At 33.0% G+C, this 144179-nt stretch overlaps 4 protein-coding genes, 3 long non-coding RNA genes and 5 pseudogenes across 13 annotated transcripts; 5 read left to right on the forward strand and 7 right to left on the reverse strand.

Annotated features, from left to right (window-relative positions):
- Nucleotides 1-14892: 14892 nt before the first annotated feature.
- On the reverse strand, nt 14893-18937 carry LOC144549175 (uncharacterized). Of its 7 annotated transcripts, none has more exons than XR_013509603.1 (5): nt 18762-18937; nt 16473-16806; nt 16156-16300; nt 15986-16051; nt 14893-15176 (listed from the first exon to the last, which is right to left on the reverse strand). It is a non-coding gene; the product is annotated as an uncharacterized LOC144549175 (long non-coding RNA). The 7 variants fall into 7 exon arrangements; XR_013509604.1 differs by lacking the exon at nt 18762-18937 and adding an exon at nt 18647-18696; XR_013509605.1 differs by lacking the exon at nt 18762-18937 and adding an exon at nt 17006-18630.
- Nucleotides 18938-23694: 4757 nt separating this feature from the next.
- Nucleotides 23695-26400, forward strand: LOC144549177 (uncharacterized). Its single transcript, XR_013509609.1, has 2 exons — nt 23695-23835; nt 25951-26400. It is a non-coding gene; the product is annotated as an uncharacterized LOC144549177 (long non-coding RNA).
- A 20786-nt stretch (nt 26401-47186) lies between these two features.
- LOC144549083 (pathogenesis-related protein 1 pseudogene) lies at nt 47187-47775 on the forward strand (annotated as a pseudogene).
- A 10721-nt stretch (nt 47776-58496) lies between these two features.
- LOC144549137 (uncharacterized) lies at nt 58497-60818 on the reverse strand. The gene is made up of 2 exons (XR_013509586.1): nt 60102-60818; nt 58497-59684 (listed from the first exon to the last, which is right to left on the reverse strand). It is a non-coding gene; the product is annotated as an uncharacterized LOC144549137 (long non-coding RNA).
- Nucleotides 60819-79148: 18330 nt separating this feature from the next.
- On the forward strand, nt 79149-79877 carry LOC144549128 (uncharacterized). Its single transcript, XM_078297871.1, has one exon. The coding sequence runs from the start codon at nt 79271-79273 to the stop codon at nt 79667-79669; it is 399 nt and encodes a 132-aa protein (XP_078153997.1). The 5' UTR covers nt 79149-79270; the 3' UTR covers nt 79670-79877.
- Nucleotides 79878-93023: 13146 nt separating this feature from the next.
- On the reverse strand, nt 93024-93126 carry LOC144549238 (small nucleolar RNA R44/J54/Z268 family; annotated as a pseudogene).
- A 2957-nt stretch (nt 93127-96083) lies between these two features.
- On the forward strand, nt 96084-98555 carry LOC144549234 (putative E3 ubiquitin-protein ligase SINA-like 6). Its single transcript, XM_078297964.1, has 3 exons — nt 96084-96731; nt 97501-97756; nt 98017-98555. Exons 1-3 carry the CDS (start codon nt 96084-96086, stop codon nt 98448-98450), a joined length of 1338 nt encoding a protein of 445 aa, XP_078154090.1. The 3' UTR covers nt 98451-98555.
- Nucleotides 98556-104094: 5539 nt separating this feature from the next.
- Nucleotides 104095-104706, reverse strand: LOC144548819 (miraculin pseudogene; annotated as a pseudogene).
- Nucleotides 104707-108365: 3659 nt separating this feature from the next.
- LOC144548820 (kunitz trypsin inhibitor 5 pseudogene) lies at nt 108366-108977 on the reverse strand (annotated as a pseudogene).
- Nucleotides 108978-110697: 1720 nt separating this feature from the next.
- On the forward strand, nt 110698-114210 carry LOC144548821 (OVARIAN TUMOR DOMAIN-containing deubiquitinating enzyme 3-like). Its single transcript, XM_078297537.1, has 9 exons — nt 110698-110701; nt 112301-112416; nt 112510-112602; nt 112758-112782; nt 112860-112882; nt 112980-113272; nt 113368-113422; nt 113726-113779; nt 113886-114210. Exons 1-9 carry the CDS (start codon nt 110698-110700, stop codon nt 114027-114029), a joined length of 807 nt encoding a protein of 268 aa, XP_078153663.1. The 3' UTR covers nt 114030-114210.
- Nucleotides 114211-114340: 130 nt separating this feature from the next.
- On the reverse strand, nt 114341-115783 carry LOC144549052 (uncharacterized). The gene is made up of 2 exons (XM_078297814.1): nt 114963-115783; nt 114341-114602 (listed from the first exon to the last, which is right to left on the reverse strand). The coding sequence occupies exon 1, from the start codon at nt 115781-115783 to the stop codon at nt 114968-114970; it is 816 nt and encodes a 271-aa protein (XP_078153940.1). The 3' UTR covers nt 114341-114602; nt 114963-114967.
- A 5080-nt stretch (nt 115784-120863) lies between these two features.
- LOC144549237 (small nucleolar RNA R44/J54/Z268 family) lies at nt 120864-120966 on the reverse strand (annotated as a pseudogene).
- Nucleotides 120967-144179: the final 23213 nt, after the last annotated feature.

Here is a 144179-nt window from a genome sequence, read left to right on the forward strand (position 1 = left end):
GGAGTGGGGTCCCTATGCCTATAGCCACATAATTAATACGTACCTTGCGGCCTTGCTGTTTCTAAGAAACCACCTTAATTCACCTGTCAAATAATTAAGTTGCAATAATTGGATTTCACAGGGAATTACTTTCAAATTTTAATGCAATACTCCACTATAATTTGCTACCCAATAAGCATTTGCCTTGATGCACTAACAAGGGCACATTAGCATTTCACAACCCAATGCGAAGTACATTTATAAACCGAGTATGCCAAGAAAAACAATTAACACCACGAGCCCTCAATACAAAACCCAAAGAGAAGTCCACCCAAAAAATGCACCTACATCTACAGTTCTACTTTTACCCCCGTTTTATTATCACAGCGGCAAATGTTGCACGCTTTGAAATTCTTCAAACACCAAACAAAAAAATTCTCTAGTTCGAGTGCTGACTGGGCCTTATTGCCGCTTTTGAAGAAACAACCCTACAAAAGAGGAGAATTTTACAAAAGTGTTAGTAAAAATTCAAAAAGAATATATATATATATATAAGGAAGTTATGCGCAAATAAATGGGGCAATTTGGTGCCTCCTCTGCAACCTAAAAAATACTTTATCTCCCTACAAAACAACAAATGTTATGCATATCCCTGAAGAGTAAATGGGGAAATATCACATCTACATCTAAATTTTTTAATGTCTATGCACCTCTGCTTCCCCATATTATTTCAAAATGTCATATGAAAGTTCTTTTTATTTAAGAAAAATGAATATTTTTCTGTTATGCTAAAAGGATACATAATTACTTTTGTTTAAGAATGCATATATATAGGAGATGTTCTAATATGAAATTAAAAGTGCATATGAGAACAGTGGAAATAACAAAGAAGTATATACTTGACACGATATATAGTTGCCAAGCACCATGCCAGTGCATTTGATTGTTGCCACAACAAAATCCTCCTGTAACATTACCAAACATTTCTTTCAGAGAAAAAAGGGAAAACGAGAAACACATAATTTTATATCAAATTATATTCTTTAAGATGGCTTCATTGCAAAATTACCTTGACAACTCAACAAGTTACCTACATCAATTATTTGTGAACCAGTGATTATGTCTCCTCATTTGAATTGTTGGAGTGTGATTTGTGCTTTGATGGGGTTTTGTAACTAGCAATATCCCCTCCAAATTTTGCTCCGTTTTCATCCCTAAGATTTATACATTGTTAAAAAGGGCACATTAGCATTTGAAAACCCAATACAAGTACATATATTAACTGAGTAAACCAGAAAAAGATAACTTCATGATCACATTATCCAAGTTCATTGTAGTCCCTAATTTGAACAGAGCATAATGGGATGGAATTTGATAATATCTCTGGTTTCTCAATTTGGTCGCCTCAATTACATCCTGCACAAGCTCCTTCTAATGGATTGAGGTTTTGTTCAAAGGGCTTTGGATAGAACATCATCCAAAATCAGTTGTAATCGATCTGTGTTAAAATTTACACAGATGGTTTAGATATATAGAGCTATTAAAGTTATTATGTTTTAAATATGATGGCACCAATCTTAAAGAAAATCAAATGGTAAGGCCCAGCTTTGGAGGAGATTTTGTCCAAAGCCCTTTGGACAAAATCTGATTCCCCTTCTAATAACTCCGGAAGAGGTGTGCCTGTGCCGTTGAGGAGGATCTTGAGAGGCTGATGCGAACTCTAGAGCGGATCAAGACCACACTATATGATGCCAAGGAGAGGGAGATCAGACACTGTTCCATCAAGCCCTGGCTCAAGGAGCTCAAGAAGGTCGCTTATGATGCTGAGGATGTTCTCAGCGAGTACTGGTTCGAATAGTATTGTGTAAATCTGCTTATGATGCCAATGATGTTCTCATTTTAATATTTATATGCCAACGGCAGTAATCTCCATCTGCTTTCCCTTGTGAAAATTGGATTCCTCATAAACATTTATTGTGTAACCTCGTACTGGTACTCGCTGAGCACATCCTCGGCATCATAAGCGACCCTCTTCAGCTCCTTGAGCCACAAATTTATCAAGAGGTCTCTGATCTCGCTCTCCTCAGCATCGTATAGTGTGGCCTTGATTCACTTCAGAGCTCACGTCAGCCTCTCCAAATCCTCCTCAGCAACACGAGCACATTCTTTTTGTGAGTTATCGGAATTTGAAGAAGGGGAAGATGAAGCGTGCACATATACTGTAATTGAGCGGAGCAATTTTGTGCCTAGGGATAGCAGATAGGCTATCAAATTCCCTTCCATTTTGCTCTGTAGATTAATTTGTATGAAGAGGGAGGAAAGAACCTTATTAAATCTTATTTGTGAAAATGAGAAATTTGTAAAGAGTAAAGGGAGAAGACTTTGTACAAGTAGTCAATGTTTATTTGTCGTTTTATTTTGTTTTCTTTTATTTTCTATTTAACGAGAGTTGATGGATACTTTAAGTGGAGTGTGGTCACTAATTATTACCTTGTCTCAAGGTAAGCTCTTGGATGAATTTAAGGCGTGCAGAAGACTTAGACAGTACACGCAGTAGTCAATTGATGAGAAGAACAGAGTAGGGCCGGTGAGCATCTAATCTGCTTTAAGATATGTGCGTTCGAAAATCAAAAAAGATGCACGCATCTTAAGAATGATCTGATATACTCTTCTCTAATTAATGATGAGAATGGATGAATTTAATACTTTAGGTGGAGTGGGATCCCTATGTCTATAGGCACGTAATACATACCTTGCGGCCTAGCTCTTTCTAAGAAACCACCTCCATCTGTCAAATAAATGGATTTCAGATGGAATTATTTTTAAGGAAGCTACTAATTGTATTCAACAACTTGTACCTAGTTTTTGATCAAACCAACTGTAATTTGATTTGCGCAAATATTGTAAAACTTGATATTCCATACTATATACTTCAATAGCAAATCATATATAATAAGTAATTAAAAATACTAACAACTAGCAATTCTTGAAAGTGATCCCGAGTTTGTTGGTAACTATGTAACTTGTACAACTTGTTAAATTTCCTGTACACTGGGACCACTTGCTGTACTTTCAACAGGACCACTTACTAAAAATGAGACAACTTCTCAAACTTATAGTTATTTCCAAATAACACTTGAAATAATGCAAATTTTTTTTTCAATTATTAATATTTATATATGCATCTAAATCATGAAAAATAATATTGTACATATTGTAAAATAAATTTAGAGTGAGTCTATGGTACTATGCATATCACACGTTGTTACCGTGCTACGGCTCTATATTCGAGTTTTCAAATCCTAACGGTCGATCTGAACCGTTCATCTTGTTCTCCATATTAATATGTGTTTGGAGATCAAATTTTACATTTTTTGAAAATTTTTTACTATTTTTTTAGATATTTAGAAAATCACTTGATCTGAAAATTTTGGACCATCCAAAAATAGTGATTTTCAATAAATCTAAAAAAATAGTAAAAAAATTTCAAAAAATGTAAAATTTGGTCTCCAAATACATATTAATATGGAGAATAAGATGAACGGTTCGGATCGACCGTTAGGATTTGAAAACTCGAATATAGAGCCATAGCACGGTAACAAATCGTAATATGCATAGTACCATAGACTCACTCATAAATTTATGTATACTATAAACAAAAGATGGAGATTGAAAAGTAAAATAAAAAAATAAATATTTTAACTGACAAATGCAAACTATAAAACTAATGAATACAACCTATAAAACTAATAGATGAAAACTATAAAACACATTGGTCAACAAAAATAACTGTTCAAAAGTATAAAATATCACTGGTCACAAACACATTGTTCCACCAGAGAATACACAAACAATAACAATCAACACATAAATATATCTATTCCACGAAAGTATACTATTCAACATACAAATATTATTATAGACAAAATGACAGGTCATTTGAAAGTTTGCTATAATCCTCTAATGAACATTATTTGGATGATAGAGATATATACCTCATCACTAGAACAATACATTCCTTTGAAATATCATCTTGTGAAAAAGAATAAAATAATCAAGGTTATAAATTGGAGTTACTGGGCTGAAAAAATAAAATTACAAATAGAAATCACAGCATAAATTTACAAAAACAAAATTACATGTGTGAAAGTTAGAGGCATCTTGATGCTCATATTATAAATAAAGCGCAAAACAAAAATAGCACATTTGATTGATTTTTCTCTGTACTTTAGGTATAACTCAAAAATAATAGCAAAAATTTTCCAACTTGATTTAGCTAAAAGAAAAATTATATTAGTTTGATTTCTAACCTCACATAGATAATTGTTTCTTTAATTTCTTATTATACGTTTCTTAATTTCTCTTCTTACTCCTTGCAACAATAATATGCGATCACTATTGGAAAAAATAGAATCAGGATCGGTTATATACGGATATCAGTATCGGTTCACAACCGATCCTGATCAGGGCGATACAGATACCAAACAAATCTGTATCGGTTGTTACAACCGTTCCTAATAGTTACTATCTGGATCGGTTGTACTATAGAACCGATCCAGATGTATATTTTAAATTCGATTTTTTTTTAAATTCCAGATATATATTTTAAATTATTTTTTTTTAAATTCAGAAAATAATTATCAGGATCGGTTCTTACTTAAGAACCGATCCTGATAATTATTTTCTGAATTTTTTTTTTGTAAAAATTCTATCTGGATCGGTTCTTACGTAAGAACCGATCCTGATACTTTATTGAATTTTTAAAAAATAATTTTTATTAAATGGCCAACTTCCATATTTATTTAGCTGGCCAAAATTTCAAATTATCACAAATCCTAAATTATCAATAAAACACATCCTAAATTAATTATCAATAAAACACATCCTAAATTAATTATATATCATACACATCCTAACTTATTACAAAAAATTCATGTTCATATATGCATGCAAATTCGGATAAAACACCCTAAATTATTGTACTTCTTCTCGACTTAATTTCTTTCAGCAAAATTTGGGCCCACATTTGGCGAAAGTCGGCCAAGCGTTGTACCGTATATTTAGCGGGAATATCCTGCATTTTTAGAATTTGTGAAGAGCATATATATACAATTAAATTGTGTATTTTATTATATTTGAAGCAACAATGCTTATTTTTGAAAAATTTATAAATGCATATATACCTTCAATTGCGGAAAAACATCGAGACAGTGCTTTATTATGTCTTGCATGAGCAACATGGTATAATATGCACATTCCCAGCCGGCTGGTTGTTGTGGGCACTATATAACAAGTTTCAAACAAATAAAATGTTTGTATTACGAGGATACAAATGGCTTATATGTATATTCACAAATGTGTGCATCTAGGTCATTATAATCATATCGCAATAGAAACTATTACCTTGCAATCGTTACGAACCGTTAAGGAAGCACCCATTTCCCTCATGAAGACGCTGTTGAAATATGAAAACATTGAACAATCAGTACTTACGAGACATTTTTGAAATGATAATATAATAATAAAATCATTAGTATTCTAAACAAACGTAAAATTTAGGAAAGGCACTTACTCCTCGATAGCAGCACTGATCATCAGCATTCTTTTACACTTCTTATCGGAATCGTATACGTACAATGCACGTTCTCTTGGCATAAGCACGACCAATATACAATGATTTCTGCATGTTAAGTTTGTAGCATGTCATATTATTCAATTTATATGAATTGAAATAAATATAATAAAATTAGAATATATATATATATATAACACTAACATCTGATGGTATGGTATGAAGATTAATTTCTTGTCCCGATTTTCTCGGAGTGCTTTCCCTATGTATTGAAGAACACGTCCTCGGTCATCATTCAACAGGGTGGCATTCGTTTGATTGGGGTCCATGAAACCAACCTGCTCATCGGGATATTCCTCCTTGAGGTATTTGTGCCAATACCTACAAAATAAAGACACAAAGGTGATCTCAATTTTGCGAAATTTGAACTACAAGTACTAAAATTCTGCAATTATTACAAATATTAACTCACAGCATCCAGATCTGAACAACTGGTACAGTGAGCCACTCCTTTGGTGTAAGCAAGGCCGCATAATCATCTGCATAGACGCGTACGGAGTCATCTGAACATAAAAGATCAGCTGGGGAATCGATTTCGATTGGACTGCCATCTAGCTCCAAAAACCGATCACGGATATGCTTGAATGTCTGTCCCAGCTTGTCAAAATTGATACCATCAAATGCCTTGCAGTGACTCGTTGCTTTCGGACCTCCAGGAATAATCATTTCTTTGCCTGGTTCCTGCAAAAGTTCATAATAAATTGAAGTAAAATCCAAAATCAACTATAACTCTATGTCATAGATACTAATTCGGATGTATATAGCATAGAGTAATAATAATATACCTCATCTGAACCTACCACTATCATGGACATCGGCCATGCAGTGAAACTGCCGAGGGCATCCTTTAGGGTTTCCTGCTCACCATTTGGTACAGGTAATGGGTGATCTATGAAGTCCGCATCGAAAATACCATCCACCATTACTCTTGCATGGTCGAGCGGCATCGGCCTGCTGTGAATTGTTCCACCGGGTGCAACTGGAACATGAATTGTCCCCATGGCTACTTGAATAGTGTTCCCATTGATAACTGCCTAGAGTTTGCAGCTTAGTTCTGCCTCCTGTTCAGATATATGTATTTACTCGAATAAACTAAAACGTATGAACACTAGAACATGTAATGGAAAATAAATTGTGAAATCTGAATATTATTGAATTTGAATTTGCATTACCTCAGTATACCCGAAAAGATCTGCAATTGGTTTGACTGACTGGCTGCTGCTCTGAATGACTGTTGGCATAAACGTCTTCTCTTGTTGGCCCATTGACTGCTGAATCATTTTTGCAAGTTCAGACCTCATTTCTTCCCTCATTTTTGCTTGTAATCTCTCCTCTATTTCTCTTACTTTCTCCTCCATTTCTTCCCTCATTTCTTCCCTCATTTTTGCTTCGGAACTCGAGGGAGCGCGTCTCCTCCTTATTGAGCTCTTCTCGTATGTTTTTCTAATAGGAACCAAACCTCCCACTCCTCTCACCCTCCCAGGATGTTCCGGATTTGGCAGAGATTTTCCGAAAACATCGTCGTATCATTCGACGGCCAACAAGCCTTGTTTCATAGCCGCCTCTTGTTCTTCCTGAAATGACAACATGTTATAAACTAATAAATTAAAGTTGAGGTTTCAATGAATGACAATATCTAAAATTCTCACAATTTTCTTGATGGCCGGTACGTATGTTTCTGGATAAAAGCGTTCCTTGGTCTCCTTATCGAGCTTTCGTCTTCCTAGTCTCCAGGTGACGTGCCTATGCTCAATTGACATATCAAGGACCTCTTCTGGTTTCAATGCACTTGTTGAGCCTTGGGAAGACGGATCACTAGATGCTTTCTCGTCTGCAATCGCCTGCATAGCATCTGTAAGCCTACTCCGAAAACTCTCACCCATGTAACCTCTAGATCCTAAGAAATGCCGATACTCGTTTTTGGCCTGATTCTCCTTTCCAATCTTGCTGGCAGTCTACAATGTCAAGAAAGTCATTGTAGGCCTTAATTATAAGAAAATATGAATTCTTACTTAGAGATAAGGTAGGTGATCCGCAGAAATAAACATACCTCAAACTCCTCCATCTCTCGGTACTTAACAAATACCTCCCAGTCTTTTTCTTCCATATTTTGCTTGGCAAAATCGGGCGTCTCACCGGCGCGCCACACTTTAGTCATGTCGTTTTGCCACCTCCGGTGACAAGTAGCCATTTTCTGATAATAATAGTCCCTCACTTTTACATCATCTGTTATACCCCACTTCAGCTGCCAAACAAATAGAAATCAAAATTTAGAGTTAGTTAACATCAAATGAAAGCTTGTGAACTTAGTACTACGTTATTTACCTTCAGTGTTTCCCATACTTTCAGCTTGTTCTCTTCTGGAACATCTTTCCAGAATTAAAAACTTATAGGAATACTCCTTCTCACCAAAATACCGAATTCAGTTGCAAAAGTCATTGTATCCTGAGTAACAACCGGCCTGTTAAACTTGTCAAGTTCCAGCTTTTTCCCTTTCTCGTTAAACTTCTCCTTAATTGCATTAGGCCCTCTTCCTCGTTTCTTAGCCGAGGCTGTCTCACTATTGCTTTCCATATCTGAATTTGCAAATAGGTTAACAATATAACAAGTATCAAAATTTGCAATTTCTAACAATTTCTAACAATTTCTAATAATTTCTAATAATTTAACAATTTGCAAATTTCTAATAATTTCTAACAAAGCAAACAAATTCAAATAAAGGAAATTACTTAACTTGCAACTTGTCAAGTCCCTAATCCTCACAAAGCAAATTACTTAACTTGCAACTTTATCGTTCCAAGTCCAAATAAATCCAAACTAACTTCAAACCAATTCAAATTAAATCAACAAATAAATCCAAACCAATTATTTTGGTTTGGTAACTAAACCAATTATTAACCCAAATTCTAATGTACCAACAACAATTTCCAATGTACCAACAATTATTTTGGTTCTTAAGCAAGGTACCAACAATTATTCTAATGTACCAACAATTTATAATGTACCAACAATTTATAATGTACCAACAATTCTAATGTACCAACAACAATTCCTAAACAATTTCTTTTAAATGTTTTAATCCGAAATTCTAATTAGCAACAACAATTTTCTAATCCGAAATTTCCTAAACAATTCATAAACATTTTTATAAATAGAAATTCTAATTAGCAACAAGAATTTTCTAAATTCAATTGATACCCGAATTAAATTGGTACCCGAATTATTGGTACCCGAATTTAACAAATTGGTACCCGAATTTCTAACAAATTGGTACGTACCCGAATTTCTAACAAATTTCTCTCAAATGTCTAACAAATCTCTAAATTCAATTTCTAATAAAACCGTAATTTGAATTTAGAGATCTTACCCAAGTTGAGAGGGAGAGGGCGGCGGAGCCAACGAGCCGACGGAGCAAACGAGCCGACGGAGCCAACGGAGGAGAAGGAGTGAAAGAGGTCACGGAAGAGAAGGAGGAGGAGAGCAAAGGAAGGAGGGGACACGGCTGAGGAGGGGTCACAGAGAAAGAGGTCACGGCTAAGGAAGGAGGAGGAGACGGCTAAGGAAGGAGAAGGGTTTTAGGAGGAGAGATTTAAATTTTGGGTTGGTGGGATATAACCTAACACTATCAGGAACGGTTCCTAGCTTAAGAACCGTTCCTGATAGTATTTTAATTATTTTAAATAATTATAAAACACACTATCAGGAACGGTTCCTAGCTTAAGAACCGTTCCTGATATTATTTAAAATATTTAAAATAATTAAAATACTATCAGGAACGGTTCTTAAGCTAGGAACCGTTTCTGATAGTGTATTTTAATTATTTTAAATACTATCAGGAACGGTTCTTAAGCTAGGAACCGTTCCTAATAGTGTATTTTATTTTCTGTCGGTTTATTATATTTTTACTTTTTTTTTTTTTATTAGTAGTTTATTTGATATTTGTATTTTTTATTCTGCCGGTTTATTATGTTTTTACTTTTTATTTTTTATTAGTAGCTTATTTGATATTTGTGTTTTTTATTCTGCCGGTTTATTATATTTTTACTTTTTATTTTTTATTAGTAGCTTATTTGATATTTGTGTTTTTTATTTTTTAAAAATTACTAAAGTATAATAATAAATTTGAAAATTACTTTAGTAAATAAGTTATTTTAAAAACCTTAATACCTTGAAAATTACTTATAACATGGTATAAAATTAAGCTACTAAAAAATTAACATTAGAAAATTAGAAATAAGTTAATAAATTATAAATAATCTACTAATAAATTACAATAGGTGTTTTCTGAATAACTTGCATGTTTCCCATCGTCTGGTGTTTCATTGCATCCTGAAAAAAAAAAATTTAATTTTTTAAGTCAGCAATATTAAAGAAAATTAAATCACAATTTTTTATTTTCTGACATACCAATATTATGACTTGCCAATGGAAACTTCTTCAACCCATTCTCCTTCATTATGATCGATGCGCATGTGACCTGTTTCATTATCCTCATCGCCCGGTAGAGATGCCATGCCAGTAGAAAACGGTGGTATCTCATCAAAATGATCGTACGCTTCTTCGTCTTCCACATTATCAATCCCGATTATACGTCTTTTACCAGAGAGGACAACATGTCTTGAACGATCGGCGGGATCAGTTACGTAGAACACTTGCGTGGCTTATCTTGCAAGTATAAATGGATCATCCTTATATCCAGCTTTACTGAAATCCACCAGAATAAAACCATCTTCGTCGACTTTAACCCCCCTATGGTTATCGACCCATTTACACATAAATAACGGGATATTAAATCTTCTGTAATCGAGCTCCCAAATTTCTTCAATAAACCCATAATATGACATCGATGCATGCGATGGTCCGGCACCTTTAGGATCTGACAAATCACTCGAAACAGCTACTAACGTCACTCCACTATTTTGCATGGTACTCTTTGAATCTTGATTTCTTGTGTAAAATGTGTACCCGTTGATGTCATATCCTTGGAAGGTCCTTACGACATGGACTGGACCAAGAGCCAACAATTTGAAAATTTCTTTAATGTTTTCTCCCTCCGGAGCTTGCATGACTCTACGTGTAAACCATCTTTCAAACTTTTTATTGTGTTCGCCGATTAACCACTTGTCAGATTTCTTAGGATTCTGTTGCCGCAAGAGAGTCATATGCTCGTCCCAAAAAGGATGAACGTCAATGAGGTGTTGCAAAACATGAAAATGTGCTAGTGACATTGTTGTACTATCAGGCACGAATAATTTCGCACCGATTGGGCCTACCCCGTGAAGTCTACCCTCGTGCCGAGATTTAGGGATGCCGATGGCTTTGACATTATCCATATAATTAGTACAAAACTCAATAACCTCTTCGGCAGTGTAAGCTCTTACGATGCTGCCCTCAGGACGATATCGGTTCCTGACATATCCCTTTAACAATCTCATGTATCTCTCGAACGGATACATGTACCGCAAGAAAACAGGTCCACACATCTTAATTTCTCTAATTAGGTGAACGATTAAATGAACCATGATGTCAAAAAAAGACGGCGGAAAATACATTTCAAGATGACAAAGAGTGACAACAACCTCCTTCTGCAGAGCATCTAGCGTATCAGGATCATTTACTTTGCAACAGATGGCGTTAAAGAAAAAACAAAGCTTCGTAATGGTCTGCCTAACACACTTTGGCAATATGCCCCGAATTGCAACAGGAAGAAGCTGTGTCATTAAAACATGACAGTCGTGAGACTTCATTCCTGTCAATTTTAAATCATCCAGTGAAACTAGGTTTTTAAAATTTGAAGAATATCCGGATGGAACTTTGACACCATGAAGGCATTCCAGTAAGCTTTTTTTCTCTGCTTTCGATAGCGTATGCCAACGCACTAATTCCGGTTTTCGGCATGCCAACGCACTAATTTCACATCTTTAGCATTTGAGAACAAACGTTTGAATCTCGGTTTTACGGGGAGGTACCACAATGCTTTTGCAGGAGGTCCTTTATTCGGTTTACAATCATCACTTTTATCACTGGCAATCTGCTTTGGTTTGTAACGTGATGCACCACATTTTGGACACTCGTGAAGGTCTTCATACTCATTTCGATATAATATACAATCATTTGGGCACGCGTGTATTCTTTGAACTTCCAAATCCACTGGGCACAATATTTTCTTCGCTTCGTAAACATTGGGTGGTATCTCGTTTCCTTCCGGAAGCATTTCTTTTAAAGTTTGTAATAACTCAGTAAAACTTCTATCACTCCAACCGTTAGATGCTTTAAGGTTATACAATTTTAATACACCTTTTAATTTTGAAAATTTAGAACAACCAGGATACAATTCCTTATTAGAATCTTCGTACAAATTCTCAAACAAACAATACTGCTTATCATTATCAAAATCCTCTTCTATATCACGTAACATTTGATCAAAATTATCACATTTATCTACCACTATATCATCATTTTCTTTGGTATGATACTCCTGTTGCTCAGTACGAGTACCTACGTCGGTTTCCAATCCCCGTAAGTCATTTCTCTCATCTCCAACGGTATGGTATTCCTGATGCTCAGTACCAGTACCTATGTCGGTTGGAAAACTCTCACCATGCCATATCCAACACTTATATCCTTGCTTGAATCCACGACGGATTAAATGGCTCCTCACTTGGTTCGGGTTGGAAAATTTTTGACCATTGTTACAATCACGATAAGGACATGACATCATTGTACTCCCCTTATTCGCCATATCTTCCATAGCAACTCTGATAAATTCCTCGACACCTGTCGTATATTCATCCGATACACGTGATGTTTCGTACATCCAACTGCGGTCCATCTGCAATTATAGTAGAACACAATTAATTTAGAACAAGCTTGGGGTACTAAATTCTATTCACAGTAAGGCTTACATGGGGCCTAGTTACCATCCTATCCCACTCTTTGAATACTTCGTCTCAGTAGTGACCACGTGTTAGTCGTGTTTTAGTATTTAAGAAAATTTCGGCAGCATTTCTCCTTATTAGTTCCCCGACTCGGGGAACTAATAAGGAGAAATGCTGCCGAAATTTTCTTAAATACTAAAACACGACTAACAAGTGGTCACATCCTAATTGAGACAAAGTATTCAAAGAGCAGTCCCAAAACGGGGACTATTCAAAATTAATCCCTAATGGATTAATTTTGAACGGGTATCATGACCTAAAGTCATTAATCATGCGGTTTTGGCTCTTAAGACAATACTCTAGCTACATACTTACTACAAATCTATTTAGTCTAGCTATCGAAATACACATTTATGCACAAAACTAATTAAACATGAGTTTTATGTTGTACTTACAACTTTTTTAGATGCCGTACCGAGTGAGATGAAGATCGCTGCACCAAATCTCTCAATAATAGCCAAACTACAAAATTAAACCATTGGAACCTAAATAAGAGATGTATATATATATAACATGGACTTGGCTACGGTGCTATATATGGGTTGCATAGAGGCCTCCCGTGCTACGGCTCAATATTTGAGTTTTCAAAATCCTAACGGTCGATCCGAACCGTTCATCTTGTTCTCCATATTAATATGTGTTTGGAGACCAAATTTTACATTTTTTGGAAATTTTTTACTATTTTTTTAGATTTATTGAAAATCGCTGTTTTTCAGAAAAATCTGGACCATAAAAAAATAGTAAACAATTTCCAAAAAATGTAAAATTTGGTCTCCAAACACATATTAATATGGAGAACAAGATGAATGGTTCGGATCGACCGTTAGTATTTTGAAAACTCAAATATTGAGCCGTAGCACGGGAGACCTCTATGCAACCGATAGCATATTAGCCAAATCCTATATAACATATATATATATGATGCATGCTAGGGTATATATGGGTATATATCAAAAGCTCATATATAGCATGCATGTGCAAATATAGTTATATCAAAAATTCATATATATCATGAATTTGCTCATCTTCACATATAAAGAAAAGCTTCAAATATAAAAATGTATTAAAACCTAAAAGATAGATTAGGGTTTACAAAATGAGCCGAATTAGAGCCTAAATTGTGCTAGATCTAACATCAAACTTGAGAAAATAGATGATTAATCAATTAATGAACCTGAGAACGAAGAGTGAGATAGCTGATCAATGCCAAGTAAGATAGCTGCTGCGCCAAGCAATGGAGGAAGAAGAAAGAAAAATGATTCTGTGAAGAATTAGACTTTGGGATAAAACTAAATAGGCACTATCAGGATCGGTTCTTAGGTTAGAACCGATCTAGATACTATCAGGATCCGTTCTAAGCTAAGAACCGATCCTGATAGTTGATAATTAGGATCGGTTCTTAGCTTACAACCGATGCAGATACTATCAGGATCGGTTCTTAGCTTACAACCGATGCAGATACCATCAGGATCGGTTCTAAGCTAAGAACCGATCCAATTAGTTCATGTGATGTGCTTTCATTAGCTTTTAGTATCGATTTTAGTGATAGAACCGATCCAGATAGGTATTAGTATCGGTTGGTTCGTACACCCGATCCAGATAAGCCGATCCTGATTCCTGTTTTTCCACTAGTGGATTACATTAGTTTGATTTCTAATTTTTCTTATTATATTGTTATCTTATAGATTTGTAGTACGAACATGTTAATTCTTATAGCTAGTAACAATCCTATATAAATAATTAGTTTATGAAATTGCTTAGTTTTTATTCATTTTCCTCTAACATCTTATTCTATTAATATTTTAGTGAAATTGTATAAATATTATTACATAATGCGTGGTGTTTTTTTTTTTTTTTTATATTTCTGTTTTCCCTTGTGAAAATTGGATGCCTCAAAAGCATTTCTTGTGTAACCTCATACTGGTACTCGCTGAGTACATCTTCGGCATCATAAGCGACCTTCTTCAGCTCCTTGAGCCACAAATTGATGGCGAGGTCTTTGATCTCTCTCCTCAACATCGTACAGCGTGGCCTTGATCCACTTCAGAGATCGTGTCAATAGCACGAGCACATTCTTTTTGTTAGTTGTTAGAATTTGAAGAAGACGAATATGGAGCGTGCACAGAGGCTGTAATTGAGGGGAGCAAATTGGTGGCTAGATATAGCAGAGAGGCTATCAAATTCCCTGCCATTTTGCTCTGTAGATTAACTAAGATAGAAGACTTTCTACAGTAATGTAGTCATCGCTTATTTCATTAGGGTGGATTACTTTAGGAGGAGTGTCCGCCTCCGCCAAAGTTTCTCATTCACTTAAAAAGGGCAAGTAAATTTATCAACCGAGTATGCCAAGAAAAAACAATTAACACCAAGAGCCCATTACATAGGCCTACAATATAAAATCCAAATTCATATTATAGCAAAATATAAGTCTACTCAAAATATTTTGCTATAAACCTACAAAGATAAGTCTACTCAAAATATGCACCTACATCTACAGTTCTACACCCGTTTTATTATAGCAGTGGCAAATGTTGCACGTTTTGAAATTTTTCAAACACCAAAAAAACAAAACAATTGTCTAGTTCGACTGCTGACTGGGCCTTATTGCCGCTTTTAAAGAAACAACCCTACAAAAGAGGAGAATTTTACAAAAGTGTTAGTAAAAATTCAAAAAGAGAGTGACTAATGTGCATTCGAATGTATATGGACCGAAATACATACGGTTTAAATTCGACTTTTCAAATTTCAAACGGTCGATCCGAACCGTTCATCTTGTTCTCCATATTAATATGTGCTTGGAGACCAAATTTTACTATTTATTAAGTATTTTACAAAACTGTTGATCCAACGGTGGACAATAAAATCAACAGTCACCGTTAGATTAACAATTTTGTAAAATACTTAAAAATAGTAAAAAAATTCAGAAAAATGTAAAATTTGGTCTCCAAGCACATATTAATATGGAGAAGAAGGTGAATGGTTCGAATTGACCGTTTGAATTTTGAAAAGTCAAATTTGGACCGTATATATTTTGGCCCATATATATTCGAATGCACATTAGTCTCTCTCTATATATATATATATAAGGAAATTATGCGCAAATAATTAAATGGGGCAATTTGGTGCCTCCTCTGCAACTTAAAAATTTACTTTATCTCCCTACAAAACAACAAATGTTATGCATATTCTTGCAGAGTAAATGCGGAAATATCACATCTACATCTAAATTTTTTAATGTCTATGCACCTCTGCTTCCCCATATTATTTCAAAATGTCATATGAAAGTTCTTTTTTATTTAAGAAAAATGAATATTTTTCTGTTATGCTAAAAGGATACATAATTACTTTTTTTTAAGAATGCATATATATAGGAGATGTTCTAATATGAAATTAAAAGTGCAAATGAGAACAGTGGAAATAACAAAGAAGTATATACTTGACACGATATATAGTTGCCAAGCACCATGCCAGTGCATTTGATTGTTGCCACAACAAAATCCTCCTGTAACATTACCAAACATTTCTTTCAGAGAAAAAAGGGAAAACGAGAAACACATAATTTTATATCAAATTATATTCTTTAAGATGGCTTCATTGCAAAATTACCTTGACAACTCAACAAGTTACCTACATCAATTATTTGTGAACCAGTGATTATGTCTCCTCATTTGAATTGTTGGAGTGTGATCTGTGCTTTGATGGGGTTTTGTAACTAGCAATATCCTCTCCAAATTTTGCTCCGTTTTCATCCCTAAGGTTTATACATTGTTAAAAAGGGCACATTTGCATTTGAAAACCCAATACAAGTACATATATTAACCGAGTAAGCCAGAAAAAGATAAGTTCATGATCACATTATCCAAGTTCATTGTAGTCCCTAATTTGAACCTACAAAGATAAATCTACCAAAAATATGCACCTACGTCTAACAAGACGTTCCATGTTCTTAGCTGTGCATGCCGGTACATGTACTTGGCACACCGTGCTTTTGCAATACACTAGCTAATAAGAGGTGCAAACAGATTGGATACGGACAGATAAATCGTATCCATATCTTTTTTAAATGAATTGCAATAATTGCCTTTGACAGTCTATATATAGTAATGAATCCTTGGAGGGTACCTGCTTCATCATAAACAAAGCTGGATAAAATAAATTTCAAAAATGTCAACAACAAAAGCTCTGCCAGTTCTCTGCATTCTCTTCCTATTTTTCACTAGGTCCCTCATATTTCCTTCTACTGAGGCTGCTCGAACCCTGGAAGAAAGAAACGTTGGTAGTAAGTAATCTCTCTCTTTCTTAATTAAAAGCTGTTGTATTCTTTTTTGAGGGAAGAATTCAAACTTTAATTGACATCATAATTCAATGGGGGTAAGTTGAAATTTCTAGTAATAGATAAAGTGACTGAGATATCTTCCGTATTTCTTTCATTAGTCAATTTTAAATTGGAATCTACTTTGTCATCTCCTCAATTTCAGAAATCAGTGCGGGAACATTAGATCCAAATAACCCTTCATCTCCATCACCCAGAGGCATGCCTTATACTGGACGACCCTGCACTAGGATGTATTATTGTGGTAAATCTCCTCAAACGAACCCATAGAAGAAGGATTCCTGGTTACATGAAAGAGTTGGAATAGGAAGAGTAGAACATAGTATTTATGTCTACATGTACAAATAATAAGTGAGATCTATATATATTCTTATAAATGAGGGGATGTAATATATTAATATTGTAAAGTGTGCAACTAATTAATAGAGTTATATGGATTTGTGCCAACAACTACATTACATGCATCCAGTAACAAGGAGAATAGTTGACGCAAAGCGGTCCCGTTATTATCTTGCCCGTTAAGCTCACATACCGGTTAAGTAGTAATAGAGAAGAGTACAAATAAAGTCTCAAATAAACACACAAATAAAACTTTCTATTTCATTCCATATATCATTCTCTGCCCTAACAGGAGATTTCATACATATAAAGTATAAAAAAAAAGCTCTTCATGGAAATGAAAAACAAATAAAACTTTCTATTTCATCCCATTTTTTGTTCGTTCTTTCTGTGAGATACAGCTTCCGAATTGAATTTCACAATTCCCATTTTTTAGAATTAAGGATTACAAATATCATACATAATATACAGGTTTATTAATATGAATTTTTCATAATTTTTTTTATGTTATTATTGTCAAATGCTTAATTTTGTTGTAGTTGCACATCTGTTATAACTGTAATGATCTATCTATATATACAAATACAAATACAAATACAAAATTTCTACGCATTGTCAAGTCCTGTTGCTAATTTCTTGAATGATTTCATTTGCTCTTATAATTGTCAAAGTGAAGTTTCTTATAATTGTCCTTTTGTCAATATATATCAAAAAGTTTATTTAAATGTTTTGTAGATTAACAGCAAGATTTTATATTGTTGGATTAGTTGACTCAAGTCGTGCTCTCTCTCTTTGCAATAGAGATAGGGTGGCTAAGGATTGATCTGCTATTTTTCCCAAAAAATAGTTTGAGAATCTGAGCCTCTGAGCTTGAACATGACCTTTTTTTTAAAATTATTTAATTAATAAATTAGCAGAAAGTGAGTCAACTTTAAAATAAATGTAGATCTAGCCAGCAGTTAATATTTTAATTATTTAATGGATTGTAGTTTACTTAAATTTGTTTTACATCATAAATTGAGAAACAGGGGAACTGATCCTTATAAAGAATTAGGCTTAACAAATATAAACTATTTCAAAATTATGTGTGTTGTACAGAATCATTCACAGAGGTAAAAATACAATATAAAAAAATTGATGACAATAATTTATGTCAACCAACATATATAATTACTTAAGGATAAATATACAAAAATAGGGTCAAGTGGGGTTGCTGGACCACTCTCCTAACTTGTTACAGCATGCAATGTAGATGGCATTAATTGGAAGATTTATTTAGGTGAAAACTAGTTTTGACACAAGTCTATTTAAATATATTAATTAATTGCACACTTTATAATATTAATATTTGAAATCCTATCCTTATTGGGTATTTTCCACCGATCACACATATAAATCTCAAATATTAATTGTTTAAACACGTACATAAATACGTTGTTGCATTCATGTAACGAGGCATCATTCTTCTAGGGCTTACTTAAGAAAGAAAGTTATATATACACCAATTATATATTAATTAATAAGGAAATAGATTACTTACCATCAGCCTTGCTCTCTTCCAGGGTTCAAGCAGCCTTAGTATACTAGAAGGCAATAGGAGAGAGCTAGTGAAAAATAGGAAGAGAATGCAGATAACTGGGAGAGCTTTTCTTGTTGACATTTTTGGAAATTTATTTTATCCTGCTTTGTTTTATGATGCACCTGGTTTATACCGTCTTAGGATTCATTTCTATACATAGACTTTCCAAGGTAATTAACTAATTATTGCAATTAATTAAAAATATATATGGATACGATTCAGCTATTATCTCTTCCGTTTACCTCAGGTCAATGCAACTTTTCAGCACACTTAATTGTCGTTAGTTATGGTGCATTTTCTCAACTTTTGGCAATGCATGTACAAGTCAGGATCTTTCATAGTTTGACAAGGACCGTGGTTTTAATTTGTTGGAAAAGTGGACCATCATTCCATGTTTATCTGAAAACCAATGCTGGTCAGCTGGGCCGGTCCAATTGGTGCACCCAACCCAACCCAACCCATTGGGCCGACTCAAATTAATTTATACCTTTCTACTAATTCATTCATCTATACAACCAATTGCTTGAGTAAAGTTTCAACAGATCATTGGTTTTTTTGTTAGTTTTTTGTTTTTGTTTTCATTGAATAGTGTCTATTATACTATGTCAATCTCATGAGTCAAAATGAATCACAAGGTGCACTAGAATAAGCCCCGTGCCTTTAGGTCAATCTCAGTCAAACTATGACTTATTAGTGTCTATTTTGCTTTTACGCTTCATTCTATACGTTCTATGCACGTGGGACCTTTATTAGTGGCCCAGCCCGTGCCTTTGGTAGATAGTAGACGATTAATGAATATATGTTAAATAAAAAAAATGCGTCAGTATGAAAATAGACACTAATAAGAAACTTTTGGGTTCGTTGGCTTCGTGTACTAAAAGACACTAATAAAAAAAATCTGTCCCAAGCTCTTTTTGGTTCGTTGGCTTCGTGTACTAAAAGAAACTTTTTTCGCACGGTGGATTCAATCAATTATCAATTCAATTTTCCCTATCTACCAAAAATAAATTATTTGAGTAATCAAATAATACAAAAAATGAAGCATTTTTTTGGGTCACGGGTCAAGTTAACCAACCACCCAGTTAATAAATCAAGAAAAGGAAGCGTTTAATAAAGATATATTAAGCGACGAATATTAATAGTGACTTAATTCATAAATCAGAAACCACTTGGAATATATTTTTTTTGCTTATAGCTTGCCCCTCATCATATCTGAGGGCTCTACTTCTCTTTACTCATTTATCATTTCCACAACTCACATCTAAGGAACAGAGCATAATGGCATAAATATCTCTGCTTTCTCAATGTGCTCCCCTCAATTACAGCCTCTGCACACGCTCCTTCTAATAACTCTGGAAGAGTCGTGCTTGTGTCGTTGAGGAGGATCTTCAGAGGCTGATGCGAACTCTAGAGCGGATCAAGGCCACACTGTACGATGCCGAGGAGAGGGAGATCAGAGACTGTTCCGACAAGCTCTGGCTCAAGGAGCTCAAGAAGGTCGCTTATGATGCCGAGGATATTCTCAGAAAGTAGTGATACGAATAGTATTGTGTAAATTTGCTTATGATGCCGATGATGTTCTCATTTTAATATTTATTAGCACACAGTACTAACCTCCATGTGTTTCCCTTGAGAAAACTGGATGCCTCATAAGCAATTCTTGTGTAACTTCGTACTGGTACTCGCTGAGTACATCCTCGGCATTATAAGCACCATCTTCAGCTCCTTGAGCCACAAATTGATGGAGAGATCTCTGATCTCTTTCTCCTCAGCATCATACAGTGCGGACTTGATCTCTCTCTCTCCAAATCCTTCTCAGCAGCATGAGCACATTCTTTTTGTGAGTTATTAGAATTTTAAGAAGAGGAAGAAGGAGCCTTCGCAGAGGTTGTGAGTGAGTGGAGCAATTTGATACCGAGAGATGGCAAAGAGGCTTTCAAATTCCCTCCCATTTTGCTCTGTAGATTTCTGTGGAGAGGGAGAAAAGAATCTTAGATCTAAATTACGAAATGAGAAATGAGCAAAGAGTAGGAGTGTTGAGATCTGAGGAGTAAATTATTAGAATCTTAGATCTAAATATGAATGACACTTGACTTGACAAAACACTAGTCAATGCTTTTGGTGGAGTGGGGTCGCTATGTTGAATTCGTATCCCCAAAGGTAACTGAACAATTCTGTTAGATCTGGACCATCCGATTAGAAGGTAACTGAACAATACCAACTCCTGTTGCAATTCCGCTCCCCCCTCCCCCGAAAGTCCTTTCATTAATTTCTCAGTTCTCACCTACACTATAAATTAAGTAGAACTAGGGTGTTCTTACGCTCACCAAAGTGTTTGGTGAGCTTAACTCCAAAACCAAAACGATCTCAAATGACAAATTTGAACCGTTGGAATCCGCATATCTGACATGTGACGTGTCTACATGTAAAATTTTTAAACATTCGAATTAATTTAGTATAAAGTCAATTAGTCAAAATTAGAAGGTTAATAAATTAATTTTAGTGCATTCATTTTTTGAACGTTTTCTTACCGCTTGACTTTATACTAAATTAATTCGAATGTTTAAAATTTTCACATGTAGACTCATCACTCTAGGTAGGTGGGTTTCAACTGTTCAGATTTGTCATTTGAAACAAATTTAATGAGTTTTGAAATTAAGCTCACCAAACACTTTGATGAGCTTAGGAACACCCTAGTTCTACTCCTATAAATGTACTCATTACTAAATATAGTCAAATACAAACAAAAGATTCTGTATCCCTCTCTCACCCCCTTTTTTCTCTCTCTTTTTCATAGGGAGATACGAATCTGAGCTGTTTCTTTACAAATGTTGTTGCCAACTGGTTATTTTGGATGTTTCTCACAATTTTGGGCAATCGTTAATTAAATGAGATTTTCTGAGGGTTCTGTATAGAAATAAGGGTTCCCAGATATCTCTGTAGCTTAATGCATGGCTGGGTTTATGGTCTAATTACTCCACCTTGCTTGGCAGATTGTTGGCACATGTATATCATGTAGCGAGTCAAGATCACAATAATCTTGTATATTAAACATTTGTTGTTCAGTTCTGTCGATATATTGTGATGATAATGAAAATATATATTGTATGTTAAACATTAACCTTGTTGCGTTGAGTCTATCTGTTGACAAATCTGATGCTTATAGACGTCTTAATACTGTTTTCTGTGTGTATATGTATTGTCTATATGCAAAGTAAAATTATCCACATATAATAGGAAGAGCAGATAAATAATATATCTCCTAGGTTATTTTTTTCATCAACATAAGAAATAATGTGGTTGTTGGTAAAGAGTACAATTCAATTTTTGAAATGAGTGGGTGTTTGTCTGGTTTTACGGGTTAGTATATATCTTTACAGTAGTATTGATTTTGATACTATTGATGTATGTTAGGAAGATTTTTTTTTTAAAATTTAACGTCCCTCTGATGGATGTTAGTGACAGAAGAACATGGCAATATTTCTGGTTATTATTCTTTGTTATTTTTTGTAAGAAAAGAGAGAAGCGATTTAAGAAAACAACTTATTATTGTATTCTTATTTTTCAGCTTTAAATATGTCTCTAGTTACTAGGCAAACAAATTAGCCGTTGGAATACACTATACCCTATTGTTATTAATTACAAAGCAATATTTTCTACAAGGTACTATTTCCTATTCTATTAAATAAACAAGTTATTGCAATTTTAATTATATTTTATATTTCAACACTCCCCTCAAACTAGGAATGTATATATCGTACAATCCTAGTTTGCTTGTAATTTTTTCAAATGGACTCGGATTCAACCCTTTGGTAAAGATATCTGCGAGTTAATCTCCACTTTTTACATATGATGTTTCAATTTCCTTTGATTGAACCTTTTCTCTAATAAATTGGGAATCCACTTTTATATGTTTTGTTCGCTCATGGAACACGGGATTTGAAGCGATATGTCGTGCCGAATTGTTGTCACAATACATTTTTATCGGTTCTTGAGTTTTAAATCATGTTTAATAGGAGTTGCTTGATCTAAGTTAGTTCAATTGCAGTTGATGCCATGGCATGATTTTCGGTTTTGGTGCTTGATCGTGCTACAATATTTTGTTTCTTGTTTTTCCATGTAAATAAATTTTCGTCTACAAATGTGCAAAAACCGGTTGTTGATTTTCTATAAAAGACATTAGAATTATTATTTTTCATCCAAATATCCTTACCGGGATTACATTATATGTACCTCAGAATTATAATTACAGCTTCTAAATGTGGTGTTTTTGGTAAGTGCATGAACTTACTAATTTGGCTTATGAAAAAAGAAATATCCGAACGAGTAACCGTTAGATAGATCAATTTTTTTACAAGTCCTTGAAATTGATTTATGTCTTTTAAAAGTACACAATCTTCACTATTTAATTTGCACTTGTTGTCAACTGAAATAGATGCCGGTTTCCATCCTAACTTATTGGTTTCTTTTAATAAATCAAGTATATTTTTTTGAAAAATAAAGAGTCGTTTATTTGAAGAAGCTGTCTCTATTCCTAAAAAATATTTAAGATATCCTAAATCTTGTAACAAAAATAATGGTCCAACCATTTTTAATTGTAGAGAAAAATTGCAGGCCAATCCCTTGCCACCCTATCTGAAGGAGAGAATGTCTTCAGTCAACTATTCCAACAAATTAAGATTGCAATCGTTATCAAATTAGAAAATATCCTGATTTGTTCATGCATCCCCAAAAAATGAAAAATACACCATAACTAACGACAAACGTGCTGAAAAGTCCAGAGGTGCTATATATCGTATCCATACCTTTTTTTAATTAATTGCAATAATTGCCTGGGAAAGTCTATATATAGGAGTGAATCTTGAGAGTACCAACTGCATCATAAAACAAATTAAGCTGGATAAAATAAATTTCCAAAAAATGTCAACAAGAAAAGCTCTTCCAGTTCTCTGCATTTTGTTTCTATTTTTCACTAGCTCTCTCATATTGCCTTGTACCGATGCTGCTCGAACCCTGGAAGAGAGCAAGGCTGGTAGTAAATAATCTCTCTCTCTCTTAATTAATTTCTGGTGTATTCTTTTTTAAATTAAGGAAGTATTCAGACTTTAATTGACTTATAATTCAATGAAACTCTTGAACCAGTATCTTTTAGTTTGCTCCTAATTATTTAAGTGGCAAGTTGAAATTTGTTGTAATATATAGGTAAAGTGAGAGAGATATCTTCCGTATTTCTTTCATTATTAGTAAATTAACAATTGCAAATCTACTGTCATCTCCTGATTTTCAGCAATAACCTATCCAGTGGTCGCAAGACCTCACCCTCCACCACCCTGCAGCAAGAATTATAAGAAAAGTTGTGGTAGTTCTCATGGAGCAAAGCCCTAGAAGAAAGATGCCTGGTTACATGAAAAAGTTAGAGCAAGAAGAATGCAAGAACGCATGCATTTATGTACGCGTATAAATAAAAAGTCAGACTTATGTATGTGCTTGGTTGAAATCGCCATTATGGAGGGGATTTAATATATTAATTAATATTGTAAAGTGTGCAATTTATTAATAGAGTCATATAGCTTTGTGCCAAAAACTAGTGTTCATCTAAATAAATAAGATCTGCCCAATGCCATCTACAACCCTTCCAAGTTTGAAGTTATTTTTGTTGTACTATTTTTCTAAAAGTGCACAACACAATATGATTCAAATTGGAATGGAAAAATCCTTGACTTGCATAGAATTTAGTTGGATTAATGGATTCATTAATTAACCCACGTTCATATTGAAATCTGAAAAAAGACGAACAAAAAATAATTGATTGACTATTTTGTTCTTGAGCGATTGATTTATTAGTGTGGGCCTCTCTGGGCCGAGATATGAAAGAAAACAGAGGTCCAACTAAGTAGACCCAAAGGTCCCAACTGCATAGAATCATATTGACCAAGATTAACAGAGTATAGAATCATATTGAAGGAAAGTAACAGAACACCGAACCATATTCTTTCAGTGCACATTATTCATTTTGACTAACATCAACAAAGTATAATTGACACTATTCAATGAAAAAATTCTTAAAAATAAAATACTAACTAAAAAATAGACCACCATTTAAGATTCAAAAATTTTGTAGTGTGATAACAAATTATTAAAATCGGAACCATAGATTTGGGAAAACTTTGCTCAAGTAATTGGTTCTATAGATGAACGAATTAGTAGAAAGAAAAGTACGAATTAATTTGATTAGTTCGATTCGGTCAGGTACACTAATGGGTTGGGCCCAGCTGAACTTGGAGATAAACACCGGAAGTCCATGCAAACAATTAGTGTAAAATGTAAATATACCAGGTCTAATTGGAAAGGCCCCCCAAAAAAATATATATATATATATGGTCCATCCAAATTTACTTTTTAGAGAAAAAACATAGGCCAATCCCTTGCCACCCTATCTGAAGGAGAAAATTGTCTTCAGTCAACAAATCCAACAAATTAAGATCACAATCGTTGTCAAACAACAAAAGATCCTGAAATGTTGAAAAGTCATTTATGCATTGCCAAAAATTGAAAAATGCTTGTTATGCTTTATCTGTGTCTAGCTATATATACGACGTGCTGTGCCCATGCTTAGATGTGTCGTGCAGTACCTTTTGTGGATGTGCTGTGCTAATTGTGCCGGTTTAGAAAAATTAGGACACAACACAGGTGTGCCACGTTGTGCCGTGTCCTTAGCCCTGTGTGTCGGCACATGTACCCGGCAAGCCGTGTTTTTGCAATACCCTAGCTAAGAGGAGAGGTGTAAACAGATTGGGTACGTACGAAGATAATAGCTAAATTGTATCCATATCTATTTTTCCTTAAAAAGTCTAGATATAGGAATGAATCCTTGGAGGGTAGCAACTGCTTCATAATAGAAACCACAGTTTCTAAAATGTCAACAACAAGAGCTCTTCCTGTTCTCTGTATTGTCTTCCTATTTTTCACTAGCTCCCTCATATTGCCTTGTACCAAGGCAGCTCGGAACCTGGAAAAGACCAAGGATGGTAGGAAGCAATCTCTCTCTTTCTTAAATTAAACTTGAACCAGTATCTTTTAAATGTTGGTAGTTTAAATTTCTAGTAATAGATAAAGTAACAGATATCTCCCATATTTCTTTTATTTTCAGCAATCGGCGTGAGACCATTAAATCCAAATAAACCATTAATTCCATCACCCCGAGGCAACCCTTACACTGGAGGACACTGCAATAAGATATATAATTCTCCTCGTGGTCCTCCTTCAGAAATAAAGCCATAGAGAAATGATTCCTGGTACAGAAAGAATAAGAGCAAGAATAATGCAGCAAAGTATTTATGTATGTGTTGAAACAATATGTAAGATGTATAACTGTGGTATTTATTGTCCTTCTTAAGCAAATCTGTAGAAGAATGATTCCTGGTTTCATGAAAGAGTAAGAGCAAGAAGAATGCAACAAAGTATTTATGTATGTGTGTAAAGAATAAGTGTGATTTATATATATGTGCTCGGTGCAAATCCCAAGTATGGATGCGATTTCATATATTAATATTGTAAAGTGCTAAACTAATTAATAGAGTTATATAGATTTGTGCCAGAATTACATTACTTGCATGCAGTAACAAGGAGAGTAGTCAAGCAACCCCACTTGGCCCTAATTATGTTATCCTCAAGTAATTATGTTGGTTGAAATAAATAATTGTAGCTGACCTCTATGTTAATTAATGATTCTCCACATGACACAGAATTTTGGAATGGTAAAAATTACTTAAAACTTCTATAATGGTCTGTTTCCCTGTTTCACAATTTATGATGTAAAAACAAATTTAAGTAACCTACAATTAATTAAATTATTAAATATTTACTTCTGGCTGGATCCAATTTTTTTCCAATTAAAATTGACCCCTATTTGCTAATTGATTCTACTAAGCAATGATGTATAATTGAGGGTAAAAGAATGCTCATGCTCAAACAGTGAGAGCATGAGACTATTTCTTTTAGAAAAAATGCAGAACAATCCCTTGCCACCCCATCTCTATCCCAAGGAGAGAGTGACCAACGACTGAGTCAACTAATTAAACAATCTAAAATCTCGCTATCAGGCTGCAAACATCCAAATAAATTTGTTGATATATTGACAATATTACTGAAACTTCACTTTGACCAGAGGTAACAGAAAAAATGAATCATTGAAGAAAATAATAATGGGACTTGAAAATGCGTGGGATTTTTATCTGCAATGGACAAAATTTGTAGCAGCAATTATATGTGGAAATGTTTTCAAAGTGCTAACATGATACTGACAGATATGGTGTTCACCTTATCATTGGACTACAATTCTATTTGTATTTGTACCTATATTTCATGTCAACATCACTAAAGATATATAAAATTATGCAAGGAATAGCAGATGTGCAACTACAACAAAACTAAGCATATATATCAGATTAAAAACATAATAAAAAAAGATGTAAATTAAAAAATTGATAATAAATCATTATATTGTGTTTGATGTCATAACAGAACAGACTTTATGAGTTGCTGGATCATAAATAAAAAACTCAATTGCATCATGTCTGTTCATTAAATTTTTACAAAAAGCAAAAAGAGGCTAGAGGTCGATTACAAAACATTGGGGCTAATGCAAGCAGTGAGTGTATGTCATTTCTTATACCAATTGGGAAATGTATTGAGTTGGCGGGTCAAAAAGCTATCAAATAAAAAAACAAATTTCTACGTATGAAAATGGATTGCTTATTTTATAGTTGGACTATTAACTTAGGTAAGAATGCTGGGCTCTTGGAAAATTAATTAATATGGGCTTTACTGGGCTAAAACAGTTTGGATGGTCAGTTGTATGCTCACCAAGGGATTATCTAATCTTTAGTTGTTTAATTCTTACGTTACTTTCACAATATTTGATTATCTGATCTTAGTATGCAATTAACTCATCAGAAATAAAGAAAAAATAAAATTGTAGAGATCCTCATAACGAAAAAAAACTTGCTAATACAAAAATTGACCGTTGGCTTGCTTAATCATTCTTTAAGATGAGAATGTTTGAAGAAAAGAGAAAGAATATAGAAAAAAAAAATACAAAAGCAATGAAAGTAATATAAAATTATTTTCATTTTGTACAAATCATATAATAAATTGGATAGTAAATTCATTTCTGTCGAGGGCCTTTGAGGGGAAGACATCATCCAATAGAACGCTGCAAAAAATCAAACGAACAAAAGATTATGTAGCAGCAACAAACAAGTAATATAAACATGAAATATTTATTCGTCAAAACAGGAGCAGCTTGATTAGTCAACAAATCCTAACAATGTTTGTAACATAAAAACAAAAATGTTGAGTGGTCTAACTCTAAATATTCAAATAATAATAAAATTACGAACCTGATTTGATTTACTGTAGTCCCCAATTCCAATGTCAGGGCAGCTGCACTTATAAACTCTCACATAACATGAATGCCCTGATGGAATCAACCCATTTGTCTGAACACGAAGCGAAGAACAGGAAACAATTTCCAGCCTTGTAAGTGATGAAATGCTGTGTCTGCCGATATGTGGCTTTTTATGAGAGGAATTACCAATTGTCTCAGTAGGTTCCACCAACTGCAATCCATCCATCGTTATTGATTTCAAGACTTCACAATGGTAATTTTTCAGTGTAGCCAACATATCCAGTAATCAACTCCAGGTGCCTACAAAGATTAATCTTCATTTCTTCAAGCTGCGAGGGTAGCTGTTCCAGTTGCAAAACTCGATCGGATACTATTACATGCACTAATTGTGAGGTACTTGAGAGTACGTACTGTGAAGATTGAGGAATGGAAGAGATTGAATATTTATAAAATCATCTAAATAGATTTCTTGAATTGACTGCAAGGAGGATGTATGTAATTAATGTCCCGAAAAATTGAGTCGTTATTATTTATGTTTAAAAAAAATCACAATAAAATATAATAAAGATGATATTTGTTTTAGTAGCATATTTAAGGTCTATGTTTGTAATATTTTATAAAGTTGAGAATTTTATGATAATTCTATATCTAATTCAATTATTTAAATAAGTTTCTTTCATATAACTGCTCGGTAAAATTGAGGAGGCGCTAGAAATTAACCTCCGTTTCATTCGGCATATTAACCTGATAACAATGTTTATTTTAATAACTATTTTAGAAATGGTTTCGGAGCATTCATGTTTAAATTTTAAACTCCTGAGAGCATCTCCAATCCAACAATTTATTAGACAATAGCAACTGCTGCCAACTAGACAATAGCAATTAATGTTAATTTTAACTTTTAATCCCTCCATCCCAACAATTGCCTTTTAGAAGAGAGAGAGTGCTATTCGGTAGAAATGAATAATCTTAGCCAATAAATTTGCCACGCTGTCAATAAAAAACGTTTGCTTTATAAGCAAATTTGCTTTTTAAGAAATTGGCATCCAACCCAGCAATTGAAATAGCATTAGCCACGTCAGAATAAGCAATTGAAAAGCAACTCCCGTTGGAGATGCTCTAAACGCACCTCTTCTATTAATGCACCGTTTGGTTTACACTTTAACTATATATAGAAAATAAAACATCAAAATTGATAGACTCGATTCCCTTCTCTCTGTTTTATATCAGACAGATGTTTTCATTCTCTCGTTTTGATATCCGAGATAAATACAAAAAAAAAAAAAAAAATTCCTTTTCTTACTACCACTGGATATGAATCATCTTGATTGATATCTCATTTTTCCAACATAGTCCATTTAACAAAATTCTCATTTCAATCATTGGTGGATTGTCTGTCTGATTCGAATTCCGACTACGTCGCAATAATTTTGAGTTGTTACAATCAAATTTGAAGTTCTGAACATCTTGCTATCAGGTAACCGGACTTCTCTATAACTGTGTTTTCGTTTTGTATGGTTGATTTGAATATTGGTATTGCATATTAAATTATGATGGCATATTTAACGGGATAGCGGGTTTGAGGTTGGAATTTGATATGTGATTGTAGCCTCTCACAGTTGGATGGATTTCCAAGTGGGTTGGCAGCCTTCCAATGTTGGACGGATTTCCCATTGGGTTGGCGGTTTAAAGGAATTGTGTTATGAGAATGTGGGAATCGACTGTGACAGAGATTACACATGTGTGAATATGATGTGACTGGTTTTATGGATAACCTAGACCGACGTGCTATTACTGGTTAAATATGTGTGCATAATTTGATGTAAAAGACATGGGCTGGGTCACTGATAAAGGTTCCAACTGCATAGAACATATGGAATAAATCATTAAAGGATAATAACAGAACACAGAACCAGACTCTTCCAGTGCAACTCATTCTTATTGATAAGGTTAATAAAGTATAATTGACAATATTCAATGAAAAAAATACTAAATAAACAATACTAAGTAAAAAACAGACGACCAGATTATTATAAGATGTGAAAATTTAGTCATGCGATAAACAAATTATTAAAATCGGAATCTTTACTGAAGTAATTGGTTGTATAGATGAACGAATTAGTAGAAAGAAAAATACGAATTAATTTGATTAGTGCGGTTCAGCCAGGCGCACTAATGGGTTAGGCCCAGCTTCAGCTTCTCTCGGCCTGATGCATTCATAAGAACAAAGACAAAATTAATACGTGGTGGGATTGACCCCCAAGTCTTGACGTGAGGTAAACGGAAGATAAATCATAGTGGAAAGGCCTAGTCGTGGAAATGGATCAGATACGGATATATATTAGCTAAATCGCATTTTTATCTAAATCATAGTGGAAAGGCCTAGAGTTCGGCACTAACACCTACGTCTCCGGGACCTGCAACCTTCAAGATAGTGCGCCTTTCTTTATCCAATAAGAAAGAAGTACAAGTTGAAACCGGTGAGCTCTTACAAAGTTTATGAAAAATCACACGGCCCGAGCACGGAATGGCTCACGATCACTAAAGGTTAAAGGTTGAACAAGGTGAGCAACGAAGGCTCAAAAGCGAGCAACAAAGGCCCTAATAAATGAATGAGAAGGTTGATCACGCAGGATCACTCTAAATCTTACAAAGAGATCAAGTATTGGTTGAATATGCTTAAGATTGTATATGAATATTGAAGTTGGAATGCACAAGTAACAATGGTTTTTTCTAGATCTAAAGATTCATGTTCTGCAGTTGGGGGCAGCTAAAGTGATAATCCAAATCTTAATTTTGCTTCTATTTATAGAGAGCTGAGCAAAATAAAGTAATTTGGTCTTAACCGTTACAACAGTTCCTGAACCGTTGTAACGGTTGACCAACTCGGATTGGGTCTGGCTGCCGTTAACCCTAATGGGTGGTTAACCGTTAAAATGGATCCATAACGGATGTTCTCTAAAAGTTTGGGGGTGTCAACCGATTTAATCCGTTGCACAACAGTAGAAGGTGATTTCTTGATAAATATAGCAATTTTTCATCCATCCTTGATATATATATATTGCAATGTCTATAGTCATGAACCTGCACAATATCTCAAGACAAGAAAACTATAAAATGCAACAAATATAAGTTTGCAAATCTAGTCAAACAGATAAGTAGATTATAGCACAATCCAACAAATGCATGTGGTATTGCTTTTAACTGAAATGATTTATTTTTAACCAAATTATTATAGACAATGGTGTAACAGATTATGTTTGGTCATAAACAATTATTGTGAAATCTAAAACCCGACCAAATGTGATATATATGTCATGGTTGCAAATGGCACGAAGACAAAAATAAATGACATAGGATAAATTCATTTATGTAATAAACATTAAAAAAATGTATTTAGAAACATTTACAATAAATTTAATTTCTATAAATAAATTAACACAATAATGAAATTGTAATGCAATTTTCTCTTGTAAAAATATTGTATTTTAGGACTAGGAAACTGACAACAATATTGGTGAATGATTTCTCGAAAATAGAGACTATCTTTTGAAACAATTAAATATTCGTGCTTCTAGAAAATCAGTTAACTCTAATCCTTGATATATGAGAATTAGGCATCCTTCCGATAAGATTTTAAATAGTGTTTTAGCTTATAAAATTTTGGATTGTACTAATTGTGAAACTTATAAGTTAGCAAAGAAACAAGGCTTCTATTTTCTTTTTCCACTAGCAAAAGTGAAGCCATTTTTGATTTAGTGCATTATGATGTATGTGGACCTACCCATCTTATTCATATAATGAATTTAAATATTTTGTTATATTTATTAATGATTTTTCAAAAGCAACTTGGTTATATTTACTTAAATCTAAAGATGAAGTGTTTTATTATTTTTTATGAATTTTTATGTCTTACATAAACTTCTTTTAATGCGAGAATTAAAATTTTTAGATCGAATAATTGAACAGAATTTATAAATAGCAAATATTCAAACCTCTTTAAAGAAAAGGGTATTATATATCAAACAACAAGGAAAAATGAGCACTTACACTAGTGGAGAACATACAATTAGTGTCGCCTTAAAAAACCGACACTAATACTTTAGTATCGGTCGTTTACAAAAAACCGGTACTAATAATATTAGTGTCGGCTATTTAGATGTAGGCGACACTAATAACTGAGAATTAGTGTCGGTTGTTTATAAATAGCCGACACTAATGTATTAGTGTCGGCTATTTATAAACAACCGACACTAATACTTAACAATTATTTTCCAGCCCGATCCGACCGTCGGATATAGATTTTTCGAATTTTCTTTACAATTTCAGAGTTTTTAGGGTTTGTATGATAACAATAAATGAGCAATTTGGATGATATTTTATTTAGTGAGTGTTATTTGTAAATTATGATGAATTATTTGATATCTTTGTTTTATATATAGTTTAGCAAAAATATATGAGCATTCCAGAACAAAAATTTTCATTTTTAGAATTTTCTATGATTTATAGTTAATTTTTGAAATTTATTTTTTTTAAAAAAAAAATACATTAGTGTCGGCTATTTATTAAAAAGCCGACACTAATAAGTATTAGTGTCGGCTTTTTAATAAATAGCCGACACTAAAAGTTAGTATTAGTGTCGGCCATTTAATAAACAGCCGACACTAATGCCTTACTTTTAGTGTCGGCTATTTACAAAGTATTAGTATCAGCCCGATTAGTGTCGCCTAATGTCCGACACTAATACCCATAAACAGCCGACACTAATTCCAAGTTCTCCACTAGTGTTATTAGCAATGACATGATCTTTATCATTTCAAAACAATGTTCCTAAAACTTATTGGTTAGATGCTATAATTTGTACCACACATTTAATTAATAGATTGCCTAGTGTCAGTTAAAAAAATATTCCATTAGAAATTCTTTATCAACAAAAAAATTCTTCTAACCATATGAGAGTATTTGGTTGTACAAGTTTCGTACATATCAAAAGAAAAACACAAAGTTGATTTTGTATCACAAAAACTTTTTTCTTAGAGTACTCATATTATAAAAAGAATTATAAATGCTATGATCCAATAAATAAAAAATGTACCTTTTTAGAGATGTTACTTTCAACAATACTTTAAAAATGTACCTTTGAAGATGAACCATACTTTAAAGAAAATAAACAATCCACCAAGCATATACAAATAATGAAAATAAAAATACAGTAATGCCTTATGTAGATGATTTGAATTTTATTCCTTTTAATTACCATCAAGTTGAGATTAATAGTCATGAAGATAAAACTATTAAAATTAACAATGACACAAGTGAAAGTGAAATAGAAGATGACATTGGGACTTCTGAATGGTGATTGTTCCTGTCCGGTTTGATTCAGTGTGTTCTTTTTAATTTCTTTTAGACGAATGTTTTCACAGACACTTGTTGCTTAATATTATGTCTCGGCTTAGTGCTCTGTTAGTACATGATGTAAACACTGGGATGCTTAATAATTAATATATATTCGTACGGGCTTTGTACCAAAAAGAACTAAAACAAAAAAAAAACAAAACAAAACAAAACAAGAGATCATCAGAAGTAAGGGATAAGCTAAAATAATATTTTGTTTCTGTCCTAATTTCTCCGGGTTCTTCCCCATGTTACAGTTACTCTATTTAAATTTTGTGTTGTATACAATATAAATTGTGTTGTACAGGAATTTGTACCTGCATATAATTTTCTTTTGTCCAAACCAATTAATAGAAGTGGGATCTGTACAAATTTTCCAAACCGTGTTGTGCACGCCTGAGTTGTTTTCTACTCAAAGTGACTTCCTTTTCGAAGTCATATATTTGATTATAAATCCTACATCTATAGCCTGCAAATTTTAAATTTGCATATAACCCGCATGTTGGACTACAGCTTGGAAAAAACACTGAAGAATAAAAATGCTATAGTCATAATAGAATCTTCCGGAACAAAATTCCTGAAGGGGCCTTTTGCACAGGTAATACACTTCTTTGAAAGGGCTTATTATATGTAAAATACAACACCAGCTGCCTCTTTATAAGAAGAAGTATAGAGACCCTTATCTTTTTGTAACACGCATTTCCATAGAAATTTTTTGTCTTACATCATGTCGTTCCAAAATATAATTATTTCCTCAATAGTGCTGCTCCTCACCGTTGGCTTAATGCTTATCACCCAAGCTCAAGTAGTGCAAGCTGGCAGAGCAACTGACAGTGGCGGATTAACTGCAGGTTCATTTATCATACTTCCTTTCCTTCTTTTTAATTTTAGTATATTTTTTGGTGAATAAAACCGATTGTTATTATTATATCAATTTTTCAAATATATTTTTATAGCTAACTGATGATAACATAGTATTTAAACCGTATTTTTTTTCTTACCACCCTAATAAATCATAATTAAATCATTACCACCCGATTAATCGGATTTAAGATTCCACCACAAACGCATACCCAGTATGCGCATGGATCACAATCGGTGCGTGGACTTGTGATATCCAACTAACAAATCAAATCAAAGTTATAAAGAGTTACGACATCTCACTCATAAATATATCAAATGTCTTATTTTTTTGACATACACTCTAAACAAAAAAAAACTAAAATTATTTAAATGAAAATATTAAGATCTCTAAAAAAAAAAATAGAGGACCGCCCAGTAGAGAGGCGGTCAGGTAGAATAGTGGACCGCCAATAGGATGGGCGGTTGGGGCAGTTTTAAAAAAAATTTGAATCCAGAGGCACTTTTGTGAAAATCTTTTTTTTTTTTTAGGTTTTAATAAAAATGTCCGACCAGTCTCCTTGCAAAGTTTCTTACTATGTGCTCTTATTTATTTGCTTTTAATTTAAGGGAAACTAACATTGTATATCTTCATTTTAATTTATAATTGCACAGGCGCACCTCAACGTAACTTCCTTAAGTTTGTATGGATACACCAGAAATTTCCCTTTTTCTGATAGCTAACTGATATTTAATAACATAATATTTTTCACTTGTACTTCATAATTTGCATCAAAATTTTAAAACAAATTGTATATAATTCAAGTAATTACATAATTGGTTTCTTGTCCAAATTTCTATCATTTGGGAAATCTCCAATTTTGACTGTATAAAGCACAAAAGATAACTAGTAAAATAAGAGGACAGTAAGAATGGTCTCCTTGTAAAATTCTTTCTTATTTATTTGATTTTATTTTAAGGAAATCTAACTATATATATCTCCATTTTAATTTTTTATAGCACTTGGTGCTAACCCTGCACCGGCTTATAAAAAAGGACCGCATCATGACTAGAGGGAAGGCAGGAAGTTGAAGAAAAGAGACAACACAATTTCACATTTTTTTAATATGATTATAAGAATAAACAAATCAATCTAGCTTGTTTCAGTTTTTGGTAGGGATGCAGCGGTTGTGGGACAATTGTATGATTTTTTTATTTTATTTTGAAAAATATTTTATACTGTTTGAGATAACACTGGTCTATAAGGTGTTCTCTATTCTAATGAATATGATGAGGCTAATAGTTTGAGATGAAACTTCCTTTAGACAATAAATTACTGATGAAATATGTTTGTAGATTTAGTTTGCCAAATTTTTTTAAGAAGAATTTTCTAAACTTTAGTTTTACTAATAAAATGAGTTACACAAATCAATTTCACCGGATAATGACGCGTAAGTATTTCTTGAGGATTAATTTATTCAGCTCGTAGAAGATGCAAAGCAAACATCAATTCTATGTCAAAAAAAAATGATTAATATTTGTCGGGGACAGATCTTTTTTATTTACGGAGCGCCTAATTGCCCCCTAGATAAATATCTCAAATGTCATCCGAACTCTAACAACCTCGGACCACACTCTAACCTTATCAGGATTATGTACATTTTAGAAAGATCATCAACAAATTTACAATAGCGCGTGCAAGTATTGATACATGTGCGCACACATATTAATATACAACATATCAAGTATTGATATACCCATTTTATACACATTTTTAGAGGTGGATTTTTTTTGTCATTAATTCTCGCACATATTTGTGAGAATCTGTGAGAGTTTTCTTTAGTAGATGAATTTTAATCAAATAGATTGTTTTTGTAAATTTTAAAATAATGTAATAATTTTGTCATTATGTAGATAAATTTGTGTATTAAAAATAATTTTGAAGAATAGTTGAAATTTGTTTTATTTATATTTATAAATTTACAATTACAATTCAAAATTAACTTAAATTTAAAAAAAATATATATTGGATTGCAATTTATTAAATAAAAATTTAATATTTTTTCTTTAAAAATTAGAACAATAGTTAAAACTTGCTTACAAGGTAACAGAATAATAAAAGAGCATTCCATATCGAAATACATAATAAACATTCAATATTATTTTTTAATGTTTTTTTATATTATTAAAACCAACAGCCAAAACTTAGATCACAATATACGTATGAAGATGGAATATTAGAAATATTAAATTAATCTATATATATAGTATGTACCAATCGACAATATATACATAATACCATAGCCTCACTCAAAGTATTACAATTACTTGACTTAAATTATATATACTACGGTGACTTATTTATAACAAATAGATTCTCTAAAAACATAAACTATCAGAAACAAAATTTTAAAACTATCCTTCATACTAATTACAGAGAACATATTTTTAATACAACATATCAAATTATCAGCAGGCTATTTTAATTCATTCTAGCAAATTTCAAAAGAATACATCATTTGTGATAAAATCATGTAAGATATACATAAGAAGAATAAAAAAAATTAAAGTTAAATTCTGTTAAATTGGTAAAATTATAATTTACACAATTTCGATTTTTTTTTTTTGAAATAAGTGGTCACTGCCACCGATTTTCATTAGAAAATCACAAGGGTGAAGATGGTACCAAGCTGGTACCAACCCACCTATGTTCTTACATCAAACCTCATAGCTAGAATCATTACAAAACAACACTAAGAAAAATAACTAAGTAACAACAAAATAGTAACTAAAAATTGAAGGCAGTCAAAATCAAAAAATCTGGTTCAAGGAACCTCAAAACAAGTCATGTCCAACAGATCCTCATCGGATAGTGTCATCTCCTCTAGGTCCTTGCCACTTAAAGAAATAAGCAAAACAGCCCCTAAAAGCTATCATAGCACCATCATACCCACTCATGCATAATAGACTCTGTAAGCAAAAGAAATCTCAAAACAGTTCATCAAAGTCTTCATAGACCATAAACCCTAACAGACAAGTATAGATCAACACCACAAAAGAGAACTTTAGCATAAAAGACCCTAAAAATTAGGTAACCCCTATGGATAAGCTGCTGCCACTAAATCCTGCACTACTAGTGGATGATCCTTCTTCATCACTTGAATTGATCTCTACTCCAAGCATAGGGGTTGAAGCCCGTGTCGCCCCCATGGAAATGATCACGGTACACCCTATCAGGTCCTTCAAATCACAAGGTAAAATTAGATTCAAATCACAAGTAAGATCTGTTTTTTGGTTTGAAGCCCAAAATCTAGCCATAGTTAAGATTTTGGAGCCTATTGCCCTCACATCCTGTATATGGCCCTCTTTAAAAATAATCCTATTTCTATCCAACCATATATTCCATAAAACAGATCCTCGAATTATTTCAATAATATTTGGTTCTTTTAATGGGATACAGTAATCTATTTCCCACAGGGTATCTATATTCGTATAGTCAAAAGAAAAATTATTATATCTAGCAATCCAATTCCAAATCGATCGTGCAAAATTGCAAGTCACAAACAAGTGGTCAACAGTTTCCTTTTGGGAACAGTACACACATGTAGTATCACCTGTCCATCCCTGTTGATTTAATCGATCTTTAGTTAAGACACGCTTTTGTCTTACTAACCATAAGAAAATCTTGATTTTTAAAGGAATTTTAGCCTGCCAAATACTTTTGTAAGTGTTAACAGGGACTCCACCAAATTCTAAGAATCTATAAAGGGAATTAACAGTGAATGTACCATGTGGAGTCCACCTCCATGATATTTGGTCAACAGAAAGGTTTAGACTAACTGAAGATAAACGATTGACTAAAGCTAACCATTCAGTAAGATAGGTTTCTGTTAACTGTCTAGCAAATTGAATATTTAATGTATTGTTTTGAAAAGCATCAGATACCATGATATTTTGGTCATAAGCAATTTCATAAAGGTTAGGAAAATCAACACTCAGCAAACTATCCCCACACCATGTATCTAGCCAAAACCGTATGGATTCCCCATTACCAACTACCCAAGTACTACTTACCTGAATAATATGTCTACATTTTAAGATATCAGTCCATAAAGAAGATTTCACTCTCCTATCACCTGTATACGAATATTTTTCAATTATGAGCTCTTTCCATGTACCGGTTACCTTATTATCGTAAAACCTAAACAACCATTTTGCCAACAAGGAGATATTCATACGTTGGAGATCTAAGACTCCAAGTCCTCCTTGGTTCTTACTCTTACATACCTTATCCCAAGCAATAGGAGATGCTTTTTTTCTAACAGTGTTCCCTCCAAACCATAAAAATTTACGTCTTATTCTATCAATTTTATACCTAATCCTACTTGGCATTTTATAAAGAGAGAGCCAATATAACGGAATAGATGAGATAACTGAGTTGACCAAAGTAACTTTCCCCCCCCATTGACATCAGTTTGCCTTTCCATGTTTGTAAACGTTTTTCTATTTTTTCAACTAAGGGCAACCATTCGTTCTCACTTAGTTTTTTCCAATTCAAAGGTACACCTAAGTACATGATTGGTAACTGCACTAATTTACATCCGAACAAGCTAGCTAGTTCTTGTCCCTCTATAGTGCTAATGTTTAAAGATACCATCTCACTCTTATCAAAATTAATTTTCATACCCGAAAGGTTTTCAAAGCATAATAGTAGCCACCTAAGAACAGTGATCATTTTTCTATCAGCTTTCAAGAAAAGCAAAGTATCATCAGCGAAATGTAAATTCAATATATTTCTACAAGAAGAAAAATTTCCTAATCCTTGGATCAAACCTGCTTGTTGAGCTCTCAATAATATTTTATTTAACACATCAGCTACAAGGTTAAATAATAAAGGGGATAGAGGATCCCCTTGACGTAACCCCCTTTTACAATGAAAATAAGCCCCTAAATCTCCATTTAGATTAATGCAAGACCGTCCACTCTGTAAGAACAATGAAATCCAAGAAATAAACCTATCCCCAAATCCTCACAAATGTAAAACCTCTAACAAGAAATCCCAATGGACACGGTCGTAAACCTTTTCAAAATCCAGTTTAAATAACACACCTTGTTCTTTATGCAACCTAACTTTATGTAAAACCTCGTTGGCTACGATAATATTATCCATTATCAATCTACCTTTGATAAATGCAGTTTGGGATGCATCAATCAGATCATCAATGCACAAAGAAAGCCTATCCGTTAAACATTTTGTAATAATTTTCATGCTACAATTTATTAAACTTATTGGTCTAAAGTTTCGAACTTCATTGGCATTATCTTTCTTTGGTATTAAACAAATAGAAGCCAGATTAATCCTTTCTAAATCTAGTTGATTATTATAAAAAGCTACTACCAATTGCATAAAATCATGTTTGATATCTGATATCACATTATTAGACCTATTATTTTGACTTGTTTCCATACAAAAATCTATGTTTTGAACCAACAAATAGTGCCTTTTACATTGAATATCCCTAGAATGTGGTACTGCTATGTTTTGGTTCTTACTTTGCAGGAATCAGGCGAAATCGGGTAAAATCAATCAAATGGCAGACTTCAGGAAGATCTGATGCGAGTCGCATCCACCTGATGCGAGTCGCATCAAAGCCCAAAGCGACCTGCGATGCGACCCTCACTCCTCACTTGAAGACCAGATGATGCGAGTCGCATCCACCTGATACGAGTCGCATCAACTGTTGCCGCCCAATTCAAATTCAACCCGATATGCCCCAAGTCAGATCCGTTGCCTATATAAGCAGGTCCTATGCCAGAATTTCGGGAGCTTTTTCCCCCTTTACATTCCAGATCACTTAGAGAGCAGAGATCAAGAGAGAAGGAAGAGATTGGAGCTTGCTTGAAGAAGAGGAGAAGAAGAGAAGATTGCAAGATCCTCTCCAATCCACCTTGAATCTTCGAGCTTCATCATGATCTGCCTATTCTCTCTCTCTTTTATGCTTTCTTTTACCATGCTTGAGTAGATCTTTAGTTCCTAGGGTTATGATGTAGTCTCTAAACTTTTTCTTTGAGTTGCATGTTGTTTTGATCTAAGTTTGAACTTGTGTGATTCTTTGTTTGAGTATTCATTGATTGCTTGATTTTGATTGCTTGATTGATTCTTGATTGTCTACTGTTAGATGTCTATAGCATCTCTTCTAGTAATTTGACCTTGATGTTTCTTGCAATTGTGATTGAGTATTTGAAGTAGATCTAAGATCAATAGTAGCCGAGAGGTGAACTTTCCATTATCGAAAGGTTGTGGATACTTCTAGCAAACCAGACAATCAATTTAGGTTAGATACCAGTAGGTGAGAGCTACAGGTTGAAGCCTCGCACAAGAAATCAACTTAGATACGAACACATGTCAGCTCTGCTCGAGGGCCATGCGACCCGCATCAGAGATGATGCGAGTCGCATCATACGGGTCGCATCAGAGATGATGCGAGTCGCATGATAGGTCCAGAGAAGGCAAAGTTTGGGATGAAACCTGAAACCCTGGGAGCGCCTTTTATCATTGTTCAAAACCAAAACCTTTATTTGCTTTCATTTACTGTTAATTGAATTGTCAATTGAAATTAGGAAATATAAACAAACCAAACCCAACTTTTCACACTTCTAGTACCTAACTCGGATTTGTAGGAATTTAGAATAGAAAAGAACCGTCCCTGTGGATCGATACCTGATTTTACTATACGAGCAAGACTGTGCACTTGCAGTCTTAATCGAGAGTAACTCAAGGTTTTAAAAGGTACAATTAATCATTGTACTGAAACTTTGTAGCATACTTTTGTAAGCGAACAATATCCTCCCAAAAAGTTTGATAAAACAAGAAAGAGAACCCATCAGGGCCTGGTGCCTTTGATGGGTTGCATGAAAAAACAGTTTTAGTAATCTCATGTAATGTAAAAGGTGCTTCTAAAGCTAGCTGTTGCTCATAAGTTAGTTTTTCTGAATCAGCCCACAATGGCTGAATAGACATTTTCCTATCTGTAGTAGTCCCTAACAAATCCTTATAAAAACCTGTGATATGATTCCTAATTAAATGAACATCCTGCACTAGAACTCCATCAATCATAAGTGCGAAAATAGAATTTTTCTTTTTCCTAATAGATGCTTGGATATGAAAAAACTTAGTATTAGCATCCCCTTCTACAAACCACTTTGTCTTAGCCCTACTTTGCCAATAAATCTCTTCATCCCTAAATAATTGTTTTAAATCCAATTGGCAATCTTGCCACTGTTGTTGATCTGCCATATCCAAAGAGTCTAATCCAGCTAAACGTTCGTATCTATCTAGTTTATGTAATAGTTGGGTTTTAGTTTTTCGTTGAGTAGCCCTAAGATTATTATTCCATCCACGTAATTTCTGGCGCATAAACTGAAGTTTTAACCTCCAACTATTAGCTACATCCTGAGTTAATGGATAAGAATTCCACCATTTAATAAGTAAGTCTGTAAAGCCCTCTTGATGTAACCAATCTTTTTCAAATCTAATATTTTTATTCCCAACCAACGAAACAGCCTGAGAACTAACTATGATGGGATTATGATCAGACTGGATCCGAGGTAAAGAATAAGCCCCTGAATTATGAAAATGAGAATTCCAACTAATAGAACATAAAAACCTGTCTAATAACGCTTTAGAATTAGAAAAAACAGATCTTGCCCATGTAAAACTTCTATCATTCAAACCTAATTCCATTAATTCAAGATCTGCAATGCAAGAATTGAACTTGTTACTCAACGCATAGTTATACGTCTTCCCTACTTTTTCACTCCGTCTCCTAATTAGATTAAAATCCCCACAAATCATAACAACATCAGGTCCTAATGAACAAATTGCCTTTATCTCATTTAAAAAATCACCCCGTAGATGAGAAACAGTAGGACCATAAACGACAGAAAAAATCCACTCAAAAGAATCTATTTTATTTTTTAAAAGCACTGATATAGAAAAATCTTTTATCCAAATCGACTGTACTTCATATAAATCAGCATTAATACCTAATAAAATACCCCCCAAAGCTACCCACCGACAGTTTAAAGTGCCAATTAGTAATAGTTGTACTTACAGTACTGAAAAAACGAGATGGATATACTTCTAATTTGGTTTCTTGAATCCCAACAATATCTATTTTATTAGCAAAAATATATTTATATTTGATATAATTTTTTTTGAAAATATCAATATATCGGGATTCAAATAAGAGGTGTAATTGTCAGTCATGGAGAAAAATGTACTAATTACCAATCAGCCAGTTCTGTCTTAAACGCCAAAAAAATAAAAAGAAATATCTTGAATAATTAAATTCGAGACTATTCCATCAAATTCATTTCCTTGACTCTCTCCATTTCTTCTTTAAAGGGAGTCCTCCATTTCATTTCTTTGACTTCAAGGCAGGTGTCAAATTGTCAAGGTGATGCATATGGAGAAAATGATAGTTTCATTTTTAATTCTTGATTTATGATGGTTCCATATATCAAATTCATTTCCTTGACTCTCCACTTCATCTTAAAAGGGAACCCTCCATTTCTTTCTTTGACTTTCAAGGCAAGTGCCAAATTGTCAAGGTGATGCAACTGGAGAAAATGATGGTTCCAATTTTAATTCTTGATATACGATGGAACGCACTTATATTAAGTATTATCTGTTAAAAATAATATAATTGATACCATTTTATTTTATCAGTGATAATTAGTAACATTTTATTTAATTTTGATATAAATATCAATTTTCTCCAAATAAATATTGTGCCACAATAAAAAAAAAAAAAAAGTAAAACTTCATGTCAAGAAAATAAAACATTTTTTTTTTTTGTGAACAATTGTTTTTAGAAGAAGTGTTTTTCTCAAATATGAATGTCAAATAAATTATAAATTTTCGGATGAAGGCATTTTGTGAACAAATCTTTTATCATAATACATAATAAAACCCTTTATCAAAATTATTTCGGTTGGAATAAGGGTGTCAATGTCATTCTTTTACTTGTTTATTTGACCTGAACCATTTAGATAAGATAGGTATAGGTACATTATTTTATTTCTTTAGTTTATAGAATATGGGTAAGGATAAAGATGTTGTTTCATTAAAATTATGGGTAAGAGTACGTACGGACAAGTACGGATAAAGACTATTTTTTACCCTCTATCATTACAATAATAATTAAAAATAAAAATTATAATATTATATATATTGATATATATTAATATAGTGACGATGGATGATATGATATAGTTTTATTCATGATTAATATAAATATATTCAATAACACTCTTTTATCTGTTTACTTGAATCCTCATACCATATTCGATAAGATGGATACGATCGAGTAGAATTTTATTTTATTTAGCTCATCCGATGATTTATTTTTTCCATTAACATAATAGGTAAAGGTATGAAATTGTTTTTACCCAACCTATTTTGTACCCGTTGGCACCGTTAGTTGGAATTAAAATTTCAATATAACCGTGTAACTTAATTTTCATATAAATTTTTCTTAAGTTCTAGAAATAATTAATCGGCGTATCTAATTCAGTCGTTGAGATAATGAACTTTTAATTTTACTAATAAATATTAGAGGTATAATTAAAACAAAAGAGAGAAAAACATTTAAGGTGTTTGCGTATTTGTACAAATCAAAAGAGGAAAACACTAAAGTTGAATAAAAATAAATACAAATTATTTACAAAACATAATTGGTAATTAAGATAAAATTTTCATCTATATGCTCATCTTTTTGTCCTTTTTTTTTATTTTCTTGAATCCTCCACAATGGAAGCTTTTTTGTATTTTGGTAACCATTGAATTTTGAATTTGTTTGGATCAAGTCATTCACCATTATTTTTCTATAAATAGAATATGGCGTGGCGGTCTACTCATTATATTTGATAGATTATGTAATTTATTTTGGAGATATGAAGTATTTCTTATCCACTAGCCCTCTTCCTTTTTTTTCTCTCCTCCAACACTTCTCTACTCTTGGCTTTTTTTTTCTCCAACTATCCATTAAATAAAGTCTCTTCACTAAAAAGTAGGCTTTCAAAATTCTCTCTTAACAATTTCTTTCTATTACATTTTGTACATAAAAATTATAATTTAAAAATCTTCTATTCGAATTGACAAATTATATTTTCGATACTAGTTATATATCCAAATGTTCAAATATTATAAATCTTAATAAAAGGTGAAATATGTCAGATACATTGAGTAATCGGATCTAAAATTTATCATTTGTGCCTCTAAATTAAACATGATATATTCAATAAAAGGTGATATATGTGCCTCTAAAACACGATATTCCATAAAAGGTGATATATGTGCCTCTAAAACATGATATTCCAATTATTTATTCAACCGAATTTTATCATCTGATAGAATATCAAACGCAAATCCAACGTAAGCTTTAATTGGGGTGCAGATAATTAATTAGAAGGCGGTGATTATAGCTGCATATTATAACTCTAGAAATCATAAAGATATTGGTAAAATTCAGTTCCTTGGTAGTTGCTACAAATGATGGCAACAAGATAATTTTGTTTGGATGTTAATCTTTTAAAAGAGAAGGATGCTATTCGTTCAATCTGTGTCATTATTATCAAGGCCGAAATTTTGATATATTGTTCTTAATAGTTCATCGGTTTTCCTGTCTTGCAAATAAGCAATGACACGAGTACGTTGTGATGGTGATGTAAGAGACATTACTTCGTATGAACAATTCAAATTGAAGTCGTCAACCAACTAAAGCTGTGCACAAGGAAATTATTAAGAAAAAAAAGCCAATACTTATAAAACTATAGTTAATACCAAAGACTTAATTACTAATGATATAAATTATAGATATCTAATTAGGATAACGTACGGACCACAATTTTCTTTCGATCAGGTCTAGTGATTTTTTGTATCAGATAAATTATGTGATAATATAATCTCATCAACTCAAGAGATAGAAGCCGTTTAAATGACGTGAAAAAAAAAAAAAAAAGTAAAATATGTAGTGCTTCAAATTTATTTTTTTCATTTTTATTGGGAAGTTGGATAGGTTATATGTGCAACAATTCGATTTAGTTTATAATTTGTTCAATATCCGAACTAGAATCTATATATAAAATTAATTCCAAGATTATTCGAGTTTACCACTTGACGCGCAATGGGTTCATCTAGTCATAAGAGCAGTCACCCTCTTCTCTTCATTCTTCGTGTCAAATATACGCACTAGAGACAACAGTTGTGTTCCTATCAGTATCCACACGAACAAGATGACAAACAATTATCAATCGGTATGCTAGTACCAAATGGACAACCCCTTTTGTTTCTCTTTATTTCTCTCTCACAGTTTCTGAATAGATACAAATTCTGATTAATGAGATTAACATGAAAAATGAACTGCTGATGTATATTTATAAACAATATGCATCAGTTCAGTTGAACATGTTCATTTGCACCATTTCAGTTGGGCTTCTGTAGAAGTTCTTATCAGTAACTTGTAAGAATAACAATGTCATAGACTGAGCCCAACCATGCCAGACTCGACATATAACAAACCGAGACGATCTGAGCCTTACTCGAGCTTAAGTTTCTCTCTTGTCATGGACTAGCTAGAAACCGAGCCGACCTAAGCTGGACCGTGACAGACTCATAAGAAAAACAGGGGCACTGGCACGTCTGGTCATCACGTACTCGAACTAACTACTTCTTGACTGTTGGAAATTAACATTGATTGGTTCATTTTTCTGAATGATTTCATCAAGTTGAACAGGTGGCTGGTTTCCCACATAAGTAATTAATTACCAAGTAAAAGAAGTCGGTCGTTAATAATTAACTGTTCAAAGTAAAACTATATAAATTAACAGAACATATATAGTCAAAGTCCACTATATAAATGATTCTTTAATTACAGGTTCGAAATTTTTTGAAAGGATAAGCTTGGAGACCCAGACAACAAGACATGGATAAGCTTATAGACTGACAACAAGACGAGACTTTGGTTACTCTTTGAATTTCTAGTTTCGTTACTTTAAATTTTCATTTATTTTCTTTAAACTTATTTTTTCGAGATATATATTTTGGTGAAGGTTCCAACAAGAACAAGTTAAATAACAACAACCACCACCAAGTCTTTAGTCTCAAACAAGTTAGAATAGACTAGAAATGAAACTCAATCAAAATCATAGAGTCAAGGTAGATAGTAATAAACTAAAATATATAATAGCAGTAGCAGCAGCAGCAAATATTAAAAAATAATAAAAAATATGAAAAACCATGTTGTCCTGAAAAAATAGTAAAAAGTTTTCAAAAAATATTGAGTACTTCAGATCGATCATTTGGACATTAAAAATACAAAAACGATTTATAAGTACATGCCCTTATATACTTATGAAAGTAGAGTAGCCAACCTCTTTGCTATGTATTTGATGGCGATAAAAAAAAAATGTTAAGGTCGGCAGCCCAATAGCCTAGCTACCAACAGATTTCCTTAAAGAAGGAAATTTTTTACACGTTGATATTGAGGATAATTGGGAGATATATATTCACAATACTTTGGTTGCGTTAGCCAAAAGTTGCTTAGTCTTGCTCAAGAGAATTGAACTCCTATCCTTCCAAGAATATGCACGTAAGACTTGTTCTACATACATTATCTTCGATTATTTTTTATGCCCCTGCGTATATATTAAATTATTATATTTCTCTATAAATGATCTAAACTCCTTGGACCTTACAACATACACACAAACAAACTATATTTTGCAATACAACCCTATGTTAGGCGACAAAGTGGTAGCGTTAGCTTTTGCATTTGTGGTGGCTCTTGCCATAACAAACACATGCTTAGCACAAAACTCTCCTCAAGACTATGTTACTGCTCACAACAAGGCACGCTCGGCTGTTGGCGTTGACCCCGTTATGTGGGACAAGACAGTGCAAGATTATGCGGAAAAGTATGCCAAGAAAAGGATAGGCGATTGTAAACTTATTCATTCCAATTCTAATGGAAAATATGGTGAAAATCTTTTCTGGGGCAAAGATAAGTATTATTCTGGTATGTATGCAGTTAGTGCTTGGGTTTCTGAGAAACAATACTATACCTATAGCACCAATAAATGTGATTGGGGCAAAGTGTGTGAACATTATACCCAAGTTGTTTGGCGTAGTTCCACTAAAATAGGATGCGCTAGGGTGGTGTGTGATTACGACGCTGGTATATTCATCGTATGTAATTATTATCCTCCAGGCAACTATGAAGGCCAGAAGCCTTACTAAAAGGGTTGGTATTTTTAAGTACTCATCATATGGCCCAATTAATTACAATCCATAGTACGTGGCTTATAATTGTATGATTGATATTATATAACAAATAAGGGCCGTTTATCATTATCGTTATATGGATTGGATTTGAAGTGTTCTTGATTGTTGATGTGCTTCTTGATGTTGAATGTAATATATTTGTGTTGAATAAAATAAAATTGTGTTTTGTATTTTGGCATTATTGAAGATTTGATACCGCAACATTAATAAGATTATTTATAGACAAGCTAATTCAGACCAACCGTTACAATGGTTGATTCTAGTTATCTAAATTTGTTTCTTTCTTTACAAATAGGAACAAAATTTAGATTTCAATCTAATTTTTGGCCATCTCAAAATTCAAAAATCTGAATTTACAACATATCTAGAATTATCTATTGTTCTTTGTGCATCAAATTTCAATATATTACAATAATCTCAATTCTACTCCACCATACTCAAATCTTTTTGAAAAATAGTGGTATGTACCACCGATTTCATTTGAAATCAGAAATTAATGCATATCTGACCTAGTACCTAAAATTGGTACCAAAATCAAATAAGGCAAGTCTGTACAACTGTTCAAAACAAAAGCAGACAATATCATAAGAAAACGCAAAAACAACATAATAGGCATAAAACTAAGAGCTACAAATCTAATAAGTCCTCATCCTCCTCGTCGCCAGACATTGGAGATGGGGGGTTGCCATCCCCAGAACCCTGCACTAGAAGGTCCAAAGCTTGAGTCGGTTCTGGACTTCTTGCTTCTTCCAACAGAATGAGATCTGGGAGATCCTTAACATCAAAAGGCATTATAAGATTTAATTTAAAAAAAGAATCATCAACCTCTAGATTGACACCAAAATTGAGTTAAAGAAATAATCTTAGTACCTAGAATCCTAATAGAACAAGGGGTACCATCATTAAAGCATAATCTATTTCGTTCTAACCAAATAATCCATAAAACAGCCCCTCTTAATAATTCAATTAAAAGTCTATCCTTGAAAGGAATAAAAGCATCAATCAACCATAAATCTTCTAAAGTATGACAATTATAACTAAAGTTATTATGTTCGGCTATCCAGTTCCATATCAAGCTAATGTAAGAACATTGAGTAAAAAGATGTTCGGTACTCTCTATTTGGTTACAGAATACACATTTTGTATCACCTTGCCAACCTTTATTTACTAAGTTCATTTTAGTCAAAATTTTGTCCTTTCGAACAAGCCATAAAAATATTTTAATTTTTAATGGGATATGGGATTTCCATATGGTACTATATTCAGAATTAGGCATTCCCTCATATTCTAACCATTTATAAAAGGAATTAACGGTAAAGTTATCATCTGTAGACCATCGCCATATAATCCTATCTTCTAATTGGTCAGATAGAGTAAAATGAAAAAATCTATTTTGCAAAGCTAACCATTCCTCCATATATATACCGGTTAATTGTCGTTTAAAACTAAGATGCAAATAAGAATTAACAAAAGCCTCAGCCACAGACACGAATCTATTGGTAACAATTGAAAATAAATTAGGATACTGGTGCTGTAGAGCATGTTCAGTACACCACCTATCTAGCCAAAAAGCTGTAGACTTACCATTACCTATCTCCTTATTCAAACCTAAGTTAATCATGACATGGTCTTTTAAAATCGATCTCCAAAATGGAGAACACACTGAAGGGTTGGTTCTATTGCTATACTTACTTAAAAGTATTGATTTCCATATACCACGAACCGAATTATCAAGAAATCTAATCCACCATTTAGCTAAAAGAGATTGATTCATTAATTTTAAATCTAAGACACCCAAACCACCTTGATCTTTACTTTTACAAACTTCCCTCCAAGCCACTAAATGATATTTTTTCCTTGTGGAATTTCCCCCATGCCAAAGAAATTTACGTCTAATTTTATCTATCTTATTCCTAATTTTTGCGGGTAATCTATACATAGACATCCAATATAATGGGATTGCAGATAATACAGAATTTAGGAGGGTGACTCTACCTCCTAAAGAGAGTAAAGATCCTTTCCAACCTTGAAGTCTCTTTTCAATCTTATCTATTAAAAGTTGCCAATCTATATTAGTTAGTGCTTTGTTATTAATGGGTACTCCTAAATAGGTAAGTGGTAAAGAAGCTATTTTGCATCCTAAAATAGTAGTCAATTCCTCACATTCTAAATCAGGTAAATTGAGAGGGTACATTTCACTTTTATCATAATTTATTTTAAGACCTGAAACATTCTCAAAGGCTAAAAGAAGTCATTTAATATGCAATAAGACATCCTTATCAGCTTTAAGGAATAGTAAAGTATCATCTGCAAAATGCATATTCATAATATTACCTACATTAGGGAAGTTTCCTAATCCTTCAACATAACCTCCTAACTTAGCTCTTTGTAAAATTTTATTAAGTACATCAGTAACTAAAATAAACAAAAAAGGGGATAGAGGATCCCCTTGTCGCACCCCCCCCCCCCCCCTTTTACATGAAAAGTATGGTCCTAAGGAACCATTTAAATTAACACATGTTCGACTACCTTGTAAAGTTAATCTAATCCAAGTAATAAATCTAGAACCAAAACCTCTAGCTTGAAGGACCTCTAGTAAGAAATCCCAATTTACATGATCAAAAGCCTTTTCGAAATCTAATTTAAATAAAACTCCTTTTTGTTTTTTAATTCGAACTTGATGTAGTATTTCGTGTGCACAAACTACGTTATCAAGGATTGACCTACCCTTTATATAAGCAGTCTGAGAAGGGTCAATTAATGAGTCCATAACTTTGGCTAATCGCTCAGCCAACAATTTAGTTATTAATTTATAACTACAATTAATGAGACTTATCGGCCTAAAATTCCTTACAATAACTGCATCAGTTTTTTTAGGTACTAGACAGATTGAAGCTAAATTAAATTTGGATACATCAAGCTCATGATTATAGAAAGCCTGAAACAGCTTGAATAAATCTAACTTAACAATTTCCCAAAAAGATTGATAAAAATGAAAAGACAGACCATCTGGCCCTGGAGCTTTGGATGGATTACAAGCAAACACTACACTTTTAATTTCATCCAAAGAAAAAGGAGATTCTAAAAAGTCACATTGTGCAAGAGTCAAATTTTCAGAAGGTAACCAAAGGTTAGACTGAAGAGTTATTATTCGAGTGGTAGAAGTTCCTAAAAGATCCTTATAAAAACTAGTGATATGTTGTTGTAGTACAACCTGATCATAAACCATGACCCCATCTATCTCTAAACCCCCAATGGTGTTTTTCTTTTTTCTAGCAGATGCAACAGTATGAAAAAATTTAGTGTTAAGATCCCCCTCAAGAAACCACTTTAATTTAGAACGTTGTTGCCAATATTGTTCTTCTTCCTTATATAATTTATATAAATCTACTTGACATGTTCTCCATTCATCGACATCATCGTCTCTTAGGCAATTATTATCTAATTGATGCTCAAAATTGCTAATCCTGGTTAGTAAATTTGATTTCATCCGTTTTTTATCACCCCTCACATTTGAACTCCATCCTCTAAATTTCCTACGTAAAGATTGTAACTTTAATTTCCAACTAAGGCCTAAATCTATTGTCAAAGGACATTCATTCCACCATGAAACTACTAAATCAAAAAATTCATCACATTCTAACCATGCCTTATCAAATTTAATTAAGTTGGAAATAGGGAATACAACTGCCTGAGTATCAAGAAGTAAAGGATTATGATCAGAATACACCCTAGACAGAGAGGAAAGCTTAGCTAAAGTAAAATGAGCATTCCAAGCATTAGTACAAAAACATCTATCTAATAAAGCTTGGGAAGAAGAATTAAGAGATCTAGCCCATGTATATTTTCTATCAGATAAAACAAGTTCCATCAAGGAGTTATTTCTAATAAATGCATTAAAGCGGCTACTAGTGACATGACTAAATGTATTACCTGTCCTTTCAGATCGACGTCTAATCATATTAAAATCTCCCATTATTAACCAAGCATCAATACCTAAGTTACCTAAATCTGTCAATTCATGAAGAAAAACTCTTCTAGAAGCAGAGGTTAAAGGGCCATATACTGTAGTATAACACCATTCAAAATTATTGATTTTATTCCTAAGATGAACAGTAATAGAAAACTGCCTAATATAAGAAGTTACCAGAGAAAAAATAGAATCATTAAAGCCCAGGAGCAAACCTCCTGAAGCCCCTACAGAAGGCAGCATAAACCATTGAGTTATAGAAAAACTTAGTGCACGTAAAGATCTATCCGAAAAAAGTTGTTTCTTAGTTTCCTGAATGCTAATAAGATCGATATTATGATCTTTAATCAAATCTTAATAAGAATTAGAGTGATTTGCGTCAGAATATTTGAATTTCTTTTTTGTTTATAACATTGTAATCACCGTTTAGCAAAAAATGCAAGTTTTTTTTATATTTCAATTTAGACTAACTGTTATTCAATAATATGCATCATTTTAGCAAGAAACAACTTCTTAGATAATTGATTTCATCTAATGTATAATATAAATAACATATATATACTATTTTTTTTTAAATTAATATTGAATAAATGTTCTCTTTTACGACACCCACAACTATTTTATTTGTCTCACTTAATATTTATAGTAGTTAAGCTATTTACTCACAAGGCAACGGAAAACATGATAAAAAAAATATAAAGTGTGTGAGGGAGGAACTTAATTGCATTAATTGTGAATGACATTGTCCCTCGTTTGAAGAAAAAAGGACTATGATGGTCCCAAATAATGTATAGATCGCCTATTCTATTTAATTTGTGTAGAATTAGACTGTGATTTGTAATTTTGTGTCTTTGTTTTCTTTTTATGTGTTTACAACTTTATTTAGTGTTTACAGCTTAAGTGTCAAAAAACCAAAATTTAGAGAGTTGGGAGGCAAATCTTTTATATTATTTTCAAGTTTAAAAAGGACTATAAAGGATAAATTTTCATTAAACTGTAAACTTCTATAAATAAGAAAAAAAATGTATCAATCCAGCCCTCATGACCACATTTTAAAATAGTTTCACAAATTAATAACACATGTGAATTTCTTTAAATAGAAAACAAATACATTATTGACAAAAATACATTGTATACTCCAACATATCTCCTCTATAAATTTCATTAAAATTATTTAGGAGTTGTTATGAGCATAAAATTTTGGTCAGTTCATGCAATAGGTACATGATCGCATGAATTTAATCAAAGCCAAGTCAAAAAAAAAACAGTCTTATTAAAATATAGAGAGCTCTCCACTTTAGCATCCGTGCAAACTAATATTGAACAGTTTGAAGCTAACCTCAAAGAATCATATATGTTACCTACATGTAAATGCTAACAAAATGGGACCCGTATCTTCTGAGGTACAAGGATGAGTCAAATTTGCTCTCAACAAAATCTCAGCCGAGTGATTGTAATTCAGTGTCTATTTAAACATACAGGATCCGTTTTGAGATTTGTATCAAGTCAATTAAAACAGATGGTTAATATCTAATTGTACTCAATCTGGTAATTGCACTTGATACGAATCCAGCTAATCAATGGCCATCAACAAATTTACTACACTTTTTTAGTTATGTTGGCTTGTACAATCTGATAGCCACTATCAGAGTTTCAAAAAAAAAAAAAAATTACTACACAAATGAAATGAAAGTGTCAGGTAATTAGCTCCAAATATTGCAAATTTTAGGTACAAATATCACTTTCATGAGCAATTCAATGCAAAAATAAATGCAGGTTTGACACTCTGAATGTAGTAATTAATTATTACCAATATTAATTTATTGCCAAGTTCAAAGTACAGATATCACGGTCATAATCTCATCTATATATTCTTTCATCAAGGGTTATTTTTTAAGATATTTAGAAGTAATTTGAACAACTAGGATTGAATTTTTTATTAAGTATATATATATTAACAATGATGATTTAGCTTCGTGCAATGCATCAATCCTATATTTATTTCTCATTTTGATTTTATTACTCATGCATTGTATAAAATCAAGTTAGCAATATTGTTAATATCTTTCTGCAGTTTTTGTTAGTTTGTTTATGTCATGATATCGCTTTGGCTACTCGGAGTTAATGTTTTTGCAATTTTTGCATAATTTACATATGTAACATTATATCCACTGAATTTCTAACCTTTAAGGCAATGATTTTAGTTCCCGCAATTTAAATAATATTATTCAAGAGTGCAAAAATGTTTATATTAATAAAAAATAATTTTAACCTAATTTGGAAATTTTTTTCATTTTATCATTTTTTAAAAATTATTTAAATAAAAAATTTATGCTATTTAAAACACCGACAACACATCCAGTTTTAATATTCAGTTGAAAAGATGATTCGGATAACACAAAGGGCATCTTTCAAAATATGAGCTGATGCTATAGAATGTTCGAAGAATGATGCATAGACAAGTCAATTTCATTTAATTTGTAGAGAATTACACGGTGATTTGCAATTGTGTATTTGTTGTTGTTTTTTTATGTTTTACAACCTTTATTTATTGTTAATAGTCACATGTATATGCTTGAGTGTCAAAATAACAAAATTCAGAGATATATGAAGCAAATATTTTAATAAATTTTCGCAAACCCACCATTCATGACCAAGACTAGGGCTGGCAACGAGCCGGCTCGGTCCAAGCTAGACCAAGTTCATGGCTCGCTCGTTTTAGCAACGAGCGAGTCATGAGCGAGCCAACATTTGGATCCGAGCTGAAATAGTGGCTCATGGCTCGCTTGTTTTGACAACGAGCGAGCCGAGCCAGCTCGTGGGCCAAAAGCCCAAATGTTTTAGATAATATATTATAAAGTCAACTGTCATAAATTAAGTTTGTAACTAAATTCATACATATTAAATTACTAAATCTTCAAATTCATACAAACACAGTTCACAAAATAAATTCATGCATACTAAATTCACACAAATTTATACCAATGTACAAATTCATACTTGGACCGAGCTGGCTCGTCAGCTCGCGAGCGAGCTAGGCCTTAGCTCAAACTTGTTAATTTTGAGTCGAGCTAGTGGTGAGGTAGCTCGTTAATAGCTCGGTCCACTAACGAACGGGTTGTTAGCGAGCGAGCCAGATGCGAGTCACGATCGATCCACGAACTACGAGCTTTTTTGCCACCCCTAACCAAGACAATCTTTTTTTTTTTTCTTTTATACATTAAATTTGCCGACATTTAAGTGGATTTGAACATTTTAAAAAGTTTTGCAAAATTAATAACACAATTGAATTCTTCAAATAGAAAACAAATCAAATACCACGTAATCATTGAAAGCAAAAGTTAACTCAATGAAATTGGACTAATTGTTCTTTTTTTTAAATGAAAACCCAACAGAAAAATGTGAGACTTCGTTGGAATTCTCTATTCAATTTTATTTCATCAAATGAGAAGTCAACACATAAAAAATAGTAAATATCTTCATGCCACTTAATGAAAAAAAAAAAAAAAAACAGAGACAAGTTCATTAACTAAACGAAAAAGATAAGTCTTGATGTGATATTTGAGTGGTTAGTGATATTTTTTTGATATGAACTGATATTTTAAGTTGATAGAAAAATACTGATTTTCTGATATGAACTGCTAAGAACCGAGACTCCTGGTTTGAGGTTTTACTTTTAACTTCTTTTTTTAGTTGGTAAAAATCTGATTGTTACTGATTCTGGTTGGAGTGCATTTTCTAGGTTGCTGATAAGAACAGATCGTACTTCAGATGATTTTCCTGGTAAATTAAAATAATGGGAACCAGTGAGGGTTTCATACTGGTTTTGGTGCTATGGCCGTTCGGCAATAAGGGATTAAAACAGATGATTTTGGTACTCTTTTTGCCCGGATGATACTCCTCTGTCGGCCTGAAACTTAAGGCACCTCTACCCCTTCCTTTAGCTTCCTTACCTTTCACTCACGGATTAAAACAACCGAACATTGGTTCCATAGCGCTCCTTAAGCTCTTAATCCTTCACTCTTAATCCCTTGTTGCCGAACAGCCCCATAGGATTTATGGTCTTGCTGCTGGTTTGGGCGTGATTTTTCTGGTAAAAGGACTGGTTTTGGGCAGTGACTGATTAGAATTTTTTTGAACTGGGACTAATCTGAATTTTCTGGTAAAAGGACTGGTTTTGGGCAGTTACAAATGAGACAGAGCTCTATTTAGAAGGTGTAAGGTTTCAGATCAAGTCTAATTGAAAGATAGGAATAGGACTTGAACCAAAGATCTGAGTTTTTCATATTCTCAAGTAGCAAACCTAAATTCGACATGCTTGACAAATCATTTTTTATTCCATATGTAAAATAGGTTGGTTCATTAGTATCTCTCAACAAAATAGGCATTTATTTACCTCGCCCATTTTTCAGCCATGGATAGTTATATGTCGCATTGTCCCAAGTAACATCTAGATCAGATGTTCAAATTTTCATTTAATTAGTACTTGATTCATCTATACAGCCTACATAAAATTTTCCATTTTATCAAAATATATACAACTTCAGATTGATTTTTCACTAACTAAGATGAATACAATTTAGTTTGAATATTTTCAAGTAGTACAAAGTAAATAGTTATTTTCATTTCTTTTATCTGTTTTCACTACTTTGATTTATTCTTCGTAAATGATATTTTGATGTTTCCAAAATCATGCATTATTTACAGTTTATCTAAGCCACATCATTACTTTTATATACTATACAAAAACATTATATATCTAACAAATAAGTATATTTCTTAGCAACTGAAAATAAGTACTACTTTTTCTCTCTAACTATTCAAATTATAAACGTACATATTATTGACATAAGTTACTTTTAATATTGATCTCAGGAATATATTTTTTCTAGCAAGATTTCAGTCTACATTCACCCTTTGTGCAGCTGTTTGTACAAGCGTTACGCTTCCAGTTGTTGATTGACAGTGGATACTAGATGACGTGGCATTACGCTAGCTTCTCGCTGTTGATCAACAATGGATAGTAACTGCCATGTCGTCACTTGGACTCATCAGGTTTGATTCTTTAATTATTTGAATTTCATGATTTTGGTTGAACAACATATTTGATTATGGTGAAACAACATATTATGGTTGAAATTTGGACGATTTCATGATTTCTTGAAATTCAATATAGGAGGACGATCTGCTTCGGGAGCAAGTTTCAATTCATGGAACAAACAAGTTTGATCTCTTCTTTTATTATTTCCCTTTATTTATACTATTAATGTAAAAACTTTAGTTGTGACTTAACCGAAAATTTAAAAAGTTAAGTTGTGACTTAACTAAAAAAATATTATTTTAAATATCAGCTGGACCAAGATATACGCTAATTTTAATGACAAGACGTGTAAGCTATGCCGTAGAAGTTATGTTGAATAATTAAGGTCTGTCTAATAAATTTTGTAAATAAACAACTTAAAATGACCAAAGTGCAAAGTCTTTGAACTTCAACTTTATTCTCTTCAGATTCTTCTCTTAAAAAGTGTTCTAAATGAGGCCAAGAAAGGAGGTTGTTCAGCGGAATTGAACATGCTCTTATTCGAGGTATAAATTTGATTTAGTAATGCATACATGCAACATTATATGCATATCACAGTTTTAGTTCCGAAAGTGAATATAAATGAGAATCTAACTTGTGCTATTAGAATTGGATATTCACTTCTTTTGATGTGTTATATAATACGTGACACAAGTCCTACTTATGAAATAAAATTGAGCTCATTTTATATGTGACACAAGTCCTACATTATATGCATTATATTATGCCTGAAATTTAGTCTTAAATGAGACCTCGCAGGCATTTACTGTTTTTGCCTAATTTTACAACCCATATATATACTAAATTTTGACGAATTTTGGACGAATTTTTTTATCGCATATAACTCGAAACTTTTGAATTCTTTCATTTAAAATATCCAAAAAATCTTTTAATTTAAAATTAAAGTTAGAATAAAGGGAAATTTACCTCCGTGCCACCTCAAAACTTGAAAATTACCAAATTGCCACCCAAAACTGAAAATTATCAAATTGCCACTCTAAAATGTCTAAATTATCAAATTGCCCTGGTATACATATTTAATTAAAATTAATTTGAAAAGTGATGTATTAAAAACGTAATTTCGTATTTCCAGTTTTACCCTTCTTTCAATTAACAGAGAAAACAAGGAATGGGGTCTCCAGTCCCTCTCACTCTCCCTCCCGTACCCTAGCTTCTCCTTTTGTTTCTCTCGCTCTCTATTTTTCTCTCGCTGAGCACAACAACGGCGGTGGAGATCTTCCGCAACGATGTATGTGTATGCAAGCCGTGCCTAGCCTAGACATACGTGCTCATGTAAAAACTTCTTTCTTGATGTTATGCTTGGTTCTGATTGCCTGTAAAAAACTTATATCTTGATGTTATCCTTGGTTCTAACTGCCAGGAGTGGGTCCTGATTTTGTGGAATACTCGCAAGTAATAGGACTGGGCAATGTTGTCAAATACTGTTGCTGTTGTGCGGTTTGTCAAAACTGGGGGTAGAATATCTGGTATATCGGAGGTTGAAACCATAACCAAATTTGAACTTCATAAGAGAAACAAAGAAATAAGATTTGTCAAAACTGGGTGTAGAATGTCTGGTATATATATCATGTGACAATTCAAGAAAATATGAGAGAATTAAATATTCATAAAGTAAAAGCAAAGCAAAAGAAGGAACAAGGATTCTAGTACCACCTTACTGGTACATTAACATAAATAGATACATCACATATAGATACATCACTGCAATTTCCTTGGTACATGGTACATTAGTTGAAATAAAACATAAAACATAAAAGGTAGCTAAAATTAAAACATAACCCTAAAAGTCTAATAATTAATAAAACTCTAAAATTCTAACATCCAAACATCAACGCTACTTGCATATCATTACAATTGAAACACCGATTATCACAAAAACAATGATAGCAACGATAAATTTGATTTGCTCCAACAATTTAACAAGGCGAGAGTTGTGTTCCTTCCATTCTCTCATCTCAATATCATATCGAGCTTCATTTCTACGAACGTCTGATACCACATGCTCAACATCACTCCGTTGTTTCACAATCCCTAATTAGCAAAGAAATTCCTCGTACTCCTCTCACATGAAGAAATTACAACTATAATTCCACTGCAATTATGAGAAAGGGGATGATACTGGTAAACCGATGCGTGATGTGTAAAATATGCTGTGAAATGGTAACACACTTGTTTGCTCACTGCCAAGTATCTCAACAGGTATATACACGGATGAATGGGGTTTACCACATAAGAATGCCGGATTATCAACAGCCACTGCATCCCATAATCAATACGCAGTTCTCGAAGCATGAAAGGTCATTGTTCCTCATAGCAAATTTCGTAATTTGGCGAGAGCGATGCAACAGAACATTCAGGGGGGCAGAATGCACAGTACCGGAACTAATGGTACAGATACAACAGCAGTGGAGTTTCAGTTCAAATTACAACAGGCAAACATAGCAAGTAACGGAGGTTGCAAGCAGCAAGAAAATCATCTTTCGATTCAATTTCTTTTAATACATTCAGTTTTTAAAGTTTTATTTTGGGGTGGCTAAACTCTAGCACCCTTTTTACTTATCGTTATCGTTGATTTTATTTTATGAGACATGCATTGTAACATGACTTATGTCACAATTCATTAATCAAACAAATAGAGACTAAGATCTCTATTTTTCTCAAAAAAAAAAAAAATGAAAAAATAATTAAATAAATAAAAATGAATTTTTCCATATGTACCAGCGGCAGCTGCATTGTTTGGTTTATGCATGTGTAGGGGTTTGTGAAACTTGTCATCTTATCAGCCATAACTATAGGGGAGGGGTGATTTTGCAGAAGTAATATAACTGGTATGAACGAGTATGGCTAATATAACATCAGTGTCATTTCAGTCTATATAACACCAACTCCAAAACCTATCAAATCGAGTTCAAATGGTGAATCCAAACCATTCAAACCGATGTACTTCATTAGTTGTGCGTTTACATGTAAAATTTATAAGTTTTTGAGTTTATTTGGTATCAAGTCAAGCGGTCAAATGTTTGAGTTTTTAAGTTAATTTTAATACATTCATTTTTCAATTTTTTTTGCCGCTTGATTTGATACTAAAATAACTCAAAAATATAAAAAGTTTGCATGCAAATGCATCACTCATAAAGTAAATTGGTTTGAACGGTTTGGATTCACCATTTGAACTCGATTTGATAAGTTTTGGAGTTGGTGTTATATAGACTGAAATGACACTGATGTTATATTAGCCATACTCGGTATGAACTCCTCCCACATGAAGAAAATGGTTCAAAATTGCTAAAATTACACCCAAAGTAATAAAACTGGTATGAACTCATCTTATCAACCATAACAAATTAATAGTACAGAACAGTACAAACTATAAGACTCAGAAATCAAAGACCACACTGATGCAGACTGTTATTAGTGAATTGAACAGAAAAAAATGATAAATACGATACTAAATCTAGTGTGCCAAATTGATTCCTATCAATGAATAGATCTGATTGCAAAATCTATGTCAATGAACATTAATAAAATTGGAGAAAGAGCAGGACGATAGGGTTCAACCAGAATACATTTTTGTAACAATTAGGCCCCTGGTAATCTGCAACACACATACCAGTAACAAGAATGTACTAGTGCCGACTGGTACCGGTACCCAGAAAGTTAGTAATACACTGCACCAATAATATTAGGGTCAGCCATTGATTTAGAGAGCTTACTAGGGATGGAGCGGCGCAAGGCGTCAGGAGGCGCGAGGTGGCTGGAGGCGCTCCGGCTCTCTCACGCACGACCTAGTCCAGCAGAGAGAGAGAGAGAGAGAGAGAGAGAGAGCGGGGGTCAGAGGGATCTGATCGGCCGTCAACAGTAAGAGAGAGATAGCGATAATTTTTCGAACGAATCTCCACCGCCATTGTTGTGCTCAGCGAGAGAAAAATAGAGAGCGAGAGAAACAGAAGGAGAAGTTAGGTTACAGGAGGGAGAGTGAGAGGGACTGGAGACCCCATTCCTTGTTTTCTTTGTTAATTGAAGGAAGGGTAAAACTGAAAATACAAAATTACGCTTTTAATACATCACTTTTCAAATTAATTTTAATTAGATGTGTATGCCAGCAGTATAAAGAGGGCAATTTTATAATTTTAGACATTTCAGAGTGGCAATTTGATAATTTTCAGTTTTGGGGTGGCAATTTGGTAATTTTCAAGTTTTGAGGTGGCACAGAGGTAAATTTCCCTAGAATAAATATGTATATGGCAATCCATATTATTTTCAAATATTAAATGAAAAGATATTCAAAAAATAACCTCTCAAATAATTGATTTACTCTGATATCTAACATATAATATAATATTATGTTATATGAGTTAATATTTTGTTAATTAACAAATATACTATTTTTTTAATGAATTTGGAAAGTTTTCTTTCAACTCACAAGCAATTTTTTCTTGTGCACTTGATTTTTATAGTAGTTATGTTTGTTGCTTAAAATGCAGCAAGAAACGTGAAATCGAAATAAAAAGTGTATGATGAACGGAAACAAATGAATGATCCTACGTTATATGTGTGACAATTGCTATATTGTGTGATTCGCTGTTTATTATTGGACTTGTTGGGCCCATAGTCACAAAATTTGTGAATAATAATTGAATTATATCTGAATAATTAGTTTTTTTGGTGATGCCGAACCGAACGCCAAATTATCAGTTGACTGAACTTTGACCAAATTAAATCCGAATAATTCGCAAATTTTACGAATTTTTCCCTATTTTTCCAGATTTTTTTTTTTGCTCTCTTGTAAGACTGAGATCTCTGATCCGAATAATTCCAAATCATTTCTGAATTATATCTGAGTTATTCCCGAATTATAAATTTTTAACCTCGCCGAATCAAATTCAAATAATTCATTTGTCACTATGATTTAGCCTACTCTTACGACTATTCTCAGTTTATTTTTTTCCTAGGGGATTTGTAATAGATTCCTTTCGAGAAAACAAAAATGAAAATGATGTACAGAAAGAATAATTTTTATATGAAATTTAATAAAAAAATTTGTCTTCCGTTAATATACATAGTGCAGATTAGGGGTGTTCAAACGGTCAGTTCGGTTCAAATTTAAGTAAAATGATCAAACTAAATTTTTTTCGATTTTCAAAAATAGAACCTAACTGAACTGATTAAGATCTGATCTAATCAAACCAAAGTAAATTTCAATATATTCAGTTCAAATTGAAGTAAACCTATTGGTATCATTATTAACGAAAAATAATACGTTGTCATACACAACAATTGAAATTAGGTTTGGTTCAGTCCGATTTTGTTTAATGAAATCATTATAAAACTAATGAAATTAGAGTTGAACCAATATAAACCAATCGGTTCGTAGAAAATTACATGGTGATTTGTAATTTTGTCTTTGTTTTTTTCAATGTTCTACAACCTTTATTTAGTGCTAATAATAACGTGTACATGCTTGAGTGTCAAAAAATCAAAATCTAGAGGAATAGGAGATAAATATTTTAATTAACTTTCATGTTTAAAAAAGACTATAAAGGATAGTTTTCTCTCTTTCGCAAACCCACAATTCATGACCCAAGACAATCTTTTTCTTTTCTTCTTTTTTACACAAATTTGTCGACATTTTATGTGGATTTAAACATTTTAAATAGTTTCACAAATTAATAACATAATTGAATTCTTTAAATAGAAAAAAAAAAATCAAATACCACGTGATCATTGAAAGCAAAAGTTTAACTCAAATGAAATTTGTCAAATTGTGCTTGATTTCTTGAAATGAAAATCCAACAACAAATGTAAGACTTCGTTTTCATCAAATGAGAAGTAAACATCCAAAAAAAATATCTTCATGTCCACTTAATGGAAATAAAAATAAAAATAAAAAAAGCACAAGTTCATAAACTAAACAAAAAGACAAGACTTGGTGTGATATTTGATTAGTTAGTGATATTTTTTAAAAGTTGATTAAACTTTATTAAAAAAAATCTTTTGTATCCATTTTTTAACGTGCAATACTAAATATATCTCAACATAGTATATACTATTATATTTTTACATTATAAGTTACGTTTTGCTTTTCATTTTATTTTTTTACGAAAATTGAATGTTTACTAAATACATCTCAATCTAGTACACTCCTTTGTTGTGATTGTTATATTGTAAGCTAAGTTTTGATTATCTTCCATTTTCATAAATAATAAACAAACAAATATTGAATGCTTCTTTTACATACATGTTACATCCCAAAAAATTATGTTATTATTATCCATGCTTACAACATTTTCATAATATATTAAATATTTTAAATCTTTTTATAACATATTTTATTTAAAATTATATTACCAAAGAAAACAGAAAATTAAAATGGTAATTTTTTATTAGCTTATATTTCCTAAATTATTAATTTGTCGCATTTAATTATATTTTCAAAAAAATGCCAACGTGGAAATACTGTCAGGCGGCCCCATTCCGTAATTGTCCTATCTGATTTTTTTTTCGTGTATACGTTTTTTATTGAGAAATTTATATATATCTCCATCAAAACTTCTCCTTTTAGATATTTTCTCATTGAAACTTAAAATTTAGTTATCTCCCCACTAAAACTCTTTTTTTTTTTTTTTTATATCCCCATCTCTTAATTTAACGACTTGAAATTATAATTAATATTAATAAAAAATTAGAAAAACTGTTTTGTCCTTCATTGAAATTATTGTGTTAATCTCCCTCATCTTTCCTTCCCGATAAACTCTCCCCTTGGTCACGATGCCCCTTCCCCTCAAGTGCATTCTTCTTTTTGTGCTCCTCTATCTGCTTCTCTCTGCCTCCATATTCCTTCCTGTTTTGTCAATCGATTGTGATAGAGAAGATACTTATCAGATGCAGGGTTAAATTCAATTTAGAAGGAATTGAACTCATCTAAGTTGAGATTTGCTTCACCTCAAATTCATAAAGAATTGATCTTATATGGTTCAACAAGATCTCAACAAGTAAATTCAGCTATGGTTATGAATTGACATTACAATCCTCAATTCATGAACCCTTGTTTCTTGCCAATTAATTGGACCTTTTTAATTTACAATTAAGGGGTCAGAAGTAAGCTGCAGGAATGATCTCATTATTGCAGAAAGAAGAAAATATATGTACTTTAATTGGTTTGAGCACCAATTCAGCTCCGGCAAATACCAGAGTCTCCTTCAGAATTTTCTTTGCATCTTCCTCTTCTGTGAATTCTATTCACAATGTGAACTGTACCCAAAAAAGTATATTTTGTGAGAGGAAGAAGAAAGAAAAGGGCTAAGATGAAAGGAATAGAATCTCCTGCCCACACCTTGATTTAGCCGTCTGATAGACTTTAGAATTCGTGTTGTGATGAGAGCGGTGAAATAAAACGGAAACGGAAAATTTTATAAGCAGTGTCTCCGTTATTTTATTTTTGACTCTTCAAAACCTTCGGTCTTCCATTCATAATTTCTCTCTGCTTGCATCCCTGCCTTCTTTCCCTCTCCGCCTCCTGATTTCTCTCTTCCTCTTTGTTGCGTCCGGCCTCCTCTTCGACTGCTCACTTCTTCTTTCTGTGCACAGTACCATTTCTTCCTCTTTGTTGCGCCCCGCTTCTCCCAAGACTCATGCTGCGAGGGAGAAGGGCTCTCTCCACAGCTACTTAGCAACGATGTGTAAATACGTAAATCCTTGAGAAATTGCTATTCCGGCCGATTCATCCGATTCCGATTCTACAGTCAAAATCCCGATTCCAATTCCGATTCCGAGTTTTAGAACTATGGATATATTTAAAAAAGTCTCTAACAGTACCTATTCTATTCTAACAATAATATTTCTATTTAAGGACATATGCTCTAACATTAACTTTCTATTTGAGAAAAAAGGTTAATTATTCTAAATTCTAATTCTCAACAAGTTTTCTTACGGTTTCTGGTACGGAACCTGTAACCAGCAATGCTCAAGACTTGTTACACTGGCGTGCCAGTACTGGGGGAAGAGGCAGCAACACTACGAAACTGGGCAAAACTTCTATACCAGTTGGTACTTGGGCGCTATGGTGTGAATGCAATAGGAAAATTTTTAGACAGGAGAGCAAACTAGAGACGCAACTGGTACAGGAGGCAGCATTAACAGTTCGGCACTCGAAAGGATGGAGATTTATCTTTAAAAACCATTTCTGGATTCTGGGTTGTGATTGTAATTAGGATGGAGATTTATTTAGAAAAAAAAAATCTCATTTCTAGTTTCCGGGCTGTTATATAAATAGGGGAGCAAATATTAGTGTAAATATTATTTCCTTATTAATGAAAATTGTAAGGTGGCAGTTGCCATTTTACCCTAAAAAGGACAAATTAGCAAAATAAAAAAAAATGAATATGACATAGTTATACTTCAAAACATTTATTATATTGTACTTCTAGTTTCATTAAAAAAATGAATAGGACATAGTAGTAGCAGGATTATAATGGAACTTGCAGACTGAGTACTGCAGCTTGGTTCAAAGTTCAAACCTGTGGATCTTGATCTGTACCAAATCATGAAATACAATGAAAGATGTAAAATGAAATATCATGCTGAATCAACAACCAATATCACTGGTATCCAACAATGGTACATGCAAAATGTTTGTGCTTATGATCCGCAACAACATGATAATTCGAATTCTATAAAAAGACTTTTATGCCCTCAATATTGGTTCAAACAAAGCAAGACAGAATCTACTCAAAACATCCAACATTCAAACATTTAGCAACATTCATCCATTTCGTTCTAAGCATGACATGTCAAAACATAACCCCAAATATTACAAAAGCACCTAATTAACTACAACCATTACAAAATGATCCTAAATTCCTTGCAGTGTATCTCACTCAGACTCCAATTTCAATTCTTCCTTGTGCAAGTTCTCATCTTTTACTCAATTGGATGTTTAAACTTTGAGGTTTTCTCCTCCCTTTGCACTATGATTGAGGGGGGTCTTGGTAGTTAATCTCCTTAATACCTTCTCCATTTCCAATAAGAATCTGGTCAGCAGTGTCACCAACATGCTTGGATGACATATCAGCCTTCATACTCTTAGCAACCTCATCTATTTCGTTGAAGCACGACTCAAGATTTTCACTAGCAATGGTATACAATTCCAAGGGGTTACAGAAATTATCAACAATTTTCATGGCCTTCATGCAAAGACTACTATACCTACAAAAATAAAACCAAAATTAACGAATGCTAACTAGAACATAAAAATATATTTGCATCTCCATTACTTTCCACCATCTATATCCTTTAACATTTTTTCTATTTATAATTGAGTTTGTCTTTGAGAGTTAGAGGTCAGTGAAACTTCGATTGATATACTAATTGACCGGACACATTATTCTAACATACTAATTGAGGGTTAGAACAAACAAATAGTTTACCTTTGCAAGCTCAACTCTAATTGGATATTAATTCAATGAAAAATACGATTTACTTCAAATCAATATCTTGCATTTCATTATAGTTACTAGACCAGAGTCTACTTGAAAATAAAAACCCATAACTTAATAACTCATTGTTGGCTCTTTCTCAGTTCAAGAAGGAGAGGTGACGCTCAGCCGCACAGGGAGAGGCAAAGAGATGGCGCGACGACCAGGATGAAGGGAGGAGGGGACCATTTTTTTTAGCTTCTCCAGCAAAACAATCCAAATTGGTATAGAGAGAGCACGAAGAGCGGAAGAGGGCACAGTCAGGAGGATCGAGGAGGGAGAGCACGGAGAAGGCACGGTCGGTGGGTTCGGGGAGGGCAGCGGTGTGTCTACCGTGCTTCTCTAGCAGAGCACGAGAAATAAAATTGGGGGATACGGATATGCCAGCGGGTTTAATTGGGGAAGAAACAAGAAAGCGAAGAGTGAGGAAAATTAACGGAGTATTTGATTAATAAACGGAGTCGCTAATCCAAAGATCTATCAACACGAATTTTGACAAAATCTAACAGTTCAGATTCGATCTTACACTTGTGGGCAGGAAAATCCTGCCCACAAGGGGGCAGAGGATTCGATTCCAAGATGAAAACATAAGGTTAAGATAAACGACGAGGGAGATTAGCACAGTAATTTTTATGAAGGGTAAAACAGTCTTTTCAATTTTTTATAAATATGAATATCAAATTTTAATTGATTAAATTAAGAGATGGGGATATAAATAAAAAAAATTGAGTTTTAGTGGAGAAATAACTAAATTTTAAGTTTCAATGGAAAAATATCTAAAAAGAGAAGTTTTGATGGGGATATATATAAATTTGAGTGAGTCTATGGTACTATGCATATTACGATTTGGCACCATGCTACGGTTTTATATTCGAGTTTTCAAATCCTAACGGTCGATCCGAACCGTTCATCTTGTTCTCCATACTAATATGTGTTTGGAGACCAAATTTTATATTTTTTGAAATTTTTTTACTATTTTTAAAATTTATTGAAAATCATTGTTTTTGGATGGTCCAGAATTTTCAGATCAAGTGATTTTCTAAATATCTAAAAAAATAGTAAAATTTTTTTTAAAAATGTAAAATTTGGTCTCCAAATACATATTAATATGGAGAACAAGATGAACGGTTCGGATCGACCGTTAGGATTTGAAAACTCGAATATAGAGCCGTAACACGGTGCCAAATCGTAATATGCATAGTACCATAGACTCACTCTATAAATTTCTCCATTATATTAAACTATTATAAATCATCCTCCTTGATTAACCCTAACAGCAAAGGGAAAAAGAAAAAAAGACGGATCAGTCTTTCTCTTATTCAGAAGTTTAAACAGACCAAATTTAAAGACACAAATCAGAAGAAAAATGAAAATCGTATAAAATAAAAAGAGAGAAAAAAAAATAAAAGGAGATGTTTTCTAAAAATTCTGACTTTTCTTATCCATCGATTATCTATCTGATTGGAATTCTCACTGCATTGCAGTGATTTTTAATTGTTGTTACAATCCGATGTATTGTGTATTTAATTATAATGACATATTTAATGAGATAGCGAGTCTGAGGTTGAATTTGATTTGCGATGTGATCAGGGGCGGATCCATAAAGGCCCAGGGGTAGGCAAGTGCCTACCCTTGAAATTGGATTTTTTTTTTTGGGCCCAGTATATATTTGCTTCTGTGCCTACCCCTGATTTAATACTGTGTCTAACCCTGGCCCAAAGAAAAATAAATAAGCAAGGCCCATTTAACTGCACTGGAGAAAAATCCGATCCGCTACTTCTCGTTTTCGCTACTTAATTAAAAAAGATGACTTCGCATCATCCGGTACGCCTAACAGAGCAAAATAATAAAAAAATGACTTCATTTGATACTTTGTGCTGTTGGGACCAAAGAGTAAAACCCCAAAAAAAAGAGACTTCATTTGCTAATTCTTGTTTGCTGCTAGGAGTCAGAGAGCAAATAAAAAAAGAAGACCTCGCTTATTCACTGGAGAAAGGACAAGACCTCCGTTTGCTGGAGAAAGAAAAAGCCTCCGCCCTTCGACTCAACACACGAACACGCTAGAGAGAGAATCGTGCCTCTTCTCTCTCCACCCACCCTCTTCACGCACCAGTAGCCCCTTCTCCTTTTTTTCTTTTTTTTTGTTGTAAGATCTCAATTTCTAGTTTTAATTAATCAATTGAATTAATGTTTGCATGATTCATATAGAATTGAAATGGTTTGGTGAATTATTGCTTGAATTTCACACCTTAGTGCTTTATCAATTAAATTTAATCGGTTTTAGTGCTTTATCAGGGATTTGAATAATTAATAAACTTCTTGATTCGCACTTGGGTAAATGTTAATTATTTAGAACTGGTACAAAGGTTTTTGCTTTTTTGCAACACAATGGTTCCAGCATAGGTAATTATACTGGTACTGATAAACCATATTTCATTGTTCTTTAGTTCCCTAATTATGGCTCGAGATCTAGTGGTTTAGGGTTTCATTCAGTCTCTATTGAGAATTTTTCACCTCAAAATTCAATGCAATAAACCTATACTGGTAAACATAAGACCACCAATTTACCTTGTTATTTTTCCTTTTATCATGGTGATTGTTTTATTTAGTACCCAATTAGTTAATGGATTTCAACCCGATAATTATTTGAACCCGTTTAGTGCCCTACCCTAACGGAAATCCTGGATCCGCCCCTGGATGTAATAATATTATATGTTATAAGAATGTAGAAATCTCCTATGAGCAGGAATTACACATATGTGTTGTGGAAATTAGGAATCATTTGTGAGTAGGGATTTCCAATTATGTGGATATTGTGTGACTTGTTGTATGGATAATCTAAACTAACGTACTATCACCGGTTAAATATGCAGGCATATATAAGTTGATATGTATTTGTGTGGATTAATTCAGCATGTTTGAATGATTGTTAAATGAAATCAATTATAAAGAAACACGTCGTTAAATAACCGCTTACTGAGTTTTATAGTGAACTCCATTTTATAATTTTTATTTTTGTTGACAACTTAGTTTGACAAAATAAAGAAAAGTATGACAATGATGTTATAATCACACTCCGAATGATCAAAATCTGAGTTGTGACAATATCTCAACCTGATATAAATTTTTATTGTTTTGTTACATTTTAAATTAAGTTTTGAGTGTAACTACAATTTCATAAATTTTTAAAAATATTAAATGTGTACTATATATTTCACTGAATCTCCATATCTTTGTTTGTTGTGTAGTGATAGTACAAATATCACTAATCGTTGTTTCAAACTCCAACAATTTCATAAATTTAATAAAAATAATATTTAATATTCACTAGATATATTTATAGTGTATATCATTTGATATTTGATTACATGTAAATTGGTTTCAGCTTATCATTCCAACATTCCCTTTAATTATTTTGTTACTATATTAAAATGAAAATTGTTTAAAATTAATAAGTTTAAATTAATTATATGTTAAAAAAATATCACATATGAGTCAAAACTTTTGCATTCTTTTATATAAAATGTCCAAAACAAACTCTCAATTGAAAATAAAATCCTAGAGAATAAAAACTATGTACAATTCATATTATGTTCAAATATATTATGAAAAGATATGCAAAAAATAACCTCTCAAATAATTGATTTCCTCTAATTTCAAACATATCATATAATATAATATGAGCTAATACTTTGTTAAATAATAAATATTCTATTATTTTTTAAATGAATTTGAAATAAATTTATTTTAACTCAGAAGCAACTAATTCTTTTGCACTTGATTTTTATAGTAGTTAGGTTTGTTGCTTAAAATGCAGCAAAAAAAAAAAAAAAAATGTATGACGAACGGAAACAAATGAATGATTCTTATTTCCATATATGTGACAATTGTTATATTGTGTGATTCGTTCTGTTATTGGGCTTGTTGGGCCTGCTCGTACGACTACTCTCCGTTTATTTTTTCCTAGGCCGGTTTGTAGGAATGAAATCTGCTCAAGAAAATGAGGACCCTCCTATTTTTCAATCCGAACCGTTTAAAATCGATCAAACGGCTTCAATTACATCTGATTTATTTATGCTTTGAGATTCGTGCCACGTTAAAAAGAAATTGAAGCCGTTTGATCAATGTTGAACGGTTCGAATTGGAGTGTCACACCCCGGAACTAGGGGTCGTGCAGTTACGCCGTGAATATATAGATGACTATACATTCACAAGGCAATTACGGTGTAAACCTAACATAATATCGGTTTACAACATCACCACTTATCATTTAATCCGATTTAAAATCATGTTTATACAAATACATTTATAGATTATCAAACTATACTCAATAGTATATGTATAAATTCGTGCAATAACTATATAATCGAAAGATTAAACAATCCCAAATCAATTCCCATTTTATACCATTTCTCTTCCCCGATTTCAACTCGATCGATCCCCATATTTCCAAATCAATATAAACCATTCCCATTAACATTTTATACACAGTTTAAAACATAAAAGAAAATTCATATTAAATCACAGTAAACGTTTAATATACAATTAGGTTTACAAAACCACTCGACACGGTCCGATAACAAGGTTATACACAAATACCATACCAAAACCCTATCGACATCAAAATGGACTCAATGTGAGGCATACCCTATCGCTATGCGGCTTAAACCTCACTGGTCGAGCACTCGAATCCCTTCTATTCGCGTTTACCTGCAAACACATACGAAAGAATAAAGTTCCCCGAGGGGATAGGGGGTGAGAAAACTTGTCAACCGTTTTCTCAGTGCGGAATTTAGTCAGGGCTACTGGATTTGTAAGAAATCCATTACCGGAACTAAATAAACCTGCAACGAGTTTCAATTCAACAATTCGATAAAAGAAATGCATATGCAACATATATAGAAGCAATTGAAATCTAACTCATATCACAATCAAATGAAATCGAAGAATTCATAGAATGGTTTGGTATAACATATACATTTGCTAAGTCCGGTTACAATTGATAGATATCGACTATCCATCTCATTTGGCTTAACATTTCTCTGGTCTGGTTTATAGTCAAACATCCATATCAATTCGTCAATTTCCAATTTAGGATTGCATATCTCCCGATCATGCAACGGGTTGTCACTCTTCCAAAGAGAGACCAATAACAATCAATTATCCACAGTTTCAATCCTCCTGCTATACTCTACCTTTTTGGTATCAGTTAACCTAGCTCTGCCTTTCTCCTTGGTTACCGATACCCTCCACCATTAGGGTTATTCACCGTATGCGCATATGGGCCCTGAGACAAAGTCTAGTAGCTAGCTAGACATTGTCCCTACAATTCACTCATTTCATTCACAATTAACTTATCCTCTGCCCTCTTCACATTTCAGTACTGTGGTTCCATTCAATTATCAAAACAATAGAACAATCAATCGAATAACAATACCAACATGCTAGATCAACAATATCATATCAATTCAATTATATCATTACTTATTTTCATGCAATGCTGCAAATAATGCTAACAATAGAGATCCAACATGAGGTCATGCACAATAAGTCAATTAACAATTCAATCGGTATATATATATAAGTACATATATATATATATACATGTACCGTTATTTAATTCTAAGTAATAGAATCCAAAACAGATCCCGTGAACCCCCGCACCTGATCAAGTAGGGCACTTGGGTAGGATCCGGTATCGCTAAACTCGACGACCTCGTCTAATCCGCTAATCCTCGGTCAATCGGGTCTAGGCCTAAATTACATGGCATAGCAAGTCAATTTCAATATATTTCATAATTCCTATACCCAATCGCATTCTAATACTCGTAAACGGTCAATTCAACAAATTCGGACGTTTTACCATCTTACCCTTGCAATTCACCCTTTTTTTTAGGGTTTAAGTCACATTTCTTCTCAATTGGGGTTTATATCAAATAGATAGCAATAAGGAAGTCTCAATTCACTCAAACTCGTAATCACGGTCATTTACAATTCAATTCGTTCGAAAGTTGGTTCAAAACCCTAATCAATTTGGGATAATCTCACCATTCGGGTTTTAGTTGGAATTGAGACATGAAATCAATCAAATAACGCTCAAGAAGCAACAAAGACATTGATTCTCGAGTTTGGTTCAATTTGGTCGGGTTTCACCGAAACCCTAGAAATCAAGGGACGAGAAAATAGAGCAAACGAGAAGAGGGATTACCAAACCAAGTGGAGGAAGGGGCGAGATTCGAGCTCCTCTACGATTTTCTCAAGTTTCGGCCAATTCCGCGGGAAATTAGACTCTCTCTCTCACTCTCTATCTCTCTCTCGTGTCTCTCTGTTGGGGCGGCCAAAGAGAAAAAGGGGAAAGGAGGAAGAGAAAGAAGGAGAGAGAACAGGAATTTTTGCTAAATAAACCCTCACTTTATCGGATAAAACGTTATGACGTTTTGTTAAATCGTTATAACGATTCAGCTAGTGAAAAACGCAGGAAATAGTGTATAAAACGCATAATTTGGTGTATAAAACGTTATAACGTTTTCTGAAAACGTTATGACGTTTTAATTGAATCCAGCCTTCATAAAATCGTCGTTTTTCATCAAGTTTTACAGTGAAAAACGTTACATAACGTTTTAAAAACGTTATAACGTTTTAGGAATTTTTTTTTTTTTTTTTTTTTTTTCACGGTGTTACATGGAGAATAGGAGGGTCCTCCTTTTCTCAAGAAAGGGAGCAGATTGGCTTCCTGGTTTGTAATAGGTTCTTTTGGAGATAAGAACCATGGTGACCTAAGATGACGTATAAACTGAATAATTTTCATATGAAATTCAACATTTTTTTTCTTTTTGGTCTTACGATAATATGCATAGTTTTTTAATAGTGCAAATTGGTTTGTATTATGAATGAATATTTTTTATTTTATAGTTCAAATAATTGATATGAATCGTTCAACATAATTTTCATATGACTATATTACTGCAGACTTAATTATATATTCTTTAGGATATTTTTACTATTTTTTAATGATCTAGAAATTTAGATTACGTGATTGTAAAAGATATAAAGTTTAATCTATGCGTACATTTTTAAATAGTTTAAATCAATTGTCAGAATTTTGAAAATAAAAATATTAATCATAGTACATATCAATATTCACTATGCATACTACCATAACCAAAATCTTATATTTTGTCAAGAGTAAGGATTGGGTGCTATGGATAGCATAAGGACATCCGTGCTATAGCCTCATAAACATATCGTATAAATTTCAAACTTCGATTTAAGTAGATCAATAAATTAGTTATATAATAAGCTTGTAAGTTACTAATTTTTACTATTTTGAAAATTATTTTACTATTTTTTATGATTTATGAAAGATGGTCTAAAAATAAAAGAAAATTGTCAATATTTTAGGCTATTTTTTTGACATTTTTCATAAATTATAAAAAATAGTAAAACAAATTTCAAAAATAGTAAAAATTAGTATTGTACAAGTTTATTATATAAACAATTTATTGAGCTGCTTAAATCAAAGTTTGAAATTTATACAATATGTTTTTGAGGCCGTAGCACGGATGTCCTTATGCTATCCATAGCACCCAAGCCTTACTCTTTTGTCAATTGTCTAAGTTACTCTCTCATAGAGGATCCCAAAAACACCCAGACTCAATTATACCCAAACCCAATATAAGTTTTTATTATTATTGTGGAATGGTTGGTACTTGATTATTTCTTTTATTGGATTTCAACTACTGATAAAATATCCTCACGTCCAGCTTGATAAAATAAAATAATTAAATGAAGAAACACGTGATTTTTTTTTATGTTAATAAAACTTCATTCAAAATATTATTTTAAAAAATATATATATTTTCAGTGAAATACTAAATATATCTCAATTTGGTGTTAAAGTTATGACTATCATTTCGATTTCATAAACTGTAAACGACAAAATATTGAATGTTTACTAAACGTATATCCCGATTTTTTTATATATATCCAAAACTTCAATCAAATTACAAAAAATAACCGAAGTACCGTTGAAATTCGATTTTTACCCAATCCGGTTATCCAATAACCGGAATTTATAGAAATGTCCGGTTAACCACTCCCCGGACTCAAAATGCACAAATCCGGTTAATGGTTAACCGGATTTGTGCATTTTGCCTTTTTTTTTTTTTTTTTTTTTTTTTTTTTGAAAACAGAAATTTTTTATTTTTTTTGTATTAAAATATTAGAAATATTGAATATATTTCTTTGAAAATAGATAGAATACAATATAATTTGATTTATTAGAAAGACTGCAACAAATAACCCGGATCAATATTTTTCAGATCGGATTTTTCGCGGCTGTAAGAAAAATTAATATATTTCTTGATGTGTTATTGGAAAAAAATAAAAAGAATTAGATTCCGAGTTATTGATCCCGGTTCAAAAGTCACTTCTAGCTAATTCAGAAAATATTGTGACCTTTCTAGTACATTTAATTAATAAAAAGTTGTATCTATTTTGAGAATTCTTTTTGAAAAATAATAATTAAATAAATTAAAGTTTTTGATTTTTTTTCAAAAATAGATATAACTTTTTATTAATTAAATGTACTAGAAAGGTCACAATATTTTCTGAATTACTTAGAAGTGACTTTTGAACCGGGATCAATAACTCAGAATCTAATTATTTTTATTTTTTTCCAATAACACATAAAGAAATATATTAATTTTTCTTACAGCCGCGAAAAATCGGATCTGAAAAATATTGATCCGGGTTATTTGTTGCAGTCTTTCTAATAAATCAAATTATATTGTATTATATCTGTTTTCAAAGAAATATATTCAATATTTCTAATATTTTAATACAAAAAATAAAAAAATAAAAAAATTTCTGTTTTCAAAAAAAAAAAAAAAAAAAAAAAAAAAGGCAAAATGCACAAATCCGGTTAACCATTAACCGGATTTGTGCATTTTGAGTCCGGGGAGTGGTTAACCGGACATTTCTATAAAATCCGGTTATTGGATAACCGGATTGGGTAAAAATCAAATTTCAACGGTTCTTCGGTTATTTTTTGTAATTTGATTGAAGTTTTGGATATATATAAAAAAATCGGCGTATATCTGGTATGGTTTTTTATGGTTTGCTATATTGTAAAATTAGTTTCAAATATCGTTCCAATTTCATTAATTTTAAACGAAAAAACTATTAAATGTTTGCAAAATATATCTCGGTCTGATATTTTTTTTACTGTTTTGTTACATAATAAGTTAAGTGTTGACTGTTAATTAATTGTTTCAATTTAATAAATTCTAAATAAATTAAATGTTGAATTTTATAGGTTTCTTATATTGTAAGCTAAATTTTGGCTGTCCTTCTAATTTCATAAAATTTTAAACGAAATAATTATTAAATATTTACTAAATTTATTCAATCCGATATACTCCTTTATTTATTTTTTTCTATATATTGTAAGACAATTTTTGACAATTATTTTAATTTTATAAATTTCAAACAAAAAATATTAAATGTTTACGATAATACAGCCTAAAATTGGGCCTTCTTGCATAAATTCATGTTTCCGTTCCGTAGCAATCTCTTCATGATTAATTGATTATGTACTAATGTCATTATGGCAACATGCTTTAATACTATTCAAATTTTGCACATATCCCGGGAAATATCTTACAATTATAAAAATGCAAAGATTTGGACATCCTTTTGGTACAATCTCCAGTATAAACTTTTAAAAATCACCAACCAACTTTATTCCTTTTCTTGATCTCCTGTGCCATTTATTATGTTGCATGCACAATAGGCTGGATATATCATATATCTGACATTCTGACCTATGAAAATAAATCAGCTGTTATTTCAAGGAAATAACAATAACCTGCTATTCCGATTCTAACCGTTCAAATTTTTCAATGAACGTATGAACTTTTATGTGCGAATCTCAACATAGATCATTAGTTGAAATTGGAATAACATCAGATTTATTTCCCTTACCTATAAATACAAGTAGCAATAAATTACAATAGTATTATACCTATTAACCAAAAGAACAATATATAGTTATATAGTAAAGAAAGGACTTGTTTGAAACTTAGTCAAGGGTATGACATACATGCACAGGAAATACTATAGATGAAATAGTTTCATAGAATCTATATGTGCTCATTCTTACAAACCTTTTTCAAACAGATGACTATACTAGTAAACTTCTCTATAGTTGTTTAATAAAGAGGCTACTAAGTGTCTACAGAGGTTACTCATACTAATACAAATTAATCAACAAATATATTTGTGAGATTATTTGAAATATATCAAAATATATTAATTCATTTTAAATACAAATTGATTGCATATACACAAATTATAATAAATTACAAAAAAATAGTCATTTGATCCAGACCTAGTTAAAAAGAATTAATTCTTATCGTACCATCACCTTTTAGGTTCTATACAATCATTTGAATAAAAAATGTTGTAATTATGACAATTAGTAATGTGATATCCGAAACTTAATAATAAAAAATACCCTATTAGTTATGACATGTATATTTATCCATTTAAATTATTTCACGTGCAATATTTAATGACATTTATGATACGTAGAATTAAAAAAAAAGCAGTTATGATATATGCAACTTTTAGCATTAACAAAGATGTGTTAAAACCAAAAATTTTATTTTAAGCATTAAAAAAAACAAATAACGACAAAATCAGAGAAATTCCTTTTTTGACACGACCGTAGTTTCAAACTGCAGACAAAAATGGGGTGTCCACAACTTTTTTTTTCCAATCGTTTTGATCAAAATTTTGTTTTCAACGTTTTTTGATTGACCAACAAATTTTGAGGGCCCACAAACTTTGCTGCAACGGCTTTGATCAGGAAATTTTTTTTTCCAAATTCGTGGTTATTTATATGCAACTTTTCTGTCTGTAGTTTATAATTATTGTTGTATCAAAAATGAAATATTTACAAATTCGTGGTTATTTGGTTTGTCTTTTTTTTTTAATGGTAAAAATAAAAATTCCGGATACAATTTCTCATATAGAGTTTTAGAGACGTGGCAATAGCCTAATAAGAGGAACAAATTGGGGAGTTGTATCAGCTCCTCTTTATCTTTCTTCTCTCTCACTCCCTTCCAAATCCATTTCCAGACAAATTTAAACTACTAGCAATTAAATAAACAAAAATCCTAAAAATACCAAATTCTTTCTCTCTCATGCGCAGTCACACTTTTCTTAAACCCTAACCTCCAACCTTTAAATACAATTTAAACCTCCCTTTCTCTCTCTAACAAACAAACAAACAAAAGAAGAACACACCATTCTCACTTGGTAACCGAAATAAATTGCTCTTTTCTCATTTATCTTTCCATGCGCCGCTTTGAACAGCATCACTTTTACTTTAAACAGCGCTGTATAAAATACGACTCTATATTGTATATGGTATATAACATGGAATTCAAAATTTTAACCATATATAAGTAAAAAAAAATATTGCAGCACTTGAGAAAAATGCACGTGTAGTCTGTTAGTGTGGCAGTGGCACAGTGAAAAATGGAAAGCTTTTTCTCTCTTTTTTGACAAATTGTTCCAGGGGTAAATTAGTCATTAGAGAAATATCTGGGAAGCTCATCTGCTAGTGGATGAGTCCGTACACCAAAGTAACTCAAAGTTTGAGTTTTGATCCGGACCGTCCGATCCAATAAAAACCAAGGTGAAATGTATGGTTTGCTTTAAAATGCGTGCTAATGCAGATCGGACGGTCAGGATCCAAACTCTAAATTTGAGGTACCTTAGGTATATGAGAAACACATGCGAAGCTCATTTGCACATAGGGGTGTCAATGGTACCTTTTTAGCCGTTTATCCAACCCGTATCGTATTCAATAAGGCGGGTATGGGTAATTTTTTTTTCCGTTAGCTTATTGGGTATGGATATGGGTGAGAATTTTTTTTCGTTAAATAAATGAGTAAGAGTATGGGTAATGACTATTTCGTATTCGTTACCCTATAGGGTAATTATAAAATCCAAATATATATTCAATTCAATTTCCAACCCACTTAAATGTATATTTAATTCAATTTCTAACCCACTTAAATGTATAATCATGTTTTTGAATTTTTATTCTTTATGAAAAAATAATTTAGTTGGAATTGATTGCACATTTATTTTATTTTTTATTAGAAATGCAATTATATATGTGTTAAAATGAATGAGTTTTTGATGTTTAATTTGTAAAATATAATAAAACTAATTATTATACTAGTATTATCCGTTATTCACCCGCTACCGTTTCGTTACCCGATAATATTAACGGGTAAGGGTAGGGTATGGTAAGATCAATTTTTAATAGGTATGGGTAGGGTATGGGTAATGTCAATTTTAATGGGTATGGGTATGAAAATGTCTCCACCCGACCCGTACCGTACCCATTGACACCCCTATTTGCACATGTCCGAGTCCGATCCACTGAAGTAACTCAAAGTTTGAGTTTCGATCCATCCGACCCGAGACATGGCTTGCTTTAAAATTCGTGCTGAAATAGATCGAACGTTTCGGATCCAAACTCTAAATTTGAGGTACCTTTGATTATATGAGAAATACCTGGGAAGCTCATCTGCTCATGGCCGAGTCGATACACTGAAGTGACCCAAAGTTTGATTTTCGATCTAGACCGTCCAATCAGAATCTGGGCCAATTCTTGGCTTTAATATTCGTGCTGATGCAGATCGGACGTTTGGGATCTAAACTCAAAATTTAAGGTACCTTAGGTATTATGAATTCGCTCATGACCTGGGTTGTTCAAAACGAAGCTAAGCTCTGCTCAAAACGAAACCGTACTTCTTCTAAGTAACATTTTTACCTCTGATCCTCTCTCTCAAAAAAGCCCCAAATCTTTTCTCCTCTTCTCTGAGAACTGAGAGCTCTCTCTCTCTTTCTGCACTGGAATGGACGCAGCATTTCCTCCACCTCCGCCACCTTTGCCAACGGCAGTGATCCATCGATCGTACGGCGGGAACTCATTCGGGCCGTTGATTGTAGCTCTGGCCGTGATCACTGTGCTGGGTGCCTTGGCGGTGTTCATGGGTCGGATTTGTTTCGGGCGAAGAACTGTTTTCGGGTACGGGCGCTATGATTTGGAAGCTTGGGTTGAAACCAAGTGCGCGTCTTGTGTTGATGGGAGAATGGATGTGGCTATTCCCAGACCTCGCCACGTGGCACCACCTCCTCCTCCTCCTCCCGCCACGGTAGAACCGCCACCACCTGTCGAGGTGGAGACTACGAACGGAGCTCCTCCTGTGGTGGAGAAAGAATTACCAGGGCAACAACCGGGGACGAATTCGTAGTCATGAACCAAATCTTGGATGGTGGTATTTGATTCTTTTTTCATTTTTTTTCCTTTTGTCAAGTTTTTGGTATTTTTCAGAACTAGAGGGGGTTATTTGTTTATTTGTTGGGAAGAAGAAGGAAAAAAAAAATGTTGGTGAAGTTCTTCAATTTGATGTAACTGTACCACCTTTTTTTGGCAAGATCAAAAGAATAGTCACATTAATTTTGAATAGCACGAATCATGATGCAATCAAACACTTTATAATTCGCTGAGAATTTTTATTGTACCTGGTTGGTACAGGCATGGTACCAGCCTCAAATATTAGAATGTACAGTGTTGTCTCTAGCAACATGTAAACAATAATTAGGTTCAAGTGATTCCTTTCATGGGATATTTTAAATTTCTTAAGTTCCTTAGATTAGAGATTTGCTTGCCTAAAAATGAATCAAGGTTCAGCTTTTCATTTATTAATGGTTTCATTGAATGTGTCAGTGAGAAATAAAAGCTGGATTTAGTCAAATGATTCTGCAATTGAGGATCAATTTGGACCTGTACTGTACCGTATAAGTGAAATCTGCAAAAATTGCTCAAAAATTTCAGGTTTGTACCACAAAATATATCTGCTGGGTCAAGTGCACACTAGTTGGTTGAATCCCATATTACCAGTATAAGTTCGAGACTTCACGACTCATGAAGTGCTACGATGAAAAAAAAAATGACTATAATTTTCTATTACAATGTGTACCAGTAGCAACATTTGTAATTTCTGATACCAGTTAGCATATTTTCGGGTGACCCTTGAAGTATTATGTAATTAATACCCTAGCTGTTATTTTCCATGGTGAACTAAGAACGCTAGTGTTGATTTTTACTAGTATTTATAAACACAATTTATACAATCATTTACAGATGCAAAAAATTTAAATCAACACTAACTTAAACAAACATGAAATAAAGATACAAATGGTCAGATAAGGTTCATGAATTCATATAATTATTAGTTGTACTCACTGAAATTTTGAATAACATTTATGTTCTGCCCAGTTTTGAGGCACATAATTTCAGATACCAGCAGCAGTTTTACCAGAACTTGTCCAATTAGCATTTAATGCTAGCACTTGGTCTTATTTGCTTGGGATCATCTACAAAGTTGCTCCATAAATAAATGAACTTCTGAATATATGATTAAAGAAATGTATTTTTTTTTTTTTCATTGTTGTTTAGCCCACTAAAATTTGATTTTTCACTTTAGCTTTGAAGTTTACAAAAATTTATTTCTTCAAATTAGTGTTAGTGGCACTGTTATAGAGATAGGTAGTTAACTAACTAGGAACAAAATGTAGTAATATACTATCTTGGGCAGAGCAATCATATATATATATATATATATATATATATATAGTAATATACTATCGTTGATTCAATGGTGTCTTTTGATTTTACTGTTACTGTTGGATTAGTGATTTTCAAAGTGGCTTAATAAATAGTAAAAAAATTTCAAAAAATGTAAAATTTGGTATCCAAGCACATATTAATATGGAGAACAAGATGAACAGTTTGGATCGATCATTTGGACTTTGAATTCATTAATTTATAGTGCAATGCATAAATATGCCTATGCATTGCAATCAGGGGCGGACCCACTGTAGCACAGGGGGGGTCAGCTGCCCCCCGTTGGATTTTCAAAAATAGTGCTAAAAAATCTGTTTTTCGGACCTCTGCCCCTCCCTGGAATTCAAATTGCTTTCCTATAGCCCATTCTGGAATTCTAATAGACGGAACGGAGCCCATATAAACTTTGAGCGAAACAAATTAGCGGAGCCCAAATAGGCGCTGATCCCAAATAGCGAAAATTAGTTGAATCAAAATGTTTTTTTTTTTTTTTTTTTTTTTGAATTCAAAGGCAGAGGCTGCCAAGTTAAACCAAAATGTTAATTTCAAATTCCCTATAAATGTTGAATTGTTGATTTTTTTTCAAGTAATTTAGGATTTTTATTATATTGATTGGTATTTTTTTTTGTTATGTTGAATTGTACTCGATAAGTTATTTGCATCCGATTATTGCCCCGCCCTGACAAAAATCCTGTGTCCGCCCCTGATTGCAATGTATGGTAACCTTACTCATATATATATATATATAGATAGGCTAATGTGCTTCCATAAGCACTTGGCCCGAAGTGCTGCCACCCCATTTTTGATTTTTCAAAATCCAAACAGTCGATCCGAACCGTTCATCTTGTTCTCCATATTAATATCTACTTGGAGATCAAATTTTACATTTTTTGGAATTTTTTTTGCTATTTATTAAGCCGCTTTGAAAATCGCTGATCCAACGGTGGCTTGCCAAACAGTAAAATCAGGGGTTCACCGTTGGATCAGCGATTTTCAAAGTGGCTTAATAAATAGCAAAAAAATTCCAAAAAATGTAAAATTTGGTCTCCAAGCAGATATTAATATGGAGAACAAGATGAACGGTTCGGATCGATTGTTTGGATTTTGAAAAATCGAAAATGGGGTGACAGCACTTCGGGCCAAGTGCTTATGGAAGCACATTAGCCTATCTCTCTCTCTCTCTCTCTCTCTCTCTATATATATATATATATATATACTAGTATCATACCCGTGCGTTGCAACGGGGACATATTATAAGAAACTAATATATCATTGAAAATAATAATTATCTAAAAATTAAAACACAGTTTAATAGAAAATTTATATGATTATGTATTTTTAATTAACTTTAATCGTAATCTCTGATAACAATTTGATGATGTAATGATTTTTTTATTTTTAAGTACCAATGATATCAAATAATAGCTCGATTCGAATCTAATATCAAATATCATACAACAATTCAATATCAACATATAATATGATATCAAAAAACATAAATAAAAAGTGTTATCGTGTGTATGTATATGATATATACACACACACACATATTATAAGAAAAATATATATTTACACACACGTTCCAATTTATATTTTTCTTTGTTTCCAATTTAGAACACACACACACACACTGATATATTCTATATCGGAAATATATTCTAAATTGCTCACACCAATATGTATAGAAACAAAGAAAGAGAAATAAGGAAATAAAAAAAAATGATTTACATTGTGATTCGTATAGAAACGAAGAAGTAAGGAAACAATAAATAAGAAAATGGAAGGTGGAGTCTTCTCAATTGAAGAGGAGAAATATAGAAACAAAAAAAAAAAAAGGAAACAGATAAATATATCGCTAAATTTCAGAATTTATTCAATTTTAATTGTAACGTATCGTGTGGCAGCATATGTGGCGGGTATGTTTTTAACTAAATTTAGACTTCTATACATAAAAAAGATGCATTTAATCAAAATAAGACAAAATATGTAATTGGAGAGCTGAGATCAAATCCGAAGATTCATCTCTCAATCGTAGCCGTTGGCGGATCGGACACCCAGCGTGCTTAATAATAGAATAGAGATATATATATAGAGAGAGAGAGAGAGAGATTGACTAATATGCTTTCGGTAGCATATGGGCCAAAGTGCTACCGGTTCAAATTTGAAATTTCAAAATCCAAAAAGTCGATCTGAACCATTCATCTTGTTCTCCATATTAATATGTGCTTGAAGACCAAATTTTACAATTTTCTGAATTTTTTTACTATTTATTAAGCCACTTTGAAAATCGCTGATCCAACGGTAGCACTGTTTTGTTAAGCCACCGTTGGATCAGCGATTTTCAAAGTGACTTAATATATAGTAAAAAAATTCATAAAAATATAAAATTTGGTCTCCAAGCACATATTAATATGGAGAACAAGATGAACGGTTCAGATCGACTTTTTGGATTTTGAAATTTCAAATTTGGACCGTTAGCACTTCGGCCGAAGTGCTACCGAAAGCATATTAGTCAATCTATATATATATATATATATATATATATATATATTTTTTTTTTATAGTATGCTTTAATATATTTATGAACTCCGCCTATGTAGTTTCTACACAGCTTGTCCCAAGCTAGGAAAAGAAGGAGGGTTCATGATAGGCTTGACCAGCCAGCGGTAAAAAAATAGCCTCTTTATGGAAATGAAACATTCACGAATTAGACAGGAGTAGTACTAGGATAGGTGACCTCCTGGGAAGTTCTTATATTATTGATTCCGGTTGGATTTCATTTCTAGCCTACTCCAACTTATTTGAGAATAAGGACTTCGAAGAAGAAGAAGAATGCTTTCATATATTTATTCTCAAGTTTCATTCCTTGGAAAATAAATCTGCCGTTATTCCAATGTAATAACAAGTTTATGTTATTGTGATTCCAACTATTTAACTTCCTTGAGATTCGTACATAAAATTATTACTTCACATATAGAAAACATTGAGGTCCTGTTCGGCCCACTGATGGAAATGGGTGTAGACATAAAATTGGTAAAATTTTGAACTGCTGTTTATGTGAGAAAAAAAAATTAAGTTGAATTTTTTACTTCCCACACGAACAGTAACGCGAGCGAACACACCCTGAGGGCGTGTTCGGATGTCACAGGATTACGAAATGAGAATGAGAATGTGAATGGAAATTTACTTTTGAAAAAGTGGGTACGAAATGCACGGGATTAATTATGGGAATATGGGAATATGAGAAAATGAGTGTTCGTTTGTATCATGGGATTAATTGTGGGAAATCTTTATTTATTTAAAATATGTATATTTATTTGTTTTAGTTTAGTTTAGTTATAAATAATTTTTTATTATTTAATTATTGTTTTTGAATAGTATAGCATTATGTTTGTATTAATTTTAACCAATTAGCTTAATATAAAAAGTAATTATTATAAAATTATAATGAATTGATGAATGTAGGAAATTCTATTTTTAACCAATTGAGCCACGGTAAAATAAACATTTAAAAATATTTAAAAAAAATTAACATTTATAAAAACAAGTATTTAAAATATGTAATTACAAAAAAATATTTATTAATTATTATTTATGAAATATAAATATTTATTCTGATAACTAAATAAATTGTATATAATGAGATGAATGTAATCTAACTGTTATATTTAATAAAATGAATTTTTAGTTGTTGCACTTATTAATTGAATGAAATTGTTAATAAATCTTATATCTTAAAAAGTTGCTGTGATTTGTAAAAAAAAAAGACTGTTGTTCAGATCAATCTAATAAATTAGTCCCACATGTGTTGTTTAAATAAATTACAACTCTTTATTTATATAACTCACTTCTTGATTGCATTTAATTATTTCTATATAGCCAAGGCCAACTAGTACACATGCCCTATTTATAAAAATAAAAATAAAAAAGAAGGTCCGGATCTAAACTTTTGATTAGTCCCACATTAAAAAATAAGATGTTAGTTGGATCCTGTATATACAGATGAAGAATGTGCCTTAGAATAGAAAAATAAATAGAGTAGGGTGCCACTGCCACGTGCAGGAGAGAGAAGAAATTTGCACAATCTCCAATATGCTCTAGCTGGAGAGAGAAGGTTGGGAAAATGCAAATTCAGTTGGAGACCGAGTTTTTGAACCTCAAAAAATACACTGAAATGGGAACCAATTGGGTAAAAATATGGGTTCAACTGAGAAATTATTGGGTCATCCGAACAGGGTAGGAAAAAAGTTGAGGAAGCCAATCCTATACCCACCAAATTCCCATAATTTAGATGCATCCGAACAGGGCTGAATGTGTAGAATTGGAATAACATATACCTATTATTCTATTAGAATAACAGCAGTATTATTCTATTGGAATAACAGCAGGTTTATTTGCTCATTCCTTGGACTTCGGAGTGGCTCCTTTCCATTTCATATTTGTTTCCTTTTACATGTTATAAATGTTGAATTCTTCTTTCAACTGTTTACACAATAACCAATTAAATTTCATTATTATAAAGAGAAAAATAAAATAATTGAAATGATTATTCCCCTCTACTGCAGACAATACAAATCTGATTTAGAGACAGTACAATAAAATAATTACTCAAGAGGGACAAACAGATGGTGGTAAATATTTTTATTGGGTTTTTAAATGCTCTACTGTTCTAATTAGAATGCAATATCCCCGTGCAAGTAAAATGTGACAATCTGTGTAGCAGATCACTGTTCCCACAATTCCTGACCCATTCCATGAATGAATACACAGAAAGGGTCACTGAGAAAATGAGATAATTTATTTTAATGGAGATTGATGAATAGAAATGTGGGGCTCATGTGAGGTACAAAACCCACATGATGAGCTTCCCCATGCAGTAATTCTCAGATTTCCTTTGCTTCTTTAAATTAAAAGCTGCCCCACTTTATATTTTATTTAATTTTTTTTTATGAAGTCCTTTGTTTTTCAGAATTTATTATTTTTAGAATGAGATGATTCAAATGCTTGGACTTTTTTTTTATTAAAATAAAACTAAATTTTAATAATTTTATCAGTATATAGGAGTTGAATATTTATAAAAAACAACTTCACCGAAATAAAAAGTTGGTAAAAAGAAAAATGTATTTGCTCCACCCATCTGCAAAGAATATAAGCAAAATCTCCTCCTCTTATAAGACATACTAATAAAGTTATAGCAATCAACATATATTTCGTACAATTAGTGCATCTACTTAGCAGTACAATTCAGACTGAGTTTGATTTAGGCTGAGTTTGGTTTCGACCAGAATGAATTAAATGTGTATAGCTTTTTTGAGAAACTTTTCATGCTTACAGGAACAGAGGTTGAGATTTTTTGCACTGGTATGCCGATTTTGGACTGGTAAGACGCTGTCCAATGAGTTTGACAGGAGCTTCTGTCTCTGACAGGCAAAGGTGAAGATTGAGCTTCAGACTATGAATGCAAAAGATCAGTGGGGAGAAATGTGTTTGCTTCACCGATCTGAGGTAAGGAATCGGTGGAATTGTTTTTTTATAAATTCCAACTTCTATGTGCTTGTTTGGTTAAAATCATTAAAATTAGTTGTATTTAAAAAAAGAAATCCAAATGCTTCATGTCTTTTATGTCTCAATTGTGCCTCACATTATTATCTTCATTTTCAAAACTAAACAATCAATCTGCACATCTCAATATAATCTTCATATTAAAATGTTTTTGCATATCAAGTTTTATATTTTTTTTTTTGAAAATTTTCTACTATTTTGAAAAAATAGGTACAAATTTATTATTTTTTAGAAGAGTTTGGATTTCCAAAAACAATGATTTTACACTTGTCTAAAAAATAGTAAATGAATTCCAAAAAATATAAAATTTGATCTCTAAGTGCATTTTAATATCGAGATCATATTGAGTAGTTCATATTAACTGTTTGAGCTTTGAAATAGAAATAAGGATGTGAGCTATAATTGAGGCATTTGAATCCAACTCAATATAATATATATTGTGGAAAAGAAGATAGATGATAATTTTTTTTGTCATAAAAGGAACAAAACATTTCTAAGGAATAATCAATAATTTCAATTTCTTTATGCATTAATGCAAGTCTTCAAATTTGGTCATAGAGCATCCCAAATTTAGTCATAGGAAATTCCCTTATTTCAGTTTCTTTATGCATTAATGTAAAAGTCTCCGAATTAGTCATAGAACATCCAAATTTTGGTCATACAACTTTCCTTTATGCATTGATGCAAATTCCTTTAAAATTTGAATTTTGTGATTTTCGAGACCTACAATCCTTCAAAATTATATATAAAATAAGCCAATCAATGATTTAAGTCTATGGGATTAAAATAAATGAGTGAGGCAATGGTAGTATGCATAGCGCGGATTGGTCCGTAACTAAATTTTCTAAGGAACAAAACATTTCTAAGGAATAATCTAAACTGTTCAATATGGTGTCCATATGAATTTGTACATATAAACTAAATTTTACATTTTTAAGAATTTTTTTAAATGAGCAGTAGAAAATCACTATTTTTGAATGGTTTAGAATTTTCAGATCAAGCGATTTCTTACCCAACTAAAAAAATAGTAAAAGAAGAGTGAGTCTATGGTACTATGCATATTACGATCTGGTACCGTGTTACGGCTCTATATTCGAGTTTTCAAATCTTAACGGTCGATCCGAACCGTTCATCTTGTTCTCCATATTAATATGTGTTTGGAGACCAAATTTTACATTTTTTTAAATTTTTTTACTATTTTTTTAGATTTATTGAAAATCACTGTTTTTGGATGGTCCAGAATTTTCAGATCAAGTGATTTTCTAAATATCTAAAAAAATAGTAAAAAAAATTCAAAAAATGTAAAATTTGGTCTCCAAACACATATTAATATGGAGAACAAGATGAACGGTTCGGATCGACCGTTGGGATTTGAAAACTCGAATATAGAACCTTAGCACGGTAACAACCCGTGATATGCATAGTACCATAGACTCACTCGTAAAAGAATTCTAAAAAAAATGTAAAATTTAATTTATATGTACATATTCATATGGAGGCCATATTGAACAGCTCAGATCAACTGTTAAGACTTCAAACTTAATATTTGAGTCCATAGAGCAGGTCATGATTGGCCAATCTACATTAAGATTTGTGTGCACGAAAATTGAAGCAGACTAGCATGGATTTTAAAGCTGAGCGCTTAATGCAGATCGGATAGTGATTTAATCCGTTGGGAGAGAGTTACTGTATGAGAATTGAGAAGTTGAGAACAAATGTACAGTAAATAAAAATAGACGTCTATACATGATTTTGGTTAATCATAGTTTTAAGGAAAACAAAATAGTAATAAAGGCAAGCCCAACAAGCCCAATAACAGAAACAAATTAGACATCTTTTGGTCATAGAACAAAAAAACAATTAGCCATGGGAAAATATTTTATTTTAGTTTTTTTATGCATTAATGTAGAAGTCTCCAAATCAGTCATAGAAGAACATCCAAATTTTGGTCATACAACTTTCCTATAAGCATTGATGCAAATTCTTTCAATTTTGTATTTTCTGATTAAGTTTATGGACCTGCAATCATTTAAAAATATTAAAAACAACCAAATCAATGATTTAAATCCATGAGTTTAAAAAAAATTATCCGTCTCCTTCCTGACAAAATAATCAATATACTCCTAAAAATAAACAATATTCCTCACAAAATTTACCCATCTGTTTCCAATGACATCGGATCAAATTCTGTCCAATGTTGAATCTAGACCGTTTGATATGTCCCAAAATTCGTGCTTACAATTAAAATTGAAAAATACTAAACCAGACGAAATAATCTCGATGCAGATCAAACATTGCACTATACAAGTTTACGCTTAAATTATTTCAAAATATTAGCGAAGTTGACAAATGCCAAGTCAAACAAAGACAACCAATTGCTACAAAAATAAAAAAGCAAATATTATTATGCCCAAGTGATGATACTAACAATATATGGAAATTATTATTTCCAATAATAAATGTAGTTCTAATGATCCTGAAGAGAACCAAATTAGAAGAATCAATTGAATGATCATAAAGAAAACAATGGAGATATATCACAAAATTCAGACGATCACGAAAGACTCAAAGATAAACACAATTTATTATGAGGTCCCTATAAAAATTACATGCCTTGTACCAGTAATAACTATGGCATATGAACTGACATTTACAATTCAAAATAGATGTGACTTGTTCCAGCAATAACTATGGCATATGAACTCGCCGAACACATCATAAAATCATACTGGTACCGGTATACATTTAGCCCAAACATAGCAGCTTACAAAAATATTACACTCTTTGGTTAAATTTTCAAGGGAAACAATTTACTTGATGAAAATAAAATATGTACTCTCAAAAAGATAACTCAGAAATCAGAACAAAACCAAATCTCTACTCCGAAATGGACAAAACCAAATCAAAAGATAATGATTGAAAGAATCACAAAAAGATAATAAATAGAGAACATATATTATGAAGGCCCTCAGAAAGTTGATAGTATTTCAAGTTTTCAACACAAGGTCTCTGCAACACAAATATAAATATCAATGGCTTATATTGTAACAAAGTCAACACCTACTTTTTTTTTTTCTTCCTTTTTGAGGGGGAATTCACATCCTCTCAGGTTACCTGACTGAGTACAATTGAATCGGATAGCCTAAAATTAGAATTTTTAACTTGGCACGAATCTCAAAGCACAAATAATACTGCCCCCTGCGCCATCCCGAGCAGGCACCGACTGAGTTTAAATCTGGGCCATCCATTCAATTGTGTTGAGTCAAGTACCTGAGAAAATACAGAAACTTTTGGGGGGGGGGGGGGGGGGGGGGGGGGGGGGGGGGCTGTTTCCGATGAGAATTGGATCAAGGTGCCATTAACATTTATGTTGGCCGAGTGGTCTAAGGTGCCAGATTCAGGTCCTGGTCCGAAAGGGCATGGGTTCAAATTCCATGGCTGTCATTCTTTTTTCTATGCTGACTTAATTTTTACTAAAGATTTTAACAGAGCAGTTTTGCCTTCATGCAGCAAACCACTGAAATTCATATCCTTTCCAACAGAGAACCTTTTTTTTTTCTTATCTCCGTTCTTATCCTAATTACAGCATCATTGGGCCTTCAAAACCACAAGTAAAAATGTGTTTTCACCGAAGAAACAAAAAGAAAACCCAGAAAAATAATTTATACCAGGCTTGAACAACATTTTTTTGAATGGATAGTGTTAAATAATACTCAAATTAGTTAAAAATCAATCTTTAAAAACTAATTTCAGAAATGAAAACCCTGCATCACATTTTAATAAGAAAACTAAATTCAAACTTCACAAATCTTGATACATAAAAAAGTGAAACTTCATTCGAGTTATGTCAGGACGTAAAATGTAAGTCAAATTTCATGAAAAAGCTTCATAAAAAGTCTTAATAAGAAAAAGCCATCGGAGAGAATCCCATATAAACCAAGTCATCATCCTTTCTTAAAATTCAAAATGAAGTGCAGATTTTATTCGCATTTTCCTCTTCACTTGAATCTCACTAAAAAAAGATCTAATATTGTCGTACAAGGAGATTAGCTAAATTTTAAGATCACCTATTAATTTGCTAAACTTTACAAGGCAAGGCAAAAAAAAGACACATTCCAAAAGGTAAAAAAGTATCTATTTTTTTCATGGTTTGTTAGCAAAAACCAAAATTTTGTCCTCTTAAAATTACTCTATGCAAACAATAACTATAATTTGGTAGTATTTTCAGTAATAAAGGAGACTCAGAATAGAAATGGACAAATGCTATACTGTAATTCTTCACAAATAAACAAACATCAAAATTGTTCATAATAGTGTTCAGAGCGATAGATACGAATCTTATAATTACATCAAGTTTAAAAAAACTGTTGAGAAGATATCAGTGAACAATATTATCAACAAGTGCACACACACACACAAAATATAAAAATTCTAAGGCAATGTATGTTACTGAGGGGAAAAATCCAAAAAATAAACAAAATATGAAGCCTTCAGACTGTTCATTAATGTGTTCATAATATTGTTTCAACATGCCAAGGTCACTGGAGCCCATATATATAATGTGTAAATCAACCATGTCAAAAAAAATATATGAGTGAGACTATGGTACTATGCATAGCATAGATTGTTCTTTATTACGGATCAATTCTTATTCAAAGTCTGAATAATCAATCCGAACCATTCAACATGATTTGCATATGATAATTTACTTGCAGACTAAAATTTACATTTTTAATAAATTTTTTAGATAGGTAGAAAATCACTACTTTTGAATGGTCTAAAATCTTTAGATCAAGTGATTTTCGAATTCGTATCCTCTGAGATATCTCAAACTTTGCGTGACTTTATGGAAAATCCCAACAGTTTAAATACGTTCTACACAAATCTCAAAGCACACAAATATTGACCCATTACATCACCCCCGAATAGGCACCGGACACGTCGGTCACGCAAAAGTTAAGATATCTCAGAGGATACGCACTCATGATTTTCTACCCCTCTTACACTTCTCCTCCTCCTCCTTCTATCCATCCATCCATCCATCCAACGGACCGGTATCCTCCTAGGTATCGTAAACGATTCCCCTCACTTTATGGTTTGAGATTAAATCTCAGCCGCTTTGGGATTCGGGCTAGCATAGGGGGCAGTATTATTGGGCTTTGAGATTCGTGCCAAGTTAAAAAGAACGGTTCGGATCCACTAATTGTAAAAGATTCCCTTTTCAGGTAATGGAGAGGATGTGAATTCCAACAACATTATATATTGGGCTACAACAATGACATGAAATTTGAGATTTCCTTTACCGCAACTTTTCATCATTAGGCCAGTAATTTAGAATAAAACAATAAAAAAACAGTCAATCAATACCCAACACGGTAACAACAATGCAAAGTAAAGGCTAGAAAAAAACAGTCAATCAATACCAGCATTTGAAAATCAAAGAAATGTAGTGCAATCTGATAATTCACACGAAAAGTGAAATAAAATGTAGTGAACCAAAACACAAAGAAATCCAATTAAAATTTGCAGCTACAAAAATCAGCGGGCAATAAAATATGAAATATAAAATGCATTGTGAAGATCCTCAGTAAGTATCATAACTTATTTCTCAACACACTGTTCTTTGGGGCCCATATAAAAATGTACATGTCTCCCATGCAACAAGCAGCAGATCCGTATCCTCCGACTTATCTCAACTTTTCGGTTGATGTCAAAAGAGGGGCCGAAAAATATTTTCAGCACCTAAATAGCAATCAACCTGTTTTGTTATTTTTTTTTTTTCTTAATTATGGTTTATAAAAAAAATTCTGCACAGTCCGAATCCCCTGAAGTAACTCAAAATTTGAGGTACTTTAGATGATATGAATTCCATGCACATATGCACACACAGGCAAGAGGAGAAAAGGAATTAACATGCCATAGACCCTTAACCCAAAGGACAAGTATCCTCCCAGGTACTGTATAAGATTTCCCTCACTTTACGGTTTGAGATTTACTCTAAGCCGCTTTGAGATTCAAGCTAGTGCAGGGGCAGTATTATTGGGCTTTGAGATTCGTGCCAAGTTAAAAAGAACAGTAATTGTAAAAGATTCTCTTTTCAGGTAATGCACTGGATGTAAATTCTAGCCCAAAAACCTAAAGCCAAAATTCATGTACATTCTTATCAGGCTTCCACATAGAACATCATTTTCAGATTTTCATTCTTATACTTATTAAACATCATTAGGTCTTCATCACAATAAATACAATCCATTTTTAAACCAAAACAAATACTGAAAAGAGCATGCAATAAACAACATATTAAATACTTCTCTACGTCTTAGATGCATAATGAACAAGAGAGAAAAAAATCAATCATAAGAAGATCAAATAGCAATTCAAAAGAAGCTTGCAGAAATTGATTGAAGAAAATAGATAAACCATCAGAGAGATTCCCAATTAGACCAAGTCTTCATCTCTTTTTGGAAATTCAAAAAGGAGTACAGATACCCTGTCTACATTCTTGTCATCACTTGCATGACCTTATCAAACAAAATCACTTGAATTTAGAGGATGTAAATTAGTAAATTCACGAGTTCACAAAAGAAAATCTTCAGTTTTACAAGAAAATGAGAATAAACAATAGATCAAACAGCGCACTATTAGACGATGGTGAAAAGTACAAGAAAAAAGAGCACAAGAGATGGAGATTTCATTTTTATCAAGGAAAGAAAGAGAAATATACTAAAGAAGAGATTTAATACCTGAGACCGTTCAAGTGAGCTGAGGGTAACTTGAACTCAAATCATGAACATAAGGAGTCGAGTAAACTCAAGTTGACAGTTCAGGTTCGAGCTGAAAAACCAACCCGTGAGCTAACTCGCATCCAGTGAAAAAGAAGAGTCTTTGAAATCCTCCAACCTAAATTAAAAAGCAAATAATAAAATTATCAGACAAACAACAGAAGGAAAAGAACCTCAAGTCTTTCAAAAAGAAAAGTCCAATCTATTTCACAAAGAAAACAGAACTAACCGCTAGCAAAGCAAGAAAGAGGGACTGACAAAGAAAGAATCAGTAGTTGGAAAATTATTTGTTTCTCATTATTTTTCAGATATCTCTCTAACATTTTAAGAAAAACAGCAATGCAAAAGTAAAAGCTAGAAAATAGCAGTCAATCAATACCAGCATTTGAAAATCAAAGAAATGCAGTGCAATCTGATAATCACACAATTTAATGCATTATTGGCATTGTAAGTTTCAAATTTAACGAAAATTGAAATGAAACGTAGTCAAGCAAACCATAAATAAAATCAATGAATACAATGAAAAGTTTGCAGCTACAAAATAAGCGAAGTATAAAATGCATTGTGAAGACCCTCAGCGAGTATCATAACTTGTTTTTCAACACACTGCTCTCTGGGCCTATATAAAATGTACACGTCTCACATGGAACAGGCAACCAGTGTTGTAAAAAACGGCCATTTCGACCGATTAGCCATTGGCGACAACCAAACAATTACGAGATTTCCTGATTAATCAGCCGATTATTCCTGATTAATCTTTTGGCAGTACCATGTCCGTCTTATAACACTATAGGCAACAAGCTTCTACAGCCTTTTATGGAAGCACAGGGGCGGAGCCAGACTTTCAATCATATAAAAGTTTCATGCTATACACACACATGACATTTTATTCTAAATGATAGGGTAAATTTCGTCGGAGGTCACTAAACTTTGTTATTTGTCACGAATTGGTCATTTAAATTTGATTTGTCCCTTTTTAGTCACTCAACTTTGTTATTTGTCCCAATCAAGTCACTATATATTTTTCCATCAAAAATCTTAACGGAATATTCCCATTCTGTCCAAAATATTAACGGAATATACTCATCATATCCAAAATATTAACATAATGAGCATATTCCATCCAAAATACTAACGAAATGAGCATATTCCGTTAGCATTTTGGATGAAAAAATATAGAGGGACTTGATTGGAACAAATAACAAAGTTGAGTGACTAAAAATGGACAAATCAAACTTGACGACCAATTCGTGACAAATAACAAAGTTTAGTGACATATGGCGAAATTTACCCTAAATGATATATAAAATCATACATACACACACACACACACAGTCCAGATTCCCTAACTCAAAGCAGATCCGACAGTCAGGATCTAAACTCAAAATTTGAGGTACCTCGGGGTGATACGAATGAGTGTGTACCCTCTAAGATATCTCAACTTTTGCGTGACTGACGTGTACGGTGCCTATTCGGGGATAGCACAGGGGAAGTATTATTTATGCTTTTAGATTCGTGCAGAAAGTATTTAAACAGTTGAGATTTTCCACAAAAACACTCAAAGTTTGAGATATCTCAGAGGATGTGAATTCGATATGAATCACATGCACACACAGGCAGAGGAGGAGAAGCACAAGAAGAAGAATAAATATGCCATAAACTCTTAAGAGCATTTCCATCCCAACAATTGAAATGAATTTCTAAATAACTGTTAACCATGGTTTAGAAATTTAAAGCCTCCAAAATTTCAAAAAGCCAAAATACATGTACATTCTTATCCGGCTTCAACAGAGAACATTTTCATTCTTATATTAACAAAGCATCATTAGGTCTTCATCACAATAGATGCAATGCATATTTAAACAAATACAAATATTGAAAAGAACTTGTTTACCTGAAAAAAAAAAATATTTACCATCGGAAGATCAAATAGCAAATTCAAAAGCAACTTGCAGAAATTGATTGAAGAAAACAGATAAAATATCACAGAGATTCCCAATTAGACAGAGATCAGGTATACAGCGGCGATGCGCATTCGATCTGCGGAGTTCCCAATCAAAGACTAAAGACTTGGAGAGAGAGAGAGAGAGAGAGAGAGAGAGAGAGAGGGGCTCAAGTCATGTGGTTTTGGGCCTTACGGCCTGTCTAAGAAGCATTAAATCAATAAGATGCTTACGGACGGTCCAGATCTCAATTGAGCTTCGTATCAGATTAAAACTGACGATGCAGATTTCATCGTATATGAATTCCCTTAGGCTGGGGTTTTTCTCAGAATTCACTTTGATCGGAAAACCCTTAAAACTTGCAGAACTATTAAAGGAAATGGACTTCGTCTTCGTTGCTTCAGCCTTCAGTCACCAAATAAATGTAGCTTTCAAGCAGTGCGAAGATGGATCTATAGTTCCAACCAAGTAAGTCTTTTTCTAGTTGTTATTGATAGCAACACATACATTCACAATATCAATTTTTAGGGTTTAATGGCAAGTGATGGAAATAAAAATTAAAAAAAGCAGGAATAATTATTTTTGGTTTATCAATTGAATTTGGTTTGCATATTGTTTGTATTTGGTTTAAAAAAATTTCAATTTCAAATCACTACTGAAATCATTTCTTGTTTTGTAAAATTAGGTTCTGATCAGAGCCTCAATTTCTTCCTTCCCAAATTTTCATCACTGGTGTTGGCTATAAGCTGCCATGGTGAGGGTGAGGGGGAATGAGTCTGTTAGGCTTGCCATAGCGAACCGGATAAATCCTCAAAACAAAGTAAGAGAGATTTCGAATCCTCCGATTCAAAGAGAAATGGGGGGAGGAGAGACTCTGAATCCTCCATCTCAAAGAGAAATTGAGGGAGAAGAGACTACAAAACCTCCGTCTCCAAGAGAAATCGGAGGAGAGACTCCGAATCCTCCGTCTCAAAGAGAAATTGTGGGCGGAGAGACTCCGAATCCTCCATCTCCGAGAGGCTCGAAATCCTCCATCTCCATTGCGAAGGAGAAGACGAAGCGGAGAAAGACTCTAAACAAAGGAGGAGAGACTCCGAATCCTCTTCCTATTCAAAAGGAGACTGGACGAGGAAAGACTCTAATCGAAGGAGGAGATACTTCAAATCCTCCGAATCAGAGAGAAATCCAGGGAGGAGAAACTCCGAATCAGATTCAAAGAGAAATCGGGCGAGGAGAGACTTCTAATCCTCCGTCTCCAAGTAAAATAGAGGGAGAAGAGACTTCTAATCCTTATCCTCCTCAAGAAGAGACTGGAGATACGAGAGAGAGAGTCACTATTGATACCGACTTACTGGACTGCTCCATTTGCATCAATCCCTTGTATCCTCCACTTTATCAGGTTTGCTTTTCAATAACATTTACTTCTTTGGTATAAGAATTGCTGTTAAAATACAATCAAGTTTTGGTACAATAGAAGCATTTTTGTTAATTTTCACGTTAATTGCAAAAGCTAAAATTGAACCAATTTGCCTTTTACTGTTGGTTGTGTTTAAAGGGCCATGTCGTAGTTAGTTTATGCTGGTAAAGACTACATGACTTGTTGACTTTACTTCCAACAATGTTCTATTTTTCATTTTTGTTTTTGAAAACACTCTGTCGAATTTAATCAGTTCTATTATTTCTCAGAAATTAGCAATCAAAATAGGACTTGTTTTTTTAATGATACAAGTACAATTGTTTTCACCTTAATTGGGTGCCTAATACATCCCAAGGCCTCGTTTTTATTATATGTCAGAAATTAGCATTTGTGTGCTGGATTCTGATATTGTTTGTACTTGTTAGAAGGAAATCAAGTTGGTATTTATGACAAATGTTTTTGTTCATTTCTTCGTTTTTAATTTGGTGACTTGATTTTTATGCCAAGAACATCGATTTCATTTGAAATTAAGTCAAAAGAATGATGAGTGTTTTTCTATTTGATGATTGATATTTTTCTCCAACACTTGATGATAGAAACAAACATAAGATATTTGTGGTTGAGATTGTAAATTCAATAAAATGATTGTTGTTGAAATTTTTAATTCAATTTGGTACAACTTAAAAACAATTTTTGTTCTTATCTTATATTGCAAATGAAAATACTGAACAAATTCACATACTTTTGACAGTGTATCAATGGTCACGTGGCATGTCCCTCCTGCTGGACTAAAGTACAATACAAGTGTCACATCTGCAATATTCCTGTAGTGACCCACAACATCGCACTTGAGAAGGTTTTGGAAGCTGCACATGTCCCTTGCACTTATGCCAATTTAGGTTGCCAGAAGTCTGTGTCATACTCACACAAGCAAGTGCACACGGATACGTGTGAATTTGCCCCGTCTTTATGCCCAATTCCAGGCTGTGCTCACAAGGCCTCTATAGGTGCATATTTTTGCTTGTCGATACTTTTTTGTTCTGGTATTAGTACAACTAATCCACTAACATGCAAGCAAAACGTTGACCATAAGCACAAAAATACAGGGACAGTTTTACTGGTTTACTGTTCTCGATTGAAACTTAAACTGCATATAGTACAGCTTAGTACAGCTTACTAAAATCATTTGCCTTATGCGAGCCTTGATTGGCAAATCTTCATTTCTCAAATTTTCTGATGAGAAGTTTGTTTATGCACAATGTTATAGGAGAATGGCGAGGACATTTTCTGAAATACCACCGGAACCCCTGCGTTCACTACGGTTATGGTCACTCCCGCACTATAAGATTTAATGAAGAGGATCCGTATTATACATTGTTTGGACCCGGTAAAGATTTGTTTCTGCTTGTGAAGGAATCCATTCCCAATGTTGGGAATGCTCTCTCTTTATATTACATTGATGTTCCCAATCGGGGCCAAAATGTTTTCCCATATGAACTTGAGCTGGTTACTCGTGAGAATTGTATTAAAAGCTCAGTGCAATTGAAGTCGCAAGCCATTTCCATCAAGGAGTGGAAGAAAGCCAAAGTGCGTGATCGTTTCCTTTTGGTACCATTAGGGTTTACAAAGGGAAATATGAAAATGCATATTTTAATAAATAATGAGTTGGATGAAGAGTCAGATACAAGTTTGTCAGACTGAAGAAAGTGACCTTCTTTTACGGATGGTTCTATGTAACTCATGTCACTAATCTCCTTGTTTTAGAATTCTATATTATTAGTTATGTGATTAATCATGATTTTCTTGAAATGAACTTTTAACTGGTAAGTGATATGCTGCTGGTAATTCATGTCACTAATCTCCTTGTTTTAGAATTCTATATTATTAGTTATCTGATTAATCATGATTTTCTTGAAATGAATCTTTTAACTGGTAAGTGATATGCTGCTGGTAATTCATGTCACTAATCTCCTTGTTTTAGAATTCTATATTATTAGTTATCTGATTAATCATGATTTTCTTGAAATGAACCTTTTAACTGGTAAGTGATATGCTGCTGGTAATTTAGTTGTCTAAATTTGAATATAAGTATATTAAGGTCTTTAATTTGAAACTTAAAAGATTCAGTTTAGTTTCTATGACAAGGCGTTGTGTCTGTTCGGCTAGCTGTTGCCACTGTGGTTGTGGTTGTGTTTGTTGCTGTTGCTGTTGCTGAGATGGGACTACATTTCTGAATATCACCATGTCCATGTCTGAATCTGATTATTACCTTAGAACTTGAATTTTCTGACTTTATTTGAATTTTCTGGCTTATCAAATAAAGTGTATCCATTTATTTTATCCAATTAATAAAGGTGGAGGAATTGATTTCAGTGGACCTTTCTGTGTATGTATTCGTGGAATGGGTCAGAAAATGGGGAACAGTGACCTGCTACACTGATGCTGGGCATTTGGGGAACCTTGGTTTCAACTTTCAAGGCACGCTGTCTACTATCCCGTCCACCGCTGACCACAGGTCGTTACTGTTACTGGTAAAGGATCTAGTGGATAACTGGATACTGAAACTGCTACATGGAATGTCCAGGTTTTCGGCTATGCCAATTGCATGAACATTCTGACAACAGTTCAGCTGCCAGTCAAGCAAAAAATGGGATTTCTTCGTCAAGGTAATGTAGAGATCCCATGCATGATCTCTGTAACAAATATGAAATGGATGTCTCCTTTGTAGAAGAAATGGAGAGGAGTCACTCAAAGGTCCAAGGAATAAAACTTGATAATAAATATATATCAAAGCATATTAAAAAAAATTATATGATTGCTCTGCTCAAGATAGTATAGTTACCTTGACGAAGAAATTATTCGAAATAGCAATGTATATCTGTTCACAAAAATACTTTTAGTGAACAACAAGGGAAAAAAAAAAAAAACAGCTCCAGAACCGGATATTACTTGAGTCCCACGAGAGAAAGATAAATAAAAGAGATTCCTTTATACACTACAAAATTTTCAATGTTGTAAAGTTTGTGAAGATAATACACATGTAGTATTCGGCTGAATATTAATTGTTATAGCCAAAAACCTAGTTACCCAATTGAGATATTAATTGTGAAATATTAATTGTGAAGATAAAAATGTGAGACGCAATTGAGGTATGAGAAACACAAAACATTTGAAGTTTTGAACCCAACTCAATATAACAAATATTTGTCGAAAGGAAGATAGATGACAATTTTTTGTCATAAAAGGAAGAATTAATAATTTCAATTTCTTTAACAAATTTGGTCATAAAATATCCAAAATTTAGTCGTAGGAAATTCCTTTTTTTCAGTTTCTTTATGCATTAATGAAGTCTCCAAATCAGTCATATAACATCCAATCATAAAACATTAATTTTAGATTTTGAATTTTCTGATCGAGTTTCGAGACCTTCAATCCTTTTTATTAGTTTTCCTAAAGTTCATAAAAGAAAATTACATTTGTGTCTAATTATCGATCCATTATGTGTTTAAGAAATTATAGATAAATGTAGATATATTGGTTTAATATATTTTTGGAAAGAAAAAAAAAGAGGTTCATTTTATGTGTACGTAGTTTAAGGCTATTTTCTTTGTATTCTTAACGAGAAAAGTATATTGCTTACCTCTTAAAATAAATGCTGCGTTTACAATGCTTTTTAAAATTTGGATAATCTATATTAAAATATTGCCATATTTTCATTTTGGTTTTACAAAATAATATAATTGATTTTGGTGTTGATCAAGCCATAAAATATAGCATCGCAATTTCTATTATTATGAAATTGCAACAAAATAAAAAAAAATTAAAAAAAAAAGTTGTTCTCAGTTTTCTTGTATGGAACTTATAAGATGATACAAAAATGATCATGTAAAAACCAGATTTTTTTTTTTTTGTACACGAGTTTTATAATTAGTTGTCTCGTGTCTTATAAATTTGGAAAATTGGTATGAGTTCTTGAAATTTGTTTGTTGATGTTCTCATATATAAATATGTTTATATATGTTATATATAGGAGTTTAAAATGTACAAGTAGCTATCCATAAATAGAAGGACAAATTGAGCAAAATCCTCAAAAATAGAGGGACTGCTAGCTTGATCCATTTCTCTCTCGCCAACTAGAACTCAGGGAAAGCAACAAGGACGAGTTGAAGGAGGCCAGCTAGCATCGGAGCCCTCTTCTGCTACCAACAATTCTCTCTCTATCTCTCTCTCTCTAGTGGTCGTAAAGTATTGGTATAGGTTACTTTTGTTCAATCTTCTCGTGACATTGATCTTCTTTTCTTGTTGATGTGAAAATCTTTGTGTAGGGTTTAATAACCTACTGAATTTGTCCTACGAATAGCCGCATTGAACTCCTTTCATATCCCATTTTGACATAGTCCTCGTTGATAGTAGGGTTTTCAAAGAGAGACTTGCCTGTCTCTCTTTGTTCGAACAGGAGACAGCCAGCAGGGGTTGCCATGGCGAAACCGAAGCTGAAAATGAAGCAAAGAAAGACTAAAAACGAAGGAGGAAAAACTTCAATTTATCTTCCTCCTCCTCAAAAAGAGACTGGAGGAGGAGAAGAGACTTTGAATCCTTTGTCTCATCAGAGAGAAATTGGGGGAGGAGAGACTTCGAATTCTGCGTCTTCAATAGAAATCGGTGGAGAAGAGACTTCAAATCATTCTCTAACTGAAGGACGGGAAGAGATTGGAGTCACAACCGATCCCTACTTACTAAACTGCTCCATTTGCACCAATCCCTTGTGCCCTCCACTTTATCAGGTTTATTTTTCAATTTTATTCTCTGAAAATTTGTATCTCTCATGCAAATGCAAAAACTGGAAGCATTTTTTGTTTTTATATTATATTGCAAATGCAAAAAACTGAACAAATTCATGTACTTTTGACAGTGCATATCGGGACATGTAGCGTGTACCACCTGCTGGTCTAAAGTACAAAACAAGTGTCCCATCTGCAATAATCCTATAGGGTCCCGCATAATAGCACTCGAGGTGTTGGAATCAATACATCTCCCTTGCATTTACGCCAATTTAGGTTGCCGCCAGTGTTTTTCGTACTCACAGATGCAAATGCACACTAAAACATGCGAGTTTGGCCCGTCTCTATGCCCAATACCAGGATGTGCTCACAAGGCTTTTTCAGGTGCACATTTTTGCTTGTGAATACTTTTTTTTCCTGGCCGGTATCAGTACAAGAAATCTACTAAGACAAAAATGCATTGTTTAACATTGTGAAATGGTTGTGGTACCAAGTATTGGTTGGTACTGCATGTTGTACAGCTTACTATAATCATGCCTTATGGCAAATCTTGATTTCTCAAATTTTAAGACGAGAAGTTTGCTTGTCAAACTTTATTTTGGTTCCTTTATTTGTTTATGCACAACATTGTAGGAGAATGGCGGGCACATTTTCGGAAAGACCACTGGAATCCTGGCCCTAACTACAGCGACGTCGGTAGTTTTTACAGTTATGGTCAACCCTGCCATATACTACAATTTGATGAAGAGGTTCTTTATTATACCTTACTTGGACCCGGTAAAGATCTGTTTTTGCTTGTAAAGGAACCCTCCAATGTTGGGTATGCTCTCTTTTTATATTACATTGATCTGCCCGATCAGGGCCAAAATGTTTTCCCATATGAACTCGAGGTGATTACTCGTGATAATTGTATTACGAACTGTGATAATTGTATTACAAACTATATGCAACGTAAGTCGAAAGCCGTTTCCATCAACGAGTGGAAAAGAGGCGAAGTGCATGATTTTTCCCTTTTGTTACCATTAGGGTATGATTGGCGAAGTACGAAGATACATGTTTTAATAAATAAAGAATTGGATATATAGATGATGTTCTTCTAGGATGAATTAAGCAACAATGCTTGCCTTTGTTTGTCATTTGATGGTGGACTTCTGTTGTAATTTGCTTCTTGTAATGAAGTTATTCAAAATTTGAATTTAAGTATATTAAGCTCTTTTATTTGAACTTAAAGTGAGGTTTAGTTTCGATTGAGGGTTTCTCTGCGTCAGCATGGCAGCTCCGGTCTGTGGAGATCCCAATCAAACAAATGGAGAAAGGGCCAATAATTTGGGCCTTACGGCCTGTTTAAGCCCAACTGGTGATGGCCCCTCAAATCAATAAGAAGCATTTATTTTATAAAAGAAAGCCTTATCCTTAGGTTAGTCAACATGTGCATGTTACAGTGACTTTACCAAAATCTTTCCTTGGGCTTATATACCCACGTGCCGATAGGTTCATATTGGTACTGTATTGGTACCGGAACGGACTGGTATAAGGATGTATCAGACTTCCAATAGATTAGAATCATTTTGAAATCAAAACACAATCTTCAGTTGTGCAATTAAACCACCAACATAACGAATCACACCTCGTTGATACAACCTAGTTTTTTTTCTTCAAACTAACTTTACCCCCACAATTCTGCAAAATTAAGTTTAATCTCTAGTAAAAAAAAAAAAAAAATGAAAATTGTACGTGCAACTAATATTAAACCTCAGTATATTCAATTTCCCAATTTAAACTTAATTTAAGATCCAGATGAAAATATAGTTAAAAACAATACGTTGAACGATAATTGATCGAGCACATGCAATATTTTAGCGGTAATATTTTCAGACTTAAAGATAAAATAAAAATTGATGTGTGTAGTTTATTAAATTTTTATTTAATAAAAAATAATGCTGAGTTGGGAATTCACACATCATATAATATATTATTGACTCTAAGCAAGAAGTACATGCTACAAATTTAATGTGAACGCTGATCACTGGATGGGTATTAGGCTTTTAATTATAAGCTGATCGACATATATATAATTATTTAACTCAATTTTCGAGTTTTAAATTGAGAAGGAATTGGGCATGAAATTGACCAATTAATATAATTGAAGGTGTATTTCACTTTTTGGAAAAAAAAATTATTGAGTATGTTTTAGTTTTACTTCTACAGGGAATATTTCTTATGGCAACATCATAGCTATTTCTTTAGCATGTGAACAACACACAAAAATTGCATTAATTAACTAGCAAAGACAATTGTGAGTTTCACACAATTCATGCTTTAGTTTCAAGTATTAAACTTTAGAAGTTAGCATGAATTTGATTAATTTATTCTCTCAATATATATATTATAATCAATAACCAGAGAGCATTTTATAAGAAGAGAAACAAAGAGGAGGAATATATTATATATGCTTATTTTATTCCAGTTTATTCATTGTACAAAATACAAGTTTGCTACCACATATTATTTCCTTCACATAAAACTTACAATTCTAATAAAACATGCACAATTACTAATTACAATCATGCATCTGCTTTTACTTTCTGGAACATAACTGGGAAAGGATCACCATTCAAGCCTAGCAGCCTCTTCTCACCTTCATAAAACACACCCAAATCCCCACACCGCGGCCTACAAGTGGCACACACAGTCGGACAGAATACCAGCTTGTAGTAGTTGTCTTCATTTTCCCATTTCTCTATCTTGAACCAATTACTCAGCGTCTCCTTCCCCGGATTCCCCTTTGTCCCTCCAGTAATAACATATCCCTTACCATCTTTGACATCGAGTTGCCATGTCAATGACATGATACATGTTGTAATAATGTCAAACTCTATGTTGATATCGGTGGATAGGCCAACAGGTAATTGTTTCGAATTCCAGGGATGGAAGATCAAGGGTGAGCCTTTGTCGAGCTCATTGTTACTTTGAGCTACATAATAAGGGCATTGTTGGTCATTGTGTTGAGTAATGGTTAGGCCACCGCCACGGCCACGGAACACTGGCAAAATGTAATATCGGTTTGTTGCGATCAAAGTATCACCGTCGGTGTCGTACACTGCGTCAGCATTGGAAGTGAGAGAGAAAAATAGTAAGGTTACAAGAAGAGAGAAGGAAAAGAGTTGAAACTTCATTGTATCAAGTTTTGATGAAAGTAGTATATAGCCTTGATTGGTATATATAAAGTTGGAGCCTATGGGAAGTTTGGCAAAGAAAAGTAAACAAATAATTAAATAAGAGTACGTAAGTTGAGATTTGAACAGATAATTAATAGTGACATGTGGGGAAATTTAATTTGACTATATCTTGATTTTTCCAGAGGCCAATTGTACTACTCATAACTAATTGGATAGGATTGAACAGATGGCATGCAGTTGGTGGATGTAGCTATCTTGTCATATGTACTTCAGTGTTAATTAATAAGTACTTCTACTACATATTACGCACGTGCATGTATGATAGTGAGATAAAGAGGAGGGAGAAATAAGATGAAATAAGTTAAATTATTGTTTTACGTTGATTAATTTAATTATTTCATACTTATTTAATTCTTTCGTAGAATTCATTGTATTCAACATGTTTTATTTTTATTTTTTTACTTATTTAGACGAATTAATTTACTCTATACTTAATATATATGTAAACAAAATGTAAATTTGTCGTAGAATGAAATAAGTAATTTTATCTTTTTAAAAATCTTGACAGTGGCTGTCAAGTATGACTTTCAAAAATAAGTAATTTAATCTTTCTGTAAATATAAACCAAATTAATAAACGGATCGGATATCTGATTTTATCCGGAACCTGTTTTAATTTCTAACCCAAACTCATTCTCTTTCCTCTCTCCGCTCACTCCGACGTTTGAATCCTTGAAATTAAGAACTAACACCACATCCGGACTATTCCGACAACATTTTTGTTATTACAAATTTCTCTTAATAATTCTCTCCTTTCGAAGATCTATCCGGGTATCCAATCATGTCTTTCATTTTGATTTAAATTATAAACTTAAATTATTCATTAATTTTTATATTTGAATTTTCTTTTAATTAGTATGGGTATCTTAAAGTTCATATAACTCAATTATCCGATAATTATTCGTTTCATATCTGTATTCAAAACCGTATATCTAAATTATCCGCGCTCTGCATCTGTATCCATTTAAGACAAATTTGATTTTAAATTTTGACATTCATTAACTACCTAGATTCATATTCGTATCTACTCATTGAAATGAGAATACAATTTTGATATTAGCATTATTCGCTCCGTACATCCCTAGAGCTTTCTAATTATGTAGAGGTGTTAAAGAATTTTGTGGTTGACAGCTAGCGGGAGAAGCCAAATTGGCCTTGTTAGAGGACATTTGGTTGTCCAAGATTAATTTGAGTGGTTTAAAACCTCTGCACAGACTTTTGGGTAATTGACGATAATACGGGGAGATAATAATCGTTCCAATGAGACAAAAAATTCATATTAATTATCTAAAAAGAAGGATATGGAAAAGAGAAAATCAAACCAAAGTCGAAGACGAAACAACATGAACATGCTCCATGTGGAGCGAGAGCGACCCTTGCGAATATTAATATATTTAATTAATGGATCATGACTCACGATCGAGTTGATAATGAGCCGATTCAATGGACTTCTGACATCTGTCAAGAAAAACCTACAAGTCCGGCTGCTTGACAATGACATTAATTGTACGAACAAATTAAGGAATTCGTATTGAATCTTTTGAATTGATACATCTGAACCGTCCGATCATCTTTAAGATTCGTGCAAGTTAGATCCGCACAAATATTAAAGACCCCCTATGTTATAGGCGTAGACCGGATGGACTCCGTTTTCAATCAGACAGTTCATATGCATTAACTGAAAAGATTCTCTTTTGAGTTGGAGACGATGCGGACTCGAAATTAAGTGCCCCACCTGGCCTCCATAATAAATGGGAATATGCCTCTTATCTTACAGACGTACAATATCAATGGATGTCATTTTTTTAATATATCTGGATTCAAGAAATATAGACCAGGTTGTTAAATATTAAATAGTATGCCTTGCATGCTAAAAAAGTAAAATAATATTTAATTATTCAATTAGAGAGGTGAAGATAGTGGGCCATACTTGAAGTTGAAGGTGAAGATAAAGAAATTAATGCTAAAAAAGTAAAATAATATTTAATTATTCAATTAGAGAGGAGACGAGAAAGAAGAAAGATAAAGAAATGAAAATCTAGAAAGGCTGAAAGAGAGGTGAAGATAGTGGGCCATACTTGAAGTTGAAGGTGAAGATTGTGACTATTCACACAATCACACAAGAGTGCGTATCCTCTGAGGTGATATAGGGGGTCAATATTATGTGTGCTTTGAGATTCGTGTGGAGCGTATTTAAATGGTTGGGATTTTCTATAAAGTCACGCAAAGTTTGAGATATCTCAGAGGATACGAATTCATCACACAACCACTTCATAAAAGAAAAATACAAAAATAAGTTTAAAAAAAAAAAAAAAAAACAGAGCGTAAGGTCATGTGTTTAACATGTTTGAGATGTCGCATTGTTTTTTATTTTGACTGGGCCTCATGTTGGCCTATAAATCTATTTTGACTGGGCCTCATGAGCTTTATATCTACTTTTTGAGTCCGATAACACTTGAGCTGTACAATGCATTTTAAAATTTGTGCGTATAAATTTGAGAGCGGAGTTGCACGTATCTTAAAGTACATCAGACAGCTCCGGTACCTACCAGATCCAAGAGTTAAATGGTTAAAGCAATAAAATTGATTATTTCTTTTACTGAATTAATTTTTTACTATTTAATTTTATACTAAATAAAATTAACAAAATTTGTAAGCAAGCATATCACTACTCATTAAATATTAGATCAATTTTAATAATTTGAATTCATCCTTTAAATCCGGCCCAATATATTTTAGAACTAAAAGCATCAACCCTTAATAAACTTCATAGAGTTAAGGTGTGCGGATGACTCACCATTATGACTCTCCATCCAAACAAGGTGTAAGTGTAAATTATTTAAAAAAAAAAAAAATCACATTTGCAAACTCAAAGCGAAGCGTTTGAGAGGAGCCGGAATCTTTACCAGAATATACATAACAAAATAATATATATGCCACTTATTTAAACGTTTGACATATTAATATTATATGTAACTAAGTTTAATCTCTAGTGTAAAAAATAAAATGAAGACTGTACATCTGCACATAAAATAAAAGCAAGAAGCACATGTTACAAATTGAATGGGAACGCTGCTTGATAGCCTGACTGGATGGGTATGAGCTGATCCACATACATATATAATTATCTAACTCATTGTTTTAAGTTTTAAGTTTTAAGTTTTAATTTCAGAGGGAACTGGAAATGAAATTGAACGAGTAATAATTGAAGGTCTATTTTCAATATTTTGGAAGATAATTTATTGAGCATGTTTTAGTTTTACTTCTACATGGACAATTTCTTTTGTCAAAATCTATTTATTTAGCATGTGAACCACACAGAAATTGCATTAGCAAAGACAATTGTGAGTTTCACAATTCATGCTTTATTTTGAAGTATTAAACTTTACAAGTTAGCATGAATTTGATTAATTTATTGTCAATATATATTATACTCAATAACCAGCTGAGAGCATTTTCTAAGAAGAGAAACAAGGAACAGGAATATCTGTTTATTTTATTCCAGTTTATTCATTGTGCAAAATACAGTTTGCTACCACATATTATTTCCTTCACATAAAACTTACGATTCTATTAAAACACAATTACTAATTACAATCATGAATCTGCTTTCTTGAACATAACTGGGAAAGGATCACCATTCAAGCCTAGCAGCCTCTTCTCACCTTCATAAAACACACCCAAATCCCCACACACCGGCCTACAAGTGTCACACACAGTCGGACAGAATACCAGCTTGTAGAAGTAGTTGTCTTCATTTTTCCATTTCTTTATCTTAAACCAATTACTCAGCGTCTCCTTCCCTGGATTCCCGTTTGTTCCTCCGGTAGTTACATATCGCTTACCTCCTTCAACATCTCCGAGTTTCCATGTCAATGACATCATACATGTTGTAATAGCTTCAAACTCTATGTTGATGTCGGTGGATAGACGAACAGCTAATTCTTTTGAATTTTTGGGATGGAATATCAAGGGCAATCCCTTTTCGACTTCCATGTCCTCTTGAGCTACATAAAGAGGGCACAATTGCTCATTGTGTTGAGTCATGGTTAGGCCGCCGCCACGGCCACGGATTACCGGCAAAATGTAATATCGGTTTGTTGAGATCACAAGATTGCCATCGATGTCGGACACTATTTGAGCATTGGAGGTGAGAGAGAAAAATAGTAAGGTTACAAGAAGAGAGAGAGAAAAGAGTTGAAACTTCATTGTATAAAGTTTTGATGGAAGTAGTATATAGTCTTGATGAATATATATATAAAGGAAGTTGAAGCCTATGGGAAGTTTGGCAAAGAAAAGTAAATAAATAATTAAATAAGAGTAAGTTGAGATTTGAACAGATAATTAATAGTGACATGTGAAGGGGAAATTTTTACTAGAGATCTTGATTTTTTTCCAGAGCTCAATTGTACTACAAACTCATACTAATTGGATAGGATTTAACACTTGGCATGCAGTTGGTGGATCTATCTTGTAATTTTTAATTCTCAGCATGCAGTTGAAATTATTCATTTGGCATGCAGTTGAAATCGTCCAATGAAATCGCGTGCAGAGTATATATATGTATCTTTTGTGTTAATAAAACTCAATTATCCAATAATTATTCATTTTGTATCTGTATTCAAATTCTTATTTCTAAATTATTTGTTTTGTATCTGTGTATCCGTATAAGACAGATATAATTTTAATTTTTGACAGTCATTAACTACTGGTATTTATACTCATATCTGTTCATTGAAATACGAATACAAATTTAAAACCTCTGCACAGACTTTTGGGTATTGTCCGTATTGACGATAATACGGGGCGATAATAATCGTTCCAATGAAACAAAATTCATAATATCTAAAAACAAGGATACGGAAAAGAGAAAATCAAACCAAAGTAAAAGACGAAACAACACCATGTGGAGCGAGAGCGATCCTTGGGAATATTTTAATGGATCATGACTCACGAGTTGATCTCTTTGATTGAATTAATTAATTAGTAGAATAACATGCTATGTATAACCCATGAACGTTTATATAAAACAAAGAATAGCCAAAGAATAAAATTAGGTCGGTCCTGAAGATTTTGAAAACCGGGTCATTTTAGTATTTTTAAAATTCAAACAATCAATTCGAACCGTTTAATATGATATTCATATTAAAATATACTTGGAGACCAAATTTTACATTTTTTTTTAAATATAGATATCAATGGATGTTATTTTGTTAATACATCTAGATTCAAGAAATATAGACCAGGTAGCCAAATATGCGTGATAAATAGTATGCCTTACATGAAAAAAAAAAGTAAAATAATATTTAATTATTCAATTAGAGAACGGAGACAAGAAAGAAAGATGAAGAAATGGAAATCTAGAAAGGCTGAGAGATAGATGAAGATAGTGGGCCTTATTTGAAGGTGAAGATTGTGGCTATTCAGCTGACGTCATTCATCAGTGCGAGTAAGAACTAAGAGCATGTATATTTTAAGTTTCTAAATTACTATTAATTATTTTATATAAATTAAGATCTCTAAAGCTTTTAAGTCTCATATCTATAAAATTAATTTTAGAGTTTCTATTAAGCTACATGAGCAATAAAATTAAAATTAAGAAGAAATAATTTCAGCCAATCATTTAATTGATCAACATATAGTTTATAAATTGTTTTTTTAATAAGAAATTTTCATTAATAGTTTCTAAATAAGAAACTCCTATGTATCTCTAAGATTAAATAAAAAATCATTATGCTATATTAAAAACTCTCTTATAGTACGAGAAATGTAGATGCTCTAATAACCACGCAATAACACACAAGTCGAAGCTTTGAATGCCATGTGTTTGAGATGTGGGAGAGTAATGTTTGGACGGGCGGGCAGGGCCGGGCGGTCCGGGCATACCCGGGCACGGGCACTGGTATAACGGGTACTCGGGTATACGGGCATGGGTATCTTGAGTTTTTTTTTCAAAAACCGTGCCCTGCCCGTCCTATACCCGTGCCCGTTGTACCCTTGAGGGGTAGGGCGGTCCGGGCATACCCGGTCCGATCCATTTTTTTTCTGTTTTTTTTGCTGTTTTTTTTTTGCTGTTTTTTATTTATGTTTTTTTTTTCTTACGGTGTTGTACGAATATTATTACGTGTTTATAATTCGACTTTTAAAATCTAAATAGTTCAATATCAATTAGTGTATATAAATAAATAAAATTTGCAACTTATATATAAAAATTATTCGTGCGAAAAATTTGTATATTTATTCAGCTAAGTACAAATCTATTTATTTATTTCTTTACACGTGTTTATAATTTATTTATATCTCGAAACAGAATTTAAAAAACAGAAATTAAAACAGAATTTAAAAAACAGAATTTAAAAAACAGAAATTAAAAAACAGAATTTAAAAAACAGAAATTAAAAAACAGAAATAAAAAAACAGAAATAAAAAAACAGATTTAAAAAACATAATTTAAAAAACAGAAAAAAAAAACATAATTTAAATGGGTTGGGGATTTTGAAAATTTTGAAATTTTGAATTTAAACGGGTACGGGTACCCGGGTAGGGTACAACGGGTACGAGCACGGGCACGGGTATGGTCGGGTACGGGTATAATTCGGTCCGGGTATGGTCGGATTTTTGCCCAAAAAAAGGTGACCGGTCCGTTTTTTGCCCGTACCCGTGTACCCGTTTACGCGACCTATACCCGGGCTTGGGCACGGGTACCCCGGGCATCGGGTACGGGCGGGCAGGGCACGGGTTACCCTTAACGAGTATAATTAATACACTATGAGAGAGTATCCTCTGCGGAGTATTCTGTGCGGAGCTTTTAATCTGATCCATTCGTTTTGATCGGACGGATTAGATTAGAGGGGGCCCAAATTTTGAGATCTGATATGATCCGTCCGATCAAAATAAACGGACTAGATTAAAAGCTCCGCACAGCTCCGGAAAGGATAGCGTTCCTTGAGTTGTCGCACTGTATTTTATTGACTGGGCCTCATGTTGGCCCATAACTCTTTAAGAAACTCAAAATTCGGGAGAGCGGCGGAGGTCTAAATCTAATCAGCGAGGACACCGGAGAGGAGCAATGCACTTTAATATTCGTGGGTACAAATCTTAAAGCGGGGTGATGTATCTTAAAACGCATCAGACGGCTTTGGTGCCTATCAGGTCTAAAATAGGTTCAAATCCATTAAACCTATACTTTTCTCCAAAATTCTGATATCCGATCAAGTGAAATGCTTAGATACGGATAATTATCTGAATTCGTATCCAATTTTATATTCAAAACTGTATTTGTATCCGTGTTCAAATGTAATAATATCTGCATCCGTATATTCAAATTCATTATTGTCTGTATTTGGATCCAGATAATATCGAATAATATAAGAGTTGTTTACACACTTGCTTCCTAGTCGTTAATAGTAATAGATAACAGTTTTTTACTTTTTTTTCGATGATAACAACAAAAAATAGCTGTGTTATATTAATTATGAGTGATGTTAATATGTTATCAATTGGAAAGAGTAATTAAGTTGTTCCTGTTGCAGGTGCAATTCTTAAGCAGCTCAGTGATGCAACTGCCCAGTTCCACCTCCTTCAACCACCCATTTCACCATTTTCAACTGCTCTCCCCTTGTTTGCTAGAATCACCTCCTTTCTCCCTGTATGTTTATTCATTCCTTTTCATTAATTTTTACAACAACTCCCTTTCCTTTCCTTCCCTGCCCTCTTATTTATTTGATTAATTGATTGCAAGGAAAGCGGGACAGAATCAGCAGAAATGAAGAAAGTGGAGCACTACTCGGTTCAAAGGGTGACAGGTGACGGCCGTTGCATGTTTCGAGCACTGGTATAAATGCATCACCATCAATTACTATCTTCTTGTATACATAACCAACCATCAACCAATTTGTTGCCTATCCCGTCCGATGCTATCTATATTTTACTATTGCCTGCCCTGCCCTCTTCTTATTCATTTTTCCTTCCACGTTCCACCTCACTCAGATCAAAGGAATGGCAAGGAACAAAGGTGATCCTATATGTCTGCTTGCCAACCTTTTCTCTTCCTTTTTTTAATTTTTGTTCCATTTTTCTACCTTGTTTAAGATATGCTTTTATTTTACCAACTTGTTATATTTGCTGACTGATCAGCTGTACTTTTGTAAAACACTTGATGTGCTGATTTTGCTTATATTCTCACTACTGGTACCACCTTAAGTGGTGTAGTTGGTTAGGAGAATGATCATTCTAATATCAGGAAAATACCTGAGAGGTGAAACTAGTTACTGTAACTTAAGTTTCTGTAATGAAACGGGCCTAAGCAGCCTTATTTTAAAAAAAAAAAAAAAAATCTGTTTTTGGGTGCACTTTACTTTATTATTATTTATTTTTGTTTTTGGGTGGGGGAAGATAGATGATCTAAGGTTGGCTGTGAAAGAAGTGATATGTGATAGCAGCTCAGAACGGCAAAATTACGAGGAAGCCCTTTTAGCAATCACTATCGATGAGCCTCTCAGAGGGTCTGTTTCTTCTTTTTCACCCGTGTTTCTTTAATCAAACTGTATCTATGTATCCCACGATAAATTAATCTTCTTAATATCTTTACTATCATTAGATATTGCCAAAGGATTAGAAGACCTGACTTCTGGGGAGGCGAATCAGAACTTTTGGTCAGTTCTTCTAGTTAGTGTATCATTTTCTGCTTACCTCTACTAATGTTTGAAGAAAAAAATGATGGAAGTAAAATGTCATAAGATTAAAGAATGATGATGAAATTAGAGAACCCATTTATTATTCCTTGTTTCCAGTAAAGATGCGCTAGCACTTTTGGGTGGTACCTGCCCCAAGATGAAGTTTTGTGCATTTATCTCTGTGTTTGTAGTATATGCATTGCTGCTTTAAATCATAAATCCAATTTAGAACTTTTTACATGATATAAACCTCTTGCACATGGCATTGTTTTTCTTCATCAGGTGCTCTCCAGACTGTGCCGCCAACCGATTATTGTTTACATTCCAGAGCATGAGGTATTATTTCTTTTCTTCTGAAAAGTTATTATCCTGCTTTAAAATATTAAAAGGAAATACTTTTGTCATGTGTACTATGAATATCAAGTGGTTCTTTTGTTCACAGCATTCTTTAAGAGGTACTGGAAATGGTTTTATACCTATAGCAGAGTACGGACTAGAATTTTGCAAGAGCACCAAGCAGTGGAAAAAGAGGGTGCCTGTCAGACTATTGTATAGTGGCTTGAACCATTATGATTTGCTGGCATAATCAGGCCAGGCAATTTTAGTTAACATACATATCTGCCAAATTTTTTATTGCTGTTTTTGTTTGTTCCATACTTCCACTTCCACTTAACTTCTGATGTTTTTTCTTGTTTGGCTCTATATATATAATTCTCTTTTGTAGTAAAAGACTATTTTCAAATTGGACGGAACGATTTACATGATTACTTTGTGTTCATTGTTCGTAGATTAGATTTGGAGTTGTAGTAGAATAACTGAAGTTGGTTAATTTGCAAATTTGAATGAGATGTTATTGGTGATGGATTTGCAGTACCACACTATAATTAATAAAGCTCAATTTTCTTATATTGGTTCTTAATCTCAGTGCAACAAGCACCTCCAGTATAATAAGATCAAAATGACTATAGCAAATTATCTAGCTCACATCTCTAAGAAGTTGCATCAAAGTAAATCTTTTTTTTTTTTTTTTTGCTTTGAAATGCCCATAGGCTTACATCAAAGTAAATCTTGAATGTAATATGCCGATCATCCATAATTCTGTATGACGCAGGCGTGTGCATACATGATAGGAGTGGCAATAATACAACATGCCACAAACCTATATTTCATACACAAGGGCATCTGATTAGTTGCATATTTCATACAGAGAGACAATAGCTAATAGCTTCCATAGACTAAACTTGATAATATAATTCAGGATATCAGGTTAAGTACATTACAAGTCCCTTAATAAATCATATAAAGCCATGCCAGTGTCTAGTGTGACTATGCTTGTTGAAACCCTATACACCTAGATCAGTACATCAGAAGAAGTGTTCCTACTCCCATCAAAACAAAAACGGCCCAGTGTTGCCCTCACACAATACCGTCCCAAAAACACTTCTCTAGAAACCATGAATGAATGCTCTGTCATCAGTGTCATATTAAATGATGAATAAATAAGTTGAGGTAGAGGTACCTAGATTAGATAGTGTCAGGAAAGCCCCCAGGTGGCCGATTGGTGGTTATCTCAGGTAAGGCTAACACTGGTTGAGATGTAGAAGGGTGTTGGAGCTGGTGGCGGGTGAGAGTTTGAGCCTGGTTAGGCGAAGGGGAAGGTGAATTAGGGTTAGTGTCAAGGGAAGAGAGATCAGTGGATAGCGGGGGCTGCTGAGGCTGCTGGGGTGTGTTGGCGGTGAGAGGCGATTTGGATTTGAAATGAAGGGCTGAAAGAGGAAATGAGTCGACGGCAGAAAGAAAAGGCGGTGTTGGGATTGAGTTGGCGTGGTCAGGGGAGGACGGCGGTGATGGAGAGTCAGGCACGGAGAATGCGGAGGTGGTCTCATCATCTGGCGACAGAGAGTCAGGCACGGCGAAGGAGGTGGTGGCCTGGTTAGGGTTAGGGTTTAAGGTAGTCGAAGGGGAAAGTGAATTAGGGTTAGTGTCAAGGGAAGAGAGATCGGTGGATAGCGGGGGCTGCTGGGGTGTGTTGGCTGTGAGAGGCCAATTGATTTTGAAAAGAGCGGCTGAAAAAGGAAATGGGTCGGCGACAGAATGAAAAGGGCATGTTGGGATTGAGGTGGCGTCATCAGGGGAGGTCGGAGGCGACGGAGAGTCGGGCACGGAGTATGAGGAGGAGGTGGTCCCATCGTCTGGCGACGGAGAGTCAGGTACGGAGGGGGTGGTGGTCTCATCGTCTGGTGACGGAGAGTCGGGCACGGAGAAGGTGGTGGTAGTGTCATCGTCTGGCGACGGACAGTCGGGCATAGAGAAGAAGTTGGTGGCACCGTCTGGCGGCATTGATCTTCTCTTGATCGCCGCTTACACTCCTCCCTAGTTACGAGTATACCAGTCGCTCCTCGAGTGCGTATCCTCTGAGATATCTCAACTTTTGCGTGACCGACGTGTCCGGTGCCTATTCGGGGCTGATGTAGGGGTCAGTATTATGTGTTTTGAGATTCGTGCAGAGCGTATTTAAACGGTTGAGATTTTCCATAAAGTCACGCAAAGTTTGAGATATCTTAGAGGATACGAATTCGTCGCTCCTCCTTTGGGGAAGGAGTTTTTCCGTGCGGAGCTTTTAGACTGTTCATTTCGAATCAGACGGATTCAGATCCGATTAAAAGAATTTTTTTTTCAATTCGAACAAGATCTTATCTGATCCATCCGATCCGAAACAAACGGACCAGATTAAAAACTCTGCAGAGGATAAGCTCTCCCTCCTCCGCTGGATTCAGTTAGCTTATTATTTAGAAGTAAGACTGACACTGACAGATCCGATTCCGGCCCGCTCTTCTCATTTCATATCCGGCCCAATAACAGTAACAATAGTTTCTTCTTCTTTTCAATGCTGCGCGGCGCCTATATTTCTTTCATTTTTCCTTCTGCAAGTCCAAATTTCCTATAATTATTATCATAATATTAAAAAATAATACAAGATTGTTTCATTCTCTTTATTCAGTGTCATTACAGAGAAATGGTTCCTTTAGCTAATATCTATCTACCACATTGATATTGCCAATTACAGGCATAGAGATGGATGGGAACGGGATAGTATTGCCTGAGCCTGAGCCTTTTTTTTTAACCTTTTCAACTTTACTTTTAGGCTGTGCCAGTGACACTAGGCTAGTGCCAGGCCAGGTACTCTCACATATCTCCAATTCCAATTGAACTTTTATCAATTAGAACTGGGGCAGATCAATTATTACTTTACCAATCCAATCAATCAACCCCCCTAATTCAGATCACTCTCCTTTCTTAAGTCCTTACCAAACAATAACAACAATACCAATAACAACTGCTGTCGACGCCTTTACTCCCATGGCAAAAGCAACAGAGAAACAAGATCAAGGAGATCAAGAAGAAGATTTTGCTTTTGGAGAATTCAAATCTAGCCATTATAATATTATGCCCCCTCCTCTACTAATTTCCCCTCATACACCACCACCAACTCCAACTCCAAGCATATCAAGAGCCTCTAGCATCAAAAATTTTAACTAGAAATTTTACAACTCCAAGCATATCAAGAGCCTCTAGCTCTGGTTTGTCTAACTATATAAAAAATTAGAACATATTTCTAAACCTCTATCAAATCTGGAATGACCTATGTTACACCTGAAAAGAAACTAGTCGGCACTTCTTGAAAATGAAGGGAGAGGCACACCTTCATGCAGCCGCAGAATAACAAGCATGCCAAACATGGCAATCATCGGCAAGAGAACAAGCCACTTGAGCAACTTGTAGTAATGCATGTGGAAGGTGAGTGAAAACTCATCGGAGAAATATAGACAGTTCTTATCAACCATCTCAACCACCACCGTCCCAATTGTTCTCACCGACACAGTTTGCAGCTTAACTTGTTTCTTACCCGGGCTGTCATATCCTTCTTTGATCTTCAAGTGTTGTGCTATTGCTTGACTGCTTTTTGCTATCTTTTAACATTTGCATTGTTGTTGCCTTGTTGAGTTGATGGCTCCCTGCTGTTTAATCAAAATAAATCAGTTGTCATGCAAATCTTTTAAGTGCATATATAAAAATAAACTTTATTAATTGTCATCTTGTGAGAATAGACAATGCACTGACCCTTCTTGCGGCCTGTTTTCCTTTTTTTTCCCTTAAAATATTTTCATCAACTCATTATTTTATTTATACATAAGGTAAACTGGGACCAATTAAGGCACAATTGCAAGAGGAGGGCCTAAACAAAGGTGCTCTCCAGTCTCCACCAGTCGCTATCTCAGGTACTACATCTCTTCTTTAGTATATCTTTTTCTTTCCTTGATGAACATGAAATCTCCATCTCTTGTGTCGAATTTATTGTACCACCATCGCCTAATAGTGCGCTGTTTGATCTCTTGTATATTTCATGTTATTTTTTTCTTCAACTAGCTTTTGATAAAGAAATTTTCAGTAAAAACTGAAGCTTTTTTTCCTTTTGTGCTATCATGTCTTTAATTTCTCAAAGGATAGCTAGCTAGCTCCATTCACTAGTCATAGCATAACTGGTATCAGCAGCTTGTACTGGTACACAGAGGCTTGGCAGTGCGCTATATGTAAATGAGTGAGTTACTTTTAATTTCAAGTTTCTACTTGAATTTCCCAATGAACAATAACAATAGCAGTCAAGCAATAGCACAACACTTGAAGATCAAAGAAGGATTATTATTGTGCTTCACTAACAATATAGAGAAATCATCACAATGCAATTTGATAATTCGTGCATTTTAATGCATACCATATGCATCCAAAGGTAGAGAAATCACAAGAATGCAATTTGATAATTCGTGCTTTTTAATGCATATTATATGCATCCAAAGGGTCAAATTTAGCAAACAGGTAAATGAAAAGTAGTCAAGCAAAACAGAGAATTTCAAGGAAAAGTTTGCAGCTACAAAAATCAGAAGGCAATAAATAATGAAGTATAAAATGCATTGTGAAGACCCTCAGTAAGTATCATAACTTATTTTTCAACACACTGTTCTCTGGGGCCCATATATAGATGTACATGTCTCACATGCAACAATCACTAGGTCCATAACTTCAATGTGTGCTCTAACTTGTGTGTTTTCTCTCCACACGCACACACACATAAGAGTCTGGATCCCCTCAAGTAACTCAAAACAGATCCCGAAATTTTTATTTATACCATATTCCTAAAAAAAATAACCAAAACACCTTGATTTTGGAGGATATCCAAACCTACCCAGGCCGCCAAGCCAATCTGCAGCCCCAAAAACGGAGGGCCACCAAATGAATTTGCGGACCCTGATTAATCAAAAACAAACCTCAAATTTGTTTCCTACAGCCCCAAAAACGGAGGGCCACATCAGCAATAAATTAAAAAGAAAAAATAATTTGAACCAATCATTTAGCCAGCGTGGAGTTTATAAATAATTTCCTGTTACCTGCATAGTTTCTAAATAAGAAACTCTCCCACATCCCAGAAACAGAATTAGAAACTGCCACCTCATATTAGAAACTCCAATAATACAAGGGATGTAGATGCTTTTGATGATATCAATTCCATGCACAAATGACGGGGGTGAAAACGGATTGGATACGGATCAAACTGTGGTAAAACCATATTTGTATCCGTTTTTATTTTTCGGATACGGATCGGATCAGTTAGTCATGTACATCCTTATCGGGCTTCAACAGAGAACATCATTTTCAGGTCTCCATTCGTATACTTATTAAACATCATTAGGTCTTCATCACAATAAATATAATGCATTTCTAAACAAAAACAAATCCCAAAAACAGCATGCAATCAGCAACAGATTATATAATTTACTTAGTAGTAGATGTTGTATCAACAAGAAAAAAGGAAAATTTATCGTCAGATGATCAAATAGATAATTCAAAAAGAGGCTTGTGGAAATTGATAGAAGAAAGCAAATAAAGCATCCCAATTAGACCAAGTCTTCATCTCTTTTTGGAAATAAAAAAAGGAGTACAGATTTCCCTGTCTACATTCTCGTCATCACTTGCATGACCTCGTCAAACAAAATCTCTTGAAATTTATGGATATTAATGAATAACGTCACAAGATCACAAAAGAAAAACATCAGTTTTTACTGAAATTTTCTTTATCGGAAGCTTGTTAAAGAAAAAAAATAGCAGCAATGAAATATACAAGAGATCAAACAGCAGACTATTAGGCGATGGTACTACAATAAATTCAAACACAAGAGATGGAGATTTCATGTTCATCAAGGAAAGAAAGAGAATATGCTATAGAAGAGATGTAGTACCTGAGACAGCAGAGGGGGGAGAGCACCTTTGTTGAGACCCCTCCTTTTGCACTTGTGGCTTAATTTAGTCCCAGTTGACCTTAAGTATAAATAAAATGAAACTGAGTTCATGAAAAAAACTTAAGCAAAAAAAATGGAAAACAGGCCGCAACAAGGGTCAGTGCATTGTCTATTCTCACAAGATGACAATTAATAAAGTTTATTTTCATATATGCACTTAAAAGTATCATAAATGTTAACTGGCTTAATTGGATTACATTCATGATAAATTGAGTTTAACTTGGCATAAGATTTATTTAAAGATTTATTTACATGACAACTCATGGTTGTAAATTGAGGCTTTTATTTTGAATAGACAACGGCAATGCAGAAAACTTGATTTAATTCAACCTAATAACAGAATTGCCAGAGACTCTGGACCAATTAGTTGCAATGATGGGTTAAAATCAGGATTTAGTTGGAACATGATACCATTCATTTTCAGTACAGTAAACCATGAGTTTTACCTTTGTCGAGACTACATACTTAACAAGCATACATTTGCTGGATAATAAAACAAAGATAAAGGGCCCAAAAAATAGATCCCGCCTCAGAATTTAATTTGAAACAAAAAGTATATATCAGACGCACACATTTCTACTGCTCTACAGTATATATCAGACGCACACATTTCTACTGCTCTACAGTATGAATTTCCTAATTGTACCTTCAGGTAACCTGGGGGGATCCTAATTCCACACACACATGCACACAAAGTCCAGATCCCCTGATGTAACTCAAAGCAGGTAGGACAGTCAGGATCCAAACCCAAAATTTGAGGTACCTTAGGTGATATGAATTTCATGCACACAGAAACCCTTAACCCAAAACCCTAAAGCCGAAATTGATGTACATCCTTATCGGGCTTCAACAAACAACATCATTCAGCTCTCCAATCTTATACTTATAAACCATCATTTAGTCTTCATCACAATAAATACAATACATTTTTAAACAAAAACCAAAAAAAGCATGCAATAAACAACAGGTTATATAATGCTGAATCAACAAGAATAAAAAGAATTTCATGGGAAGATCAAACAGAAAAGTCAAAAGCAGCTTGCTGAAATTGATTGAAGAAAACAGATTAAGCATCAGAGAGATTCCCAATTAGACAAAGTCTTCATCCCTTTTTGGAAATTCAAAAAGGGCTACAGATCCCCCGTCTACATTGTAGTCATAACTTGCATGACCTCGTCAAAAAAAATTTCTTGAATATGAATATTAGTTAATAACTTCACGCGATCACAAAAGAAAGCTTCAGTTTTTTTACTGATTTTTTTTTATCAAAAGCTTGTTAAAGAAAAAAAAAATAACACGAAATATACAAGAGATCAAACAGTACACAATTAGCTGATGGTGCTACAGCAAATTCGAACACAAGAAATGGAGATTTCATGTTCATCAAGGAAAAAAAGATAATATATTATAGAAGAGGTAATACCTGCGACAGTGGCGGTGGGGAGAGCACCATCATTAAAATACCATTCTAGAATGAGATCCACTGCAATACCTGACTGTGTAGAATTAGATCTCAACCGTCCATTTTAATATGGCACAAATCTCAAAGCAGACCACCTACATTCCAAATAGGCTCTGAACCACTGGGGACACTCACTCTTCTATCCATCCATCCAAAAACATTATATATTGGGCTACAACAATGACATGGAATTTCATATATTTTTTCACCAAATCTTTTCATCATCAGGCCAGTAATTTAGTAAAGGAAACAAATGTAGTGCAGCAGGGAGCCATCAACCCAACATGGCAACAACAATGCAAATATTAAAGATAGAAAAAAGCAGTCATGCAATAACACAACACTTGAAGATCAAAGAGATTATTATTGTGCCTCACTGGCAGCAACAATATAAAGAAATCATCATAAATGCAATTTGATAATTCATGCATTTTAATGCATATTATATGCATCCAAAGGGTCAAATTTAGCAAACAGGTAAATGAAACGTAGTCGAGCAAAACAGAAAGAATTTCAAGGAAAGTTTGCAGCTACAAAAATCGGAAGGCAATAAATCATGAAGTATAAAATGCATTGTGAAGACCCTCAGTAAGTATCATAACTTATTTTTCAACACACTGTTCTCCGGGGCCCATATATAAATGAATGTCTCACATGCAACAAGCAGCAGGTCTGTAACCTTGATGTGTGCTCCGACTTGTGTGTTTTCTGTACACACACACACACACACACATATATAGAGTCCGGATCTCCTCAAGTAACTCAAAACAGATCAGACGGTCAGACTCCAGACTCAAATTTTGAGGTACCTTAGAGCATCTACATCCCAGCAACTCAAGAATTCAGATTCAGTGAAGTAACTCAATTTTCGGATAGTGGTAAAACCATATTTGTATCCATTTTTATTTTTCGGATACGGATAGGGATACAGATCGGATCAGATTGGTTATTCATGTACATCCTTATCGGGCTTCAACAGAGAACATCATTTTCAGATCTCCATTCTTATACTTATTAAACATCATTAGGTCTTCATCACAATAAATATAATGCATTTTTTTTTTTAAAATCCCAAGAATAGCATGCAATCAGCAACAGATTGTATAATTTACTTAGTAGATGCTGTATCAACAAGAAAAAAGGAAAATTTATCATTGGAAGATAAAATAGATAATTCAAAAAGAGGCTTGCGGAAATTGATAGAAGAAAGCAAATAAGTCATCCCAATTAGGCCAAGTCTTCATCCCTTTTTGAAAATAAAAAAAGGAGTAACAATTTACCTGTCTACATTCTAGTCATCACTTGCATGAAAAAAATTAGTAAATTCACAACATCACAAAAGAAAAGCTTTATTTTTTTGACTGAATTTTCTTTATCAGAAGCTTGTTAAAGAAAAAAAAAATAGCATAAAATATACAAGAGATCAAACAGGAGACTATTAGATGATGGAGATTTCATGTTCATCAAGGAAAGAAAGAGCATGAAATATACAAGAGATCAAACAGCAGACTATTAAATGATGGTGTTACAACAAATTCAAACACAATAGTTGGAGATTTCATGTTCATCAAGGAAAGAAAGAGAAATATCCTATAGAAGAGATGTAGTACCTGAGATAGCGACTAGTGGAGAGCACCTTTGTTTAGGCCCTCCTTTTGCAATTGTGCCTTAATTTAGTCCCAGTTTACCCTTATGTATAAATAAAATAATGAGTTGATGAAAATATTTTTAAGGAAAAAAAATGGAAAACAGGCCGCAACAAGGGTCAGTGCATTGTCTGTTCTCACAAGATGACAATTAATAAAGTTTATTTTTATATATGCACTTACAAGTATCATAAATGTTAACTGGCTTAATTGGATTTCATTCATGGTAAATTGAGTTTAACTTGGCATTAAATTTATTTAAAGATTTATTTACATGACAACTCATGGTTGTAATTTGAGGCTTTATTTTGATTAAACAAAGGCAATGTAGGGAACTTGATTTAATTCAACCTAATAACAGGATTGCCAGAGACTCTGGACTTACAGATAGTTGCAATGATGGGTTAAAATCAGGATTTAGTTGAGACACAGTACCATTAATTTCCAGTAACAGTAAACCTTGAGTTTTAATTTGATAAAGGACCCATAAAATTAGATCCCAGCTCAGAATTTAATTTGAAACAAAAGGTGTTATCAGACACACACATCTCTACTGCTCCACAGCAGCCTGATAGAGAAAGTTGAAGAAATTGAAACCACAAAGGTCTGTGAAGCACCTTATTATTGAAATGTGAATATCTAATTTCAGATCAAATAGATAAGCAGACAAAATTTCCTACACATAAACTCTTAATTAGAGAAATTTCAGGTGAACAATTTTGTGCTCGTGAGAACTTGTAGTTGTCGGTAACTTTAACTAGAGAAATTCAATTCACACTGAAAGTAATAAAAATGGATAAATTGAGAGGGTCGTAGTTGCACAAAACCACAAACCTAAGTTGTATGACTAAACTGGAGCTACTAAAGTGTGGCAAGTAAACCTCAAGCATGAAAATTATCACCAAGAGAGAGAGAGACAACGCACCTCCATGAGAGAAGAGAGAAGGCACCTGGCCAGGGGCGCATGAGATCTGCGGAGATCCCAATCAAAGAAATGAAGAGAGATGCTCAAGTCATTGAATTCGTATCCTCTGCATTAACTAAAAAAGGTCTGCACCGTCTGATCAGTTTTCAGATTCGTGCAAATTAGATCCGTACTAATATTAAAAATACCTATGTTTTAGGCAGAAGACGGATGGACTCCATTTACAATCGGACGGCCCATATGTATTAACTCAAAGATGCTCTTCTGAGTTAATGCAGACAATGCGGTTATGCGACTCCAAGTCATTTTGGGCCTGACAGAACCGTCACGGGCCACGGGCCTTTAAATCAATATGAAAGCATTTATTTTATAAAAGAAAATACTTGGACCGTACATTATGCCATAGTAACCATCAAGCCAATTCTTTCTAAAGCAACCTGTGAAAATCCTTTTTAACTCTTTCATTTATTTGACAATGAAATCTTCAATGTTAGCGGACCATTAATCAGTCCCACAATTAGTATACAAATAAATAATGGTGTGAGGCTGTAAAATATCATTACCAATATAAAATTTTGTAATTGAAATAAAGGAAGTTTGAATTCGAATCCCCAACTAAAAATTTGAGTTGGATCCAGAGTTCCAGACTATCTAATCAGAATCTGTACAAATATTAAATGGTCCCCTAAAATTCTACCTCAGACCGGATTGACTCAAATTCCGATTAGACGGTCTAGATTAAACCTTAAATTTTGAGTTAATTTAGAGGATCTGGACTTGGTAAGATTAATTTGGCGCTTGGCTTGATTTTTTTTTTTCTAGAAAAACTTCAGTAGTTGTCCCTTTTTACATAAACTCTCACATCTCTTCGAATTTTTCAGTCAAATCAATCGCCTTCAGATTGATTTAATTTTGAGTCGTTCATAGTTGGAATGGATTGTATTTAGTTCATTTTTATTTTATTAATGGGTCCAGTTGTATCTAGTCTTGAGTTCCAATAAAAACCAAATCATAATTTGAAAAGGTGCGACCAGAAATTATGTGACATTTGTATTATTTAGTTATAAATTTGTATCCAATAAGATAAATATTTTTAATATAAAAAACTAGGAGCATAATTAATAAGTAATAGATTAATTTGTATTACTTGAAATGTTGTTCCTCTATGTAGGGCTGCTAACGAGTCGAGTTAGCTCGAGTTATGGACAACTCGAATTCAACTCGGAAGATAGTGAGTCGAGTTGACTCGAGTTGAGAATATTGAGCCGAGCTGGCTCGCTGACTCGAATTCAACTTGCGAGTAACTCGAGTTGGCTCGTGACTCATGAGTCAACTCGTTTAGTGTGTTGAAATGTTGAACATTTAAACTGATGATCATTGTTATGTAATAATATGAGAAGTAAATATTGAATTAACAAACAATCTACAACAAAATGATCAAATGAAATGAGTTGAGTCAACTTGGGTCAGTCACATCTAGTCGCGAAAATAAAATGGGCCGAAAATTACGAAGGAAACCATTAATCAAACGAGTCACGAGTTGTAATAAGCGAGTTGAGTCCAACTCGAACTCAACTCGTCTAACTCACGAGTAACTGAACTCAAGTCAGACTAACTCGAATTTTAAATGAACGAGTTGTTAGCAAGTTCGTTACCGAGCTGAGTTCGAGTGGCTCACGAGTCGCAAGCTTTTTATACAGCCCTACCTTTATGTAATAGAATTGTAATAGATTGATTTGTATTACTTGAAACGTTGTTATTCCTCAATGTAGAAATGTAATGGAGATTTTAATTTATTGAAACATTTTTAAAATAAATTTTGTCTGAGAACTTGTTTTTCTTCTAGTGGCAAAAACAATTCTCTACGTGTAAGAAGTCACAGGTTCGAAAATCCATATATAAATCTTTTGTGAATATTAAAACAATTGAATAGATTGACTTCCAACTTTACTAAAAAAATTATATACTCTTTTTAAGGATACAAAAATTTTCAAAAATGGTCAAGGGCTTTAATTGACAACAAGTTCATACTAGCTTAGCCGGGGAACAATTTACATGCAGTGCTAATGGAAATGCATTGAAATATTGTATATGATTTGTAAAATCACCCAAATTATTAAAAATTTCACAACAATTAATGGGTACCCTTCCTGCGACTCTCCTCTTCTCTTCTCACCTTCTGTCGAATTCTCCGGTTCCTCCTCTTTCTCTCATCTTTTGTTCACAATTCCCTGTGTTCCAATTATTTAACCCAGTTCTTCTCCCCCTCTCTCTTTATTTCTAGTTCAAACACTCATTTTTCTCTCTTCTCCCTCCTATAAAGTATGTATATCCCGGAGAAAAATTCAAACAATATTGGTCCGTGTTCTTCATAGTTTGTTAGTCTTAATCATGATTTTATTACTAAAATTCAACACCTTAACCACATAAACATTAATCAAGATTGTAACAAGTAACGAAGTTGTAACAACCCAAAAGTAATTGAAGTCGGAGAGAAAAAGAAATTAAAAGAGGTTATTACCCCTTGTCTTTAATGAACCAAACAATCAATAAGTATTCATGTGTAAATGGAGAATGTGTATAAAAATGTAGCTCAGTAACATTTTAATTTTCTCCAATATCTCAGTAAATTTAATTCCAATTTGACATATATAATTTGTTTGTATATCGTGTAGCACTAAACTTAATATAGACGGCCTATTAGTTTTTGTTAAATAGATCTGATAACGCATGCATATAAATCAGCATATTCATGCGTGAGTTGTAGTTTGTTGTATGGCTAATGCAAAATGAATGCCTGTGACACATGTTTTTGGTGTTGCACCTAAATTAAAACAAGCATGAAGTTTCTCTTGCAAATGTAATTTACATGTTACTTAGCAATTTGATTGGCCTATGTAATTTGTTCCCGCCAAATTATTCAAAAGAAATTGACAATTAATATTTTTTTCCACAATCAAGTTCGCGTAATGAATCCCAAATTTAAAATATGACACTATATTTGATCAGAGTTAGGCTGGGGTGCTATGGATAGCATAGTGGTCTCCCGTGCTACGGCTCAATATTCAAGTTTTCAAAATCCAAACGGTCAATCCGAACCGTTCATCTTGTTCTCCATATTAATATGTGTTCGGAGACCAAATTTTACATTTTTTGAAATTTTTTTACTATTTTTTTAGATAGGTAGAAAATCAAATATCTTAATGGTGCAGAATTTTTTAGATCAAGTGATTTTCTACCTAGCTAAAAAAATAGTAAAAAATTTTCAAAAAATGTAAAATTTGGTCTCCAAACACATATTAATATGGAAAACAAGATGAACGGTTCGGATCGACCGTTTGGATTTTGAAAACTTGAATATTGAGCCGTAGCACGGGAGGCCACTATGCTATCCATAGCACCCCAGCCTAACTCTATTTGATCAATATGATATGACACATATATACTAAACATTATGAAACATAATGTGCATATTCTACTGTTTATTTTTGTAGGTTTGCAATGATTTTTAGCATGAAAGATTACTACAAGTTTTTTAAGCAGTCGTACTTCGGGCTCTCAAAGAAACAAAAGTACCCTCTCCATCCCAAAAAGTAGTTGTAAAACACTGGTACACCGGTGACAATTTTTTTTTTTTTTTTTTTTGGAAATTGAAAATTTTGATTTGTTAGGAAATAGATTGATATTTTTTTTCTTTATAAATAGTAAGGACCGAATGCATGATTCGGTCACCCTCACTTGGACAGAATTAATAGTTCAGCCCATCCATTATCATGGCTTTAAAAATAGTAAGGATCAAAAAGATGGTGACTCAACTATTGATTCGGGTAACGCTTGGACAATTTTTTTTAAAATTCAGGGCCTCCCTTTCCTTTTTTTCTTATTTCAAAATTTGATTCAGGGGATTGATTCGGTCACTCACCTAGACTGAATTTTCAAAATACAAACTCCCTTGCCTTTTTTTCCTTTTTAAAAAATTGGTGCACGTGATGATCAAATCAATAATTTGGTCCCGTCCCTTTTGTTATATGTATTGCTAGTGATGTGCAGGTGTGACTAAGGGGTGACCGAACTATTAATTCGGTCCACCCTAACTTAATTGGACCAGTCAATGATTTTTTTTTTTTTACTATATTTGGAAAAAAAACCATCAATTTGTTTTATTTTATGATAAATCGGTTTTTTAATTAAAAAATTGCAATGGTGAATTGCGATGAAATTAGGGAATTGGAGAGAAATCAATAGTGGTATATAAGATATTTTGTCCTAAATGGTAAAAACGAACAAGTTTAAGGAAAGATGATATTAATTGCTCAAACTTGAGGGAATATGTAAAGCAAATGTAGCACTTTAGAGTGGGCACTTTCGGAGACCTTTACTTGTAAAGCTGTGTTCAATTTTTTTCCTTGAGACTTTGCTTAGTGACCAAGTCATTTTAAGAGCAAGAATATTATCTCCTGAGTCACTCTCCATTATATTTAAAAACATGTTCCCATCGTGTGTTTATCTGAAGTGATGTGTTTATCTGGTTGGCCCAATGTTCATATAACAATTAAATAAAATTAATAGCTCTACTTCACTTATCGTGTGTGTTTATCTGATCTGTACGGTGCTGATTTGCTAAAAATGGATACTTGAGAGCTGTTGATATTTAATTATGAATTCTATTTAAAAAAAAAAAAATCCGTCGTATCCATCTTAATCATGGAATGCAAAGTACCTTCCTTTTGTTTTCCTAGTTGACAGTACTATTGCCCACTCATAGCTCGGTTTTCTGATTGAGTACTAATTATAATTTACCCATCCCCAAATTAATTTAAATACAACACCTTAAGAGTACTAATTAATAATTTTGATTTATGAATTGAACGTGACAGTTTATGAAAAAAAAGAATTGAGTTCACATTTATCAAATTCAAATTTATTATGCTAATCTAATCGGTTAATTGGATTGAATCACCTGCCTACCGGTGGGATTGAAGAACTAAACATTCGATATATCATGCAATCTAAACTGTCAGATTCATATTTTACGTGTCAGATCATATCAAATCAGCGGAATGTGAGATCGAATCTCGTTTTATTGCTTTTGATTCAACGATGAAAATGAGGCACACAACAGTAACCAGGTAGATACATATGAATTTAGTGAATCAATTAATAAGCATATATAAATTATCTTGCAGTTACATTTCAGCAAATTATTGGGTCTGAATTACTTCATGTTTGTAAAATGTTGGATTTTGAGCGACAAAAAAAAAAAAAAAAAAAAAATTAGGCTTTAGTTTTGTAACATTGAAGGTACTTTTGTTGAAATCATTCAAGGGTGACCATCAAAGTGCTATACACACCAAAGTGATTGTAAATTGTAAACATAAAACTACTGTCCATCGCTGGAACTGGAGCATATCATCGCTGGACCCCAGCAGTTGTAGTTTTATTCTGTAATTTTTTTTTTCCATGTTCTCAAATCTTACTTAGCAAATCACTCATTTAATATTTCAAACTTTTGAAATTAATTCCTCCCTCTTATAGTAATTGGATAAAGCAAACATAATAATAAAATAATAATATATATACAGACACTTTAAAAGACTCAATACAGACAACAACTTCACTTAAACACAACCATGGTTACTAAGATAACAAATATAGAATTCCAAAATAAGGACTGGCTCAAGTAGTCAAGTTATATATCCAGAACCATCCAACAAAAAGGCCAGCAGCTTCAGTCAAACGATATTACCACTTCTTTTTATTTAATAAAACATAGACATCCAAAGATTTGTCCATAAAAAACTGTGATGGTATCACAAGGGAAGAACCATGCAATTTGCCTCTCTTCCACTCCTTGATTGAAACGACTCGCGATTCTGATTGCAACGAGCTTGGAAGATAAGGTCCACCCTTCACCGTAAGCTTACATTCGATATAATTCCGACCCAGATCAGGCAAATCAATGTAATATAAAGTGAGGGCATTCCCAACATTGGGAATGGCTTCATTCAAAAGGAGAAACACATCTTTACCCGGTCCAAGAAAGGTACAATCAAAATCCTCTTCAAGATGCTCGTCATGAAGTTCTATATTCCAGGAATTACCATAACTAACGAGATCTTCCACGCCGTTGCAGAAAAAAATGGTGTCTTTGTGGTCTTTGATAAAATGTGCCCGCCATTCTTTTACAACATTGTGCACAAACAAATAAACGAACCAAAATAAGCTTTGATTTTGCAAACAGACTTTTCATCGGAAAATTTGACTAATCAAGATTTGCCTATCAAGGTTCACAATAAGAAAATTGATTTTAGTAAGCTGTACTATATACAGTTTAAGTTCAATCAACAACAGTAAAACTGTGCTGTACCAACCAATATTTGGTACCACCACCATTCCACAATATTAATCCCTGCATTTTTGTGTTTATGGTCAATGTTATGCTTACATGTTAGCGGGATAGTTGTACTAATGCCGGTAGTAAAATGTATCGACAAGCATAAATGTGCACCTGAAGACGCCTTGTGAACACAGTCTGGAATTGGGCATAAAGACGGGGCGAACTCACACGTATCAGTGTGCACTTGCCTCTCTGAGTAAGACACAGACTTACAGCAACCTAAATTGGCGTAAGTGCAAGGGGAATGTGCAGCTTCCAAAACCTTCTCAAGTGCGATATTGCGAAATTGTACAGGAGACTTGCATATGTGACATTTGTATTTTAGTGTAGACCAGCAGGTGGGACACGCCACATGGCCATTCTTGCACTGCAAAAATTATGTGAATTTTTTCAGTTTTTGTTTGTGCAAACAGAAAAAGAAGAAACAATAAAAAAAATTGTCATCGTTTGAGAGTGCAAGCAAACACATAATCCAGCACACGAATGCTAATTTCTGAGAGATAATAAAAACTAGGCCTTGAGAGTATTAGGCACCAAATCAAGGTGAAAACAATTGTATTTGCCTCATTTAATTAAAAACAAGGTATAACAATCCTTAGGGCACAAAATTGAGATAAAAAAAAAAGGATATCGCATGTAGATCTAGGTTGTTCACATATTGAACATGCATGAATTGGTTCACAAGTTTTCCAGGAATTATATAAGTGCTGAAATTCGATTGAGGATTTACACAAACTAGAAGAAAAAAGAGATAAATTTCCAGAGAAAAAAAGGACCTGTTTAACTGGAAGGCACAAGGGACGATAGCAAATGGAGCAATCCAGTAAGTCGGTCTGCATTGTGACTACATCTTTTTTTTCTTCTATAGTATCATTTTGAGGAGACGAAGGATTCAAACTCTTTCCTTCCTCGATTTTTCTTGCAGCCATTCAGAGTGTGGAGAGAGAGAGAGAAAGAAGTAGAGTGAGGATTTTATTTAAATATTGTGATGAGCATTATAAGGTGCTATCCTCAATATATATAAAAATATATTAATAGTTAAGTGAGTCAGTCATTCACATTAAGAGATCGTCACCTTAGCACTAACACTAGCTATGACGAGATTTGCACTCGGTCTGTCAACCGACTTGACTTTCAATATTAAATGGATTTTTAATTCATTGTTCACCTTTTAAGACCTTTTAATATTGGAAGGCATACAAAATATCTTCAATAAACAAATTTTGAATATTGAAAAAATAATTAATTGCACATCTCTATTTTATATTTTGTTTTTTGATTTTGACAAAACTGTCTACATGCATGACATGATAATTCATCATTTAGGAAAAAAAAAAAAAATGAATTGACGGTTTGATAGGATATAGAGTCATCTAGCATAGAGATTCATCATCATTTCACATATAGAAATCAATGCCAGCTACTTTGACCTTTGTTTAATTTAGAGTAGATATTTTACGATTAACAGTTTTAATTTCACAGAAAAATCAATGTTACTATGTGAAAATCTCTGTGTTTCTTCTCACCGATTATTTTGTTCATAGCATTATAAAAAAAAATTAAGATGAATCGAACTTGTAACATTAATTTTGAGAAAATTTCAAACGTGATACGGTCGGTACGAATCGTTCCGGTCAGTGCCGATTCATACCGACATCTTTATTTTCTTTTTGTCACCGGTATAACAAGTTTTAGCTGGTTAAGCGATGCAAAAATGAAAGAAAGTGTAATCCTAGAAAATCACAAAAAGAGAAATCGGAAAGTGCCTATTTTTTTTGCATCTTTGAAAATAAGATAAACTCAATAACCACTTTTTTTGAAAATTTTTCAAAATTACGAGGTTCATACCTATGAGCTATGCAATCAGTTTATTGGTTGCATAGTTATAATTTACGGGACCATTATGGTTATAAAGTTGACTGTCAGATCATTCGAAATGATCCCGTAGACTGATTGCGCAGCTATAATCTACGAATCTGATCGATAATTATGGAATTTTACAAAAATAGTGGCTATTGGTTTTATCATTTTTTTTCCAAAGATAGTAAAAGTTGGGGAAGGAGCTGGTACGAAGGGCTCATGTCGATTTCTAATGATTGTGTTACATTTCAAAAAAAATTCACAAATGATATTATGAATTTAACTCGTTTTTTGGAAGGCAATATTTTCATTACAGGAAGCTTGAAAAGAAGTTTAAAATCATCTCATTTCATAAATCATAATGATACTGGATGACATCAGCCCATCATCTCAATCTTTGAGTTTCCGTACGTAATATCTGAGCTTAAAGATTGTAAGATTCGATCGACTGCAATGTGGTTACCTCTTTTTTTATCTAGGGTGGGAAATTATATATACATCACTACTCTTCATTAATAAAATAGTGACAAAAAGGGCTGAGGCGTATAAAATAGTGACAAAGAAAAATGTTCAAATTTTATGAACTTCCAAAAACTGCACAAAATTCATTAATAAATTTTAATGGTTTATAACTGTTCGAGTCGGAATTACTACATGTTTGTAAAATGTTGGATTTTGAGCGACAAAAAGAAAAAAAAAAAAATAGGCTTTAGTTTTGTAACATTGAAGGTACTTTTGTTGAAATCATTCAAGGGTGACCATCAAATTGCTATACACACCAAAGTGATTGTAAATTGTAAACATAAAACTACTGTCCATCTCCGGAACTGGAACATATACCATCGCTGGACCCCAGGGCCAGCAGTTGTAGTTTTATTCTGTAATCTTACTTATAGTAATTGGATAAAGCAAACATAAGTATAAGATAAGAATATATATACAGAGTACAGACACTTTATTTGATAAACCAGAAAAATTCCAAGTTCTAATTAAGGTAATAGTGTGAGTGTCATTTATACTCTTTTTTGTGAGGACATGGACATGGTACTATTCAGACATGTAGTTAGCAACAGAAACAACAATGACCACAACGACAGTAGCAACAAAAGAACAGAAAGGCACAGCGCCTCGTCAGTCGTCATAGAACCTAAACTGAAACTTTTAAGTTTCAAATTAAAGACCTACTTCAATGCAAGCAGCATATCACAACATTAGTTCACCATTAAAAGTGTCAATACAAATGACAAACAAAGAAAACCTATTAAAAGACAGTCTTTCTCCGCTTCGCTATTTCACCTTCGTCTCATATGTCGTCCACGGATAATTTCGTCGTGGCAGCCATTCAGAATGTGGAGAGAGAGTGATAGAGAAGTAGTAGAGGGATAATTTTACTTTGTATCTTGTGATGAGCATTATAACTTTACAAGGTGTTGTGCTCAATTTGGTGCACTAACACTATCACGAGATTTGCACTCGGTCCGTCAAGCGACTTGACTTTCAATATTAAATGGATTTTTAATTCATTCTTCACGTTTTTAGACATTTCAATATTGGAAGACATACAAAGTATCTTGAATAAATAAGTTTTTAATATTGAAATAATAATTGCACAACTATATTTTATATTTTTGCATTTTTATTTTGAACCCTCAAAAAAAAAATTATTATTTTGACAAAACTGTCTAACATGACATGACAATTCACCATTTTAGAAACAAGAAAAAAAAAATTGAATTGACGGTTTGATAGGATATAGAGCCATCCAGCATAGCGTAGAGTCATAGGGATCCATCATCATTACACATAGAAATCAACGCTACTTTGACCTTGGTTCAGAGTACATATTTTAAAATAACAGTTTTAACTTCACAGAAAAATCAATGTTAATTACTATGCGAAAATCTTCCTCTTTGTTCACACCGCTAATTTTGTTCATAGCAAAAAAAAGATGAATCGAACTTGTAACATTAATTTTGAGAAAATTTCAAAGGTGATACGGTCGGTACAAATCATTCTGGCCGGTGCTGATTCATACCGACATTTTTCTTTATTTTTTTCGCCACCGGTTTAACAAGTTTTTCGCTGGTTAAGAGATACAAAAATGAAGAAAGAGTAATCTTAGAAAATCACAAAAAAAGAATTAGAAGGTGCCTATTTTTTTTTCATCTTTGAAAATAAGATAAATTCAATAACCACTCTTTGCGTTTCCGTGATATCTGAGCTTAAAGATTGTAAGATTGGATTGCAATCTGCTCCGTCTTTCCTTACTCAGGGTGGGAAATGATACATCACTACTCTTCGTACACACACCTTCTACTAGATTATAAGTAGCGAGAAGAAACCTTATAATCTCAAAGAAAATTGTTCAAATGTTATGAACTTCCATAAACTGCACAAAATTCATTAATAAATTTTAATGGTTTATAAAGTGTGATCACGTGAGGTTTATAATTTTTCAAGTCAAAGCATGTCTTATAGAAGAGGCCCAGTCATGATTTTGATTCAGTGAAATAATATGCATGGGATGTCAAAAATTAAAACAAATAATTATGCATGCTAATTAGTTCACAATTAATATATTTATCTTCTTAACTGTTCAACATTATTTCTTTCTATCATATATTATATTACATTAATCTTTCGGAATTATTTTAGAAACATAAGAGTCGGTTAAGTAGTTTCTTGATTAATCCACAACAAATTTGGTTGTCTTCTTCCGATTTTTACTGGACCATATATATTCCATTCAAAGTCGGTGATATAACTTCCACACACTATATAATTAATACACTGTGATGATTACAGAGTTGAGAATTCAGATTTTATATTCTTTTTCTCTCTTTTGACTCTCACCCAAACTCTGAAATGATACAACACCACTCTGTGCACACAACTTGTATTAGATTGCAAAAATTGAGAAGAAACCTTGTAATAACGTGATGTGTATAATTAAAACAGTGTTGTAAAAAACGTCCGTTTTAGCCAATTAGTCTTTGGCGGTAACTAAGCCGTTATAGATTTTTTCGATTAATCGGCCAATTATTTCTAATTATGACCAGTTATTCTTGATTATTCCCGATTAATCGCCTAACAGTACCCTATCCGACGACCACATGCCATTATTTACAATACTGGTATAAAATAGTGACAAAGAAATATGTTCATTTTTTTTAAGGTTGAAAAATATGTTCATATTTTATAAACCTTCAAAGCTGCACATTGTTCTTTTAATTAATCTTTAAAGAGTGATCACGTTTGTAACTGTTCAAGTCAAAGCGTGTCTTAAAAAATAGGCCAAATCATGATTTTGATTCAGTGAAATAACATGGAATGTCCGAAAGTAAAAAAAAATTACATATGAAAAATATCATGAATTTCTGCACACATTTTTTCTAAAAATATCATGATTTTCATATGTAAAGCAATGGATGGATGGAAATGGAGAAAAAATTTGAATATTCGTCTGAGCCTTCCTTCATAGGTCAGACAGCCTACTGTTTGACGGGAAAAGACAACACTAAATATTGCTAAATAGTTTAATTGATTAAAATAAGAGAAAATTATAGCTCCAAACATCACATTCATGTTCCAGCCATCAATAATGTTGACACATAAAATGAAAAAATCTCACCTTGAAGAAGAAATTTAATTAACATTGATACATGATGGGTCACATTAATTCAAGTTTGAGTTGAGCCTGAAACTGCAAATAATATTATTAACAAACAATTATTCTTCTAGTTTCAAAACAAAATTAAGTTAAAAGTAATTAAAATAAAAAATAAACAACCATAATCACGAGATTCACAAATTATTCGCATAAAAATAATTAAATTAAACAAATTCAAAAGGAGACACTGCAAATTATTCGCGAATTTTTTTGTGATGCCGAACCGAATGCCGAATATTCAGTTCACTGAACTTTAACTAATTATTTGCAAATAGTTCGTGATTTTAACATATATACACACACACATATGTGTGTGTTTGCAACATTATTAGTTTTCAATTTTTAGATTTTCCTTTCGAGACAGGATGTAAATAATCGAGACATATTATAATCAGCTCCGTCACGACAGAACACGACATATATGTATGTTTTGACTCACTTGTTACATGATGTAATTACTTTCTAATAAAATTGACACAGGACGTCACATATTACGTGAACGAATTGAATCACGACATGACATAATACTATACATTATCACGCAAATTGTACATAATAAAACTATAATGTGTTAATCAGATGGTTAATTTTTTAAAATATTTGATAAATATTAAATTGAAAGGTAAATTTTAAACAAATTTGGAAAATTTTAAATAAGAAGTCGGCTAATATAATTACCTTGACCGGTAGTGAATCGGTTGGCCCGACCAAATCTACCACAGGGAAATGATCTTTCTGCAGACGTACGAATTCAGGTATTATACTTTTTGCGTCATCTCTGAGTCTGACTCTCTGCAGCTACACAATAAATATGCTCGCTGTCTTTCTCATTTAGGCTCTGTTCGGCCGCAGTGGGAATGGAAATGGAAACGGGAATAGAAAAAGTTTGAACTAAAATTTACTGTTTATGTGGGAAAAAAAAAATTCAGTCTGAGTGAATTTTTTTTTTCCCACATAAACAGTATTTTCGGAATTACATCCGAACAGACTCTTAGAATCGGAAATGATACAGTACCACCCTCTTTATACACATCTTTGCTAAATTACAAGTAGTGAAAAAAACACTTGTAATCACATGAGACGTATATATATTTGTTAAAAAAAAAAATTTGATCTGGAAAATCTGATAATAAAATGCGGAAATATAAAAAAAACAGTAACATATGAAAAAAAGAAACAATTTTTCATGCTACTCAATACACCATTATAATATAAATTTATATCTTCTACACATAGTTTTTTAATTTTTTTTCATAATTATTCTACATCATTTTGGTAATTTTTTTTTAATAAATTAACTTAAATTACTCAAACAAATGACGTGACTAATAATATCACGTGTGCTACGACTTGACTGAATCACAATGTGATTGACATATTGTGATCATTCGCGTGTTGTGACATTTCTCATCATTTTGATCATAATACAGCATGTCACGTGAAAACTTGACTTGAATACAGCATGGCATGACATGTAATCCAAGCCACGTGTCTCGTAATAAGCTATGCTTCCAATTTCATGCAACGAAGTGTATTATTCTTAATTTGTACAAATTTGTAAGAAAATTATACAAATAGTATATAAAATTTGCAATTTGTCGATACAGTTCTAAAATTATGTATAATTTATCGATACTTTCACACACTACACGTTTGTACACGATTGCGGATCTATATGTAATTAGTAATTTTAACTGCGTATAGTCGTTTGTATGTATTATGTAGGAGTTGGATGAAAGTTTATTATAACTGAATTTTAAAAAATGCATTTTTTTATAGAACTGGAGAAAGATACCTAGGTGCACTTCAGTATTAATGTTTTGAATATATATATTTTACGAGGAGAGATACAATTACACCATTTTAGGATGACACATCTTGACACCATATTTTTATAAGTCATTTTTGCAATTTTAAAATTTAAATAGTCGATCCGAACCGTTCAACATGATGTCTATATTAAAATGTACTTGGGACTGAATTTTTTATTTTTTTTGAAAATTTATTACTATTTATTTAGAATTTTTTTAAAATTGCTGTTTTTCAATGGTCCAAATTGCTGGAAAACAATAATTTTGTACACATCTTAATAAATACTAAAAAAATTTCAAAAAATATAAAATTTGGTCTCCAAGCACATTTTAATATGGAGATCACATTGAGTGGTTCGGATTGTCTGTTTGGATTTTGAAATCGCAAAATTTTTTTATAAAAATATAGTGTCAAGATGTGTCACCATAAAATGGTGTAATTGGATCCCTTCTCATATTTTATTAAGTGTTTTGGAGCACTGTATAGTCATATCATCACTGTTGGGCTACGTTACTCGGATACACCATATTGAACTCTGTATCTGTGTCGGGTGCATATTAGATACGGATATGTGTCCGATACAGCGCTGATACATATCGAATACGCCAGCTAGCGTATCGTACGACGTGGCATATCCTTAACCGATTGATACAATCGCTGATACACATTGAATCACACCGATACGGATCTAGGTGTCTAGACACGCCCCCAATACGGGTCCGCTCTATGCATCGCACCTGAACCGAACAATATTAATCGTTCAATTTAATATTTATAAAATTTATTCAAAATATTATCGTAATTTTTACAATTTACCATGCTATGATTCAGATGACATGCTTTGACCGAGTCAAATTTTCACAAATGTGTCATACAGCAATCAAAATCACGAGAAATAATCACGGTATGTGAACAATAATAGTACGTTATTTCCACCGTAATTAAGTCATATTATTAGCAGAAGTGACGATACTAGCTAGTCACATTTAACTATTTTTAAGTAATATAAGTTAGTTTATTGAGAAATTATAAAATAATGTAAAAATATTGTAATATGATATAATTAATAGTGTTGAAAAAAGTTATGTTTGAAAGATAAAAATATTAATTAAGTGTGAACTAAGTAGCATGCATATTTTTTTTGCATATGTATTTTTTTAACCTTTTGACATCCCATGTTATTTCTCTACTTAAACAGTAATATGGTGTAGCCGAGTAACGTAACCTTTTGACATCCCATGTAATTTCCCATGTAATTTTTTTTAAAACCTTTTGTCATCCCATGTTATTTTTTTTTAACCTTTTGACATCCCATGTTATTTCTCTATTTTTTTTTTTACCTTTTGACTTGAAAATCATGATTCAGCAATATGTTGTTTAAGACATACTTTGACTTGAACAGTTATAAATCTCACTGGATCACACTTTATAAATTATTAAAAATTAACTAAACGAACAATATGCAGTTTTGAAGGTATATAAAATTTAAACATATCCCTTTGTCACTATTTTATATACTCATTGTTATTTCAAGAATTCTTTTCAATTTGGAATCTAGTACAAGTTGTGTGCACTGAGAGTGGCGCTCTATCATGCCGATCTTGGGTGAGAGTTTGAGAGAAGTGTATATATCACAATCTACTGTCAAGAAGAAAAGTAGATCTGGATCGCAACTCTGTCACCATAAAATAGTATTAATTGTAGTGAGTCACTGAGTCGTTGATACGAAGACTGAAGAGTACAGTCACAAATGAATTATTCGAGTTCCGTTCGGCGAGAAAAAAAATTCGTGGAAAAAATTAATATATTTTTCAGGTTGGGTTTTCGCGGCTGTAAGAAAAATTAATATATTTCTTTATGTGTTATTGAAAAAAAAATAAAAATACTTAGATTCTGAGTTATTGATCCCGGTTCAAAAGTCACTTCTAGGTAATATAGAAAATATTGTGATCCTTCTGAGACATTTAATTTATAAAAAGTTATTTATATTTTGAGAATTTTTTTTGAAAAACAATTATTAAATAACTTAAAGTTTTTGTTTTTTTTTAAAAATAGATACAACTTTTCATAAATTAAATGTACTGGAAGGATCACAATATTTTCTGGATTACCTAGAAGTGACTTTTGAACCGGGATCAATAACTCAGAATCTAAGCATTTTTTTTTTCCAATAACACATAAAGAAATATATTAATTTTTCTTACAACCGTGAAAAATTCGACCTAAAAAATATTGACCCGGATTATTTGTTGCAGTCTTTCTAATAAATCAAATTATATTGTATTTCATATATTTTCAAATAAATATATTCAACGTTTCTAATATTTTAATACAAAAAATTTAAAAAATTTAAAAAAATTTAAAAAATTTGTTTTATAAAAAAAAAAATTGATTGAGACCAAACGGTCCATTCGGTCTGGAAAAAAAGGAATTTTGCGACCAAACGGTTCGTTCGGTACTTATGATTTTTCAAAAAAAAAAACAATCATGTTGGTTCCGTTAAATTCATTTATTCATTTATGGTTTATAAAAAAAATTCCTTGTTTTGGGCTTCAAGAGTAGGCTTGTGACGCTTTACCATTGTCACTATATTTAAACCATGGCCTCGGAAACTCACATGTCGCTATAATGATCACCTGGGTACTTCCAAATTGTGCATAACAATTGAATGACTCAATTTTAAATTAAATGTGTGTCAAACACAAACAACCTATTAAACATTTAAACTCACCAACGTGTCATTTTCTTTGTAGTGTTTAAAATAAAATAAAAAAAATTAAAACATGGTATATCGTTCTAATGAAATGTCGAAAAATAACACAAACTTTTTCTCAAATAAAAACGCTTTTTTTATGAAGTGTTTTCCTCAGCTTGATGTGGTTTACAGGTACGAGTCGTAATTGAAGTATAATGCCGTTTTGATGTTATACAGAAGGAAATGTGAACAATCCATTTTTTGTTAATAATTTTAAAGAAAAAACGAGTTAAATTCAGAATATCGTTTGTGAATTTTTTTGAAACGTGACATAATCCGTAGATGTCAACCCGAGCGCTTCTTATCAGCTCCTTCTCCAATATGTTTTCTACCGACTTTCTTTTAAAAAAAAAAGAAAGATAAACTCAATAGTCACTATTTTAAAAAAAATCTCATAACTATCAGATCCGTAGATTACAGTTGCATAACCAGCTTAAGGTCGGAATGATTCGTACCAACCGTATCACATTTGAAATTTTTCTCAAAATTAATTTTACAAGTTTGATTCATTTTTTTTTTTTTTTACAATGCTATGAACAACATAATAAATATGAACCAAGAGATGATAATTTTAACATAGTAGCAGTGAAATATCCATCTTGAACGACAAAGTAGCATTGATTTCTCTGTATCCTATCTAACTGTGATATCACGATGAACCTATATGCTTTTTTTTTTTTTTTGGTTACACAACCTATATGCTAAGATGGCTCTACATCCTATCTAACTGTCAATTCATCTTCTTTTTTTTTTCCAAAATTGTAAATTGTCATCTCGGAGGTACACTCTTTTTGTCAAAAGCAAAATAAAAATATAAAAAAAGGGGTGGTTACATAGAAATTTTTTCATAAATCATAATTAGTAAAACGAATTTTAGAGAACTAATACGATCAGTTTTTTTTTTTTTTCAAAAACCACAAGGACTGTAAGATTCCTACAGTCTCTATTTTTTTTTTCTAGACTGTGAAAATCACACGGTCTTAGCAATTTTTTTTTTTAAAAAACATAATTTTTTAAATTTTTTTTATTTGTTGTATTAAAATATTAGAAATATTGAATATATTTCTTTAAAAATAGATGAAATATAATATAATTTAATTTATTATAAAGACTGCAACAGATAACCCGGATCAATATTTTCAGATCGGATTTTTCGCGGCTGTAAGAAAAATTAATATATTTCTTTATGTGTTATTGGAAAAAAATAAAAATGCTTAGATTCTGAGTTATTGATCCCGATTCAAAAGTCACTTCTAGGTAATTCAGAAAATATTGTGATCCTTCTAGCACATTTAATTTGTGAAAAGTTGTATCTATTTTTGAAAAGAAACAAAAACTTTAAGTTATTTAATGATTATTATTCAAAAATAATTATCAAAACAGATACAACTTTTTATAAATTAAATGTCCAAGAAGGATCACAATATTTTCTGAATTATCTAGAAATGACTTTTGAACAGGGATCAATAACTCATAATCTAAGCATTTTTATTTTTTTTCCAATAACACACAAAGAAATATATATATTTTTTCTTACAGCCGCGAAAAATCCGATCTGAAAAATATTAATCCGGGTTATTTGTTGCAGTCTTTCTAATAAATCAAATTATATTATATTTCATCTATTTTCAAAGAAATATATCCAATATTTCTAATATTTTAATACAAAAAATAAAAAAAATTATGTTTTTAAAAAAAAAATTTGGAAAATTTATGTTTTTAAAAAATAAAATTTGGTAAGACCGTGTGGATCCCACGGTCTGGAAAAAAAAAATTAGAGACCGTAGGAACCATACGGTCCTTATGGTTTTTGAAAAGAAAAAACTAATCATATTGGTTTCGTAAGATTTATTTTATTAATTATGGTTTATGAAAAAAATTCGGTTACAGAGGTGTAAATCGAGGTACTATATTTTGTGCGTAATATCTGAACTTAAGATTGCCGATTTTTTTAAAAATACCCATTTAATAAATAAATTAAATTAAAATATCCAAGTTTCAACAAAATTTATAAAAATACCCCCCGCGGATAATATCCGCGCTCCGGAATTTTTATTCCGGGGCGCGGAAAAAATTCGCGCCCGGAAAAAAAAAAAAAAAAAAAAAAAAAAAATTTTTGGTCCCGACCGCGGATAATATCCGCGGGCCGAATTTAAAAAGTTTTTTTTTTTTTTTTTTTTTTTTTTTGAAGTCTGGAGAAAATTTTTTTTTTTTTTTTGTCAAACTTTGTACCTCTGGTTAACATAGCAAAACACCTTCAAATATCATGAAAATTTACCGACATGCATTCTTGACTTCATAGAATAAGACTGTAAAGTTTCATACAAAATCTCAAAACAGATCGTGAGATATCGGCTCTCAAAAATTGCCCGAACTGCTGAAGGAGTGCTTCTGACCCCAACTTTGCACCCCTGATTAACATATCAAAGCACCTTCAAAAATCATGAAAATTTACCGACATGCATTCTTGATTTCATAGAACAATATTGTGTATGTGTATGTGTATGTGTATGTGTATGTGTATGTGTATGTGTATGTGTATGTGTATGTGTATGTGTATGTGTATGTATATGTACATGTGTATATGTACATGTGTATATGTACAGGTGTATATGTACATGTGTATATGTACATGTGTGTGTATATGTACATAGTCGCTTTACTTCGCAACTCACCGTAGCCCATCTCTACATATACATATACATATACATATATACATATACATATCAAAGCACCTTCAAAAATCATGAAAATTTATCGACATGTATTCTTGATTTCATATAACAAGACTGTGAAATTTCATACAAAATCTCAAAACAGATCGTGAGATAATGAAACATAACAAAACTGAAAACTGAAACATAATAAAACATATACTAAGAAAATAATAAAACTGAACATAACAAATCAAAACTCAAACATAACAAAACTGAACTCTCTCTGAAGGAGTGCTTCTAAACCCAAATTTGCATCTCTGATTAACATATCAAAACACCTTCAATCATGAAGCACTCCTTCAGCAATTCGGGCAATTTTTGAGAGCCGATATCTCACGGTCTGTTTTGAGATTTTGTATGAAACTTCACAATATTGTTCTATGAAATCAAGAATACATGTCGATAAATTTTCATAATTTTTGAAGGTGCTTTGATATGTTAATCAGGGGTGCAAAGTTGGGGTCAGAAGCACTCCTTCAGCAGTTCGGGCAATTTTTGAGAGCCGATATCTCACAATCTGTTTTGAGATTTTGTATGAAACTTTACATTCTTATTCTATGAAGTCAAGAATGCATGTCGGTAAATTTTCATGATTTTTGAAGGTGTTTTGGTATGTTAATCAGAGGTGCAAAGTTGGGGTCAGAAGCACTCCTTCAGCAGTTCGGGCAATTTTTGAGAGCCGATATCTCACGATCTGTTTTGGGATTTTGTATGAAACTTTACAGTCTTATTCTATGAAGTCAAGAATGCATGTCGGTAAATTTTCATGATATTTGAAGGTGTTTTGCTATGTTAACTAGAGGTACAAAGTTTGACAAAAAAAAAAAAAAAAAAAAAAAAAAAAAAAAAAAAAATTTAAATTCGGCCCGCGGATATTATCCGCGGTCGGGACCAAAATTTTTTTTTTTTTTTTTTTTTTTTTTTTTCCCGGGCGCGAATTTTTTCCGCGCCCCGGAATAAAAATTCCGGAGCGCGGATATTATCCGCGGGGGGGTATTTTTATAAATTTTGTTGAAACTTGGATATTTTAATTTAATTTATTTATTAAATGGGTATTTTTAAAAAAATCGGTAAGATTGCATCTACTTCTCTCAACTTCTTATTCAGAATAGGAAATGATACAGCACCACACCACTCTT

Source organism: Carex rostrata, chromosome 34 (genome assembly GCF_964058835.1).
Source record: "Carex rostrata chromosome 34, lpCarRost1.2, whole genome shotgun sequence".
Lineage (NCBI taxonomy): Eukaryota > Viridiplantae > Streptophyta > Magnoliopsida > Poales > Cyperaceae > Carex > Carex rostrata.

Excerpts from the sequence above, each read along its gene's own strand:
- LOC144549128 (XM_078297871.1), top strand. The coding sequence starts at position 79,271 with ATGGACGCAGCATTTCCTCCACCTCCGCCACCTTTGCCAACGGCAGTG.
- LOC144549234 (XM_078297964.1), top strand. The coding sequence starts at position 96,084 with ATGGTGAGGGTGAGGGGGAATGAGTCTGTTAGGCTTGCCATAGCGAAC. Across the intron at positions 96,732-97,500 it reads TGTATCCTCCACTTTATCAG|TGTATCAATGGTCACGTGGC; the intron begins GTTTGCTTTTCA and ends TACTTTTGACAG. Across the intron at positions 97,757-98,016 it reads TGCTCACAAGGCCTCTATAG|GAGAATGGCGAGGACATTTT; the intron begins GTGCATATTTTT and ends ACAATGTTATAG.
- LOC144548821 (XM_078297537.1), top strand. Across the intron at positions 113,273-113,367 it reads ATCGATGAGCCTCTCAGAGG|ATATTGCCAAAGGATTAGAA; the intron begins GTCTGTTTCTTC and ends TACTATCATTAG. Across the intron at positions 113,423-113,725 it reads GAGGCGAATCAGAACTTTTG|GTGCTCTCCAGACTGTGCCG; the intron begins GTCAGTTCTTCT and ends TTTCTTCATCAG.
- LOC144549052 (XM_078297814.1), bottom strand. The coding sequence starts at position 115,783 with ATGCCGCCAGACGGTGCCACCAACTTCTTCTCTATGCCCGACTGTCCG.